Genomic DNA, 114008 nt, shown 5'->3' with positions numbered 1-114008 from the left:
GTGCCTAAACATGGACACAAATGCATGCACACACAGACACACACACGTACACACACGTATCTTGGGCCTTCTTGATACCGAAGCCCATATCTGGGGTTCCATCTTTAAGGTAGCTTTGTCCTCCCAAATTTGAATTCTCTCAGCTGCAAGCTGCCCTGTGGATTTCTTCTGCCTGGCCTTCACTGGCATTGATCTATTCTCCTCGCGATCAGGTGAAGTCCCTGTTGATTCTTATCCTCTCTGAGTGTTTACACGCTTCCAGAAGTCTGTGAATGGTTCACAGCTTCCCTCTGCATGAAAGAGAAATGAGTGGCCCAAGGGCTAGCCACGTCAGTGACTTGATCTCTCCTGTGTGCTTTCACCGTACCCAGTAGGACAAATAAACAAACCACGTGGGTTCAGACATAGCATACACCTGCCATCCCAGCACACCGGAGGTAGAGGCAGCACACAGGAGTTGGAGGCTAGCCTAGGCTACACAGCTAGCTCCAATCTCTAAAGCTCCAAGGACAGGGTATAGTTTGGTGGTAGAGTGCTTGTCTAGCATGAGCAAACCCCTGCTGTGCTCGCTCTCTCTCTCTCTCTCTCTCTCTCTCTCTCTCTCTCTCTCTGTCTGTCTCTTGCTCTCTCGCTCTCTATCTCTGTCTCTTGCTCTCTCGCTCTCTTTCGCTCTCTCACTCTCACTCTCTGGCTCTCACATACACACACTACTGATGGCTTTTCACGTTAACTTGGCATGCAGTGCTCTGCTCTAATAGACCTAGGTTAACCTGAGCTCAACTGCATTTGTAAATTCCCAACCACCACAAAAGGAGGGCTTGAGGCAAGACCCAAGATCTGGCCATTCCCTGTTTGTTTCATACCTCAGGGATTGGCCCGGGAAGGAAAGCCCGTAAATATTACCCTCGTTTCCTGGGTAGGGTAAGAAAGAACTGAAAAAGTTCCTTGACTGCTAGTCTTGGATAGAACTAAATTATCTTTTTCAGTCTGCCCAGTTGCCACTAGGTGGCAGTGGGTTAAAGAAAACTGCTTCACTAAGTCTCAAAAGGACCATGTCTCAGGCAGCGATCCATACTTAGGTAGAAACTCTGACATAAGGAAAAAAATCAGCTGAGATCCACCCGTGGCCATGTGGATTGTCGTGGACTGTTGTCTTTACCTGATCTGAAGCCCAGTCACCGCAGTTGCTGTCCGTCAGGGAGGGAAATGAACTTAGAAAAGAGAAGAAACGTTTCCCGGGATCCCCTACTGCAGGCTGTCGGTCCCTGTCTCCCCCTGCTGGCAGGAGACGGCACCTGCACTGCTGTTTGGAAGCCCTTGTTTCTCCGCAAATGAAACAATAGGGTCCTGCCGCGCCATCTGAAAGCCCAAGTGTGACAGTGGTTGCTACTAAGTGGAGTGACCACTCCAGAACTGGATACAAACATCTCCATAAGTCAAACGAGCATTTGTAATTAACAGAAGAAACCTGTTGTGTCAGGTCGGAACAGCCAAGCAACGGGGTCAGGGTTCGGGGTATCGATGTTTATCGGCAAGGCCTCCAAAAGGCTTCCCTAGCCTCCCTGAAGCATGATTTTCTAGCAGCGAGTGGGGTGGAGACAAAAGTGGTGGGTGAAGTAAGAACGGATCTTCTTTTCTTTTTGTTTTTATTTTAAAGATTTATTTACTTCATATATGTGGGTACACTGTTGCTGTCTTCAGACACACCAGAAGAGGGCATAGGATCTCAATACAGATGGTTGTGAGCCACCATGTGGTTTCTGGGAATAGAACTCAGGACCTCTGGAAGAGCAGTCAGCGCTCTTAAGCACTGAGCCATCTCTCCAGCTCCCATTTTCATCTTTTAAAGTTGGCGGTTGGGGCTGGAGAAATGGCTCTATGGTTAAAGGTGCTTATAGGCCTTCAGGGGTCATCGCTTCAGATCGCAGCAACCACGTCTGGTGCCTCAGGAGCACCCATACTAACAGGTGCAGGGCATCCAATGGCCACGCTGGTCTCCAGATACATGTGACAGACACAGACACTTACCATAAAATCAATCTTATAGCGTTGGTGATGTAGCCTGCTAAGCAGACGGAGCGCATCCTTGGTACCATTTACACATGAACTTGCTGTGTGATGTTCTGCAGTTCTCTGCACTCCCCCATGCCTGCATTCTGTGTCTTGAGACCAGATCCATCACACTGGCACCATCCTCCTCCTTTCTCCCAGCATGAATGTGTCTGAGAATTTATTCTTTGGCTCCCCCAAATTCTCTGCGCTCCCTCAATTGGCTCTTCCTGGGTTAAACCTTCAAAAGATGACATACGCTGCGAGTGGAGCCTCATACTTCCCCAGGAAGGACGTTAGGCTCCATGGGACATTCATTAGTTAGGGTTACAAAGAGGGCCATGGGGCACTGGAATGGTAATTTCCTACAAGAGACCCCAGTGACCCAGTGTGAGCTAGCTCAGCTGGTCTGAGCATGTGGCTAATGAGGGAAGGGTCACAGATTCACTCCGGTGCGGGCCAATTAGAGTCACAGGGAAAGTACACGCTGGAGGCAGCAAGTAGCAGCTCACACATTAGCTAACTGGTCAGTGGGATGGCCGGTGACCAGCCATCATCACTGTCAGAAGCCCAGCCCAGTGCTGACATCATCTTTCCTGTGACTGCATGACCCCGTGTGCCCCGGACTCAGAGAGTTCATGGCATCTTCAGAGTCTCTGCCTTGGTGTCTAGCAGACCTCCTGACCCATGTTTATTTAGCTGCTGTTTTCCTTTAAGTTGGTTTGCTTTTTAACTTTGGCTTAAAGGGGAGCTGAGAGAGGAAAATGGAGAAATCAGCCCTGGTCAGGACTCTGTATAGCACATGTAACTATTGAAAAGAAAGTGTCATCTCCCGGCCAGCTCTAAGCAGTTCCTGGAAAGGCTTACTCTAATCTGTTCTCTCAGGCAGTCTGAGGGCTTAGGGGGGACTGGCACCCTTCTACCCACCCGCTGGGCATAGGAGCCGCTGCAGGCTTTGACTTGAGAAATGAAACCAAGTTCAATCCTGGTGACAGTTGATTGTACTTGACAGTAGTCTGTGGCAGAAATCATCCCATGAGATGGATACAGAAAGAGAGAGAGAGAGAGAGAGAGAGAGAGAGAGAGAGAGAGAGAGAGGAGAGAGAGGAAGAAGAAGAAGAAGGAGGAGGAGGAGGAAAAGGAGGAAGAGGAGGAGGAGGAGAAAGGGAGGGAGGAGGAAGGGAGGAAGGAAGAAAGAAGGAATAAAAGTATACCAGGAGCTTAGGAAACACTCAGCGAACAACAGTTGCCATTGGGAGGACAGACTGACTGACTGACCGGCCAACCGACGTGTCCTGTTGGCTCTCTGACTGTAGACCTCAGGTTTGCCTTTGCCGTCTTGTCTCTTCCTTCCCTTTCACGAGGCCACGGTTTAGGAGCTCGTTCCCGCTCACCTGGACAATTCACCTAGCCTTTCATCGGTCCCCCGAGGGTATCCATCTTCACGTTGAGCCATATGGCTCCATTAGGGTGCTGGAAACGTCAAGCAGCAGGACATCAAGTGACAGTTACTTCACACATTAAGAGGTCCAGTTTCCATAACTAGTTCTAAAACGAACAATACCAGGGTCTGACGTGCGACCCTGTGACTGTTTTTGTTTGTTTTGCCTTCTACCTCGTGGCCTCAGTATTCTAGCTGTTGTGGCTCCAAATACCAACTCCACATAAGATGTCATCCAAAGGCACAGAGAAGAGCCAGGTTTTCCCCCCACCAAAAAGGAAACAATGCTTCTAAAAGCGTCCTAGAATTCCTCAAAACACAACCCCCTTACCCCAACCATAGGCAGAGTGGAGCAGAATTACAATGACCAGGGTCCCCAGGCCTGGCTCTGTTCTCCGAGCACTGTATTGGTGGTATAGCCAAACACAGTTGGGATTCCTGCAGCTAGGCAGGCAGGAGGACTCCAGATAAACAGTCCTTTCAGCCAGTGTTTCCCACGCTCTGGTGGCTGATTCAAGGGCGCCCTGCTTGGCTAAGCCTCACCGAAAGCCTACGCAGCAAAGCCCCACCTCTTTACCTGTACCTAGGTGTTCCCTCCCTAGCCTAGCCTCCTCGCCTTTTATAATTCCCAAGGAGGGGACAACGTGATTGTGCAGCTTTAAACCTCCAAGTGGAGGGCTGGATTCATTTTGTTTCTCACAAGGCCCAACACCTGGCACATAAGTTGGACACAGAAGATTTTCATCAGTGTGCGTGTGTGTGTGTGTGTGTGTGTGTGTGTGTGTGTGTATGCGTGTGTGCGCACTCATGGATGAATGTATGAATGGACAGTCCTGCCAGAGGGAGCAAGCAGCAGTGTCAACAGCTAGACATGTAATTCAGCAAGGGAAAGTTTCTACGTGGCTATGAAAAGAGGCCAAAAGAATTTGGTGCCTGAACATCACCAACATTTTGTTGAAGGACTGACTGCCAAACCCCCCTGTGCACAGGGGACCATTAGTAATTCCGGAGCTATGCAAATTAAAACCCTGATGTATGATTTATAGCTTTAATAACATTCTGAAGGCTCTTAAATTTTAATCACTTGCAACATCCTTTTTAATATTCAATTACTTTATTAACTAATTAGGTCACTTGCTGAAGAGGCACATAAGGCTGGGTGCTATTTTAATATCAGCTGAGCCTCACAAAATACCTTTGAAATGGTGCAAATGGTTTATTTATTTTAAACAGATCATTAAGATGCTATAATTAATACACCAATTATGAAAAGGAGGCTCGATAGTGATAGATGCTGGCGCACAATGGCAGTGTCCGACAGATTAGTCATTTTTATATTCGGACATCAAGGGGCAAGATTTAAATGAAGCCCCACCATAAAAAGCACTCTCCTAAATAATTAACTTGTTCGGTGACTGATAACCCTATCGAAGCCAGCCTAACTTGAGGCTTCTTCATCACGCGAACCTGGGCCCCGTGCTTCCATTTCATCTTCTGACAGCCTGGGTAGGGAATCCCCAGCCAGCTAAACCTATGCTTCTTGATTACTTCCAAGGACCTTCATTTGCAGACAGAGCTTGGCTCCTCACTATGTATGTACCGGTGGGCTGGAGTAGGCCCAGCCTCCCAGAGGAGAATGGGAAAGAGCCACACTCAGGGGCAGCAGCAACCAGGGCTTATTGATTTCTCAGTGCCAGCAAAGGGCTTCAAAGCAAACAAAATGAACAAAGAAAGCAGAGGCCAATCCTGTGGGGAGTTCCGGCCGAGGACTTTAGAAGTTGCAGGATGGGGGTGGTGGGGCTGCTAAAGCAGGCGCTGCTGGACGGTGGCCGGTCGGGAGGGGCCTGCTTTCTGGCCCTAGGGAGAATTGTTTTCTGGGGTCAGAGTGAGCCAAGAAGAAGCAAATGCTTTCACTGTGAAAGAGCACTGTCAAATCCTAGGGCTTGGGTCATCTTTCTGGATAACAACACATGATGTCTACCAGGCTCTGGCTCATCTGCTGGATTAGCTCCCAAGCTGTCTTCAGGAATCTCAGAATACACCTGACATTTCTCCCTAAGGTTCCTTCTGGATAAAGTGCAATCCAGTCAGTTCCACGTGCTCCCTTTGTCTTCTGTAGCTTAGGGTATGTGTCCTGTACCTAAACGGGGTGATTTTACTAAGTACAAGAACCAGGCCCTGGATACGCATCGGAGACACTGGGCACAGAGTGGCTTATATTGTCTTGGGATGATGGACAGTCTGCAAGGGGAGGGTGTGAATAAGAATGCTAGCTAATGCAAAGTATTAAGTAGATAAAATTTAGAGATCGGGGCTGTGGAGATAGTACTACAGGCAAGTCCAAGGACCTGGGTTCAAGACCTGAGGCAAAGAAGTGACTCCTACAAGCTGTTGTATATACATATGTGTATATACACACACACACACTCAGTAAAAGTGTAATAATTATATATTCATAATAAAAAGTGTAGAATGTAGTAGAGGGTAAGTTTGTAATTAAGTCACCAGAGGTCTCTAAAGAAAGTGGCCTGTGCACTGTACTCCCCTCACACTCTTGTTTTTCTGAGTGGAATGGGGACGAGCTAAGGGAGTCAAGGAGGCAGGGTGAGACAGTCAGGTGGGAAAGAGCTGGAGGAAAGTGGCTGGGCTTCTGTAAAGTCATGGTCCTTATCAAGTCTGGAAGCTTGCTTGCAGTGGACTTGTATAGATGTGTGCCTCCCATCACCTGGGGATTACAGATGTAAGCCACTACATGTGGCTTTGTATGTGGTTCCGGGACTCAGTTCATTGGACTTTTGAGGCAAGCAGTTTTTACCTGCTGCAGTAAAACTGTACATTGTAGTTGTAAATTGTAAATTGAAGTAGAATTACCTGGGCTGCGCCTTTCAATATGTTCTGGCTACAATCCATTCCTGATTAGCCTGGGAGACCTACACTGGGGGTACTCATGCAACCTCACCAGCAAATGGATTGGGGGGGGGCTCTCCTGCAGGCTCCAACCCATGCACGTTTACCTGGAGGAGTCTCATCGTCTCTTAGAGTGGGATCTGTGCGTATGGCCTGATGTCTACAAACTCAGTGAAATTAAATTGTATCTCATTTAAAGACAATTGTTGTATAAAACTGTATTGTACTGTGGCTTTTGGGCTTTAAATGAACAGTGAATTTTATTATTTTTATAAGTATATATAGGCCTAAGTGTATGTGTGTGTACTGCATGTCTGCAAGAGCTTACAGAGGCCAGAAGAAGGTATTAAATGCCTCTGAACTCGGGTGGCTGTGAGCCACCTTTTTGGTGCTGAGAACAGAACCTGGGTCTTCTTGACAGCAGTGTGTACTCTGAACTACTGAGCGGTGTCTCCAGCTCCTGCTTTGTTTTCATTGTTGTTGTTGTTTGTTTCTGAAGTAAGATTTCAAATAGCCTAGGTTAGCCCCCAAGTCTCTCTAAGCCAAGGATGACTTTCTCTTCCTTCCACCTTACAAGTGCTGGACTCGCATGTGTGTGCCACTAAACCTAGTTTTAAGCTTGTATATAATGCTGTACACAAACACATGCCCATGCAGCCACAGGCAAGTGAAAAGATTTTCAGGTAATTCTGTGTACCACATTCCAACCTCTGCAACCAGTCCCTACGGAGCCATTCCGTAGCTGAAATGCTAGCTCACAGGTTAGCAGGACCATCCGGTGGGGAAACTAGCAACACAGCTGGCAAGGGGCCGGCAAGAAAGGTCTAACTGATTTGAATAGATCTGTTACTGCTTTCCAGCCAAAGCGGGAACCATGAGCTCTGTGTGAAACCAAGCATGTGGTTACTAATGCAATCATCCAAGGGAAGGCGAGCAAAGATCCCCCTGCCCTTGTGGTTCCGTGGAGAAAACTGTCCTGTCAATAGGACCTGCTTGTGGGGAAGGCTGCCTGGGTGAGGATGGCTGAGAGGAACAAAAGGAGGTGCAGTGGGTGAGAAGCCTCTCCTTTGCTTGACTTTTGTGAAGGGAATTGGAGGATAAGATTCTCGAAGGATTAGCTGTGGTTAGATGTCACTGAGCAGCTGAGCTCACTGGGGCATGAGAGTCATTAATAATTTTTGAGTGGGAGAGGGATAAGTATGACCTTGTGAGTGAAGGAGAGGCTAGAGACGGGAATGTAATCCAGGAAGTCACTAAGATAGATCCCTTCCGAGCTCAGAGGGAAGGAAAGATGCCAGTTGATGATTATATATAGTTTATATTACATAATATATATTTATTATACCTCAACAGAAAAGAATGCATCAGCTTATCCCCACCCTCAACTGCAACCAACCAAACATCTCATCCATCTCGGAAAATAAGGAACAAAGAAAAAAAAGAAACAAAGAAACAAAGAAATAGCATATATTACAAGGTCTGGGGATGTAGCTCAATAGAGTGCCTGCCCATTATGCACAGGCCTTGGATTCTGTCCCTGCTGCTGCAGTGTAAGGAGGAGGAGAAAGAGGAGAGAGAGGAGGGAAGCAGTGGGAAACAGGAGGTAATGGGAGAGGCGAGTGAGCGAGAAGAGTTAGAAGGAGGGGAAGAAGAAGGAGGGGAGGATGATGAGGGGGAGGGGAGGAGGAGGCTATCTTGTAACTATAAGGAATGGATGAATATTGTTACTATGTTTTTCTGGCCGGTTTCTCTGAATGTTCTGGAATTCACTCTGTAGACCAGGCTAGGCTCAACAGATGGCCTGTTCTGCCTCCCAAGTACTGGGATTGAAGGTGTGCGCACATTTCGTTTCTCATGACACCTTTTGCTGATGACTCAGTCTCCAGCACCATGTTAGGATTCAGTCATGTGACTGGAGTTCTGCCACGTGACTACCTCTCAGTCCACATCCAATTACAGGATTTCCAGGACTACTACTGTACAGAGTATTGTCTCATTTCCATGAATGGCAGTGTGCCACCTTCCTCTGTCACTGAGGCATCCGTTACATTGTTTCCTCGATTTGGCCTTCCGTCTGGGACACTTAGGAAGCGTATCAACACCCAGGTCATTGTCTGCATGGGAGAGGTGAGGGAGCCCCTGAAAAGGACCCAGCAAACGTTGGCCTCGAGTATCTTGTCGTGTCCCTAGGTTTCACCCTAAGCGTTTTCTGGCTTACAAGGAGACACACGGACGTGCTCCTTCCTACCTTTCTCTAGTGGAGATAAGTTCTTCCTTTTAGAGTCTTGGTGAACACGTAACTTAGAACAAAATGGAAGACTTGTTTTGCTTTGTTTTAAACGCAGACATTGTAAGCTTCCAATTACAGACTCAGGAAGAAACAAAGTTGTACAAGGGAAACTCCGCCAGTAGTCCGGGAAGAGAACTGAGAAGATAGAGAGACAATACGGACTGATTGTTAACCTCCCCAACTCAATTCAATGTGGCAGTGACACTTTGCAGCACATGGTGCCCAATCTCATTTGAGGCTGACAAAGATTGTTTCTGCTTCACATCTACTGGTTTATTCATGGCTGGAGCCTCACAGGTTCATGAATATTCATTAGGTGGCCAGCTGTTGGGAGGTTCCCAGATGTCCAATGTAACTCTGTCTTGGAACACTCCCCCCCCCCCCCTTATTGGGAAAATAAAGTAATTGAGCCTTTATTAAAGAACTGGTTAATTACTAAATCGGTACCTTATGGCACCCTTTTATCACTCAAATCCAAGAGCTCTCGGGACTGCTAAAAAACTGGGTGAAGACAGTGTTTAAGAGCCGACATTTACTACATACATAAAGATAGGTGCTGTGCTCAGAGAAACACAGCTCCACGTCAGAGGGACTAGGGGTATGGGAAAAGTTTTTTGTTTTTGTTTTAAGTATTACATTTTTTTTTCTTTTTTTTTTTTTTTTTTTGGAGCTGGGGACCGAACCCAGGGCCTTGCGCTTGCTAGGCAAGTGCTCTACCACTGAGCTAAATCCCCAACCCCTTAAGTATTACATTTTATTTATCTCTGTGTGTGCCTCCATTCCATGGTACTCGTGTGGAGATCAGAGAATGACTTTCTCCTCCCACTATGTGGGTCTCATGGATTGAACTTGGGACCTCAGACTTGGCAGCTGGTGTCTTTACTTGCTGAGTGAGTCTTCTGGCTGGTTGCTATATGAAAAGTTCTTACTTTAATTTTGTTTTTGCTTTTCTTTTTTTTTTTCTTTTGGTGGTGGTGCACACCTTTAAGTCTGGCATTCAAGAGGTGGAGGCAGGCAGATTTCCGAGTTCAAGGCCAGCCTAGTCTACAGAACTAGTTGCAGGACAGCCAAGGCTACACAGAAAAACCCTGTCTCAAAAATACATCCCCCCACCAAAAAAAAAAAAAAAAAAAAAAAAAAAAAAAACAACAACAACAACAACACCCTAAAAAAACAGCCTTGCATGTAGAAATTTCCTAATTTGGTTTGGCGGTTGGGCCTCTCAATTTTCTCCAGAGCTAGCTTCAGAGGAACATTGCCAAGAGCAAACAAACAGAGGGTTCTGAAATCAGTGTGTACTTTCTGAAATGGATCCCTTCACACAGTCAACAAGCCCCACCTACCTTCCACCTGCAGCTTACCTGTGACCTATCTTTTGACCATTCTGGGTGCCTTTGGGTTGACTTGCTCTGAATCTTCTAGGTTTTTCTGCTTTCTAGATTTGGTTGTTGTTGATGATGATGATGTGTGTATAAAATATACACCCATCTCTAGAAAGCAGACAAAACAGTCTCCCTCCAGAAGAGTAAGCAGGCTTTTATTTACTATGAGGCCTATCTCCCACTGCTGACCTTTAGAAAACGCAAACAGATGACATGATTATTCCATGCTTAGTTTAAAAAACAAAACACTAGTCCGGTTCTGGTGAGATGGTTCAGTTGGTAAAGGTACTTGCTGCCAAACCTAATAACCTGAGTTTGATCCCCAGAAACCATCAGATCAAAGGGAAGAATTTTCATAAATTGACCTCCACGAATATGCTGTAACAGCAGGCGTGCACATATGTGCACAATATATGTATCTTCAGATGTATGTATGTACCTACATCCCGAGTTTCAGACAGTTGTGAGCTGCCACGTGGGTGCTGGGAATTGAACCCAGGGTCCTCTGGATGGCTTAACTGCTGAGCCATCTCTCCAGCCCCAGTGTTTTAAATGTTTAATAACTAAAACTATCACGAGAAAACCACAACTACTGGAACATAGTCCACTAATTTTAGTTGCATTTTAAAAACAGCTGGGCATGGTGGTGCACACCTTTAATCCTGGCACTCTGAGGCAGATCTCTGAGTTCGTGGCCAGTCTGGTCTATACCTACACTCTTTCCCACCAAACCAAACCAAACCAACCAACCAACAATCCGACCAAAACCCCCAAACCAAACAAACAAACAAAAACCCCCCAAAAAACAAAACAAACAAACAAACAAAAAAAACACCAGCTGTGTGTGGTGTTGAATGTCTAACCCCAGCTCCAAGGAGGCCTAAACAAAAGAATCATGAATTTCAGGCCAACCTGGGCAACATAGCAACCAGTCTTAAAAAGACATCCAGTCCTAAAAAGAAAAAGCTAGGCCTGTAATCCCTGTTGTTTTTGAGGGTGAGGCAGGAGGACGGTAGGTTCAAGGCCTGTTTCAGCTACAGAGTGACTTCATTAAGACTGGGCATTAAGACAGTGAAGAAAAATAGCATTTAATAAAATTTATAGGATATGCTCTGGAACCATGGTTCTCACCCTGTGGGTCAGATGATTTACAATTCACAACAGAGAGCAAATACAGCAACAAAACAATTTTATGGTTGGAGGTCACCACAACATAAGGAACTGTATTAAAGGGTCACGGATTTAGGAAAGTTGAGAACAACGGATCTATAATATCACATTTTTATTGCTCTATTCACCAGATATAAATTCTGCATCTACACTACAAAGTAGTTTCCAAATGAAGGGCTTAGATGAGGATTTCCAGGTAACACTGTCTAGACTTCTGGGTGGCAATTGTTTTCCTGATCGGGCAACTGGGTGACTGACTATATTAGCAGTCTTTGCTTGGGATACTCAACTCTTCTACTTTTAAAAAATGTCTGCCTTGCCTATTCTTTATGCCCAGGAGATAGTACTCCATTAGCCTTGAGAATGAAGTGACCTGGGTGGACCAGGGGCTCGGCAGAGCGCAGATGTCAGTGCTGCTTAGCGACCGCGGCAGCCACAGGTGAGTACTCTGAGGTGGTCTTTTTATTGCTTATTGTAAACCACAGAGCTTCATGTCACCCAATCTCATTATAAACTAGGAAACACATGCGCTTGGAGTATCTAAAGCCTACAGTTCCAAGAAGCAAGCTAAGAAAAGAAAAGAAAGGAAAAGGAAAAAAAAACAGGAAAAGAAGGGTCTCATAATGTTTGATTTATTTCAAGAAATAAAGCCATTTTTGCTTAGCAGGACTTCAGATCTCTCCCTAATTTGTGGGAAGCTAAACTTTTGAACTGGTGACTGATCCCCGCCCAGCACCTTACAGGAAGACATGAATTATGGGTATAGTGAGTCAGAGGTAAATACAAACTCGTCTTTCATGGATTTTTGGTCTTTGTATGTAATCGCTTTCCTGGATATCAAGAGTTAAGAGCTTAGTGAACAAGACTGCTAGAATTCACAGAACACATCTGAGATCTCTACAGCTCATAGAAGCTGGGGCTGGTGTGGTGGGGTACATCTGCAATGCTAACAAGGAGGCGGCCAGCCTGGGCTACAGAGGCTCCGTCTCAACAGTAAGTAAACTAGCAGGAAATATTCTGCAGATCTCCTCAGACCCAAAGCTGAGCCTCTCTCTTAGACATCTGCATTTCCACGATAAACACATATGGAGTCATAACAATTCCCTTGACAGTTAGAAAATATAAAAAGTCGTGTTAAGTTCATGAAGGCAGCATAACTGTCAATTATTACAGACACCAGCTTAAGACAGCCACTTGGCCTTTCTGAAGGGCTATTAGGAACTTTGGGATTTTGCTGTGTCAATTATGTGACATCACAGGAAGTGGTGTCCAGCAACAGAAGCAAAGGGAGTTGGTAAGGAAGCATATTTGCATGAGTAAAGTAGGAGGCAGAGGCACCCCCAGGGTGGGTGAGTCCCAGCAGTTTTATTTAATCACTGAGAGGCAAGAGAAATTAATAAGAGCACAGAAACACTAAATACTGATTGAGCTCGGAAATTGGAAATCTCATATATCTGTTTTCAAACTTTTTTTTGGTGCGAGGGGGGTGGGGGGTTGCAGGCACTGAGGGATTGAACCCAGAGCCTCAAACCCTCTACCAGCCGTTTGACAATGTCCAAGTTGCCAGCCTGGCTTTGAATTTGGACTCTCCTACCATCTGGTATTGGAGGCCTGGACCATCAGATTCAGCTCTAAGCAAAAGGGGTCTCCCATCACCACGCTGCCACCCAGGCAAGCTGAAAGGGGTCTTCTCCATCACCACGCTGCCACCCAGGCAAGCTGAAAGAGAAGGCCAGTTTAGTTCTGAAAGCCATTTAGCATGCCCAGTACAAACTTCCCTTCACTTCCCATTATCTTAGCTGTAAAACTGTATCATAATGACTGATCACCAGACAGTGGAGAGACCAGAATGCATGGAAAGCTGCCAACATAACCTACCATTTCATGAGTATCTGAGGCAGAAGCAAAGTGATAACCAGCACTTCCTACTGTAAGTTAACTGTAGGGCCCACTTCTTGTGACTACCTCCAAACTAGTACCCCCAAGGCAATTTGGCTGTTTGACCATGTTAATGGGTGAGCTTCTGTCTCTGTGTATGTGCACGTGTGCAGGTGCCTGTGGAGGATGGAGGAGGTTTAAACCAAGGGAAACTGAATGGAGCACAGCAAAGAGCACCACATAGTGTTTTTTACTCCATGACAGTGTGTGTGTGTGTGTGCGTGTGCCACCCACAAGTGTGCTGGTGAGAGGAACACTGTGAAGTCAGTTCTTACTGTCCACCTTTAATGAGTTCTGGGGATGGGACTCACATCAGGCTGCAGTGGCAAGCACCTTACTGCCTGAGGCATCTATTACACACACACACACACACACACACACACACACACACACACTTTGTACACACTTATGAATGGATGTGGGTGTCTGTGAAGGTGTGAGGACAGCTTGTGGGATTTGGTTCTTTCCATCCACTGTGTGGGTCCTAAACTCAGGTCATCATGCAAATGCCTCTACTCACTGCCCCTACTCACACGGCTATTTTTAATTCTGCTTTTTTTGTTTTGTTTTGTTTTTTTTGGTTTGTGAAGCTATTACAACAGCAGCAAAACAAGCTCAGGTATGAAATATTTACTTCCTTTAAGGACTATATATATATTTGAGAAAGTGAAGACATAATTCTCAATTAAGAGTAAGTAAAGATTACAGGGTTCAATCGTAAATGCAGACAGCCTACCCCTCTGCCAGCAGAGGTTGGCTGGACCACTCTGAAGTAACAACAGTTGAAAGCTCCCATTCTTTGAAACTAATTTAAACACACAGAATTGTTGAAAGATTAAAAACCGCAGTCGACTAATTACACCCTCTCTCATCTCTTATTCAGCAAATGAATCACTTTTCCTTCCCACTTAGCTGAAGTACATGGATTTCTGCCTAATTAGAAATGTTGTAGATGGGACATTAGCGGAGCGGAGCAGAGCCAAGCACGGTGTCTCTGCTGCTTCATGTTTAATTCCTGACAGGAGAGCCTGATAGGAGAGAATAGAGAAGTCATTAAATAACTTTAAATTATTTATAAAAATTACTTTGCCCAAATTATAATTATTTCCCCCCAATGGCCTTGTGTCTAGTGGATGAGAGAAGAGGCAGGGCCACGTTGGTTTTAATGAATGTTTTAATGTTATATAGAACAGAACATCATGAATACAATGGAAACAAACTTGTACCAATTCAATAAAAAAAATTTCAACATAAAGTGGGGGAGATAATAATTTGATACTTATAGTATTTATTTTAAAAAATATTCCCAGCTTGAGGTTGAAACATTTAATTTTGCATTCCAAACTCTAGAATCATGATTTTCATGTGAGCTTAATGCAGAATCACAGCAGGAAAAAAAAAACATTTAATTAATTTCCTTTATTTGTCATTAAATCAATAAAATCTCTGACTGCTACAGGTCTCCTTTAATAATATATATCGAACTTCTATTGGAACCATATTGCTAATGCGGTATTACACTCAAAACGCAAACAAAACAAATACGGTATAAAATCTAAATGTGAACGTTGCTGAGTCCTAACATGTACATTAACTTAAGGTTTTAATGTATTTTTACCTTTCAATTTTTTGAAAAGACACCAAAAAAGATAAAAATAAATATTTTTCTCTTTTGACTGTTTCTGACTTGAATGATGGCTCCAAGGATACACACAGGAAGCAGCTTTGCCAAGTCAGTCGCTGCAAAGGGCAATGAACAACTGCTACAAACAAACAACACATGGTCTTCCTTCTCCTCTGTTAGGGAAACCGCAGAGCGGCCCTGAGGAAGGCTTTCCCCGGGCTGCACGGGCAATGGGAAGCCTCACAGCCACTGCCCGCTGCCTGCGGGAAGAGGGTGGATTCCATGCAGACTCAGATGGTGGGTAGCAGCACTGCTGGAGCCTGGCAAAGTACACACATCCAGTTACCTCTGACTCAGCCATAATCACATAGGTATGCCTTTTTTTTGGACAAAAATATATATTTTTATAAAAAACTGATCACCCAACTTTAATGATTTCATACATGGACTTGAGAGTGGTAGTAAAGGAACAGACCCAATCATGACAAGGCGACTGAGGGACAGAAAATCAAGTTCCTCAGGGAGAGAAAGTATAAAGTTAGAGAGTGAAGCACACTTACTCAGCCCCATCCATGCCAGTCCTCCCACAGACTACGCTGGGACACATGCTCTCTGACAGAGAGGCTCTCGTGCCCCCTCGCCCCATTAGGAGCGTATGTATCTTCACTGGGGAAACCGATCCTGACTGCCTCGTCTGAAGTGCTCTTGCATCGCTTCTGAAACAGCAGCCTTTTTGGTTCTTTATGTGGTTATTTAATTAACTGATGAAAGAAAAGGGAACTGCTTAGCATCTTCCAGCCCAACATCACCTATTGCAGCTACAGAGGCTTCTTCCACTCGCTCCGTTACAACCTTTTATTTACTAAAGTTGGCAAAGTTTGCAAAGGCATCTTGCTTGGGCTGCACAGTTCCAGACGGCATGGCCATGCTGGGCATCCCCATTCCCATGGTGCCTGTCAAGCCCATCCCCGAGGCCGACATCCCCATGTTCATGTTCATGCCCACTATGCCCTGGCTCATCCCTGCGGTGTTCCCCAGAGGGGCCATTCCCATGGTGCCCGTCATTACACCGGGCATGTTCATAGGCATGGGTCCCCCCATCAGAGGGTTAGTTTGTGGCCGGACAGGAAGCATGTTTGATGGAGAACTGAGGTTCACGGCTCCGAAGCTTTGAGTCATCACATTCAGAGGCTGTTGCATATCTACCGGAAGAAAGGGGGACATGACTTCAGTAAAGATTTACAGAGCAGAAAAACATGACATGTTTCTCTAACTTGTCAATACCCAGTAAGTCAATTAATCTGCCCTGGTTACATCCAACAAATATTCAGTGGATGTTGGCCTGGTCTCCTAGGGATGTAGAAACAGTAAGAACCCAGGACCCCAAACATTCCTACAAAATCCATTGCTGAATCCCACCCAACAAGCTGTACGAAGTCAGGGTCTACCAAAAGCCTTAAAAAGTTTACATTCTTTGACTCAGTGTTGTAAGAAGAAAACAATTGTATAGAATGTATACAAATTTAATTCTATTTAAGATGAAAATAATTTAAAACGACCAACAATAGAAGCTATACACTGGTATGAGGAGATAATCTAAAAATCGTTTTTTTTCTGACAATGTTCAACACAGGAACAAATTCCTCATATTTGTGCTGTTAAGTGAGAAGAGCAAGAAAGATAACAGCACAGACAGACATCCATTCACCCATTCAAAGGTGGTGTGGGCTTTTCTCACAGCATTCTGAGAGAAAAGAACAGCCGGGAGGCCGGGTCCTCGATCCCGGGAGTCACATGGTTTTGTTTGTTTCTTCTTCGTGGTTTGCAGAAACAGCTGTACAGTGATTCTGGGAGAGCTACTCTCTGCCTTGGAGCACTGTGGAGAGTCCACTGCTGAGGGACGCTGGTAAGACCTGTGCCCCTGAGCTGCATCTCACTGCCCGGGCACTTAACAGTCTCTCCATGCAGTTCAGCTGTCCTTGAACTCATAAATCATATCACACCAGGAGCATATTACAGAGTCAAGTATGACAGTGGGAAGGGTGTCGAGTAAACACTAAGCAGAAAGCTCTTAGGTGAATGTGGTTATCTTCACACACACCCTGGCCCGTGCCCAGTATATTTATCTGTTGTTATTTTAATGCTTGAACAAGCCCTGTAGTCAGGGCAAAATATATGAAACACAGACAGGGGCATTTGACTGACTTACTCTGTTGTTGAATCATTGTGTTAAGCGATGGCTGCTGGGGCTTAGAAGGCTGCATACCAGGTAGTAAGTTGTCTAGGCTGATGTTGACACTGGGGTCAGACCAAGTAGAGGGCAGGGTTTTGCTGGCCGACTTCTGGACCATATCTGCATTCTGATTATAGAGAGGGTTAGGCTTCTGCAGCACTGCACTAACATTCTGCAGAGGCTGGAAGAGAAAAGGACGCTCTAGAAATGAGGTGCCAGCTGCTCAGTTATCAACAACAACTTCAGAGAATCAGATAAGCATGGATGCCTTACACTAACGACTTCAACGCCAAGGTGCTTCTTTTTACTCATCCACTTTACATCCCGCTCACTGATCCACTCCTGGTCTTAACAGGCCTTTCTGGACACTGGGTCCCATTATCCCATAACCCAATGCTCGGTCCTGTAGAAGCCACTCTCTCTGAAAAACGCCCTGGACAATAACCAACTTCATGTTAACACAGCTCCCCGCCCCAGGAAAGCAGTTACTGAGTACAAGCTGAAGGGCAGAGCCTGGACAGGGCAGAGCCCCACTAGCTGGGTTAACACGACTGAAGCCAGAGGACAGGAGAAACGCTGTCCTTACAACACAGCATGCAGGTCTGCCGCTCATGCTATAAAGCCCAGGCCATCAAGCTGCCAATGTCTGGCCCAGGATCTGACAAGTGCTTCCTGGCTCTGTGCACCACCACTGCCTGCAGTGGGCACCGTCAATGGCTCTTGAAACAGTGAGGACTGACAAGGAAGACATTCAGGAAGAAGAAGCAGAGGTGCATGTGGCTACTAAGGATGATTCTTAAAGGAAAGAAAAAAAAGGAATGGGAGATGAGAAGTGAGAAGTCTACCAAGATGAAGGGTCAGGGACAAAACAGTGGCTGAAAGAATGTCACTGGCCCTCAGTCACCTTTCTGCTCTTCTTCTCTTCCTTGACCTTCCAAAACCCCAAAGACAGGATCAATACATTGAAATGAATAATTAGCATCAGAAACTTATCACTCAGTCCTAACTAGCAAATCCCAGGTATAACTCAGATACTTTCCAACTATGTTCAAGTCTAAGCTACTGTTGACTCTAAAAGTGTGAATTTAAAAACTCGTGACTTTTCCTTTTTTAAAATGAAGGGCGCCAACAAGCTGGGAACTGGGTATCAGTCATCACTAGACTTTATACTTGAGCAACGATGCACAGTGATACAAAACCATCCAAACACACCAGTTTATTGACTATTTCCCATGAGTCAAACAACATATCTATTTCCCCCCAAATCAATGTTTAAACATAACTGAATACCAACTGGTAGTGACCCGCATAGGTAAGACTGCCCTGCCTTCAGAACATGCAAAAGACACAGTGGGTGAAAGGTGCAACCTACAACACAGGCACGGCCTCTCACTCCTATTGCGCAGCCCTGCACCACCTAAGGTGTTTAAGCCCACGCTGGACTATGGCGGTGGAAGTGGGGTTCTTGCTGTCTTACATTAACCCATCAATATATTAGACATATTAGTAGGTGTAAGTAACAATTCCCAAGGGAAACAGACATCTTACCTGTGATCTTGACATGGGCAAACCAAGTCCCACAGTGTTAGTGCTCATTAGAGAGAAATTCATACTCTGGGAAGACGTCATGGTTGCCTGGGATGAGCCCATAAGATCAAAGAGATCTGAAGAGTTTGAGGCAGCAGGAGGTGGGCCTAAAGCTGGCTGTGAACCACTGATGAGTTCTACAGCAGGCTGTGGGGCACTGCCGAAGAGCTCACCACCAGAAGCAACAGGGCCTGATGGGGCTTGGTTGAAGGCACTCCAGTCACCAAAGTCTCCATTCCCACTTGTTGCTGTTACCGAGACAGAAAGAGGACAAGGGTGAGAGGCACTCTGAAGTGCCCAGAGCAAACGTAAGCTACATGAACTGCAACTAATTGAAGTTGATGGGAGTCCACGCAGGTTAACATCTACGGGCTCCATCTCCATCTGGACATGATCCTTCCTCATGAATATTACAAGAGCATTACAAGGTGGCAAAGAAAAGTTAGAACTCTCAAAGTAAAGCCCACCTCTTGGCAGGCCTGTGCATGATACACAAAAAGCATCACGAAACCACACAACAAAGTCTGCATTAACTAAACACATGGAACTCAGAAAAAGGAGAAAATTCTATACGGGTTAACTTCTTATGGGAATGGGGAGGTACTCCACAATTAGAATCCCATCTTTGTTCATCATTTAGAAGGTTCAAAGAGAAACCAGCCTGCAATTTATACCTACGTAATTGGCAAAGTCTCACATTCATGATCTATAATTTAATAAGAACAAAACAAACCACGGAGAATAAGAAGTTAATAAAATGAAGTGTGAGCATTTAATACACTTGTTAGGAGGTCTCTCTCTGTTCTTGTTCTCACTGACTATACATGGGCTACTACTAAGATCAATCTTCAGTATGCTGACTGCTCAGTGTATTTCAATAAAAACCAAGGGGAACTCTTACTAATTTGAATTTGAAATGCAAGCTGAAGGGGCAGGTATTAAAGGCTTGGTGAGCAGTCTGCAACACAGAGGAACACCTGGGTGACAGTTGTGCTAAGTCTGTCAGTAGGCCAGTCTAGATGAGTTCAGACAGGGTAGGCCATTAGGAGGTGGGGCCAGCCCGGAGGAAGAGTGTGCCTTTGAAGGGCACATTTGGCCCTTCCTGGTAGCCTCTCTGTTTCCATTCTAAGGACAGTAGCCTTTCTACCCCAGGCCCACAAGCAGGAACCTGCTGGCCATGGAGCCTCTGAAACTGTGAGCCAAACATGCTTCCTCCAAGGCAGTCTTCTCTATCACCCTCGCACGGTAATGGAAAGCTCACACTTCAGGACGGCAACCTGAGCTATGCATTCCAGAGACAAACTATTAAGAAGTCAAGCCTGGGCCTGGAGAGATGGCTCAGCGGTTAAGAGCACTGACTGCTCTTCCAGAGGTCATGAGTTCAATTCCCAGCAACCACATGGTGGCTCACAACCATTTGTAATGAGATCTGATGCCCTCTTCTGGTGTGTTTGAAGACAGCGACAGTGTACTTATATATAATAAATGAATAAATCTTAAAAAAAAAAAAAAAAAGTCAAGCCTGAGCTAGCCAGCTAAGCTCCTCTGGGCCCAACTCTTCAATCTACACTGGAAAGATAGATAATAGCATACGTGTCATCATCTGAGGTTTGATATTATTATGCTGGATTAACCTGGACAGTCCAAGTGAGTTCACAATACAGAATGTTGTGTCTGGCCTCTGGAAAAGCTGCATACAGCACACTATCATCCTCGGGAGAGAAACCCCAAACTCTGTCCACAGGACATGTAGGAGTGGGCTATTACTCTTTACTCAGGGTCTTACTGGAACCTATTACTCTTTACAAGTCACTGCAGTGACCATTCTAAATTAGTTCTTGACATTCAGTGTTTTAAGCCCATTCTCTGTAAGGCTGCTGAGTGAACATACACTCTCCCTGATTTGCCATTTGTAGGATCCATTAAGCAGAGTGAGGGTGGAACCAGGGCAAAGCATGCTGCCCCATCTGAAAACTCAGTCCTGGGATGATTGATCATGCAAGGACGAGCTTCCTAGTGGGGCCAGCACTGTTCAGAAATGATTAATCATTGCTGTGGGTTCAGCACCTGTGCGGTGGTGATGAGACTGCATTAATCACACATACACAGATAGAGATGTATGCGAAGGCTGCACTAATATATTCAAGTTATTTGCATACTAGACAACTTCATATACATAAAGGCACCCAGGATTACCAGGAAGCCTGTGTGGCTAGGCCATGTCTACCTGCCACTTTGATGTGCCCACAGTAAGGCACCAGCCTTAGGATGGTGCTGCAGTCCCAGAATGAAGCAGTTTAATTACGTAACAACTCTAGTTTTGGGATTTTATAGAGGGAGATTGTCAAAATAATACAAACCATACTCAAAGCTACGCACTTGTCTCTCTAACTCCCCACCAGGTAAACTCAATCCAGGTTATTTTATCAGCAATGGTGTATGTGAACTGAATTACATAACATTTGCCCGAGCCCCTGCCTCATGCTTCTGACTCCTGTAGCTGTTTTTATAGCGGTCTCTCACACTGTAGACAACCCAGAGTCTATGAAAAAACATGACCACTCTCTCGCCACCTTCGGGGAAAGACATAAGGACCTTAGTCTGCACCTCACCTACCCCTATAGACAAACCAACTAGAGGAGGAGCCACGGCAGGCGGTGTTCACCCTTAGTTTTGAGACAGCTGCCATTTTGCATTCCTGGAAAATCAGGTCAACTATGGTAAACAAGATACGGTTACTACATTTTTGCTCTAAAGTAAGATCCTGTGTCCTTACACTCACCCTAGCAAGACTAAACAAGAATATTATGAATACAGGTAGTTTTTGTGGCATAGTTTAGTATACAACTAAGTTAATTCATCTGGGATACCTAAGACCCTGGCCCAATAAATATCTTGTGGATAAATTGATTGGGAATTATGAAATGATAAATCCTATAAGGATTAATAAAGCTGATTAGTGGCTCTGGCTATAACTTTTCTGATAACTTTTCACAAAGCACCTCATACCTTGGGAAGGGAAACTGCCCGATGCAGCAGCAGAGCCAAAGTCGGCAAATCCCCCGAATAAGTCAGTTGCTCCTCCTAGAAGGCAAGAAGGGGGTGTTTGAAACGCCGGAGTCGTGGAAGAATTACAGCAACTTTAAACAGGAACCCTTTTTAAGCAACACACAAAAGTAAGCAACAGGAGAGGCCTACCACACACACAGAGAGAATGACCTACTCTCTCATTGCTCTCTCTGCCATCCTTCTTGGATTCTCAGGCCTTTTGACATTTCCTCTTCCGGTCTTTTAAAACTTTATTTTACATACACATTATATATTACATATATTATCACATATGTGTACATACATATAGATTACGTATCTGACATTTATATATGAATGAAATCATATGCTGAACCACCCAAACTCTGTATGTGTCAGTGAAGTTCTATACAGTCAGAATAGTCATTCTGAAGGCAGCTTCACATTGCATGTTAGGTTTCTAAAGAAAAAAAATTCCCTGTCAGAGTTAACACCAGAAAAACAATGAACATAAAACAAAGAACCAGACAGTCACATAGACACAAAGGGGTGGGGAGGCTGTACAATTCAAAATTAAAAACATGTTTACTTTTATTTATGTGCATGTGTGTGCTGTGTGAGTATATGCCAAATGTATGCAGGTGCCCAAGATCAGTAGAAGGTATAGGGTCTCCTTGGAACTGGAGTTGTAGGATACTGTGACATGGGTACTAAGAACTGGACTTGGGTTCTCTGCAAAAGCAGTATGTGTCCTTAACCACTGAACAGTCTCTCCTGCCCCCCATATGTCAAACTTAAAGTTGGTGTGCATAAAAATCATTGTGCACAGAGAGTGGGAGAGACCTCCGGGTGAGACTATCCGCTGGGAGGATGCTTTCCCACTTGTTCTCTCACAAAGGATTAAATACTTTTCTCTAATACACCAAGAAAAAAATCAGCTCTTTGCTATATTACTACTACTACTACTACTACTACTACTACTACTACTACTACTACTACTACTACTATTATTATTATTAGTGTGTGTGTGGCTCTTGTACACATGCTATGACATAATATACATGCAGAAGTCACAGGTCTCAACCCAAGGAAAAACTCAGGTCATCATGTTGTGTAATGTGAGCCACCCTGTCAGCCCTTTTTACTACTACTGAATAGCTCTTTGTAAAATGGCAAAATCACAGCCACTAGGTCAATCTCCTATGCACAGTCTGTATTTATAAACAGTACAGTGAGAGATTTACTTTTATCAACAGTGTGTATTACAGTGTGTTTTAAGTGTTAGTATTACTTTCTTTTACATAAGTGATTAACAAATCACAGATCTAAAACTTTAAGCTGCTGGCTTTGTTTTCTGTCCTTAAAGCCAAAGACCTGAGAGGCCAGAACCTGAGAAGTCTGGAGCAGCAGCTCAACAGAGTGCTTTAGTGTTCTACGAACGCTGCACAGGTTACATCACAGCTGCTTAGCCTGCAGTGCTTAGAACTTGCCAGGTGGGACTGCAACATCTGGGCAGCACTCAAACACCACCAGGGACAGCCTCCAACATCTGGTGCCATTTCTGAATTGTTTTATCACTGCGAGACATTCTACCCCATCTGCTCCACTCAGCTGGGTTAATTAAAGTGTAACCCCCCACCCCTTCTTAGATGGCCAGCTCAATAAAGGAAGAATCAGTTTTCCATACGCGTCTGTTGCTTTTTCTTTTTAATGTGCACTTATGTAGTCAACTATCAGCAGACACAACTAATACTTTCTTCTGTCCCCATTCTCCATCACCACACTTACTGACACGTCCTCCCAGCAGCCAGCCAGTGCCAACCACGGGCTCTGCCACTACTGACCCAAGAGCTCATGAGGCTACTTCACAATTCATCCAAAGCACAGTGTCAAAGCCATTTGTTTTTTGCTTTCTTACAGGCACACGGAACATGATAAAATGCTAGGAGCACAAAGAGCAGCGAGCTGAACGTGCATATCCCAGACAAGCACACGTTAATAAAAACAGGGAAATGAATGCCGCAGAGAGCTGGCGCTTAATCTATGATTGTCTTCTGTTCCTTACCTCAAACATTTTGATAATGTATACTGCAAATAGAATACTAATTCCTATTAACAGGAAAGGATCTAAAAACAGATTATATTAATTTGCTTCATCTAAGCAGTGAATAAACAACAGGGAGGAAATTTCATGCTAAGCCAAGTACAGACCTTCAAATTTGAACTAGTCCAAGTTACAAAGAAGAGTCCATGCTGAAGATAAAGCAGTGAGGAACAGATTTTAAGAAGCTTTTCCTGACTGTGGTACTTCAATCTTCCCCTTCTCCCACCCACATATCGACTGTACACATCACACGTTCACAGGCACATGCAGCTTGGTTTCTGCATGACTTCAGGAAGGAGCAGCGAGACTGGGTATGCATGTTCTCTGGCGCAGACATTTTCTGAAGCACCACAAAACCACCTTTAGCTGTCAGAAGCCTCTCAGAAATTAAAAACCCATTTCTAATCGGGCAAGTTTCTCCTAGGAGGGACAGGCACAATGATGCACTAACTCAATGCCAGTGCCTATTCTCCGCTCTTCCCACATCACCTCTAAGGAGGTACAGAGAAGCCCATCAAAGTGTGCTGCACGGGGAAGGCCACTGCTGCCATTCGTGCAGATTCCCACACGACTGCTGTCATTACAAACAAACCAAACCCATCTGCCTCTCCCCAGCAAGGAGGTTATTTATCTCCTAACCAGCTGGGACTGTGAATTTTCCAGTGCTTGAAATACAAATGAAAAACCGCACACTAAGTTTAATCCAGTGCAATAAAACCTGAGGAGTCCTAACATATAGAAAGTAAGTGACTAGTTTTTAAACAATCAGCAAGAACAAATGTCTCCACTAGAGAACAAAAGGAACCCAGAGCACCAACCTCAAAGTCAGAACTGGCCTATAAAATACGCGTTCAAACACAGTACTCCAAAGGTAATGAGGTTCTTTCCTCCCAAAGACCGGAAGGCAGGGCTACTTCTATTTGGAACACAAAAGAATTTAGGAAAACCTCAAGCTAAAAGACCTGAAGTACAGAAAACAGAGATCACTTGGTTAAATGACTACAGTGTGTGACTCACAGCAAGTGCTGCTGGAGACAAGCAGAAGGGAAGGTCAGAAGACGAGCTGCCATCAACCAGAGGCCAAAAGCTTTGCACACAACAAGTGCTGAAGTCTACCTGGGAGGCAGTGTGCAAAGGTCCCCTGAGCAGCTAGGAGGCCAATGTAGCAGGAGCAGACGTGCGGCCGCCTGGGCTACAAGGCAAAGTCTCATCTTAAAAACATTTTACAAGGGGATTGGGGATTTAGCTCAGTGGTAGAGCGCTTGCCTAGCAAGCACAAGGCCCTGGGTTCGGTCCCCAGCTCCGAAAAAAAGAAAAAAAAATTACAAATAATATTCGCTAAAAATTTTAAGTTACCGTTGTATATTTAATTTGGGGCAAATCAATTGTTTTCCACATTTAAAAAGTTATCATCGTTGTCATTGTCATCATCATCATCACCATTATCATCAGTGAAAAAAGCCACTAACAACTTCCAGTAAACACAGCTTAAAGACAACTTCCACTCGAATGAAAGATGATGCACTAAGGCTGCCCCACAGTGCTTCCAATCCACATTAAAATGCAGCTAGGTTCAAAGGATAATGAATAAATTTCAGCCCTTAAAAAACTGTTTTTAGGGGTTGGGGATTTAGCTCAGTGGTAGAGCGCTTGCCTAGGAAGCGCAAGGCCCTGGGTTCGGTCCCCAGCTCCGGAAAAAAAAAAAAAAAACAAAAACAAAAACTGTTTTTAATCTTGGCACATGGGAGGGCAGTGCAGGCCTTTTATCTGAGCACTGATGAGGCAGAGACAAGAAGATCTCAGAGTTCGAGGCCAGTCTGGTATACAGAATGAGTTCCAGGACAGCCAGGGCTACACAGAGAAACCCTGTTTTGTACTAAGCCCTATTAACACAGTTTTTCTCGTTGTACTGCTGACATGTTTCTCCCCACTCTTACTCAAGAGACATACAGCTTATAGGACAGTAAGTTAAGACCTAAATTCCTTATTCACAAAGGGACAAAACCTACAAGGTTGACTCACTAAAAGAGAAATGGAATGGTTTTTAGCATTCTATTTTTGGTTGGCTTAGTTTCTAATTTTAATACCTATTTTCCAGCACTGACTTAGGAAAATGTTCCAGTAGACATGAGCTGTTTATGTAGGAGGCGCTAAAGCATTGCCTTAGGAGACTGTACAGGAGATTACGATGGAGCATTTACCAAAACAATCTCAAGAACAAGATGATATGCAGCCTGGCTTTCACATATGCAGTTGTGAATTTGGTCAGATAGTCTTCAGATTTTAGCAGATATTCTTTAAAGTGCTAGCAACCAAGATGTAAAGACAGACAGACAGACAGACAGACACACACACACACACACACACACACACATCTGGCAGATCCTTTCACACTCACATGTGCAAGTGCTAATATTTAAATCTAACTTCCTTCTGTAGCAGAACTTCATTTAAGATCTACAGTTAAATATATATATTTCAAACGAAGTTATTAAAAAGTAATTCTGATGTCAAGCTATGTACAGTTGCTTTAGGGATATTATTAAGCTAAATTTTAAGGGCAAGAAACCTTCCGGATTTCATTTAGATTCTGCCTCAGTTACTCTATTAACTGCTGTATGTATGTAAGTCAGTCTACCATTTACACCAGAGGAAAAAAACCATTCAAAGGTTTTTTTCTGCCCAAAGTAATTTTCTGTTCAAAGTAATCTTGGGATCACAAAGGAGGAAGGCCACGCCCACACAGCTGACTTTCCAGTTATTTAGTTCTTCCACTGTTCCACAGATGCATAAACAGAGCCTTTCAATATTTCATGCCAGGAAGTTCAAAATAACTGACACTCTCTGACACTATGTCTACATTACATGGTTGTATGCTAACTACCAGTTCATACTATAGTTCAAATCTTAAATATACAAAGACAATACACATCAGTTGTTTAAACAACCCAGGTGGCTTTCTGTCATTCTGAGTATGGCAGTCTCTCTAGGTCACAAGTAATTTTAGGACACTTATAGAAGGATCTCAGAACTGGGTCAAACCAGATGCCTTCCAAAGTTTATTCCTAGGCCAGTACCTTCATGACAGCATGAAAGAAAGACAAGAAAGGAACTGGTGATTTTATAATCACTAAGGTGTCTGTGAAAAATAATTTCTATCACGGACTTGTGCTTAAAGCAAACAAGCAAGTCCAAAAACAGTTTTGCTTTTGAGAATTATTTACACACAACTTGAAGAACAGCTGCACTTTGCACATTAGTTCAACCCATATCCTGCTGATCTACATTTTGATTATAATCAACTTTAAACAGCCTCAGAAAAACTATCTTTAAAAAGCTCTTATCTTGAGCCATTTCTATTGGGGGTACAGTAGTTTATTGAGACCAATCATCAAGTGCAATCCTCCGGTATCAATTTACTTGCAAACAAGTTATTAGGAGTTACTCAAAATCTAGCACATGTTGAGACCACCAGGAAGAAACCCTTTCTCACTCTCTCTTCCGACAGATCTGGGTATGGTGCCAGGTTGCTCTGGAACGCCTCAGGCCAGGAGATCCTCTCGACTCTTGCTTGCTAAGAACTGTAGCCACAGGTTTGTGCACTCCAGCAGGGGCACAGCCCTCTTATGATGCACTTGGTTGGTGAGGAGCTACACACATATTCACACAATGCCCTTCCCTCCACAGCACCCAGCATGCTTATAACTACTGCCCTTTGACTACCCACTACTTCCTTTATTTGACTTTTCCAAGCCCTAAGAATTCCATTTTAAGCATCCGACTAGTGTCTGGGTCAGCACACTCGAAAAAGAAGTAATGAACAGATCTGCTTTGACAATCATAAGGATGCTTTAGGGCATGTCAGGAAAACATGCAGAGTAACACATTTTTATAAAAGAAAAATTTAAAAGTGAATATTAATGTAAATTTTCACATCTACAAAACGTATCTTAACAGCTTAAACATGCAAACAAAGTCTCCAAAATCTTTGTGAAAGACGTCATAAGCATATTAGACTCTGAAGGAATGGGCAGTATGGAGAGGAAGCCCTGTAAGCTGAGACCTGCCACGGTAATCTGAGGTCAGGTTTACCATTCACTGATACTTGCTGACTACAACCAATAGTTTTCCTCCCAGGGCCCAAATGTCAGAATGTTTAAAACTGGGTGAAATCCTTTCAAAGCTTTGAGAAATGGTATATGCATGCAAGACCAAGAAAGCCAAGGTAACCCCTCAGACTCACTTATGGGCATCAAAGAAATCGGGGGGGGGGGGGGCTATCAAATTATCACCTTCTCTCTGTTAGGCAGTCAACTAACTCTCTCCAAATAGCAGAGAACGCTCGTTAATGTCACATTAGCAAACCCAGGAAGTATTTCTGTAGGACTGAAGAATCCAGAGTCACACAAATGCTTGGCAAATGCTCTACTAATAAACTATATCCCCAAACTCTTTTTAGGTTTTATTTTGAGACAATGTCTCTTTGTACAAGCTGGCCTTAAATCCGTGACCTTTCTCAATGATTACAGGACTGCATGACTGCATAACTATACCTGGTTAATTGTTTATCTCCCCTCATAGCCCTGGCTGTCTTGGTACCCACTATGTAGACCAAGCTAGCCTTGAACTCTCAAGAGATCCACCTGCCTCTGCTTCCCAAGTGCTAGGATTAAAGGTGTGCACTACTATACCCAACTAGAATTTTCTTCTTTTAATTACATTTTTCATATAGCACTAAAAAGAAACCCAAAAGAACAAAAAAGCAAGAAAACAGAACCATAGTTTCTGGAAAGAAGCAGCCACTGTCAAGCTTACCTGTTGTCTGGCCACTGCCATCAAACAGGTCAACGAGGTCCCCTGATGACTTGCTGCTCGGCACGGATGGCTGAAACAGCGGAAACAACGAGCAAGGTTACAAAGACCTCCAGAACTGACAGAGATACAGTAATCATCTCAACAAGGCTAGATTGAGATTTCTAAAAGAAGTAACTGGCCTTGAATCCTTATGGAGGAGGAGCAATCATCAAATCACTCTTCACATAACAAGCACCGTGAAATCCTAATGGATATGTCTTTTTTCCCCAAATGTGCTTTTTAAAAAATAGTCTTAAAACACTGTATTAAGGGAACACATATGTGTGCATGTCTGCACACAAAGGTGGCACCAGATCTCTACAAGTGGAGGTATGTACATCGCAGGTGTTGTGAGCTGTCTCGTGTGGTCCAGTGAAGCAAGGCACCCTTTCCCAACCCCTCGCAAAACATGGTCTTGCCCTAGGTGGTCTTGAACCGAATCCTACTGCCTTAGCTTCCTAAGTGCTGAAACTACAGGCAAGCATGACCAAACCAAGTTCCAACATCTGAATTTTCTTCTACCTCACTTCTCATTGTCCTCCCCTCAATCTGGAAAACAATGTGCTTCACAGCAAGCCCGTTTCAGTGCCTCCCTGCTCTCTACCATTTCTTCAGCCTTTCAAGGGCTCCCATGGGGTTGGGGATTTAGCTCAGTGGTAGAGCGCTTGCCTAGCAAGCACAAGGCCCTGGGTTCGGTCCCCAGCTCCGAAAAAAAAAGAAAAGAAAAAAAAAAAAAAAAAGAAAAAAAAAAAAAGGGCTCCCATGCTTTCCCTCGTGACTGTTGTCCAGATTAGCCGTGCTGCTGGTATGAGATAGGGGCAGACAGGCTACCTAGGATTCACAACCTCCCCATGTGCATGGCAGTGCCATTTCTACATCTCAGCAAAGTACAGAGACAGTCACTCAGCACTGTGACAGGTGTCTTAAAGAGATCTCGTTATTAGTGACTGAGCAGGGCCTGCCAGATGATCTATAATTGATATGACTGATTAAAAGGCCCCAGCTGACTATGGCAAGAATTCTGAAAACGGTGTACAAGAATAAGGCAAACATGCTGTGTAGACCCGTGTTGTCCACACCTTCGCTGATGACTGAGGCGTGTGGGTTGAAGCGTTTTGATCTGGGCTGGCTTTGTCCCCTGTGTAATGTGCTGCTGCTCCAAGATCGATGGTTTTGGAAGGGTTTGCTGTGCGCTTGTGCCGGGTGGTGGTGGTCTCTGTGGCCTGTGTGATGTGGATGTGCTTCGTCGTCACCGTCTCCTCTTCATCTTTGAATTCACCTTTGGGAGACCTGCCTCTCCTTGCTTTCTTTTCCTCATCGCTGTCACTAAAAGATATTAAAAATGAAACAATGTAATAAGGCTTGGGAATACTGTAAGAAGGAGTCCTTAGCGATTTGAGGGAAGGAATTTCAAATGCACCAACTCCAAAACTCTGCACGTTGTTTGACAGGATCGACGCAGTATTATTTAGGCTGCTGAATAACTGTGTGCATGTGGAGGGAGGGAGAGGGACGCGCACAATTCCCTAGTTAAATCTAAAACACACGGTGGGGGGGGGGGACACATGACAACGACGACGAGGTGAGCTAATATGCAAAAAATGCCTAAAGTACCTCAGTGCTTGTTCCAGACGTAAACTTAACTAGCAGATAAAATAGTGGCACGATGTCAGAAGGGCATCTCAGGCAACAGACATTCACCCCCCCGCCCCCCGCATTACTGATTTTCTTAAAAGACAAAGTGAAGCCATGCAGTCTTAGTTGGTCCCTATCTCACTATATAGCCAAAGATGACCTTGAATTCCTTGATCTTCCTGTTTCTGCCTCCCAAATGCTGGGTTAGAGGCTGTGATGCTATGCCCAGCTTCTACAGCTCATTTTAAGAATTCTGTTATAGATTCTCATGCTCTAATCTGAGAAACATAACACAGTGTGGCAAAGATGAGGCAGGGGGATGTGCACCCTTGTAATCTTAACACTTGGAAGGAAGGTTCTGTAGCTTAAGGTCAGCCTTGGCTCCACAATGGTTTGAAGCCAGCCTGAGCTATCAGAGACTGCCGCAGAGGAAAGAAGATAATACGACAGTGAAATTTCAGCGGTCAGCTTAAAACCATATACTGTGTCAACAGTCACCTGAAAATGAACCCGAATGTGAAGCAACTGGTTTTTACAATTGTGCTGCACTTTGCTACTGTTACATCAAGCATTACATAACTGTCAACTGTAGAAACTTAACTATATTTTAAATATTTCTGAAACAATTATTTTACTCATGTTAACATTTCAAGTCAACCAATCAAAAGCTCTATAAAAGCGAACCTCTAGGAAGCAAGAATCCAGGATTTCCACATGCTGGGAATGAAAGGAGTCTATTCTCTAATGTTAAGTCACTGAGTTTTTGTCTGGGATTGAGCAGGCGAGTGGGAGAGAAAAGACAATGTGTGTGTGTGTGTGTGTGTGTGTGTGTGTGTGTGTGAGAGAGAGAGAGAGAGAGAGAGAGAGAGAGAGAGAGAGCGCGCAAGCAAGGGACAAGAACCTGAAGTATGTTCCATTATTTATATTCCCTAGTTGTAGGATAGGCAGTTTAATTTATGAATATCCTAAAGTAAAATGCTTGACTTTCCCCTTAAACTATGAGTATCACTGATGAACTCTGACTCCAATCTAAAGCAATCTCAACTTAATACAAGTCACTTTGGGACTTAGATACATCAAGGGTCAGAAAGCATAGCTTATAGGCTGGCAAGAAGGCTGCACACAAAGCCCTGAGTCACATGTAACTCTGTCTACAGCATGCTGTTTTCTCACCAACACTTGAAAATGCAACATGCACACATCACCAACTGGTATTTGGAATATAGTCCGGATCTTTAATCTGAATTCTCCGGATCAAAGAGGTAGAACTCTTACCCATCCTGCCTCAGACTGGCCATCATCAGCATCACCCAGGCAAACAAGGAAGGCAAAAAAAAAAAAAAAAAAAAAAAAAAAGCAAGCAGAGTTCAAGGAAGAGGAGAAGAAGCCCCTAAGGATATCAGAAGAAGGTAAAATAGAGTAGGACCACACACTGCTATATCACTAAGACCCTACACCTCATCCCCCACTTCAAGTCAGGTCAAAAACTTATACATAGGACACAAGAGCCTGTGTAGAATATTAATAAGGGAAGACAGGAGAGTACTTAGACACTCTCTCTCAGGCTGCAGTGTTACACCTGCAGGCCTCTGGTAGAAAGCAGATACGTTCCTATTACTGATACTACTGTTCCTTCAAAGATTATGCCCTTACAAGTCTTAAAAAGGGCATTCTAGAGATTTAATGGCTCTGGAACCACACTGAATACACTGAACACAGGTATTTTGAAACCTTTTTAAAATCTGGCTATAGTTTTATTTGAACTTCATTCCCATGAACTGTAATCTGAACTATTATAAATGTATGGGTAGGAAAAAGATGCTAATTAGTTAAAAAAAAACAAAAACAAAAACAAAAACCAGCACCAGCACCAGCACCAGCACCACAAAAAACCCCAAACAAACAACAAACTCATTTTCCACAGGTCCATGCAGACTGAGTGGGCCTCAGGTTTTACTTCTATTGTTTGATGTCAGCTTATTATAACTGTCCTACATCAGAAGATGAAGCTTATAAACACAGGCCTGTGCGACTCCAGGTGCCTACCACTACTCCAGGTGCACCCCTGCGCAGGATTGCTCTGGTCACGTGAGCACAGGACGGCAATACTAAGTCTCAGGTAGTTAAATTTTAGCCTTTAACCTTCTCTCCAACGTAGGCTTCATTATCCCCTTCCCCCACACCTTATTTTAGACCATGGAACCGTCTGATGTCCAAATGTAAGATGACAATTATAAATTTTAGAGAGGGTAAAAATCTCGAGGCCAAGACTGAGATGCCTGAAGAAAAATGTAGAGGACAAGAACGGTTAGGGACAGACAGGAGGTGCAGACCGCTCGGAAGAGTCAATATTACTAGCACTTAGGGCTGACCTAGTATCATAAAACTAGGTGACTGGCAACTTTATAAATGGCTCCACTTTTCTTTTTATAGAGGGCATTTTCAGGGAGGCGACATTTGTTACTGGAGAATACTGCATGTTCAACATGGTAACCTCCAGCCTAAACTGTACACTGTAACTACAGCTTATCAATACTAGTTTTTCAGTTAAGAAATGTAACACAGGGGTTGGGGATTTAGCTCAGTGGTAGAGCGCTTGCCTAGCAAGCGCAAGGCCCTGGGTTCGGTCCCCAGCTCCGAAAAAAAGAAAAAAGAAGAAAAAGCAGAAGAAGAAGAAAAAGAAAAAAAAAGAAAAAAGAAATGTAACACAATTATCTTGAAACCATGAGAAAGAGAAAGGGTATGTAGTGCCTTCTGTACTTTATGATCAAATTTTCTGTGTCATATAGATTTCTCTAACAAAGTGTGTTTTTAAAAAAGGCTAAGCTTTAGATAACAGCAATACATCAAAATTAAACCAAACCAAACCAAACCAAACGGCTGCGTAAAGCAAAGCCCTTAAGCAAGTGGTGGAGAGGCGGTGGAGAGGCGGTGGAGAGGTGGTGGAGAAGTGGTGGAGAGGCGGTGGAGAGGCAGCGTACCTGCACCTTTCCGGAGAGTCCTCCCGGTCTTTCCTCCGGAACTTGCTGATGGTGTCGTCGATTGTGCTCCCGATCTTGTCGCTCAGCTCCCCTAGCTTGTCACTGAATGGAAACGCACTCTTGTTCTTATCCCACTCTTCGTCCCATTTGGACTTGGGCTCAGGGTCATACCGTTCATCTGTGTAAACAACGAAGAAAAACAACTGAGGATATTAAATCTGGAAGGTTCCAGTGTCCTTCCTTCTCCTAAGAAAATTATTTTTAAGGGAAAACGAATCTCCCACAGTGCCACACAAACACAACATGGTGCAGCCCATGCCAATCAAAAGCCTGTCTTCAGGTAACTTCACAGCCTTGATGGACAGGACAGATCTGAAGCCCTTGAACACTGCTACAGGAGTAGATACAGAAGCCATTCTATAAACACAAGACAAATGAACATCTTTCCAGTTTTCTAAAGTCATCCAATGAGTTCAATGACTATTTTATTCTTATCTTAATGGTTCTTCATTTTTAGACAAATATAAGCCAATGACAATATCTTAAACAGAAAGTAAGGCTATGTGCTGTGGTCCATGCCTATAACCCCTGTGTTCAGGAGATGGAGGCAGAGAGTGCAAGTTCTAGGGCAGCCCAGGCTCTGCACAAGTGGATGTGCGTCCAACAAACAAACAACAGAGAAAGGCAAGAAAGCGAGTTTGGGGGTGCAGAGAGAAGGGAGAAGGGGAGGGGAATAAGGCTGAAGGAGTGAGCACACACACAGAGCAAGCTAGCAAGACATGACGGTAAACTACACCAGAGCGAAGCTCAGTGATCATTTGAGAGCAAGAGTCCAAAGCTATGCAGTGCAGCACAACACAATGAGATCACCATCTCAGTAACAGGTGAAAGAGGAAGGAAGGGCAGACAGACGCATGGACCCAAAGGAGGAGGAGGGAAGGAAATTGACTGACTAACTAACCACTTAAGCACTGTTTCCCTAAAAGAACTCTGGTCTGAGCCCCATGACCCAGTTAGCTGAAAGGACCACATCCTTTAGTACCAAGAATGCAAATGAATGGAGTGAGGCATGGGAAGAATCCTGTAATTTTATTAAAAAAAATTCTAATTCTCCAAATCTTCACACTTTAGAACTATAAATGCTCTGAGCAGCTCCGACTTGGTGCTGGTGCATCAGAGAACCTCTGTGTGAGTCTGGAGTAAAGAAAAGACTGCAGCCCGGATGTAGATCGCTCCTGAGAGACACAGCCAGAATACAGCAAATATAGAGGCGAATGCCAGCAGCAAACCACTGAACTGAGAATAGGTCCCCTATTGAAGGAATCAGAGAAAGAACTGGAAGAGCTTGAAGGGGCTCGAGACCCCAAAAGTACAACAATGCCAAGCAACCAGAGCTTCCAGGGACTAAGCCACTACCTAAAGACTATACATGGACTGACCCTGGACTCTGACCCCATAGGTAGCAATGAATATCCTAGTAAGAGCACCAGTGGAAGGGGAAGCCCTGGGTCCTGCTAAGACTGAACCTCCAGTGAACTAGTCTATGGGGGGAGGGCGGCAATGGGGGGAGGGTTGGGAGGGGAACACCCATAAGGAAGGGGAGGGGGGAGGGGGATGTTTGCCCGGAAACCGGGAAAGGGAATAACACTCGAAATGTATATAAGAAATACTCAAGTTAATAAAAAAAAAAAAAAAAAAAGAAAAGAAAAGAAAAGACTGCAGCGATGTAAAACCCAAACACCATGATCTGTGCTGGTGCTTGTCTGAGGCTCAGTGGAGATGAATTATGGACACAAACAGAAATTGCCTATCTCCATCTCCAAACTGAACTTAAAAAGCCAAACTGGGATGGAGGGAACTCACATAAGGTTTGAGAAACAGAAATAATGAGAATGGGACAGGTTGGGAAATGACAAAGAAGGGCAGCTAAAGCCCTTGTTCACAGTGAATGATGGCACAGGTACCCTTAGGTTAAGTTCTTAAACATACATTGCTGAATACCTGCTAGAATCTGGAGCTAGGAAGACAGTTCAAAGAAAAGGCCCAGGTCACACGTGTTAGCTTACAGCCATTACACTAGGCTCATCCCAGGGACACAGCAACGGCTTATGTCAGCTGCAGCAGATGTGGGGTGCATGGACTCCCTACAACTCATTCTCTCTTCCGGTGTTCTCTTTCTGTCCTTCTCTGTGCCCCCTCTTCTATGCCCTCATCTGTCTGTCTGTATACATGTCCACTGGTCTGCCTCTACCCCTTCTCTAGGCCTGCATTCCTCGCCTTTTCCCCAGTAAAGCCCCTTTATACCAGATCTACTTTATGGAGTAATTTCTTAGGGGCACACCTTGGCATGGGTCCACCAGGTACCCCCTCGAAGCATTATATATCATAACAATGTGAAGCCCAGGGCTCAAACCTAATTGCTGTAGAAAGAATAAATTACCGAGTGGATAAAGGTCATCATCTAATGCCAGAAGTAAACCCACACCAATTAGTTAAAGCTACTGAAGGTCCAAAAAAGCATCAAAAAACTAACAAAGACTGTTAACACAAACATGGGCTGTTCAGCCCCATCCTAATTCAGAAGCTGCGCCAACCCACAGCGACCTGGTTGGCAAGCTCACTCACGTTCTGAATTCCCTGGATCCAGTTTCATGTAGTGTTGGTAACAGAATGGGACAGCAGCACTTAGAGGGAGGGAGTAGGATGCAAGCAGCAATTTAGCAACAGAAAAAGCCAAAGATCAAAACGAGTACTTGAACACGTGATCCAAAGCCTTTTCACTGTCCTGGAGAAGCCGCTCCAAAATTTCATGCTTTACTAGAAAAGACACACTCTTGACCAGTATATAGCCTGGCTTCTATGTGATATATGACATAAGAAAGATTGTTTTTTTGCTGTTGGAAACATCTTTTAATACTAATTAATGAGGTATTTTTTTCCTCTGAGAGCAGGCAAGCAAAGGAATAAAAGAATGAAGATATTTTACAGGCCACCACAAGATGACAGACTTTTTTTGAGATAAGGTCTTACTACAGATCTCTCGATGGCTTGGAATTACACACGTCAACTGTGCTAGCTTTGAACTCGACCTCCCCCATCTTAGTGTGCTCCACTACACCTGGCAATAGGGAAGTTCTTTTACCTCTATCCACTGAGAAATGTGCAACCTCAAAGACTCCAAACACACACATAGCAGATGCAGGTGCTGGAACAGGTGAGCCTCAATGACGTACACTAAGGCTGCGCGCGCGCGCGCGCGCGCACACACACACACACACACACACACACACACACACACACACACACACACACAGAGGTTAGGTACTGTCACGGCTCACAGAGGATGGGACAGGCCCAAAAAGAATTTTTATCTTTGTGTTTCAAGCATCTAATGTACAATTTATAATTTAATTAACACTAAACATTGGGGGGCTGGAGAGATGGCTCAGCGGTTAAGAGCACTGACTGCTCTTCCTGAGGACCTGAGTTCAATTCCCAGCAACCACATGGTGGCTCACAACCATCTGTAATGTGATCCAATCCCCTCTTCTAATATGTCTGAAGACAGTACTTACATAATAAATAAATCTTTAAAAAAACAACCCAATAAACAGTAGAAACAATTCAAGTTCAAGCTACCTTCTGGGAGGGAGAGGTGTGGTGAAGGGAGAGAGAGAATCTGGGTCTATCTGTGCAGCCAGAACTAGTCTCCAACTTACTATCTTGCTCCAACCTCCAAAGTGCTAGGATTGCAGGTGTGCACTACCACATCTGGCTTCAAACTGCTCTTCACTGTAATTTTCACTCCTTCGTAACAGCAAAGAAACAACAGACACACAAGAAGATCTGGCAACACAGTCAGTCATTTTTCTGACTGGATTATACATTGCTTAAATTAAGGGAAGGGAAGTGAGGTTTCATGGACTTACAGGAAACTTACCTATTTGGAACCACAGCTAAACTGGCTTTGAATTAGAAAGCCAAACTGGCTGTCTGGAACTGTTAAGAATTTGCTTCTGTAAGAACTCTAATCCTAAGGAGGGTGTGCACCCTTTTTACTCTCTGATTATCTAACTAGCCAGTATCTGCTAACACCCTATATTTTGGATTCATAATAAAATCAGAAAGATTTAGAAGATCTGGGAAAACAGGAGTCAAAATGATACCATATATATTTTAGAATTCTGTGTATTACTAGAAAACCCCCCAGCATTTTGGTTTTTAGTATTTCACTGACTCTTACAAGAATACAGCTGAGGCTGAGTAAGTGAGGGCCATGTGGCAGTGGCTTAGCCCTGATACTCACTGTATCGGAATCCGCCAACGCTGTCTGAGGAGACCCCGACATACTTGTCTTTGTTCTTCTTTGCTTTCTTCCTCTCCTCTCGAAGTCTGTCATCATCCTGTGCAAACTCAACCAGCTCCTTCACTTTCTGTCGGATGTTTATACCTTGATCCTTGCCATGCTCATCTTGAGGACAGTAAAGGAGAAAGCGAATTGTAAGAACTCTTAGTGTGCATCAAACTCTCACAAGAGTAGAAACAAAAGTGCTTACATAAATAATGTCAAATTTTAAACTTTTTAAGGAGGCAGATTATGGCATTAAATTCTAATTTGACTTAATGACCCTAGACAACAGAACTAGTCAAGATCAATCCATGATCTACTAAAAGGATTACCTATGATGATGTGTGGAATGCATACAGCTCGAAGTGTTTTCTATCATTTAAGAAATGACCACTCACTTTTAACACTCTGATGGCCCAAAAGCACCCTAAGTATCTTGTTTCCCCGAGATATCACTAGGACCTAGTGCAACTAAACCCTGACATTTTACAGTCGTCACAAGGCGGGCAGGCTCCAAAGGAACCGCTCCCCGCCCCGTGCTGCCTTCACATTCAGAACACATTCTGGCCTCGCACAGTACAAACTCTCTGCTGGGAGGGGGCCTGGCTTCAAACACATGTGTGTGTTTTGGCGTTCTAACCTTCTCTTCCCACATGATTAAAGCTGTTCCTTTATGGACACCACAGGGGACCAGTCTCTGGTGCATATTTTAATATAAACCCCAACACTCATGTTGGGTTGGTTCTGTTGTTATTAGCCAGTCCTTTCTGCAAGCTCCTGTCTTCACTAATTAATACTCTAGGGCCCCACGCCTTGGATTCTGCACTCGTCACACAACCAGCGAGAGTCACATGCTAATTAGAGCAGAGAAGCTTCCAAGCTGGTTCAGGTGACTGACAACTCCAACTACTGTTTTAATTTGCTTATGAGGGTTTTCTATTGCTCACCTACAAAGTGGTAATTTTCCAGGGATCGCAAATCATAAATGTGTTCTCTGGCGCTTGTAACAACTCGCTCCGATCCATTTCTTATGAGGTAAGCTAGGAGCAGCAACGACTGTGGAAATATAAAGCACCAAATGACTGAATGGAATGAGCTGGAAGAGCTTTGGTACACAGTTAAACACAAATTCCAACATTACTAGACGGTCGTGGTGAGGAGTGTGCCCTCCCCTTTCTGTTAGACCGAAATACAGTCTGAACTTCAACCTCACGTTCCTTGATATCTAGTACAGAAAATAATTATAAACTACCGAGGCAACGGTCACTTACATGGGAGGATCCTTCTGTCTCTACAAGCCCCTGAAGCAGTGTCCTCTGACAAAACCTAATTCTGATGCTAATGAGGTTTCAAAAATTTTCAACAAAAGAAAACCTTGAGTATTGCAGAAAACTTTGCAGAAATGTTAAGTCAAGGATGCTAACTAAGGGCATGCTTGAAGCTAACAGGTCTGAGGTTAGCACTGTGATGGGCCGTGCTGGAATTAGTTGTGCGTGTGTGTGTGCGTGCGTGTGTGCATCTTTCTGAGGTTGTGAACACAGCAGGGACCATTCATCTGCTTTCTCAATGAAGCCTCATTTCACCATGACTCTGGGTCTGAGGGTCTATGCAGGGCAGTGACACGGGTGCAAACTTACATTTACTAGTAACTATCTGGGGGTTGGTTTTGAGGCAGGGTTTCATCATACCTCTCTGGCTGGCCTCTAGTTCATGGTAATACTCCAGCCTCAGCCTCTTAAATGTTGAGATTATAGACCGGTGGTCATCATAAACAGATTTCCTATTTTTTTTTTTTTTGAAAAAGTAGTACAACAATCTTTAAAAGCCCCATTTTAGAAAAATTGTACAATTTATATAAATCTCAGAGAATATTTTAGGAAACAAATATCACAAAAAAAAAAAATCACAAAATTTGCAGGACATGGCACCACGTGCCTTTAGATTCCTAGTAGCTCAAGGCATAGTCTACATACTTAGTTCTGGGTCAGCCAGGGCTACAAAGAGAGACTCTGTCCTCCTCAGTACCCACCAAATTAGAACAGGGAGGGGGGCTGAGCAGAAGGACTAATGGATAAAGTACTCCTGTGCAAACCTGGGTACAGAAGCTTGGATCCCCATCACCCACATAAAAAGCTGGGCAAACCTGGCTGCCGCCCGTAATCTTATTGAAGAGACAGGGGTCTCAAGCAAGCTAACCGAGTCAGAAAGCTGAGTGCAATGAGACCCTGCTCATAAAGTAACATGGAACATTTGAGGAAGACACAGGAGGCAACACTCTGGTCTCTTACACACCACACTCAGATACTCAATAACAACAGTAACACTAACAACAGAAATCTAGTTAAAACAGGTTTTTAATTCTGAGAGCCAAAATGTCTCAAGTTGCAAATGTGAACACTGCTATGGTCTGCTGTGTGTTAGTAAGAATCTTATTTGGCACACAGCATGCGTTAGAAATTAGTTTTGAAGAGCAGGAAAACAAGAGCAGAGAAAGACCATCGGCTTGCTTTAGAAATACAGAGTCAAAACTAACCTAAACTAGATGAAGCGGAGGAAGAGTCTGCACAGGTGAAAACACCAGGGGGGTTGGTCTCAGCCGCAGTCCAGCCCTGCTTGTAGACCTCGATGGACTAAACACCACTATCACACAACCACACCACGAAACAAAGCTTCACGCAGAGCTGACAAGCATGAGGCTGGTCTTTATCTCGATGTTCACAGAGCAAACATGCATATGAGTAGAGAGTCAATACTCAAAACACCTACCCAGTGGGGCTGGGGATTTAGCTCAGTGGTAGAGCGCTTACCTAGGAAGCGCAAGGCCCTGGGTTCGGTCCCCAGCTCCGAAAAAAAGAACCAAAAAAAACCAAAAAACAAAACAAAACAAAAAAAAAAAACAAAAAAAAAACAACAACACCTACCCAGTTTTAGTAGGAAAAATATTTAAGAAACAATAAAAATCTTCAATATTTAAAAGAACATAAGTGTGAAAACACTCTGTAGTACAAAGAACTGTTTATGACTGGAAAACTGGAAGCAGACACAGTCCCATCTTGGTGTGTCCTGGGAAAGTCTAGAACTCAGTGGACTGCAGTCATGACTGTCAACGCACTCATGTGGGTTCCCACCGTACCTTATAAACTCTTCTCCAATTCTTTTTGTTGTCTTTTAGCATTCGGGACCAAAGCATGTTCATAAGTTCTGGGAACTGTTCATACATAAAAGTAGCCCTGGAAGAAAGGAGTTGTCCTTAAGCAGTGGTAGCAGTGACAGCAGATGGCAGGCTTGTTCTAAGTTCTTTGGACTGCCCAAACAGCTTAGAAACAAATAAGCCTGAATCAGATTTTAATAGCATTCCTCCTAAAACAGCTTCCTCCTCTTATTCTCTATAGCACACAGAACATTTACAAGGACTCACAGTGTCATTCTGCAAGCTTTTCCTCATGGCCTCAGTGTCCCGCATTGTTACCAAGAAAAAACTGTTAATTTTTTTTACTTCAAATATTTTATACGTTTTCTTCAAAGTTTGTAAGGAAAGCTAGAGAGAGCCTCTAAACTTGGCTGATGCATCATTAAAAGCCAATTTTTAATGGGAATGGAACCTATATAAAACTCTCCACACTAATCAAAATGGATTATGCAGAATGTATGGCTGATAGTTAAACAGGTTAAAACTGAAGGCAAACTTCACTTTCTGTGTAAAGACACTGATTCTTTCTGCCCTGTTGAGTCAAATTACCACTTACTTGGCAATCTCTCCCATGAGCTGCCCAGAAGGTCCCCAAGGATCATCATTCGTTGCTTCTCGAACTTTGGACTCGATCTCTGAATAATTCATAACCACATTGGTGCTGTAGAGGAAAAAAAATGCACATATGTGCATGCACGCACATACACATATAGATACGTAAGGATTAGCATCAAAACTGAGCAACATCTGAAGACTTAGATCATGATACTAATGTATGTCTTGTTTTTAATTAATTATTCCATTCATTTACATTTTTATTAATTATTCCACTAACATGTCTTAATGAGCCACCTCTACGTAGTAGGGGGCAGCAGATCTGTGCAAAGGCTATACCAAGGATACATTACACATTTAAGTTATTTTAAGAATTTAGCTTTCAAGAATATAGAGGGCCATCAGTCCTGGCACAAGTCCAGGAGAAATGTCTCAAAGACAAATGAACATGGTAGGATCTATCGTGGAGCCAGGATATGAGCCAGGATATCCGAGTTTCTCTCTGTCCAAACTTTATAAGAGGTTAGTTTTATGTTTATGGGACTTCTGTTCTCTTATACTAAATTACAGAAGATTAATTTATAGTGACTGTGTGTGACATTTAAAAAAGACATGACACAAAGAGTATTCTACCACTGTTTAAAACTATTACCAACATTTCCTTGTATATCACTGTTTTTCTCTAACAAAAACTAAATTATTAGTTATTGCAAATCTCACACCTTCACCGGCTACCTAATATTTTATTGGAAACTACATTTAAGCTTTTCCTTCAGACATCTACTAGTTTTTTGACAAGAACACAGGAGACAGAAAACCTGACTCCAATCCTATTCCATGACCTTTGGTAAAACAGTTTTGTTTTAACCTTGGTTTCAGCTGGGAAGAGGTTATGTACCTCAAAGGACAGCATAAAAAATGGTGCTGAGCTCCACGGTGCTTGGAATATGGGCAACACTGTTAATGAGAACCATCTCATAACAAGAAAACATGCTTTCAAAGAATAAAACATGAGACAGCAAAACACTTGATTTTTTTAAAAAAGTCATGTGTATGGGGTCTGAAGGAAGAAAAGCCATAAAAATGTGACAGTGTAGCATGTCCATCTGGTGTATATAGTTCTGATCACTACTGAATGAGTATTATAACAGAAGAACACTGCAATCCAAATCTTCGGCATAAAATCAAAACTTATAATAAATGAATGAATAATCAGATTTAGACATCTACTGCTCACATACCTGCCCTTCTTTTACTATGTGGCTTTTTAGAGTCATCAAATAAGGCAGGGTGGAAGCTCAGCGCTTTTAGACCTCGTCTGTTGCTATTCATTCTTTCAAGTTCTTTAGCTTAGGTAAGACACTGACAAACAGACCCGGTCAGAACTGAGACAGTTACGTTTATACAACTGTCGAGTCAGAACAAACAGTGCGACTCCTACAGCAACACCCAGAGCAATGCTCTACCAAGAAAAGTGTCCTCTAAAACCCGGGCACAACCCCTCAACTGTACAACTAGTGTGATAATGCAACTACAAGTCACTTCCTTGAGAGCTCACAACTTCTGCGGCCCTCGAAGACTCTTAACGAAGTTTTCTAATATTCCAGAGATGATCCTGCTGACCATGACTTATGTATAAATAATGGTATTGCTCTTCTCCTTAGTTTTTATCACCAATGGAAAAAAAATGAAGGCAAGCCGGCCAAAACCAGATCTACAATTAAAGATAATACAAAATGGTAGATTTCACCTCTTGCTTATCCTGGTGGCTGAAGGGTCATGGCAATTAAAAGCATCCGAACATAGCTGGGAAAATGAGCAACACCCAGCAGCACTACAGTCCACCCTTGCATTTTGTTGCAGAGACCTCCACTAAAAGATGAAGGATCCTGTACTCCATGTACATGAAATATTTTCACCAGAGCACTCAGCAGTGCAGGGCTCTTGGAACACTACTTTCCTTGTTTGAGCAACAAAGGCCGTGGGTCAATGAGAACCCTTCAAAGGCTGGGAGCTGAAGGCCTGCATGTTGGAGCAGTGTGTGTTTAGCAGAGATGGCAGAGATCCAGAAATTTAAGAATTTCCTCATTTCCTTAACTGAAAAACGACAGGAGCCATTAAAACATAGCGTTGGGTATAAAGGGCGTCCACAGAAGGATCAGATGCTGTTACTGGGACAGCAGAAGACTAATACTTTCATGAGCATGCTGTTTTAAAGCTATTTTTTCAATAAAACTGCTGCTTTCAAAAATGATCAAAATGAAGTTGATAACATAAAGAACTCTGAATAAAAAAAAAGGCTTCATTAAGTCAGAAACAACTGAAACTAACAACAAAGACGCCCGTATAGCACAGCCTCATCCCGCACCCACTTAAAAGCACCAATTTCTAAAAAGGCAAATATAGCTTTGGACCCTTGTTGTTTGGATAGCCTCCATCTAGGACCGATTCTTAACATTAGCAACCTTCTAGAAATGAAAAACAATTCCCTTTAAAAATGGAAATTAAAAACAACTAATAGCTTAATTCTAAATCTTCCCAGGGCTGACAGAGATGTCCTTGTTGAATTCAGTCACTAGAGGGGGCCCTGTAGTCAGTTTTTGGACACAGAAACTCCAAGGAAATGTCTGAACTTGGCTTTGCTGAAGAGCAGAAAAGCAGGGTTCCCAGAACTTGGGCAACTGCCAATCAAGTAGTTTTTACCCTTGTAGCATAAAAACATGTTTTACTAGAAAATATACACCAAGAAAAAGGGAAGTGTGGACACAACGCAGGTCCAGCTGTGAACGCAAGAGCAATGTGGTAGCAAGTGCTTTCCCCACTCTGCCTCTTCTTCCAAATTGGGTCAGATGGGTTTGCATCTTCACAGAACCATCCTGTAGTCTAAGCTACAACTTTGTTCACCCCAAGATCACGGAGTACCAAGACCCCCTGTTCTGTTAGATTCAGGTGACAGTTAAGACAGAAAGGCAGTCAGAAACAGACCCAATAACTTCGCTCCAAGCAACAGTTTCAAATAATACTGTTTTCTTTATACTTCTTCCTATTGTCCCAGTTCATCCTGATGAGCATTATTACACTCTAAGGGAAACAATAAAGTACTACTAAAATGCACATCAAATTCTGTACCACAGCTGACTACATTTTAACCACTTTATAGGTTAGGACATTCGGATGAACAACAGGGACATCATTACACGCTGTGGGCCTTGGTTTGCATAGTAGGTGCTGTGGCACAGTAACTGAAGTGTGTGCACCAATGTTGTGTGAACCAGCACTGAACAATGTAAATACCTACAACTCAACATTTTAAACCCGAACTGAGAATAAAATCCACATTTAAGTCACCTCTTACTGCTCTGTACGCCTGAAGAACTTCCAAAGGACAGCGGATAATCCACTTTTGTGAAACAGTTCTGCTCCCTGATAAATGCCAACCTTTGCACTGGTGTAGCCACACTCCGGAAACACCCACACTTGGGAGACAGAGGTAGCAGGATCAAGAGATTGAAGGCAGCCTGGAATATCCAGCAAGCCCCTGCTTCAGAAAAAGGTTTCTTTAAATGCCGCAGCACTGTAACACAGGACATCAAGTGCAGTAGGCATTGATCTGCTCAAGGAACTTTGTGTTGAAATCTCCTCTAAGTTACTGCCTCTTTTTTGTTGGTTTGTTTGTTTAACATATATTAAATACAAAGTATCTGATGAAGAAGAAAGACAGCTCAGATGTTAAGAACACTTTCTGCTCTTGCAAAGGAGGGAATTCAGTTCCCAATGCTCATGTTGGGCTATCTGTGCACAAGCTCCTGGAGCTCCAGTTAGAGGGGCCTGATACCTTTTTCTGACCTATTTTGGCACCAAGACACATATATAAATAAAGAGTAAATCTTTTCTTAGCAAGAGATAAAAAGTAAATTTTCCCCTCTCTTAGACACTGTGTTCTCTGTCAGTGTCACACACAGAGGCAAGAGAACAACTTCCAGCAGCAGGCCCTGCTTCCACCAGGGGGATCTCTAACAACACACTGCTAGTGAGAACTAGACTTCCTGAACAAACCCTAACATGCCTGACAGATGAAAACACTGTCTACCTTCACCGTCTGAACAATGTTAAAGACTCCAGACAGTGGGAGTAGTCTGTGAACACTGTTATTTTCTCACTATGGTCTAGCAAATATATACAACCAATTGCATTTTTTTTTTTTGTCAAAATGAGACATCTTTGTGGGCAGTACACTTTAACTCAACAACTCTACAGTTTACAGAAACCATGTGTGCATGTTAAGGATACCAACTGAGGCCAGAAGAGGGCATTGGATCCCTGGAATTAACTCAAGTTATTCTGATCTGTACAGTGAAACACAGTAAGAGGCTTGGCTATGTGACTTGTGCCCAGCTATGTATAGCAGATTTGGGTCATGACAGAACTATAAACTATGTTTTTGCTACAAATTTCTCAGTTGTTTATTATAAATTAAAACTTTGAACAGAATGTCTAATAAGAAATCATTGTGCTTTAGAACTCATCACAGAGGTAAATGCAATGTCTAAGTATAATTTATCAGTCACTGACATGAGCTGATTACAACATCTAATACTTTTTCATCTGGTTCTAAACTGTCATTCTCTACAAATGCCAAAAGTGAGAAATAAGCATTCCAAGCTGGCCAGGTTAACCCGTGCCTGTTATTCCAGCACACAAGTCATCCTGGATTATGCACAGGAAGATGTTGTCTGGAAGGCGGAAGGAAGGAAGGAAGGAAGGAAGGAAGGAAGGAAGGAAGGAAGGAAGGAAGGAGGGAGGGAGGGAGGGAGGGAGGGAGGGAGGAAAGAAGAGAGGGAGGGAGGGAGGGAGGTAGGAAAGAAGAGAGGGAGGGAGGGAGGTAGGGAGGGAGGGAGGGAGCGAGCATTTCAAAACCCTCTATTTTCAACATGTGCATTCAAGAAATGTGTTCCCTTGTTTATAAGATCACATACCTAACACTCTAGGAAAATTCCCACTATTTTGTGTCAGTGTAGAGGAAGCAACACTAACCAAGTTCATGTATAAATTTCTGAGATTCATGAAAACCAATGTGTTCCACTCTGTCTAAAGTTGTCCTAAAATATAACTAGAAGTCCTGTTCCCACAAGCCACCAACTTTCTGATTTAATCTGGCAAGTTTTCAGGGAAATCCTTGAGTAATTTATGAAACAGATGTGCAAAGAAATGACATCAAAGGGACAAGCCAAGAAAAACATCCTGGTGTCAGCAGCTAAGCTATGAGCTATGGGAAGACACATTTCCCTTTCCTCACTGCAGGGGTGAGCAGCACTGACCAAGACAAGCCACTGGACAGCAGCCATTCTCAGGCCTTGCTTGGCTGCAGGAACTGATCCAGGACACAGTCAAAGAAGACACTGCACACTCTCGTGTGTTCATGATGCTTCCTTGTTTTTCACAGCCACTCTCAGCAAAGACCAAAGCCATACATAGATTTGTCCCGTCAGTGACTTAGTAAGTTACTAAGATGTGAATTTTTGTCTCTGGTACGCACCTACTGTTAGGGTCTCTAAACAAATCACTGGTATGCCTCAGTTTCCTCATTTAGAAGGCCCTTATATCGCTATCAAGGTAACTAAATAACATGTGCAAGGCAGTTAGCAGAGTTGATACCACTGTTTCTAGGTGAGTCTTTCATTCTAGATAGGACGTATGCATTGTCTATAAACACTCTACTGGCTCACCTGTGGAAGTCCTGGACCCTGATGGTGGCAGTATTTTAGGAGATTCTAGGAACTACAGAAGAGAAGTCCTCTCTGGAAGAAATTAGTCACCGGGGAAGATTCTTGTGCCTGAATTGTTCACTCTCTCTACTAGTTACCATACTGTGAACCTCTGTGCTCCCTCTCCTCCTTGCCACAATAGGTTGGCACTAACTACTGAGACCATGAGCCAAAGAGCCCCTTCCTGTCTGGGTTGTCTCTCAGGTCAAAAAGACAGAGAACCTAACCCTAACCCCTTATGAGGAGGGACCATAATATACACGTGCTTATCCAACTGTCTCACAAACAAATCATTAGCAGGGTGCTGGAGAGAGAGCTTTCTGGTAAGCAGTGCATCCTGTTCTCTAACAGGGTTCTCCATAACCCTGTCAGGCAACTCACAGATACTTGTAACTCCTGGCACTGATATCCTCCTCTGGACCTAGTGGGCAACTGCACTCACACCCACAACTGTAAACAGACATGCATGCACATAATCGAAAGTTAAACTCAACTTTTAAAAAGTTGTAATTAGCAGAGGCTGACAGTGTGGTTTGGTGGTACAGACCAATGTCCTGGGTTCAATCCCCACCATCAAAACTAACCAACACCCAAAGTAGCAGAATTCTGAGCTTTTAAAACCTCCAAACCAATATCCATGTTATTACTCCTTGTGGTATTTGGCTGAGCAAGGGGGCTGTAAGTGCCACAAAACCTGGTTTCCTTTCCAAAGACATCAACTATTGTAGGAAGAGGAATCTGGGATCACTGGTTCTTACTGGTTTGTTTAGAACTTTGTTCACTCCCTAGAAGGAGTGCTGCTTTTATGACTTAGGCAAGCTTAAAGAAAAGCCATTGCCACATAGGCTAGTGTCATGACACGACAGTTACTGTTTTCCAGAGAGGCACCTTGCCAGCAACGACTGGGAGGTCAAGCTCCTCAAAGCTAGCAAAGCGGAGCGGATTACACACAAAAGCAGAATAAAGAGTAACTCCCGAGTGGGTAAAATTTAACTCTCAAGAAATCCCTACCCCATAAAGCATTCTCACAAAGAAAAATTATATGAACACACACACACACACACAAACACACGCACACGCATGCATGCACACGCGCACACTCATAGAAAAACTCAAATAACCAAATACCATTTGTGGTATCAAAGCTCCAAACAAAACAAAGGTAGAGTAGTAGGTAGAGTAGGGTGATGGGTGATGACTATTCTGTTCAGTATCATGAAAAAAAATGGAAAAAAAAAGAAAATGAAAAAAATGAACTTTTTTTAAAAATAGAAAGTCCCATTTTCTATGCAAGTGTTCGATGGCTGGACAGACACAGTTGTGTTGGGAACCAGCCAGCTCCTCGTCTGCAGATGAAGACTGTGTCCACTGCTCTCATCCTTTGGCCAGAACATCTGGCTATGACAGAACACTCATCCCTCGGGATGACAGTCACAACCCTGAGCATTTCTGTCTCCACCCTTTAAAAGCTCGTATGTTTCCCGGTAAAGATCTTAACTCATCTTCTCTTCTCTGTAGCAGTGGTCTACCCAGTCCTGGGAAACTGTCACCGGGGACTGACAGGGGCTCCTCCAGAAAAGAGTCCCTGGGGAGCTGGGCAGGTCGGCTACAGAGAAACATCCCAACTGTCCTGCTCCCCAGAGACTTGCCTGGTCTAATGGCTCATCTCTAGGCTCCAAAAGGGACAGCACTGTACATTCCCCAAACTTCTGAGACATTTCTTTCCTGAAACATTTTTTTTAAGTGTCCCCAAACTCACTTTAGCAAACTGATACAAACACAAGTGCCTTCTTCATGCCATCAAATACAAAATACACTTTCATTCCACTGGAAGTCTGGAAGGAGAACAAAGCTCTTCACATTGTCCCCCAACATCCAAGTGTGTGCCCTGGTGTGCTTACATGCACATTTACCTGTGCACATATATACAAAGATAAGTGTGAAACCATTTATATTTAACTCTTGGCTAAGGTTTCAGCCTTTTAACTTGCTTCAAGTGCATTTCTGTAACAGCAAACCCATCCCTCTTATTCACTGTCCTGTTTTCCCGCCTCTGGTAATCACTGTTTCCTCCACTCTCTGCTTCTGCAGCCAGCGTCTCAGTATGTGACAGCCAAGAGGCATCAGGAGCCTGTGTGTCTAGTCTCCCCATCACAGCGTCCAGTTTCCCCTATGCTACTGTGGAAGACAAGCCTGTGGAGTGTCCCACGGTGGGTATGTGCACTGTCTTCATGGAGTCACTGCAGGCACAGTTGGTCTCATGCTACGACTGTTCCAATAAGCAGAAATGCTATTTATCTCTCCACCTGTAAGTGGTGCTAGTGAGTCTGATGTGCATAGGGGTTGCCCACATGTGTGCATGTGCATCAGGCCTAAAGAGGGCGTCAGATCCCCTGACTCTGAAGTAATACAAGTGGGAGAAACTGAACCCTGGTCCTCAGGGTAGAGCCGCTGTGCTCTATGACTAACTTCTGCTTTTCGTCTGCTATTCTCTAATGGCTATTCGTGTGCTAGCTTCCTTCACAGCAGTCAAAGAGCATCGCCTCCTCCACACCTGCACCGGATCCTCCTTACCCTACCCTCTGCTTTCTTTATCCCTGCTGTTGCATCTGGGCTTTCTTTAAACTCATTTGCTTATTTTTCGGTAAACAGTTCCCTCTCCTTGTTGGGTATAAAAATAACAAAACAAAACATCAACGATCCCTTCAAAATTCTTAATTTTAGCTTTGTATTTTTAATTTCTAGCCTTCACTTAATCATTTTATGCCAAACGCTGTCCACTTCACTTTGTGCTAACTGTGTATGGCACAGCTGAATAGGCACACAAGGAACACAGCTCAGGGACCGTCAGAAGGCTGGCAGGCTATATGCAATAGCTGGACTGTGTGCAGCCCACATGTTACTCTGTATTAAAATACCGGCTCCCCTCTCTGACCAAGGAACAAGCTACTTCCAGTGTGTCCTTCCATTAACCCTTTTAACAGGTAGTGGTGGCCATGTTAGCCACCACACAGCCCTCTCCCTCAAACACTGTCTGTCATCCTTTTGCATTCATGGACAATCCTACCCAGAGAGGCAGGGCCTAAGCATCTCTGGTCACGTTCCTCACTTCCCCATCCAACAGTGCACATACTTCAGGTCTTTTCAATATGATTCCTTAAGCTCCTCTAACATACGTCTCTCTGCTTCTTCCCTCCCACACCAGCACTATCTTAGTTCAGCACTTTCTTTCCATTTGGACTGCCTAAAAGCCTTCTAACTAGTTTTTCTGCTTCTATGTACAACTTCTCACCAGGCTAGAGCCAAAGGGAACTCTTGTTCACATCCAAGTCCCACTTAAAGGTAGCAAGGATCCCCCCTTCCGGCCTTAAAACACAAGTTCCTTGACATGAAGCATGGTTCTTGCTGGGGATACCAATTTACTTCCCCAGCCTCAGAACTCAACAACTTCAGGTTGCTTCCTTGGGTTTTCTAAGTCTTTTTCTGTTTTTAAGTCCTTTGCTCCATAGTCAACTATACAATCATCTGATTTTATAAATGCCACTTCCTCCGAGAAGCCTTCCTGTAGTGCCCCAAACAGGGAGTTCATCTATCTATTCCTGCCTTCTACAACTGAACTGAAACAAAAGCGAGTGTCGTGGCTGGCCTGTTTGTTTGTTTGTTTGTTTGTTTTACAGGCCTATCTTTCCCCTTCCTTGGACTATGACACAGTATTGTGCTTATGTACTGGAACAGGCTCAGTGACAGCAAATATCAAATCTTTACTGAACAACCAGCCTCAAAGCAACAAATGAACCAAAATGTGAGGCTGTGAGTGACAGGGCAGGCCACGAGACAGGGGAGGAGTGAGGAGCTGACTCAACTGTCTCTTGGGACAAAGTGCTGAAGGAGACACAGTGACGGTGGCTTCCATCTGCCCTGCAACAGCACAGACTGACAGAAGACAGAGGAGCACGGAACATCCCAGTGAACCCAGTGGTCTACAAAGAAAGCTGCTTACTAGGCAGTTGGTTTGGAATCTCTTTGCTTCCAGTCAAAGTTCTGTCGTCTGACACCAAGCCTACGCTAGCTAGAAAGGTTCAAGGGAACACACAGAGATGTGGTTTGAATGTCTCCTCAGTTTGTGAAGATGCTAATAAGGTGAAAGAGAGCAGAAGTCACTAGGAACAGTGTCAAGTTCAGCTGCAACCAGATCCACAGATGATAGGGGAAAACCAGAGCTCTTTCTAATACAGTGGTTCTCAACCTTCCTAACGCTGCAACCCTTTAATACAGTTCATGTTGTAGTGACCCCCAACCATAAAATTATTCTCATTGCTACTTTATAATTCTTAGTTTCCTACTGTTGTGAGTCATAATGTAAATGCCTGATGCAAAGGACAGCTGACGTGTGATCCCTGAGAAAGGATCCCTTGACTCCCCAAAGGGTCATGGCCCACAGGTTAAGAAGTACTGCTCTAGGTCTTCTGGTGAACGTTCTTGACAAAATCTGATCTCTCGTGCCTTCCATTTCTGAGCCTTCTTGGTGCTGTGTGCCTAAGTGAGTCAAACGATCTTGGCACACAATGGAGGAAGCCTCCCAAGTACACCCGGGAGCCAGCAGAGATCTGACATGTTCTGGTGGAGCTTTAAGGTTGCTGTTAACTATGGGGCAGTGGATGTGGTGTGGGGAGGATTCATCCCCATTCTTTGTGAACTCCACACTTGCAAAGTGACCAAGACACTAACATATACCTGCAACCCTAAACCAACATCTTCATACTGTCCTGGTCTGTGTGGACATGTCTGTGCAAAGCAGTGTCTACCACCACACTGGTTCTCAGCTGAGGTCAAAGATACACCATACCTTCCTTCTCTCAGTACAGTTCTTCCTGTTGTCTACTCAGTACCATGTTTCCATGATCTTGCTGTTTAAACAGGCCGCAGAGGTAGTGCAGAAGTGCTGACCAGTATTGCTCTAAGCTCAAGAGGGTTGTACAGTGCCTCACGAAAGTGAGTTACAGCGCTGTGGACTGTGGTTCAATGACAGGGAACCAGTACTCTGACAGACTCTACATAGAAAGCACCTCACATCAGGAACGTACTTGTAGAAGGTCACAGAGCAAATGGAGCAAAGGTAGCACAGGCTCACAGAGACCTAACCATCTTTTGACCTAGGAGCAAGGGCTTTGTTCTTGCTAACTCTGTTGATGACAACTTTACAAGACCTAACAAGGACTCACTACTGTATCTCATGCACTTGGGTTTCTCTCAGTACCTAACAATGGATGCTTCACTGTGGCCTAAGTTCCATTCCTAGCACCCAAAACATATAAATGGACACTTACCAACTGACTTGAGAAGTGTCAACATACATGAAGGTATGTAGTCTTAGACAGAGGTGGCCTGGAAGGTAAAGGAGTGAGCCCAAGAGGAGAAGAGAACACCCCACCCCCGCAGAGAGTGGGGGAGGGGGCTACTGATACTGTCTTAAAGACGACTGATTGTTTCTATCTAGAGGTTGTTTGGAGCTTGGATGGAATTTGCTCTATCATCTGAAATTACCTCAATGACAGGAGCTGTGTGTCTCATAAAAACAGTGAAGAACAAATCTGGAATTCTACAACTATAAGGAGACTTGAGCCTCTATTGAGCCTCCTCCCGCTCAGTGTTAGGTGAAGACCACCTTGGATGCTGTTTCCCACACAGAGACTCTTTCACATCTTGTTCTTCACATGGAAGCTTGTTTACTGAAACACTTCCACACTGGAACTGTGTTCTCTGCACAATCTGTTCCAATCGAAGAACTGCACAAAGCTGCCATTGCCTGTATAGTCGGAATAAAATATCTCGGGTTCCCTCCAAAGCACAGCAAATCAGCGGTAAAGCAGAGCATCCCTGCCTCACTCTCCTACAGCATGGCTGCACTGTTGCTTACTATTGGTTGTTTTTTACATACATCTGGTGGCTAAGAGTGCTTCCTCAGGCCAGAGGGCGGATACAAAGAGATGGGGAGATGAGTGGAACTGGGTGCATGATGTGAAATTCACAAAGAATCAATAAAAAGTTAAAAGAAAAGAGTGCGTGCTGTTGTTCCAGAGACCCGAGTTCAGTTCCCAGCACCTACATCACAATTGCGCTAAGCTCCACAAGTTTCACACCCTGTTCTCACCACTTTGGACATCCATAAGCAGGTGTTGTGGTGTAAGACAGAATGGCTCCCATAGGTTCATATATATGAATATTTAGTCACCGGGGAGTGGCACTACTTGTGAAGGACTAGGCCTTGTTGGAAGATGTATGTTATTGAGTGAGGACTCAAGTTTCAAAAACTCAAGTAAAGACTCAGTCTCTTCCCTGGCTGCCTGTGGATCAGGATGTAAAACTCTCAGCTATTTCTCCAGCTCCATGTTTGCCTGTGTATCTCAATCATTTCCATGAATGGCCTAAACCTCTGAAACTGTAAGCCAGCCCCCAGTTAAATGCTTTCTCTTTTTTTATATAGTGAATTATTTTATTAATTTACATTCTAGTTGTGGCCCTGCCCCCAGCCCCCCCTCCCCTCTCCTCCTCCCATTTTTCTTCCTATTCCTCCTCCCAGCCTCCGAGAGGGGGGAGGGTGCCCCCCTTCCCTGGGTGGGGCCTCAAGTCTCTCAGGGATTAAGCAAATACTTTCTTTTGTAAGAGTTGCCTCAGTCATAGTGTCATTTTACAACAATAACACACAGACAGCTGTTGTATTTCTCTCTCTCTCTCTCTCTCTCTCTCTCTCTCTCTCTCTCTCTCTCTCTCTCGTGTGCGCGCGCACCAAGTCTGTTTGTGTTTATTTACATACAAATAAAAACAGTGTAAATCCATAATACACAGAACTCTATACTAGAGGGAAGACTGTTTAATCCCTGAAGGCAGGTACTATCATTATCTCTATTTTACAGAAGGTAAACCAAGGTAGGAGTTGAAAGTCTCTCACTCATCACATAACCACTAAACAGTGTGCTGAGGACCCAAGCTCAGGTAGTATGGTTCTAGAGACTGCTATTCAGTGTTATATCAAAGACTTGATTTCAATAACCCTCCCCAGTCAATATACAACTCAGTACTAGGCATGTTTCATGCCCTTGCTTTTCAAAACCCCTCACAAGTGTCTTACAAATCCTCAGGACAAATTCAAATCCCATCAAAGTCCGGGCAAGCACTCCTCTTCCCTGCTCGCCCCTGGAACACTCCCTGTGGTTGTCCTCTCCTTCTTGGTAGTACTGGAAGCACCATCTCCTCAGAAGGGAAAACCCTCACCATCACTATTTCAGCCTCTTCCCAACACTGCCTGCCTGTCTAGTGCTCCCTAAGGTGTATTTTCAGTTCTATGTATGTGTCCTATAAATTATACATAAATGCCTGCTTCTCTGTGTCTACCACATCTGCGGTGCCCACAGTGGCTGAAAGATGTTAGAGTCCCCCAGAAGAGGAGTCCCAGGTGTTGATGAGCCAGCTGACCAGGGTGCTGTCTTTTGCAGGAGCAAGAGCTCTTAACCTCTGAGCCAGGTCCAAACCCAAACTGCTGTTTTCATCATCTCTGCCTCTACCTAAATAAAGAGATCCTGGTAAAAGGTAATTATTCATTCAATGAACTTTCCTAAAGTTTCCTATATTAACCGTTAACATTTTGTTCCTTGGGATGTGAGCAACTGACACGAGATACATGCCTTTCATCTGAGATTTCATCACAGATTACATAAGCATCAAGAACAAAGTTAAAGGGCAGGTGAGACGGCTCAGAGGGTAAAGGTGCTTGCTGCTGGGCCTGGCAGCCCGTTTAATCATTAGTACCTACACGGTACAAGGAGAGAACTTAGTCCCACAAGCAAGAACACACACACACCACCACCAACAACAACAACAAAAAACAAAATGTAACTTTTAAGGGACAGGGTCCATGACAGAATTTTTGTCTAGAATATGCAAAGTCCTGGATTTGATTCATAAGTACAGTGTACATATACACGTGTGCACACAAAATACATCATATAATGATCATCTACCAAGTGAGCAATGCCTGCAGCTCTTTTATTTATTTGGTTTTGTTTGTTAATCTGACACCGTGGTGCACATATGCAGGTCAGAGGACAACTTCCTTGAGTTGGCTCTCTCCTTCCACCTTTACACAGACTCTGGGATGAACTCAGGTAGGAAGGCTTGCATGACAAGCACCCTTACCCTCTGGGCCATCTTCTTGGCCCAGCTCTTCTAGTCTTAACGCTTGTGTTGAAATTAAGAAACTGGGGCTAGGAAAATGGCATTTGGAAGGCTGGGACAGGAACACTGTCAGTTCAAGGGCAGCCTGGGATACAAAAATAAGAATTCATGATTCCCCAGTCTCAGCCTCTCGAGTACTGGCATACACATATTTTTTAATTGCTTGGGAAAATGCTACTCCAACATAAAACCAGTTCCTCTCCAACTTTACTCAAAATGACCTCATATTCCAGATGAGTTGTATGTTCAGTTCAGAGGGAAAGCGCAGTATGTACCCTTAGACTATCCACAGAGACGCTGTCAATTCTTACACACACAAACCTCGGAACAGCGACTTCACACTTGCAGCTGCTAAACACAGAGCATTCTAATTAGAGCACTGCTGCCATATCAGGACTCCTACTGAGTCACCAGCTAAAGCTAAAGGAGGTCACAGTGCTACAGGAGTGCTGAGCGCCCGCCCGTGTGAGCCCAGCCAGAAGTGCTACTAGCAGTAGCAGCTTCTCCGAGAGCACTTTATTGACGTAATCAGAACAAACATGCTTTGGCTGTTGTCTGTTCATACCTAATTGATTTAAGGAAAGCAAATTGCACTGCTGTAGGCAAAACAAAAAAACAAGGAGAAAACAGATCTCATATGTGCTCTTATCCTCTGAGCCTCTGCATAAACCGTGCTCTTTTAAGATTCAAAAATACAAAGCCAGGCTAAGGATGATGCTTGGTCAGTAGACTGCTTGCATGGTACAAGCACATTAAAAAACAAAAAACAGGGGTTGGGGATTTAGCTCAGTGGTAGAGCGCTTGCCTAGGAAGCGCAAGGCCCTGGGTTCGGTCCCCAGCTCCAAAAAAAAAAAACAAAAAACAAAAAACAAAAAACAAAAAACAAAACAAAACAAAAAAAACCTAGTGGGGCACAATGTAAATCACATCCTTTCTTTCTGAACAGAAAATGTGTCTATAGACACTTGGGAAGATAGTTCTCAGAAAAGCATGTGAATGCTGGCCAGAATGGACAAGGGGTTCAGAAATGCTCCTGTCATAATTTTTAGAACTTTCATTTTAAAATTCAAAGTTTAAAAAAATAAGGGCATTGGCTGCTAGACAGTATCTTCTAGACATGACACAGAGGCTGCATCCATAAAATCTTAACAGTACGGTTGCTGAAACAAGACATCATGTTGACACACCAATGTGGACCAGAAGAATTTCACAAGGCCCTACATTAGATGAAGAAATAAGGAAATCAATGAGCTGAATGAGGCAGAGTAAGTTTTCTCCAAGGACAAAAAGTCTCCCGGGAGATTTTCTAAACCCAAGTGGTCAGCCTTAAATACATATACATATGAGCAACACTAAAGGGATTCGGGTTATGTTTTTACATGTATACAAATACGTATGCAGATATGTGTATTATATGTATGTCTGTATATGTAAAAATAGTAGTTGTAGAAAAGGTCATATATTTAGAAGGACAGAGGAGATGGAGGAGAGAGGGGAAGGGGTGGAAATGATGTAAGTAAATACTCATATATGAATTATTTTTTTTAAAGAGGGACCTGGGTTCAGTTCCCAGCACTACATGGTAGCATACAACCATCTGTAACTCCAGTTCCGAGGCTATGACCCCTCAACTAGCCCCTGGAGGTGCAGTAAACCTGTGTGTGTGCGCCCGCACACGCGGACACACACACGTTTATTTTTAAAAATAAAATAAAATCAGGAACAAAGGTTATAGCCTAGTTGGAGGATTGCTAGCTTAGCATGCATGAGGCCCTGGGTTCTACCTACTGTACCACATCAAACCAGGAGTGCTACCAGTGGGGAGGTGGAGCCTCATAAGTTCTAGATCCTTGGTGAGACATTATGTTTTAGGATAGCCTGGCCTATGTGAGAATGGGCCCTTACTGTCCATACAGCAGTGTACTAGGTTCTAAACAGTTTAAAATGATCAGTTTATGCTACACGACCAATCTCAATAATGCCGAATGCATAATTAGCTGCTTTTCAGTAGACCAATCTTTTTAAAAAGGGAAAGGGCACTTGTAGTAGTATTCTCAACAAGGGGTATCATGTTAAACTCTTTGCCAAACAGATCAAATATCCAAGGTACTTTTAAAAATGAATATAGTCTAAAAACTTTATTTGCATGATAGATTCCAATTCTAGTTTTTACAAGCATAATAAAGTAGCTACTACAGCATTTTAATAGTAAAATTGCTGCATTTAAAAGAGGTTAAAATGTTATAAAAGTAGCATACTATTTGTAATGTGTGTGTGTGTGTGTGTGTGTGTGTGTGTATGTATGTATGTATGTATGTATGTATGTATGTATAAATAGGGTTTCACTATGTAGCTCTGGCTGGCCTAGAACAGGCGGGCCTCAAATTCAGGGACCTATTAGACTATGCCGCCTAAGTGCTGACATTAAAAGTCTTGCCACCATGCTTGAGTGAATAAATTTTAAATTGCTTTGAATTAAAACTTACCTGGAAAAATTCTGTCATTATGTAACCTTAAAACCTTTGGGTCATAGCTTTAAAAAAAACTCATTAATCCATGGGGGTAGGTATTGATATGTAGAGGCCAGTGGACAATTTGAAAAAGTTGGTTCTGTCCTGTTACAGTGCAAATTCTGGGACCTGAACTAGATTATCAGGCTTGGTGACAAGCACCTTTGAGCCACCTTGATGATCACGAATTACAACTTTTAAAGCTATCTCAAAATGGCAAAGCTCAGAAAACTGAAGAACAAAAATCTACAGAGCACAATGGTAAAAATCTTTTCCCAATACACCAACTAGGCCATTTAATCTTATAACAGCTACTGGTGAGCTACAACCATTTCACACAGAAGTAGCTGTCTCCCTTTCCCATGATTCTAACCACACTTCATGAAAAATAAAACTGAAACCCAGAGAATCTGGTCAGCTCTGGCACAGTCCTGACTGGCTATCTTTTTAAGGTGGTACCTTACTTAAAACATTATGTTCAAGTAGTTTTATCAATGTACTATTTCACTCTAAGGAATGGATAAAAACCTAAAACAACTTGGATAACTGAGCCTTCCAAGGAAAGCCATTGAGCAGGATGAAGATCCAACATCCTGCAGGTGGGAGGCAGGAGATTCTCTCTGGGTACACAAATGCCCCACAGGGCATCTTGATTCTATCTCTCATAAACTGTTGTCACTACTGCCCAATTAATTTCAGATACAGTACCAAATATCAACACTAAATTAGCTATCTATGATTCTAAAACACTCCCAACAAAGACAATAGGAAATCTGTACTTTAACAGGGTAATAATGTCCATGACTTCACTTCTGTGAACACAAACAGGTCTTGTGTAGCTCAGGCTAGCCACAAACTTGTTAGTCAGTCAAGGATGACCATGAATTCCTGATCCACTTCCCAAATGTTAGGATGACAGGTGTGTGTCACTGTAACTACCCTCTTTTCTTTTTCATTTTTACCTGTGATTAAACTCATATATTAGCAAATCTTCAAGATTAGGTTTGACTTTTTTGACATAATAGCTAACAAGGTAAAATAATAGCTAATAAAATAACTACTTCAAATGACTGACTCTGGACTACTGCTGAGGGCAGAAGGGGCTGTCCTGTCCTCCCCACCCAGTGCTCACTGCCATCAACAGAGGCTTGGACCATCTGGGAGCAACTTATCAAGTGAGGGTGTAATCGGACTTATGACCCAGAGTTTGCTATCTCACTTGAATTTCTGTCAGCAATCACGACTGAACACTAGGATCTTCATCAGGCGTTGGTCTGGCTCTATGTTACTTGAAGTATCCAAACTGGAAGAGCATTCTGTACAGTGCTGCTTTAAGTGCAACTTCACAGAACCAGAGAGTCCACAAAAACCCCAGGGTCTGGTTTCATGTTGTCGGTTCTCTGCAGAGCTGAGTGGGAACTTAGTGAGACTTCTTAAAGTCTGCTGAACACTGGCAAGCTCTCTGCAGCTTACCTCACTGAAAGTAAAGAGCTGTGAAAGTTTTTCACATCAATTCACCACTGACTCTGCAGAGTGATACCTCCAGCAAATGGGACATCAGGCTTTGAGGCTGATGCCAGAGAATGCTTTCATGACACAGTGCAGGCTTCCTCTCTCACATATGAAAATATATGTTCCTCCTCCATTCTGAGTCAGCTCACATAACAGATTGTGTGTGTGTGTGTGTGTGTGTGTGTGTGTGTGTACGCAAGAGAACAGTAGAGCTCTCTCCTGTGGAAGGCACATGGAAAAGAGGGCAACTGTCAAGTTTGGTTTGAAATCTTAAGTAGTAAAGTATTTTTCCAGATGAGTGTTAATTTGCAAAAGGTTTACGCCAGTAACTCCCTTTTGGGTGATGCCTTTGGAAGAGTAGCAAAGTCTGAAGCTCATGTCCTGAAAACAGGTGGCTGTGACTTTAGCCTAGACTATCTGCAGGTCTGTCAGCTCAGGATGCCCCAGGACTTTTGTAGCCAATTTCCTCACTAGAAGATTAAACCTGTGGGAACAGGGATTAAGGGGTATGTATGATCAAGATACGCTATACATGTATGAAATCGTCAAACAATAAAAGGTACTTCAAGATTTTATTAGTTTTAAAGATTAGGAAAAAAAATGTGGTCCTGATGTTCACAGAGGCCAGAAGAAAGTATCTGATCCTCTAGAACCGAAAGGGAGTTACTGGTGTCAATCCTTTGCAAATTAACACTCATCGGGAAAAAGTACTTTACTACTTCAGATTTCAAATCGAACTTGACAGTTGCCCTTTCTTCCATGCGCCTTCCACAGGGCGGGGGGAGATTTCATCAGGATCCCATCTCTTACAACAGCCCAGCTGAGACATCCAGCCTCGTGGACTGAGCAACCACTAGATTCTTGGACTTCCCATTCACAGCTCCCACTGTTGGATTAGCTGGACTGCGGCTTGTAAGTCATTCCAATAAATTCCATAAATATATATTCATTCCAGAAGTTCTGTGACTCTAGAGAACCTTGACTCATCCACATGGGTTTTACAGGTCAAACTCTAGACTCCAGACCTGTACAGCAAGGCCGTTCCTCACTGAATCACTGACCCATCATGTCAGCCCCGTTACAAACTTTTATTTAGCCCCCTGATAAATGAGCTACATGCCAAAAGCCCACTCAGTACCACACATAACCATGGCCCAAACATGGCGAACTAAGAATATTTAGGTGGCTAAAATACTTGGCTTTATCCACCTGAAAAGAGACAAATACAAACAGGGCAGACACCTGCAATCCCAGTACTGTGGGCTGAGGCAGGAGGATCACAATCAAGTTTGAAGCCAGCCTGTATATATAATGAGGCCCTGGTTCAAAAACAAACAAAGATAATAATAAATTGGAGAAAAATTGCAGAAAACACCAGCAAGCCTGAAACATTATTTTTCAGATTTGATAAAAATGCATGAAATGTCAAGAAAAATAAAATAAAACAGAACTTGGCTGGGAGTGGCAGCGCATGACTTTAATCCCAGCACTTGGGAGGCAGATCTCTGTGAGTTCAAGGTTATCCTGAACTACAGTGAGTTCCAGTACAGCCAGGGCTATGCAGAGAGCTGTCTAAAAGACAAAGCAACAAAAACCTGAATTTACAACCTATGGCATTTCCACTACAGAATACAAAGTTGTCCAGATGAGACTAACTGAAATGCTACAAAAGCATGTGGGAAAGTGACCAGCAACGCTGACTGTGTGCATGTCATGAAATTCAGGGCCGTGCATCAAAATGTACAGCCTGTCTTGCACGCACAGGGCCCTGGGTTCAATCCCCAGCCCTTTGTGTTTCAGACATGATGGCATTCCCTTGTTACTCTAGTACCTGGGAGGCAGAAGCAGGATGATCATAAGTTCAAGAGAGTTCAGCGTCATGAGACTCTGTCATAAAGAAAAATTATAGTTCGGTGGTGTTGTGCTTTGTACGTGCAATCCCAGCACTTGAGAGGCAAAGGCTCTGTGTGTGTGTGTGTGTGTGTGTGTGTGTGTGTGTGTGTGTGATCCCTGCAAGTTCGTCTACACAGAGTTCTAGACTAGGCAAGGTCATATAGTAACTTTCTATTTTTTGTTTTTAAAGAAAAGCAAAAGATTGTGAAAAAATTTTATATTCAAATTATACATAGCATTTAAGTACTCTCCTAAATTAAGAAATTAACAAAATTCATGTCAAGGCATTCTAAAATAATTAGTTGCTAGACTCTGAAGTTAAATACAAAACTTACTGTTATTGTTGCATACTAACAGAATCATTTGTATTTAACAAATCATTAGTTTAATCTACTCAGAAGTAGCTATATTTTGGCTTCCATATGTGAATTTGTTACATCATTTACCTGTCCTCAACTTTCATATTGAAGGGCCTCAGTGAATTTAAAAAGGCTTTCACTGCCGACCTAGAAAGCCCCCTGACCTCTAATTACACATTCATGCAGGCACACACATTCAGACAGATAAAAACTAACTAAATCCTCAAGAGAGAGAAACTGTGTATCTGTTACCACATACTTCAGAGGTATCTTACTGCCCAGTTTAAGGATGAAATGCCGGCTCCAATTGTCTTCATAAAATCTTTTTATGTTTTAGATAAAATGTTTTACATAAGCAATATTTTTTAAATCTTAGGGAAATACAAAACAGGCTGAGTGGCACAGTGGGGCTGGCAGGTGGAAACTGCAATATGTCTTCCCAAACACTTCAGTCTTCAATATGTCTTTTGAAAGAATACTCTGCAACATGCTCACAATATTCATGCAAAAGCATTCAGGATGTGGTGGAAACAACGCAATGCATGCACAGCAATGTTTAGCAAAAAGGCTCAACATGGTGTAACACAACTACAGTGCCAGCACTCAGGGTAGAGGGACACGGTGGAGAAAGGACTGAGAGGGCCGCCCTGTGTTACATAGCAAGCTCGAGCCTAGGGAGTCCTTCTCCTTAGAAGAATAAAATAAGAAAAGTAAAAACCAGACAATAAGAGAAAGTAAAAAGTTCCAGAAAAAGAGTGCCCATTGTAGGGTTAGAGAAATGGCTAGTGGTTAAGAGTATTTGCTGCTCTCACAGAGGACCTGGATTTGGTTCCCAGCCTGCATGTGACACTTCACAATAGTCTCTAACTCCAGTTCTAGAGAATTTGCCTCCTTCTTCTGGCCTTCACAGGAACTAAACATGAGCAGTGTGCACACATATAATGCAAACATTCACACACATAATATAAAAACAAATACCTATGAAAAAGCCCATTGTGAGCAGTGGGCTCGTTATCAGGCCACAGGCCTTACACAGCAGGAAGCCATCTACTGTATCTTTATTCTCTCACTGTGCTGTTTCCTAAGTAGTAGTGATACTGTAACAAAACAGTAACAGGTTACCCAAGAAGGTAGCGAATATCAAACATCTTTAAAAAGGTTTCTGCTTAACACCCATGAACCTTTAAAACAACCAACCATGTTTTTTTTTTACAGATGGGGATGTCAGAGGTACTGCTCTAACACCACAAGGACTAATTCTCAGTAGCAGTCCTAAGATTTCAATCCATGTCTAATCTTTGATCCATCAGTGGCTTCCAGACTCAGAAAGCACTACCTAGAGATACCTGATTGTGTTGAGAAGTGTCTTTGGCAAGCAAAGATGGATGAGCATACAGAAGTCGGCTAAGAAAGCTCATAGGATGTGACAAGGGTATATAGTCCTGAAAGTAAAGTTTAGCTGGGACTCAAAGGTGTTAACTCTGTGTATAAGAAACACCAGAAGTCATAAGAAGGTACTTCCAATCTAGGAAGCAGTCTTGCTTCTTCAAACTGGAGATGGAATCTATCAACTAACTAGACACAGATGCCATTTTATAGGTGACACACTGGGGTTGGGGATTTAGCTCAGTGGTAGAGCGTTTGCCTAGCAAGCGCAAGGCCCTGGGTTCGGTCCCCAGCTCCGGAAAAAAAAGAAAGAAAAAAAAAAACACAAAAAAAACCCAAAAAACATAGGTGACACACTGGACAAGAACATTCACACGCCACAAGGGGGGTAGAATTTGCAAAATACAGACTGAAAGAAATTCAAATAACCTAGGCCCTTGAACAACAAACAAGCAGTAAGAGATTTTTTTTTTTTTTAAAGTGGGAGTCTGACTTACAGAACAAGAGATTAAGGGAGGACTGGCATAACTGGAGGACAAAGAGATGTATCTACTAATCAGAACATTAGAGACAAATTACAGGGCTGGAGAGGAGGGGCTCAGTGGTTATAGGTGCCTTCGGTTCTTGCAGAGGACCAGGATTTGGTATCCAGCACCTACATAGTAAGGCTCACAACTGACTGTAATTCCAGCTCCCAGAATCCAACATCCTGTTCTGGTCTTCATGCTATACTAATATACAGGCCCCCACACACACATACACACATAAAGTTAAAAGACCATACACACAAATACATAATAAGACAACTCCGTACCTTTTAGAAACTAATTCATTTACAGAATAAATAACATAATATAGAATCTGAAATTTGCTCTAAAATGCCATCCTAGACTACACAAAACCGTGTCCCATCCATTCTCGCCCCCTAAAAGAAAGCAGTCTGCATGAATACAGGCAGCAGAGTGAACTTCTAAAATCTTCTAGAGGCTTTATTATTTTACTTTCTACATCTACATCCTTGGTGCTGCCACTTATTTTCAGCTTTTATTACACAAAATTTCAAATATGGCCTCCTAAATACTAAGCACTTTAGCAACCAAGCTATCATTTTTAAGCCATTTTTTTCGTCTTAAAGGAATTACTACATATCATTAAGGAGTATGAAAAGCAATATAGGAACATGTGCAGCCGTACACACACACACACACACACACACACACACACACACACACACACACACAACTGTGGAGCCATATTGTAAATACTTGGAGCATGACTAGTAAGTCATGCTTAAAATAAAAATGGCTGAGTACCTCAGTGGACATATTAGTGAACACACAAGTACTTGTAAATTAAAAACTAAAATGCACACTGTAAGGTACAGGGCAGGTATGGGCTTTTAAGAAGAACCGGACATCAGTGCTAAACGTACTACCTTAAGCGTCTGACCATTACCTGGTGAAATGCTGGCAAAAGGGAAACTAACTCATCTTTCTCTGGAATTAAATTCTTAATACCTGGGCTGGAGAGATTGCTCAGTGGTTAAGAGCACTGACTGCTCTTCCAGAGGTCCTGAGTTCAAATCCCAGCAACCACATGGTGGTTCACAACCATCTGTAACAGGATCCGATGCCCTCTTCTGGTTTGTCTGGTAAGCTGCAGTGTACTTACATACATAAAATAAATAAATCTTTAAAAAAAAAAAAATTCTTAATACCTGCTTGTGTCCTGCTACCAGAAGAAAGGAGAATAACTGATTCATCGTCTAAACAGCAACAATTCTCGACAACTGGTTGAGAGCAGTTGTTCTCAGAAGATCAGAGCTGACAACCACCTTCTCACCTTTGATTTCAAGTTCCAAGAACTGAATAAAGACTTATGGTCAAGATGAGGGAAAACACGAGTCGGGGGATGAAAGGAAGGCAAAACCAGGAGTGTTCACATTACAGTGGATGGAGCGAAGCTCTCTGCCAAGTGTGGGCTGCACTGTGCGAGTTCCACAGAAGTTAATCTAAGTTACAACAAATGTGTGACCTGTTCCAACAACTGAGGATGCTGTCCTCTGAACAGCAAAGCTTTCTCGAACCAGTGCACACAGCTCTATCATGTTAGCTAAACACTAATGTATGGCGGTGAATAGCTAAAGGCAGGAGCGGCTGTAACTGAGAGAATAACCTAAAATGGACTGACTACCACAGATGCCTTGCCCTTGCACAGCCAGGACTGCTTAAACAATTAAGAAAGGTCTGCTGGCGGAATGCATGACTCCCCGTAAGGAAAGAGAATGGTGCGTTGGGTTGCAGAGCCAGCGGCAGCTCCTTGGTACCAGAACCACGAATGTCACTGTTGCCGGATTTCCCCAGATTCCCAGAGAAAATGCTAGAGCTACAAGACTTTCTATTCATACCTCGTATGGGATTACGGATTATAAATGTATCCAATTTGTTGTAGTTTTGAATTTGGGTCACAGATAACGCCTAGCTAGCTCAGCTGCAAGTGTCTTCACTTATCCTTTCCTGCCACAGTTGCCTTGTGAGCAGCTAGACAAGATGGGAGGAAATGGGGGCCCCAGCTCCGGAGGCCTGTGTGGCCTTATCTGCTGTCTTGCTGTTTCATAACGTTCTGTTCTAGACCCATTTTATACCACCAGGAGGTGCAGCCAGAGGGACGCCACTCCCTACTTCCCAGAAGTCTTTAGACAGTCAAGGGAGAGCATTTGACATCTCCCCTTACTTTTGAGCACAGCCCACACAGGACCCAAGTGTTGTTCTGGGATACAGAAACATTTGGAAGGGGGAACATTAAATGTTCACAAAAACATTTACCGTTTTGAAAATAAGTCACATTTGCTAGTGGATATACACTAAACGTCTTAGTTTTCCTGAGTCATGAGCTGTACTTATTGATTACTTCGAACATTTAAATATAACATTCCTTGGCCATCTTTTTGACTATACTTTGCTGTATCCAGGACTTCCACATATCAGAAAAGCATTCTACTACTGAGCTATATATCCCTTATCCTTATTCACAATGCCCCCTCCCCAAAAAAAAGAGTCTCCCTTAGCCTAGCTGGCTTCAAAGGGTCTATGTCGCAGAGACTGACCCTGAACTCTTCTTGCTTCTGCCTTCCAAGAATGGATATTACAGGTATGTGCCACTATGCTTAACTTTTAAGAAAATTAACTTGCTGCCCCAGCACTGGGATTGAACCCAGGGCCATACACACGCAACACAAGCAAGTGCCCCACCACTGAGCTATAGCCTCAACCTTTAATCATCATCTTAAAAAGAGTTTTACTTCACTGTTGGCTGTGTGTGTGTGCACGTGTGTGGTGGAGGGTAGTCATGGAGGCCAGAGGCTTTGGATTACTTGGAACTGGAGTTGCAGGTCATGAGCTGGCACTGGGAATTATCTTCTGGTCCCCCAGAGGGCAATACATACTCTTAACAGAAGAGCTATTCTCCAGGTCTCTTTGATTATCATGTAAAAACAAACAACAACAACAACAACAACAACAAAACCACTCTTTTCAAACTAAACTGTCTCTGGAAGGCCATGATTTTCCAAACGTGTTTGCTAATGTGAAATGCTAGTTGTAGTTAGTGTTTCCTCAGTAGAAATTTACTTCATCAAATACCGACGAATCTGAAGTTAGATGTAGCCCACAACCATCACTTTACAAATAAGAAAACTGAGGTGTGGAGTTATTCTACCTCAAATTACACAGAGCTGGTGAGAGGCAGTGCCAGAACCTGAACCATCACCATATTTTGGTAATCTCGCTACTAGGGCTCCCGTGTTAATCTCGTTGACTGTCTCCTCCTCTGCAGTTACCTCATAACTTTGTCCCTCTAAGAAACCAATCAGCCACTCTATGAATGTGTTTCACCCCCTCCTGACTTTCTAAGCATACAGTGTAACAGTACATGGTTCTGTACAATGATTACATTTTAAAGGATTTTCTTCCTGCCAGCTAAAGAGGGAAATCAACTACTGGGCACTCATCAGTGAAATTGCCTCCTGTTTCAATTTCAGTGTATCAGGTACACAAAAGAGTTTGAGCAAGTTCTTGGTAGTAACATTCTTACACATCCTTGAGTGAACTGGCTGAAGGCTGTGATTCACATTGGGCAGAAAGACAGGAGACTTGTTTCACTGTCTCTTCAGACTGCAGTGTGGCACATTTGGTAGGGGTGGGCTTCTTAGTAATTTTCTTCAGCTATCCTGACTTGGAAGCAGAGGTGTGGGCAGTTTTGTTGAGACTTCAACACTAATTTGGTATTCTACTTCTCATATGATATACTGAAACACCCATGGATCTGTAAAAGCAATTTTTCTCTTTGGCAAAAACATTAAGTTTACAAGTAGTGAAATGGTCCCATATAAATTTCTGCACACTTAATGGAAAAAATGACTAATAAAACCACTAAAGCAAAACCTCTTCAGACTTGCAGTTTCTCAGTGAGGTTTATCTTACTCCAAAGTTGGAAAACGGCTCTCTTTCAGAAGCACAGACATGAACGTGTTGCATTATGAGGAATCATACGAAATGGAAGCCTCTGGCTCGTCACCCTCATAGACCAAGAGGGATTCTGGAGAAGATAGGACTACTACGAACTTAAGAACCCAGCACTTCCGGTTCTGAAAACCGTACTCTTGTAAGCACTTGACCAATTTCTTGGTAGCAAAGCCAGTTTGAAAGCACCCGTCAACCTCTGGTTCCATCGGAAGCATCAGCCAAGTCGCTTTAAAGTATGTTGTTTTCTGGGGTCAGAAAGAGCTTCTACACTTCCTGGTTTCAGGTTAGGTGGGCGGTTCAAAAGAACTGTTTTCTTACCACACTTATTGCATAATCACAAAAACCCAAAAAGGAAGAGGGCTGGTTAAATATTTAAACTCTTATTTCCTGGTGACCTAAAAGACCAACTATTATTTTCAATAGGCTCAACTTAAGTGTTAAGGGTTTCTCAGTATAATAAAGCACTGAGTTATTTCAGTCTGAAAGGAGTTAAAAGCGGGTCAACAGGATATAGACTTGGCTTTGTTTTCTCGTTAGAGAAATTTTTATTTAATGAAAACTAATGGAATAAGCGGCCCACCCCAAAACGAAGAGTAGTGGGAAAAGTTAGAGGAAAACAATCAAGAAAAGTCTGGTCATCTGCTTTCACTTAGTGTGAAAAACCCGAAGGGCGAGTCTCCTCTTGAGCAACTCCAGCCTGCCCGCAATGACCACTTGTTACACCTCCCACTCACTCTTCTGCAGGTTCACTAGAAATTAAAAGGTGTCTAACAAGGTAAAGGGCATACCCGGCCAGGCCTAAGGTGTCTCCGAATTACAACCTGGGGGTTACCAGGAACCGGAGCACCATATCCCCTCGCTCCCAAGCCCGGCCTGGTGCCCAGGAGGCCAAACTCCCAGCTGGGTACGATCAAAGCACCCGCCTGCCAGGCGCGGGGTAGGGGCGCAGTGAGGACGTCCCGGGGAGCAGGGACCCGAGCAGAGAGAGGGGTTTTGCGCCGCGGGAAGCTCAGGGACCGAGGCCCAGGCCCGCAGCGGCCGCCGCCTTCACCAGGCCGCAGGGCGGGGGGGGGGGGGGGCGTGCCGCGTGCCCCCGCGCGCTGGACCACCGTGCGCACGCTCCCCGCCCCCGCCGCGGCGCCGGCCGCAACTGCCCCCCGATACTCACGCTTTGTCCACCAGCTCCCGCACCTTCCACATGTTCAGCATCGCGCCCCGCGCGGCCCGGCCCGCCGCCGCCCGCCGCCACTCTCCACGGACCCCGAGTCGCCTCCGCGCCGGGGCTGGTCCAGGTCGGGGTCGCCGCCGCCACCCACCGCCGTGAACTCTCCCTAGCCAGAGCTCCTTCTCCCGGCCACAGCCACGGCGCCTCCAGTGACACGTCGAGACGCGGCCGCACCGGCGCTGCGTGGGGCGGAAGTGGCCGGCTTTCCGCCCGCGCCGCGCGCCGCACGCCGGGAATTGTAGTCCGCGTCCTGCGCCCCCGGAGCGCGGGCGTGTTGAGGTCGCCGAGGCTTGGCGACCTCAGACAGATCCTCCAGGTGACTGCCATCACGACAGTTGCAAGACTTACTCGCGCTCACCTTCTTCAAATGTACAATGCTGATGCTGAGCATGATTACACAGAGTGTGATTGGCGTGCGTGTTCTTCATTTACGCACGTGTTTCTGCATCTGCTTCCAAACATATAGGCATCTATACATCACTGAACCCGGGACTCCAGCCCTGACAAGTGAAGAATTTTATGCTAAATCTTTTCTCTAGTTCTATGATACAATGATTTTGTCTGTAAACAGCTACCTGGTATCCTCGTTAGATACTTTGTAACAAGCCTCAGAAACTTAGTTCACAATAGTTTGGAAACCAGAAAGCCACCAGTACACATACAGAGTATACTTATATGTATTCTATCTGATTATACCCAAGAACTTTGTGATTTTGGTTTCTAAAAGCATACATAATTTTTGAGATCTGCCAAAGAAATTGATCAGGTTTTCACATACTATGTCAGTCAAAGCTTGTGATAAAATTTGGAGTAATATTAAATTTTGCTTTATGTAACTCCTTAATTTTTATAGGTTTTTAACTGCCCTGGTTGCAGACTGCTTTAATTCTAGCGCTTGGGAGACAGAAGCAGGGGAATCTCAATGAGTTTGAGGACAGTCTGGTTTACATAGGAAGTTCCAGGTCAGTCAGGATTAATAAGTGATAAGACCTTGCTTTTTAAATTATCATTAAAAGTTTAATTAAATATTATCTATTTATAAAGATATAAAACCACAAAGTACTTAAATGTTTTATATATACATATATACACATATCTACATATATATATATATATATATATATATATATTTTTTTTTTTTTTTTTACTTAAAAAGTCTGCCACTATTTACTGGGCATCTTCACGGTGGTACAAGCTAGGCTACAGCTGGGATTCAAGTTCCCTGGGAGCTTAAAAGTCACTGGAGGAGGAACATAACAATTAAGAAAATATTTAATTAGAGAGAATAAGTGCTTGTCAAAATCAAGAACATGGGGTTGGGGATTTAGCTCAGTGGTAGAGCGCTTGCCTAGCAAGCACAAGGCCCTGGGTTCGGTCCCCAGCTCCGAAAAAAATAAAAGAAAAAAAAATCGAGAACATAATGTTACAGACGATAACGTCAGAGGAAAAACAACAGAATATTTAGGGCTGTTTGAGGAGATTGAGTATAAACTAAAACTGGAACAATACAAAGGAACTGGCTGTAAGAAGATCAAGAAAATAATAATTGGGAGAGGGAGCACAAGACAACCAGGATTCACAATGAAGGGGAAATGGCTGCAAGTAGCCAAGACCCGGGTCCTCTTTGAATCCTTCGGTCAAGACATCAGTTTGCATTTACTTGGTTGTTGGAAGCAGCTTTGAAAGCACATCAGTATGGTCCCAAAAAAGAAGCAAACAAAACCGAGAGCCACAGACAGCAGAAATCAAGACAAAGCTGGCTCACATATTCCTTAAGATAGGTGCCCTGGAGATCACGCTCAGGAAGTTGGAGCCATAGGTAGCGAAGGGAGGCAAAGAGGTGCCGAGGTAATCAGAGAAATGGAGCTTTCAAAAGAAAAGAGATTTACTTTCCTGTTGAAAGTATTGTCCAGCCCAGCATTCGAAAGATGAAACGAAGCCAGAGCAGATAAGAGAAACTGCTTTGCCTAAGTAAGAGCTCAGCATGTTAACTTTCAAGCAGGCCAGTCATGAGGACATCTGCAGAATGGACTTGGTACAAAACAAGCCGCATCCATACCCTGGTCTCTTCTCATCAGTGCACAGCCAGGCTCGCCATTTATCCGCAAAGCACAATATGGGCATCGGACACTCACAATCTGACTTAACCTGAGTTGTCACCTATGGCATGCTTACAGTCCACGGGGGCCATCTAGAACCCTCCCTGTCCGCCTGTCACTTTAGAGAGCCCCCGAAAGGGCTCAGAAGGAGTTTGTTTAAAAGGTGGTCTCCAGAGACTAATCATTTGCATATCAGCAGAGTGTTCCGTTCCACTTTTACCTTTTTATCATGCAAGTTTGGGAGCAGTTTCCATAGTAACTTCTTTATAGCGACTTAAGTGTCCAGGGTTGAAAAATAAATGAGAAGGCGCCCATCCCTTCTCAGGGAAAATGTATTCTTCGCTAAATGAACCAACAGTTTTGAAGTAAGACTAAACCGATATGTGCTTTGAAAGACAACATACTCAGCTGTCTGTTACATGCAATGAACATGGACAGTGGACATGGATTGCTTAGCCCAGGCGGTTGGCTCTCGAGTAGTTCCTTGGGAGAGGCTCAGAGCACAGTATGGCAGCCATGGGACAACACTTTTACCAAAGATTGCTGTCAGGGGTCTAGGATTTCCAGGTTCACAGCTTCTTATTCAAATAATTGAAATAAGAGCTTACACTGATTTTCAAAGCAGCAAGGAACTTTATTCATAACAAAGCAATAGAAAAGATTAGCATACACTGCAAAGCAGCAGCGGGCTATGCAAGCGAAAGACTTAAGGACCTTGATTGATGCTTGGCCCTCCCTTTCAGGGAGTTTAAAAGGAGAGATTTGGTGGCTAAAGGATGTCATGGGAGTTCTGATCGATCGATTATGTCATAGGATCATTTTTACGCTGCACATGTTCCTTCCCAATTATGCACAGGCATAAGATGGTAAATAGGTGACTGTCCCCTAACGGTCATTTGAAGACATAATTTTTTTTTCCCCCGGAGCTGGGGACTGAACCCAGGGCCTTGTGCTTGCTAGGCAAGCGCTCTACCACTGAGCTAAATCCCCAACCCCTGAAGACATAATTTTGCCTTACTGTCCATGCACCCAAAAGCATTTCAGGCTGGATAGGTATTTCTGGTCTTCACAGAAGGTACATTGGGATTATAGTTGGACAGAAAATTGTCCAAGTTTAATCATTAAGTGAGAAGAAATTCACTCTATTGTTCAGGGGAGGATATGGGTAATTAGATGTAGGTTCTAAGGTTTCTAGGTGTGTTGTTCAGAGAGGGGTTTGTGTTCAAGGTATTTGAAGAGGGGTGTGTGCATAACTCAAATTTACTATCGTCCCAGGTTACTAGACTCTTCCGTGTTTGCCTGCTTCAGTACTATCCAGATTTCCAAGAGGACCAGTTGGGTGGAACATGGTGGCGCACACCTGCAATGCTACACCTGGGGACTCAATAGGGAGGACTAGCATGAGTTCTGGGCCAACACGGCTACATACTGCGTTTCAGGACAACCTGATCTACAGAATGACATGCTACCTAAAAAAAAAAAAAGAGGGAGGGTTTTCAGCAGCTAAGAGCACTGGCTTGGCTGCTCTTCCAGAGGACCAGGGTAGCTCACAACACCCTATAACTTCAGTTCATCAGGTTCTAATGCTGTCTTCTGGCTTCCATGGAAACCAGGCACACTAGTGGTGCGCAGATATACATTCAGGCAAAACACTCAGAAAAGAAAAAGAAACGGACAGTACGGTAATTCAAAATGAAAACAAAAAGTAAACAAAACAAGCAAGCAAATAAACAGACCAAAAGCCAACAGCAAAGCACCCAAACCCAAAGGGCCAAGTGCAAAGTGTGTGGCTGGCTGACACCTCTAGCCAGCCTTTGCTAGTTTGCCGGTTCTTCAGTTTCCCACTATGTGTCACTCCTAGTTTCACTGCTTAACACTAGATGGGAGAGAAAGAAAGACATGGGGGGGGGGCAGAGACAGACAGACAGAAACAGAGAGACAGAGACAGAGAGAAAGAGAGAAATACCTGCATCTAATTTCTTTGTTTCTTCTTTGAGAATGACTACTAACAATACCCAACTAATATCCACCATCAGACACACACACACACACACACACACACACACACACACACCACATACACACACACCACACACCACACACCACACACCACAGACACACACACAACACACCACACACACCACACACACACACCACACACACACCACACACACACCACACACCACAGACACACACACACACACACACACACACACACACACATACCACATACCACACACACACCCCATGACCAACAACCGCCAACCCCACCTCTTGGGGTCCTAACATTTATATACCATCTGAAAAGTTCCCAGAATTTAAATGTCACACGATCACAAAAAACTATATGCAGCTGGCAAAATCCTGCCTCTCTCTGCTTCAGCGTGAGGCAAATCAGTCAGCTGCGATGGACAGTCTGAAGCAGCTCCATCTCCCCACACCCCACGAAAGCCCATTCTCATAATATTTCTGTGTTTTTACAAGAAACCAAAATTCCAAAATTGTCACTACAGACACATTCTAATGGCTTCCCTTCTAGGACCAATTGTTTCCATGCTCAAGATGTGCAGAAGGTGGTTTCTGCCCAATGTTCCACCCACTTCCCCGACTCGTGGGCAATCCGAGCTTGGTTGCAATGAATACTCACATGCCCACTCATTAGCTCTTCCTTCTCTGCCTTCACAGGTGGCAGGACTGCCTTGGGGCTTGAAACTTGAGCCACCTGTTCCTACTCTGAGTTCCCATTTTCTTTCCTACCCACCCCATAATCCTCTACATCACTAGTTCAGTCTTAGCTCCTAGTCTGTAGCTCCCACACTGACCCAGAAAGTAAAACTGCACATCTCAGCTTTCTGTATTTGGGTCCTGACTCTTGATTTCGATCATACATCAGTGTTCTTCCTCTTCAGGAGAACACTTCCTTTCCAAATGTATTGTGTGGGCTGCCACAAGAAGCCAGGTGGATTATAGATTGTGCAAGCCCTTGGAGCACCATTCTTATAGACTGTCATGAGTGGCTATATAATCAAGTAGGAAGACTGTGGTTAAAGAGTGTGGCATAAGAGTTGTGAAATAAATAGCTGGGTATTGTGGTACGCTCCCTCGGTCCCAGCACTCAGGTTGAACTGGGTGGATCACTATAAATTCGGGGTCAGTCTGGTCTGCATAGCAAACTCTAGGCCTGCCAGGACTGCATAGAGAGACTCTGTCTCAAAATAATAATATAATCTAAGTTTTGACTGAGACTCTACGACTTGGAGTCAAGCTGGCTGGATTTAAAATTAGAATCCCCATTTTGCCACTCGCTAATTATAGAGAAATTATTTCGCATCTTCACCTCAGTTTTCTCTTAAGAATGGGAAGAATTAGAGATGTATCATGAAGATGTTTTTCAGACAACATCTTATAGCACAAAATTATCAGTAAATGTTAGCAACAGTACTACCATTCTAAATGGTAATTATATGAAGCCATGAATGTCATCCAGTACCAAGTATTTATTGGGTCCCTATGTTTCAGACACTGTACAGGGTGGTGGATATACAACTGTAGATAAGTTAAGCACCAAAACCAAGTTGATAAGAGTTTTATTGGGTAACCAAGGTACAGGTGAGGTTACTTGCTGAATACCATAGGGTGTGTGTACCTCCTCATGTTAAGTTCTACAAAGATTCAGTGCTCCTTAAATTCTATTTCATGGGGATAGAGAGCCAGCTCTGTGGTTAAGGGTGCTTGCGGCTCTTGAGGAAAACTCAAGTTCAGTTCCGAGAACTCACATTGGGCCACATGTAACTCCAACCCCAGGGGACTTAGTGCTTCCTGGCTTTTGCAGGCAACTTCATACATGTGGTACACACACACACACACACACACACACTAAATAAATAAATAAATAAATAAATAAATAAATAAATAAATATTTAAAAATAATCCTACCTCACGGGGATGGGTTGATGACTCCACAGTTAAGAGCATCTGCTGTCTTCCAGAAGACCCAAGTTCACTTCCGAGCATCCATAACCACTTCTAACTCCAGCTCCAGAAGGTCAATTACCCCTCTGTAGGCACCCCCCCACAGCCATATACATAAACATAAATTTAAAAATTAATTTAAAAATTCTACCCCATTATTATCAAATCTCTCCTACAATTCCAAGCCTTTGACAATTCTTTTTTTTTTGTTTTTGTTTTTGTTTTTGTTTTTCGGAGCTGGGGACCGAACCCAGGGCCTTGCGCTTCCTAGGTAAGCGCTCTACCATTGAGCTAAATCCCCAGCCCCCGCCTTTGACAATTCTTATAAGCAAGGGGTTTGGTTCACAGAGTATCCCAAACCTAGCCACCCACCAGCAATTCTTGGGCATCCTCCAAAATACCAGAGTCTTCTGGTCTACCTCTCAGACTTCTGGTTCAGTTTCTTCTACACATGCTTGTTAGCAGTGACATCGTCATCTAAATTCACATTCAACAGAACATGGGGGCCTTACAATATACCTCAGGGGTAGAGCTTTTGCCTAGTGTGCACAAGTAACATATATGAGTGAATGAGTGAGGGAATGAATAGTGAATGAATGATAGAAAGGACATTATTAACATTAGAAACCGAGACACTTGATTTGGACACATAATAAGCATTGTCAGAATTCTCCCTCTGATTTTCATTTTACCTGGATGCAGCTAGGCAGCTAATAGTTGAAAGAAAGAGGGCCTCGCCCCTTGGGAGGGATAGTTAACATTTGTTTTCAGTTAACCACACTTGGGGAAAGCAGGTAAGTTTGTCTCATCCAGGAGGCCAACATTAGGGATGATGATTCTGACCAGCCCAGTTTGGACCATGTATCCATCAAAGCTAAACATCTCCAGGGATAACTGACTGTTTTGGTTTGGCCCACATGCCTCTTCCTTCTCACAGCTGAATTTAAGGAGGGGGCAACCCTGACAGAGCCACACCACTAGGGAACTCTGACGCAGACAAAAGCAACCACTAAAGTTGAAGTTAGGGACTTTGAATTTTCAAATCAAGCAAAACAAAACCTAAGTAATTTTTGCCAGAGCCAGGAGTGCCCTACACTAGGTTTTACTGTTTTATTCTTCCTAGCTGTGTGAATTCTAAAGACAGCCAGGTGGGGGAGAGCAAAAATAAAAAGAAAGGTAGGAGGGATAATAGGTAAGATCCTTCAAGAAAGATGTGAATGCCATGTGGCTGTCGCCTGTTGCCATGTAGGCAGCAGGCAAGTTGACCATCCAGACTTGCCCTCGCTTACTGTCTGTCCTGCTGATATGGGCCGTTCCTGGCTGAAACTCAATCCCCTTCAGGCACTCAGTGGGGCTCAGATGGGCCTCCTCAGAAAGCTTGGTGGTATGCTGCAGAGGGAAAGCAGGCCATCCTGGAGATGGGCAGGCGTGAATAGGAGTAGCAATGGGAGCGTGTGCTCGCTGCCTGTGTGCCATCTGGCTGCTGCTCCGTGTCTTTTGCCTCCTGAAACAGCAGGGCCCAGGGTGGACAAGCTGCCACTGGTCTAGGCCTCTCAAAAACTTTATTTCTAGAAGGCCAGGATGGCATCAGCACGACTGTGGGAACTCGTTCTACACAGCCAAGTCAAACGCAGACATTGGGTTGTTGTCAGGAACCATGGGCTAGCTCATTTCTTTTTCTTTTCTACATTTATTTATTTTAGCATTTTTGTGTGTATGGATGTTTTATCTGCTTGTATATATGTGTGCAGTGTGCATACCTGGTGCCTATGGAGATGGAAGAGGGTGCTGCATTCCCTGGAACTAGAGTTACGGACAGTTGTGAACTGTCATGTAGGTTCTCTATTCACTGGGCCAACTCTCTAGAAGGGGACTTTTGAATAAGGTCAAGTATCTTGAGAAAACCCACTGAAGTTTCACCAGTTCCTGAACTCTCTCAAGTTCTCTCAAGAATGCTGTTCTTGGGTAAGAGCTCAGTGAGTAGAACAGCTGTCTGATGGGAAGATGACTGACAGGTGGACTGCTTGCCTTTAATAAACAACAAATGTGACCAAAGAATGAGTTCTACTGAATGTGGTAGAAATAATCAGCACCAAGTGTCTTTCGGGAATAGCCAACATTTATGACTTGTGGGGCAACTAATACACAGTGGGATTAAGTACTAGATGTCACCTGAAAAACTTGATGTACAGGAGGGAACCCCTGTCCCGTACTCTGTCAACTTTATACTCAGGGACATGCAAATGAGACCGAGAGAGGACAGACTGGCTAGGAAGAGTTCATATATGTAAAGCACATCCATACAGGAGTGCTGGTGATCAGTCACATAGGGGGCAGTTAGAAATCTGGGCCCATATTCCTAACTCAGTAGGGGAAGAGAGCAGGGAGAAAAGACACCCATGGACAGGATAAGTGGACTCTTAGAAGAGCTGTGAAAGAGAAGTTTATGACAATAGTTTTCTATAAGATTGTGACTGGTCTTAATGTTGTCTTCAGGGTCATAAAACCCCAGTCAGGGGGTTGGGGATTTAGCTCAGTGGTAGAGCGCTTGCCTAGGAAGCGCAAGGCCCTGGGTTCGGTCCCCAGCTCCGAAAAAAAGAAAAAGGAAAAAAGAGAAAAAAAAAACCCAGTCAGAGAAGGGCCTTTATGGTCAATTTACTCTTGGTCTCTGTCCTTGGGGCAGACGCCTTCCTGAAAAGGGAATTTATGGTAGTCCTCCTTTCTCAGAATCTTCTGTTATGAAGTCAGGTAAAGGGGATTTCCAGAAGGCTTCTTTCTTTTCTTTGTGAATCTCAAATGTCTTTAGCTTAATTAGTTAGGTAACTTTGGGGTTCTGCTGGGCCTCCACATTGTCCAGGTGGACACATTGACAGGTGTAGGAACAAAAGCCGGAGAGAGAGAGAGAGAGAGACGAGCCAGGGCTGTGTGCCAAGGACATAAGTGTCAGCTGTGCTACTGCAGGAGCCTGTGTCAAACCTGGTCTCTACCATAGAGCTAGCTGTGTGAAGTCAACTGTGACCAGTCAGGTCTAAGTACCCTCATTGTAAAATTGAGTCTGAGTCTTACTGGGTTGTTATGAGTAGTAGATGGGTTGAAATATATTAAATTTCTACCACAGGGGATGAAAAGATGGTTGAATAGTCCAGTGATCTCAGGTTGGGTTCCCAGCTCCCAAATCAATTTGGCCTTCATAGGATTCTATACACACACACACACACACACACACACACACACACACACACACACACACACACGGAACCCTAAAACCTAAAAAAAAAATTATCAAAGCACTTGGCATAGCTTAAGTTCTCATTAAATACAAGGTTGATTATTGCTGAGTTGTTTATATCCAGACAGACATCTCAGTTGATGTGGGAGAGCGTTCATTAACTCTTGTAATAAATATTTATTTGGTCACTTCATTGAAAATGAAATGTACTGTAAAAACCAGACCCACTTCCTGTTCTCAGGGAGTTTTCAGTCTCGAGGAGAATTTACATACAAAATAAACAATGCCGTGATCAGTTTGTCTTGCCAAACTCTGGTGGTGGCTATGAAGGACAGGACAGAGTGAGAATACAGTGTGGCACTTCATCTAGACGGGCTATGGGTAGGCCCAGGAAAGGCCTTTTGGTAGAGTGGTGCTTAAAGTAGGCATGGAAAGATAACTTTAAGGTGAGTGAAAGAAAGAACTGTCCAGGTGGAAAGATCAGTCTGTGTCAAGGCCTCAGGTAGGATGGCAACTAGTTTGTCCTGAGAGGAGGTCCTGTGGGGCTGGAAGGAGAAAAAGAGAAGGGCAGAGATGAGCTTGGGAGGCAAGCGGGAACCTGAGAGGTCTTTGTTTGCCCAACTCATCCTTGTGCTTCAAGTCCATCTGACTTGTGTGGACTTCATGGCCCATAGTATTATGGTTTCTGACTTACAAAGGTTCTGCCATTTGGGGGAGGGGGAGAGGAGCAGATGATTGGGAGAGGGAGGAGGTGGTTTGGCACCATAACTGCTTTGGGAACATTCTACTGGTAGGTGGCACTCCTTTATGGTTCTAGCTCTCCTTAAGGTTCCTTCCCTGAGTCTTCAGGCTTTGGGTGACGATGTTGGGTTTTTCTTCCTGTCTTAGTTAGGATTTCCATTGCTTTGAAGAGACACCATGACCAAAGAAACTCCTATAAAGGACAGCATTTAACTGGGGGCTGGCTTACAGGCTCAGAGGTTCAGTCCATTATCACCAAGTTTGGAAGCATGGCCGTGTCCAGCAGACAAAGTGCTGGAGAAGGAGCTGAGAGTTCTGCATCCTGTTCTGAAGGCAGCCAGGAGAAGACTGATTTCCAGGCAGCTAGGAGGAGGGTTTCTCAAAGCCTACCCCAACAGTGACACACTTTCTCCAACAAGGCCACACCTCCTAATAGTGCAACACCCTGTGGGCTAAGTGTATTCAAACCACCACACTCACTTTGCCCACTTTACTGTGAACTTCCCCTTGTTAGGGTTTTAGCCATGCTTCCAAACTCTACTCATAGACTGACAGACAGAACCATGACTTGGAGTGTTTTTAAAGTTTTTCTTTTGTTTGTTAAATTATGAGTATGTGCCCAATAGTGTGGTGTCCACGGAGGTCAGATGAGCTGAAATCACAGATGGTTGTAAGCTGTCTGATGTGGGTGCTAAGAGCTAAACCTGGGTCCTTTGGAAGAACACTACATACTTTTAACTACTAATCCATCTCTCCAGTCCTGAAGACTTTTAAAAAGGGCATTTAAAAATTTTTTTTTGTGGGGTTGGGGATTTAGCTCAGTGGTAGAGCGTTTGCTTAGCAAGCGCAAGGCCCTGGGTTTGGTCCCCAGCTCCGAAAAAAATAAAAGAAAAAAAATTTTTTGTATGCGTATGAGTGGGTGCATATATGCCACAGCATATATGTAGAAATCAGAGGAGAATTCAGTGGGGTAGGTTCTCTCCTCTCCTTCAACCTTTGTAGGGGTTCCAAGGATTTAACACGGGTTGTCAGACATGACAAGCACACGTTTTACCCAGTGAGCCTCGTTAACTTTATCCTGGCATGGAGGGCTGGCATGTCAAAGTAAGGACTTACTATTTTTAATAATTTTTTTTGTAGTCCCAGCTGGGCCTAAGACCCAGATCCTCCTGCCTCCCAAAAGCTAGGATTATAGGTATGTAGCCAAAGACGACCTTGAACTTGTAAACCCTGTAACTCTACCACCCAAGTGCTGGATTGTAGATATGCATCAACCTGCTCTGTCGTGCAGTGCTGGGGTTCAAACCCAGGGCGTCCTGCGTGCCGGGCAAGCATTGTACCCAATGAGACTCCTCTGCTTCTTTTAACATCTTTATCCTTACTTTTTGGACTGATATGGAGCCTACATTCCTTTTCAGAAGGCCTCATACAACTTCCATGCATCTACACTTCGAAGAGTCCTCTCTGCCTCCCACCCCCACCCCATATATTTCAGGCTCCTTGGGAAACTCGTGTTCCTCTCCTGCTTCTAGATGTGGGTAGAGAGAGATGCCTGGCTCTTCTTCTCTGAGGCAGATATTAACCATAGTCATCTCTGTAGATTTTTGAAGGATTTGCAAGCACCTCTTAGTCTGGGTACCCATAACTCTTTCCTGTTACTAGGAGCAGAAAACCTGAAGTGGTTTCCCATGACAGAGTCCAATCTCAGGCGTTCCTTCCTAGTTCCCACCTCTGGATGAGCAAATGCTTCTGTGGTTTTGCGCAGGTTAGGACTCAAGGCCAGCTAGCGGTTCAAGCGGTGATGGTGTGGGTCATCAGCTCAACGGGTACCACTGCAGCTTGTCACCATCCTCCTCCTTTCTCTCCATTGTCTGTGATGTCCTTTTTCTTTTGCTTTCACTTACGTCATATTTATCTTCACACAGTACTTTTTCTTCAGATTATGTACCTATATATACACACACACACACATTCATAAGTGGTACTTCTTGAGAATGTGTCTTCATGCCGTCTGCTGGATTTGTGCAGCTCTTTGGATGGGGAAAGTCACCAAGGCTTGGTTCACACTCTGTGTACAGAGTCTCCCAGAGGTGAGGCTGCTTCTTAATGTGTTTCATTTCACTGGTCCCAGAACCTGTGTCTTTGCTCTTGTTTTTTTTTTTTTTTTTTTGGTTCTTTTTTTTGGAGCTGGGGACCGAACCCAGGGCCTTGCGCTTCCTAGGCAAGCGCTCTACCACTGAGCTAAATCCCCAACCCCGTCTTTGCTCTTGTTAATGCTAAGTATGTGTTCTGGTGGCACCCCATGATTATAGAATTTAAGCATCCTGTGCGTTGTTTTGCTTGCCTTGGTCTCTGTGGGGTGACACTGCTTTTCCGGTGCGCCAGCCATGTTTCTGACCGTGAGCTGAATCTCGAAGTGAAACTTATTTTCTCTCAGGCAGGCTTACCATTAGGAGTGTGCTTTTTCCATGATTCACCCCCAGAGAGTGTTGGGTCATGAACCTGGCCAGGAAAGTGAAGATCTGAGAGACCCAAATTCCTAATGGAAGAAAACCAAATGGAGGAAAAAAGATGGAATATTTATTACTCATTATAATAGTCAATATACTTAATAGAGATTCTTTCTCTTCAAAAAATTTGTTTTTGAGACAGGGTAACCTGTAGCCCAGGCTGGCCTAGAACTCTCTATGTATCTAAGGATCTTGAACTTTTAATATCCTTGCTTCTGTCACCAGGATACTAAGATTATAGGCAGGCGCTATGACAGCCAGTTTCTGCTCTGCTGTGAAAGAAACCCAGGGCTTCCAGCATGTGCGTAAGCACTTAGCAAACTGAATTACAACCTGAGCCCTCAACCTTTCTTCCTCTATAAAAGAGTCCATCATTATCTTAATGGTAAATATAACATGTGTCCCCCACCTATCCTTTAAGCCAGAAGTTCAACTCTTAGGTATTTAGCCAAAAGATCAGAAAGCTATATAAAAATACTATGGAAAAATGTCCTTAGCAGCTTTATTCATCACAGCTGAAACCTAAAATGTGCAGCAACGGGGTTTTGATGAATTGACTGGTTTACGTCTGTAGTTGGAGTGAAATCTGACTCAGTAGGAGAAGTGAATAAATGACTAAGATAGGCCACATCCTGGGCTCACAGTGAGCAAAAGCACTTGGGGACTAAACGATGTGATTCTATTCTTTTGAAACACTAGAACAGGAAAAGATGAGGTTGAAAAAAAGTTGACACTGTGGTTGCCTGAAGTGAGGTAGAAAGAATTGTGGGAACAGGAGAATTAGAAGGGAAAGCACCGGTGTCGTCACTTCAAAAATCAGAATGATCTGAAAACTCATGTTTTCTCTCCTCTTTAGCAATCTTGTTTAAAACTCATTGGATTTTCCCACCCTTTGTGCTGTCCACACAGCTGTAAACGAACATGTATGTAAGTAGGTCTTACATCATGCCATGAATGTTTCTTGCTTTAAAAACTAACACAGGGCTGGCGAGATGGTTTAGCCTATCACCAAGTCTACGTTCGTCCTCTAAGATCCCCATGACAGAAGCAAAGAACTGATTCTCGCTATCTTTAGCCCAGGCTAGCTCTAACTCTCAAGGATGGCCTTGACTGTATTATCTTCCTGCCCCCACCTTGTGAATGTCAGGAATGCTGGGATTATAGATAGGCGTGGGGAAACCATGCTTGTTTTATGCAGTGCTGGGAATCAAAACCAGGACCTTGTGCTTCCTAGGCAAACAACAGTCCCATCGAGCCATGCCAATAACCCAGGTATTTATGTTCTTGAGGACCTATCTAAAACTCTGCTGCCTTATCTAAGGCCTACATTTTCTTTCAAGAGTTTCACAGATTTAATTTTTATATTCAGATGGTCCTTTTCAGTGACTTTTCTCTTTTCCTTTTTCTCCTCTTCCTCTGTTTTTTTTTTTTTTTTTTTTAAAGACCTTGCTATATTGTCTAGATTGGTCTCAAACTTGCAATCCTCCTGCCTCTACCTCTAGAGTGTGAGGTTTATAAGCATGTGCTGATGCTACTGGATTTCAGTAGAAGAGAGAGAGAGAGAGCCAGTTGTCCCAGCACCGTTTCCTGAATAGATTATCTTTTCCTCTGATGATTTGTTTTGGTGCCTTGCTGAAAATGAATCGATCCTTCTCAGAAATGAATTCCCAGTATCAGTGATAATAACACAAACGATTGCTGGCTTGTAGGTTATCTCAAAAACCTTGGCTCTTTCCTACTCTGAGGCCATTTGTTTCAGAAACTGCTCTGGGATTTGTAATCTGTACCAAGCACACTGAAGCACCAGAAGGGTAAGCGTCTATAGGGCGTGTGGGTAAATAACGCCAAATTTCCCTTATCTATTGGGTGGGGAACTAAGAGTACTTACACATAGAGTGTTTATGAGGATGGAGTAGGGTTGAAAAGACGTCTTTTGAACCATACGCTAGGGGGACAATTGTATAATATTTTACAACATACAGAAAGCAAACTTAATGCTCTGGCGAGATTTGGTCCAGGATGCCAGAAAACGAGCCTTGCTCTTTGATTAACTGGCTGAATGACCTTGCCCGGTCGCTTGACTCTCACCCAGCGTCTCAATTTCCTGGTCTACTGAATGCAGGCAATGTCGCCAACTCTAATCACTGTTCAAAATTATTAGACTGAAACTGGGGAGTGTGTATGTGCACAAGGGCACCAGGAAACCTGTTATTCTGGCCACCGTGAACAATTTACGAATTACTTTCATTCAAAAAAAAAATCATCTTTGACTCGTTTACGGTAAGTGATTTATCCCTCTTGGGGACCAACCGCAAGCAATGTTTACCCCAATAAAACATTAACATGAGGTTTCTTACCACTTATCTGGGCAAAGGCCAAGGCTTGGTATTTGGCTCAAAGAAAAGTAGTTATACATTGTTTAATAGCAACCAGGCCCTTAGGCAACTCTCAGTAAATGCTTTTGGTGTCTGGATTAGAATGTAACTCGGGATCACCTAAACCACACACTTTTATTGATGGCTTAGACCGTGGAGGGAGCATGCTTTACCAAAAAGGAAGAGTCCTGGGGCAAGATACATAGCTTAATTGATAGAGTCCTTACCTGACCTGCAGGAAGCCCTGGGTTTAATCCCCAGTATCACATAAACGTGGTGTAGCAGTCCATGCCTACAGTCTTAGCACTTGGGAAGTAGACACAACAGGACCAGAAGTTCAAGGTCATTCTTGGCTATGTAGTGAGGAACTTGAGATTAGCCCTGATTCCCAAGATGCTGTCTCAAACAAACAAAACTCTGGATAACCTTAATTTACCTTGTGACAAGCCCAAGGCCTAAACCCTTTTTATCAGCTCCATTTACAACCCTGTGGAGTTAAGGGGAGGGAAAATAGTCTGCCCCAGGGAACTTGATTTGTAGGGAAGAAGCAGTGAGCCGAGTAATAGTTGCAGCCTAGCTGCCTCGTTGAGAAAGATATACATCAGGCAGCTTTTCTGGATGTTTCTCCCCACCCGGACAGGTCGTTTTAGATTCACTGGACTCTGGCAGTGTTAATCTCTGGGAGACTCAAATATGATCTAATGGTTATAGACAGGGCAAGGTAGAAAAAAAGCTCATTAGTTGTTTCTAAGTGTGTTACAGTGACACCAAAGAGGCGAAGCAACTGGAATATTTACCCCTGTGCCAAGTCTGGGCATTATTTTAATTTGAGTAACTCAAGCTTTGAGAATTTTTTTTTAATCCACAGACATTTTACCTGGCATAAGAAGAGGCCTTGCTGTGGGCAAGAATATCACTGCACAGAGGATGGGGTTTTTCCAGAAAGTGGCAAAGGAGGCAGAACGTCATGAGAATGAGGATAGAGTAACATGATTAAGAGCTGGAGTTTTCCAAAAGGGAACTTCCTTTGGGAATGTTTCCTTCTTAGGGGCTTTCCCTTTTAACCACAAAGAGTCACACTTGGTATATACTTGGGACATGATTTATCCCAGATTCTGAAACTGCCTTTTGCATCTCCCGTCAGTAAAGTGTAAACATAACCTGATGTGGTAGCATGTGCCTGTTGTCTCAGCACTTGGCAAGGTAAGGCAGAGATCAAAACCAGTTTGAGGCCTGTAGGTTCTACATATCGAGAGCCAAGCCATGCCGAAAACAACAAAAGAACTCGCACACAACAACCTCTCCTTCTCCTCCTCCTTTTTCGATTTATTTATTTATTTAATGTATGAGTACACTGTAACTGTCTTCAGACACACCAGAAGAGGGCATCAGATCTCATTACAGATCGTTGTGAGCCACCATGTGGTTGCCGGGATTTGAACTCAGGACGATTGGAAGAGCAGTCAGTACTCTTAACTGGAGCCATCTCTCCAGCCCCACACACAGCTTCTTATCAGCTGTACCTCAGTTTCCTTACCTGTGAAATGGAAATAATTCTACCCTCTAGGGCTATGGTGAGGGTGACTATATGAGCCCTTAGAAGGAAGGAAGGAAAGGAGGAAGGAGGGAGGAAGGAAGGAAAGAAGGGCTGTCTCTTTTGTCAGATCCCTTTCTCCATCTCCCTTCCTCCAGGTCTTCAGAGTAATCTGTTGCCAGAGAAGAAACAGCTCAAAGCAGCAATGTCAAGATGTTTCTGGAAGGAACAAGCTCTTTCCCTTATGTTGGAGAGGGAGGTAACAGTCTGGATGTCGGTTAATAAGCACCTGGAGAGTGTCCCAGAGGCCAAGAGCTTCAGCCTCATGGACTGAAAATTTGCCTTTGTATGTGTTGTGATGGAATCGTGAAACGGAGTGTCCTTCCATATGTTATTAAGACCATCAGTGAAAGCTAAAACAGCACTAAAAACATGCTCTCCAGACAAAAAGAGCTGCATTACTTTGAGAATGTAGTATGCATTCGAGTCCTGCCTGCGGAGTTTCCTTTTGCTGCAGAAGAGAACCTTGGATCTCAGAGCTGAAGGCAACAAACAGCCTGAGCTGGGGAGATGGCCTGCCTTGCAAGCACAAGGACCCAAGTTAGAATCCCCAGAGCCTTGGAAAGCAAAGTGGTAACAAGTCTGCAGTCCCAGAGCTCCTACGGTAAGTTGGTTTGTGAGGACAAGAGCTTTTCCCTAGAGGCTTGTAGCTTGAGTGACATATGCAAGAGATCCTGCCTTAAATGAGGTTGAGGATGGATGCCTAAGGTTGTCTTCCGATCTCCACATGAACATGTGCACACAGCATGCACACATGCACACACAGCATACACAGTATGCACACATGCACACACAGCATAAATGCATACACACGTGCTGCACACACACATACACAGCACACACAGGTGCATGTGTTTGCACGCATGTCACACACACTTCTCATACACTTATTTTTTCCGCTCTGTTTCTTTTAGCTTCCTGCCACTGCTCTAGCACATCTCAGTGCTGAAGAGAGGGTACTCAGAACAAATGGGACCACAAGCACTCCGTTTGAGGAAGACCTTGTTAAGTGCTTTTTGTCTTAAAAATAAACAGTGCTGAACTGAAGCAAGTTGTGGTGGCATGCCCATGAAATCCTAGCACTTGAGCGGTGGACACAGGACGATCAGGAATTTCAGCTTGCCCTTAGTTACATATGTTAGAGGTTAGTCTGGGCTACTTGAGCCTCTCATTCATCTTCCCCCTCCCATTTCCTCAACTCTTTCTTACCCTCCCCCGGCCCCCTTTCTGTGAGGCTGAGGTTCAATTTAAGGATTTAAGCACTTTAGGCCTCCTCTCTACCTCTAAGCTGTATCCCTAGCTAGCTAGCCCTTGAGGCGGTTCTCTCTTGACTCAAAGGTCTGCCTTCAATTTACTCTCCTCTCCCAGTTCCTGCCTTTCAACAGGCAGCAGCCGGGAGTAAGGGAAAGGGCATACAAGGTCCTAGGTTTGTCTGCCTCAGTTTCTTTCCTGCTTGCCGGTTTGGCAACTAAGTATTCGATTCCTTTGTTGTAAATGTGGCAGTCTTGATTTCCTCCCTGCCCCCTGACTGTGTAAAGATGCACTGGCAATGGATATTTAGTTACTATTAGGTCTCAAACCCGGGACAAAGAGCTGAGGTACGAGTAACATATCAAAGCCGATTCTGGCCACCAGGTTCTCCCAGCAACCCCCAGTCCCTATCTACTACAGGGTATGGCCCTAGCTTGAACTCTCCTGCCCAGGAACTGAGCTGTCCTTCCCTTAACTGCTATTCGCTACATAATCCAGTAATTTGGGGCACGCTGGTCCTTTTTACCCCCTTTTATCTTTTTGGCCTCTTGGTCTCCTAGTCTCCTTCCCCTTCTCCTCACATGGCCTGGTTCAGACTGCTGGTCATGCCTATTCTGCACTTTCCCAGATAGCCCTGCCTCTGGCTATGCTCTCCCTCATATCTACACCAAACCATCTCCACCATATCTAAGAGCCATCATGTCCTTTTTTTTTTTTTTTTTTTTGTTTTTTTTTTTTTTTGTTTTTATTTATTTTTTCATTCGGTGACTATAAAGAGAGAGGGCTAATGTTGTAATGTTGCCAGGTGCCTGGAAGCTGGCTGGTACTCTATACAGCACTTCGAGCATTCTCTAGCAATCTCATTGTGATCCTTTAGTATTTTACTCTTCTCCTTCTGCTAATTTAGCTCGTTGGGATGCATGGCTTACTCATTCATTCATTCATTCATTCATTCATTCATTCATTCATTCGTGCATGAATGCATTTGTTTGTGTATTCATAAACTTAGTTTTTTAAAATTATTACATTTACTTACACACACATAGGTAGACTGACACACACACACATACACACACAGGGGGGCGCAGAGAGAGAGAGAGAGCGAGAGAGCGAGAGAGCGAGAGAAAGAGAGAGAGAGAGAGAAAGAGAGAGAGAGAGAGAGAGAGAGAGAGAGAGAGAGAGGTGGGTCTGAGGATAACTTGTACAAGTTCACCATGTGTGTTCCAGGATTCAAACTAAGGTTCTCAGGCTTAAAAGCAAGTGACTTTATCCACTGAGTCACCTCAACAACCCCATATAAGCTTTCATTTTTGGAAAATTTCAAACATGTATGAAGCCTAGTGTACCCCTCACTCAGGATTGTTGACTCATTTCTGCTCTTGTTTCAAAGATACCACCATCTCTGACACTAGTTCTTTGTCTTATCCCCTTCTACCCTGGTCCCTCCCTTCTAACAAGGAGGTAGCATTCTATGTTTAAGTATTTTTTTTTCTTTTTTCTTTTTTTCGGAGCTGGGGACCGAACCCAGGGCCTTGCGCTTGGTAGGCAAGCGCTCTACCACTGAGCTAAATCCCCAACTCCTGTTTAAGTATTTATAATCATATTATATGTAGCCATACAGCATACATCCACTGATATATTGTGCATGTAAGTGCAAATGTGTTTGAACCAGCGGAATGAAACCACCTTTCTCTGTCTTGCTTTCCGGTTTGTGGCCATACCTTGAGTACTCACGGCACTCCAGGGACTCTCCCCATAGACATGTTATTACTCATTCAGCCAGCTCCCTACTACGAACATTTTGATTATTTCTATTCTTTTACCATTCCAATTGTCCTGTTTTGCTGCTTCGCTTGTTCGTTTGTTTTTGTCCACAGAGATACAAGCCAGGGTCATCTGGGAATAGGGAGCCTCAATTGAGAAAGTGCCTCTTGGGGGTTGGGGATTTAGCTCAGTGGTAGAGCACTTGCCTAGCACGCTCAAGGCCCTTGGTTCGGTCCCCAGCTCCGGGGGGGGGGGGGGGGGGGAAGGAGAAAGTGCCTCTCTCAGATTGGCATGTGGGCAAGTCTGAGAGTCATTTTCTTGATTAGTGACAGGTGTGTGACAGCCCAACCCAGGCCACCCTGGGCAGGTGGTCCCTGAGCAAGCCAGTCAGCAACCCTGCTCCTTGGTCTCTTCCAGGTTCCTGCTTGAATTTCTGCCCCACTTCTCCAAGGATAGACTGTGCTTAGGCATAGAAGAAGCGAAATAAACGCTTTCCTCCCCAAAATGCTTTGGTTAGTGTTTCAGTACAGCCATAGAAAGCAAACTGAGGCACCAGTCAGCTCCAAGCTATACCTGGCACAGCCTGGACAACCTTTCCAATGCTTCTGAGTGCAGGTTTGGGAGAGATATTTGGAGTGGGATTTGGGGGTCAAAGAAAAAAATATCAATGAGAACTCTGTATCAGGGGCTGCCCGGTTCTTCCCTATAGAAGATCATTTGCCTGTTCACCATTGATGGATGCAAGGATCTGTTTCTGCACAGTCGTATAAAACATGTCTATTCTTTGGATGTTTTGCCAATAATTCTTGTTTTCTCTCCTATCCCCACCCCTACCCCACCCCCATCCCATGAGGTTCAGGCTGTCCTCAGAGTCCTTGGGTACTCCAAGCTGGCCTTGAATTCATTATCTTCTTCTGTGCAAGGATTGCAGCTGTGTGTCACAATCTGTGGTTTAAGATTGGCACACTGTGTGTTTAGAAGTCATTTGCGTTTCTTTTAAAGTTGCCTGTGTATGTTCCCATGTACTCTGGAAAAACATGGCGGACCTGTTTTCTCTACTTAGCTCTTCTCATGGGATGATCAGCTAGGTGTCTTCCTACACAGCTGGATCAGTGCCTTCTTGGCTTCTCCCTTCCACCGCTTGCCAGTCATTTAGGGTCCTGGCTTGGTGGCCCCTCTGACTTTAATCTTCTCCAATTAGCCTTCTACTGTTTAAACGACAAAGCCCCATCTTTTCTAGTCAGGTTTTATAGATGCTGCCAATGGGGAGACGGAGTAGAGTCCGGACATGGAAACTATTGGGAATTTTGTACTGATTTTCTTCCCTGGTTGAAATCCTTTTAGCTGTGGTTCTGGGGCTCGGCTGGTACCTGGGACTTACTCCACAGTAGATGAGTCCTCTGCTACTGAGCTCCGTCCCTCAAACCCAGACACCCTTCTCCTATCACAGTAATATTGCCTTCAGCGGCACTTGTCATGGGATCGATCCCCTGTGTGTGTCTTTTCCGGCTTTCCTCCACACTATTCTCTGAGAAGCACCTGTTTACCTGTATTAAGAAATATAGACAAGGGCATGCAGAACGCATTTACAAGTGGATGCTCAGCCAGGCCTGGACGGGCGGTAAGCAGCACTGATTAAATTAATGTCTTCAAAAGACCAGCGGGTAAGTCCCCCTCTGCCAAGTTTGACTCCCGGAGCTTGATTCCGTGACCCCGCAAGGTAGAAGGAAAGAACCAAGTCTCACAAGCTTTTCTCTGACCGCGCCACTTGCAAGCCATGACTCAGGCATGTTCACACGCTCACACAAAATCAACAAAATTAGTAAAACAACCTATCCTCGCTGATGTCCTTGCTACATGGGGCGTGTGTGGCTGGCAGGGCCATCCAAGAAGACAGGGTTAACTGGATAGACAGTCTCACCGTGTGAGAGTAAACGAAAAGGCCAGGCTGCATTCACGCCCTGGCTCTGCCAGGGGCTGCTCTGCCACCCTGAAGAAGTCAGCGTCTTGGGTTTTCATTTCCTCTTCTGTGAAACCCTAGACGGGGATTTGTTGCTGACTAAGACTTTCCGCTTGCCCGGTTTCAGGATCGTCAAGTGTTTGACTCAACAGTTGGCGTGCTGGAGGGTTTAATTACACGATCTCAACGATCAGCTACGCCGGCATAACCTGTCTCCACCTTCCAAACTCCTGCGTTGGCAAGAACAGAAATGCAATAATTATAACAGAAAAGATCTCTTCGGATTCTGACACCAGTAGGGCCTGCTAACTTCTGGTAGTGTGCCTCTATTTTAACAATTTTGCTCTCTAGTTGCTCGCTTAACATTTCTTTACTCAGGATGGAAGGCCCCATGTGCTGGCCCCATGGCTGACTTTAGAAACCATTATGTGATGCATCCTCTTAAGTTTCCCTCCCCGCTCCCAGAGGGGTGTGGCGCAGGAGTTGTCTGCAAACATCTGGCAACACCAACTGTCTCCTCCCTAGAACTCTTGTCTCAGCCAGGAAGGACTCAGGGTTGATCTGGATTTGCCAAGCCACACCTCCCTTCCTACTGTAGTTAACTGCAGAGTGCAGTTCCTATTATGTTTACCTTGCAGCAGATATCACAGGCCCCTCTACAATGTAGCTTACATATTTTGGTTTCCCTCATGTTTCTTGAAGATGCATTTGGGAGACATCCATACCCATTCCAGGCATGCCAGAAGCCCAAGAAGGCTGTTCCAGGATTGTGGCTGCTCCAGGATTGTGGTGATTGTGGTGATGATGTTCGGATTTGGCTGTTTGTATTTCTTACTCTATAATTGGTGTGAGAATCCTATTCAAGCAGTTTACCACAATGCAATGAATGGCCTTTTTTCAGGAAAGCCTTTTTTTTTTTTTCAGGAACCTCCCTCTCCCCAAGCCTCCCCCTCCCCCTCTCCCTTTCCTCTAGCTTCTCACACAGCTCTTCACTGAATCCTGAAGTTCATTTGCTCCCTTGAACATGTGTACTGTCTAGAATCTAGAAGGACTTCCATTTGCTGTCTGTGTAATGTCTAGCATCTGGACCTGGGATAAAGCTACATTCAGGGAGAGCTTTGCTTTTCTTCATTGATATTTCAATCACTGCTCCTTCTCCTTCTTTCCAGCTCAGCCTCTGACTCACTCGTGACCCAATACCACTGGTTTTCTTTTTCTTTTTTTCTTTTTTTCAGAGCTGGGGAACCAACCCAGGGCCTTGCGCTCGCTAGGCAAGCACTCTACCTAAATCCCCAACCCCCCCCCTCTTTTAAAAGATTTATTTATTTATTTTATGTACAGCATTCTGCCTGCATATGTGACTGCAGGCCAGAAGTGGGCACCAGATCTCATTACGGATGGTTGTGAGCCACCACGTGGTTGCTGGGAATTGAACTCATGACCTCTGGAAGAGCAGTCAGTTCTCTTAACCACTGAGCCATCTCTCCAGCCCACCAGTGGTTTTCTTAATTTACAGCTAATAATATTAGCTCTTAGAGAGCTTTTAAGTGACCCATGCAATCACCAAGTAGAGTGGAAACACAGCAGCATGGAATAATTCAGTTTTCCCACTCTACAGAATGACAGAAAGACCTTTTCTAGGCTGCAGGTACTGTTGGGAGAGTTTTCATTATGTGGACACATGGCAAAGAGCAATTAGAGACCGGGTGTGGTGGCGTGAGCCTTTAAGCTCAGTTCTTGGATGCAGGCCAATGGGTCAGGGTCAGTGGTCCAACCTTGATCATACAGAGAGTTCTGGGCCAGTCTGAGCTACATGAGACCCCCTCTGCCATAAAGAAAAGTACGTGTGGAGATTAAAAGCAGACAATAAGCATATTTGTTCAAGTTCAGGGATGATAAGTACAGTTGAAAACATTGAATGTGGTCCAGCTGGACAACAGGACAGAGTTGGGCAAATAATAAAATTTAGAATCATTTTAGTATAGCCACTGAAATAATTTTAGAATTTTCATTTTAGATGATGTTTACGCTCTATTATTATATATTATTATTATATATGAAACAGTGATTTCAACCTGTGGGTCTCAGCCCCTTTGGGGTTGATCCATCCTTTCACAGGGATCCTCGAAGACCACTGGAAAACCAATATTTGCATTATGACTCATAACCATAGCAAAATTACAGTTATAAGGTAGCAATGAGAATAATTTTATGGCTGGATGTCACCACAACATGAGGAACTGTAGGAACTGTATTAAAGGGTCACAACATTAGGAAGGTTAAGAACCACTGATATAAAGGAACTAGGTTTTAGCAGGATATGATCCAAGTTAAAAAAAAAAAAAAAAAAGACGGGGTTGGGGATTTAGCTCAGTGGTAGAGTGCTTGCCTAGCAAGAGCAAGGCCCTGGATTCGGTCCCCAGCTCCGAAAAGAAGAAAAAAGAAAAAAGAAGAAAAAGAAAAAAAAAAAGACTTACAAATGAGGCAAGATGCAGTGCATTAAGCCTGTGATGCTGTCACTCAGGAGTCTGAGGCATGGGGAATGCCATGAGTTTGAAGGCCCCTGGGCCTCATAGTGAGTTCCAGGACAGCCTAGGCTACAGTATGTCTTAAAGAAACAAAAGATACCAAAAAATACAAATACGTTTTTACATGTTTAAAATGAACTCAAGCAATATTACAGAGCAATAGTGATAAAAACTGCATGGTATTGGTACAGAGACAGACAGATAGACCAATGGAACAGAATTGAAGACCCAGAAATGAACCCACACACCTATGGGCACTTGATTTTTGACAAAGGAGCCAAAACCATCCAATGGAAGAAAGATAGCATTTTCAGCAAATGGTGCTGGTTCAACTGGAGGTCAGCATGTAGAAGAATGCAGATCGATCCATGCTTATCACCCTGTACAAAGCTTAAGTCCAAGTGGATCAAGGACCTCCACATCAAACCAGATACACTCAAACTAATAGAAGAAAAGGTGGGGAAGCATCTGGAACACATGGGCACTGGAAAAAATTTCCTGAACAAAACACCAATGGCTTACGCTCTAAGATCAAGAATTGACAAATGGGATCTCATAAAACTGCAAAGCTTCTGTAAGGCAAAGGACACTGTGGTTAGGACAAAATGGCAACCAACAGATTGGGAAAAGATCTTTACCAATCCTACAACAGATAGAGGCCTTATATCCAAAATATACAAAGAACTCAAGAAGTTAGACTGCAGGGAGACAAATAACCCTATTAAAAAATGGGGTTCAGAGCTAAACAAAGAATTCATAGCTGAGGAATGCCGAATGGCTGAGAAACACCTAAAGAAATGTTCAACATCTTTAGTCATAAGGGAAATGCAAATCAAAATAACCCTGAGATTTCACCTCACACCAGTGAGAATGGCTAAGATCAAAAACTCAGGTGACAACAAATGCTGGCGAGGATGCGGAGAAAGAGGAACACTCCTCCATTGTTGGTGGGATTGCAGACTGGTACAACCATTCTGGAAATCAGTCTGGAGGTTCCTCAGAAAATTGGACATTGAACTACCTGAGGACCCAGCTATACCTCTCTTGGGCATATACCCAGAAGATGCCCCAACATATAAAAAAGACACGTGCTCCACTATGTTCATAGCAGCCTTATTTATAATAGCCAGAAGCTGGAAAGAACCCAGATGCCCTTCAACAGAGGAATGGATACAGAAAATGTGGTACATCTACACAATGGAATATTACTCAGCTATCAAAAACAATGACTTTATGAAATTCGTAGGCAAATGGTTGGAACTGGAAAATATCATCCTGAGTGAGGTAACCCAATCACAGAAAAACACACATGGTATGAACTCATTAATAAGTGGCTATTAGCCCAAATGCTTGAATTACCCTAGATGCATAGAACACATGAAACTCAAGACGGATGATCAAAATGTGAATGCTTCACTCCTTCTTTAAAAGGGGAACAAGAATACCCTTGGCAGGGAATAGAGAGGCAAAGATTAAAACAGAGACAGAAGGAACCCCCATTCAGAGCCTGCCCCACATGTGGCCCATACATATACAGCCACCCAATCAGACAAGATGGATGAAGCAAAGAAGTGCAGACCGACAGGAGCCGGATGTAGATCGCTCCTGAGAGACACAGCCAGAATACAGCAAATACAGAGGTGAATGCCAGCAGCAAACCACTGAACTGAGAACAGGACCCCCGTTGAAGGAATCAGAGAAAGAACTGGAAGAGCTTGAAGGGGCTCGAGACCCCATATGTACAACAATGCCAAGCAACCAGAGCTTCCAGGGACTAAGCCACTACCTAAAGACTATACATGGACTGACCCTGGACTCTGACCTCATAGGTAGCAATGAATATCCTAGTAAGAGCACCAGTGGAAGGGGAAGCCCTGGGTCCTGCTAAGACTGAACCCCCAGTGAACGTGATTGTTGGGGGAAGGGCGGCAATGGGGGGAGGATGGGGAGGGGAACACCCATAAAGGAGGGGAGGGGGAGGGCTTAGGGGGATGTTTGCCCGGAAACCGGGAAAGGGAATAACATTCGAAATGTAAATAAGAAATACTCAAGTTAATAAAAAAAATGTAAAGTGGTAAGAAAATTATTTATGTGTAAATAAATTTAAATATATTGACTAATATCTTTTATATTTGTGTCTACATTTGTATGCATAAAAGTTTATGTGTGTATTTACTGCTTGGAAGAAAATATGAAATTCTCTGTAAAAGTTGATTTTTATCTGTTGCGGGTGATTTGTTTTTTGAAATAGAGTGTCCCTGCGTAGTGTGTGATTAACCTTTCTGAGTATAACTGGGGCGTGTGACTGCAGCTCCTGTGTCTATTATTTGCTGGCCAAGTGGCCGTTTTAAATTATGTAATAAAACAAGCACTTTGTAGAATAATTAAATCAACTTGATTAACATATCAATTGCCCTCCAGTATTTATCATTTCTTTAAGATAAAAATATTCAAAATCCTCTTGTAACCTTTTCTTTTCTTTTCTTTTCTTTTCTTTTCTTTTCTTTTGTGGGGGGTAGGTGGGTTGGGGCAGGGTCTCTCTGTGTAGTTTTGGCTGTCCTGGAACTTGCTATGTCAATAGGCTGTCCTTGAACCCATAGAGATCCTACTTGACTCTGCCTCCCTTGTGCTGGGATTAATAACACGTACCATGACACCCAACCTCTTGCAACTGTTTTGAAATAGACATTACATAATTATTATATTGACGTACCTTGAATAGGCACATCTTTTTTTTTTTGTCTCATAAATGTTTTGAATTAAAAAAAAAACAAACCAAACCTCATAATGTACTTTAGGTTTCAAAAGTAAATTATTCCCTCAGGTGCATTATCAGTGGAGAATGAGGTCTCCTTTGAGACTTTGACATACACCTTGATCATCTGGAGGATGTATGAGGAGAGATTCCCGGGCCCCATCCCTGGATGGTCTGAGTTAGTAGGTCTCGGTGGAGCTCGAGAAACTGTGTCTCTCACAAGTTAGCTGCTGTTGACTCAGGATCACCCTGTGACACCCAGTGACCTACAGCATCTAGCGCTACCATCATAGATCATAGGAAAGACTGAGGACCAGCATCCCCGACTTTAAATCCATGTTGCATACCATGAGACCTTCCTCCTTCCTTCCATTTCTCCCTCCCACAAACATTCATGGACCACCAACCATGGGCCAGGCACTGTGTTTGGTGCTAGAGACAATAAAAAAGTTTCTGTCAAGGAGATTATAGGCCAAAGGGACTCTTGAGCAACTTATCTATTTGCTCACACAAATGAACAGAAAACACAGTCCTGCACCATGACAGTGATCACAGAATGCCTGAGGAGCTCGGGGATAACAGCGAAGAGACAAACCCAGCCTGGAGAAAGGACTGTGGACTGTTTCCCAAGAGTGCTCAGGGTTCATTGCTTTCCTGTGAGGTAAATGATTTGCACAGGGCAGAGAACGGGTGATTCTGCTTGGGAGACTCAGACATATGGGAGTAGGGTGTCTCTGGGAGGTTTATGTTCTGATTGACTCACTGAAGAAATGTAGAGAGGTGGGCGGGCTGGACCAAGGAGGTGCTGGTAAGGCACATTTGGATAGAAGCTGTGGGCGGGAAGAAGATTAGATCCTAGAAGGTCAAAGCTTTGGTTTTGGTGTCACCGTGTTCGTGAACGTTGTTCTTTTGCGTATTAGTCAGTGATCTTGGGCAATTTAATCTCTGTGGCTGTGACTTCTCTATCTGGAGAATGGGGATGGTAATGGTGATGTCAGTTGGTTGTCGTGAGACCATGAGGTCACGAATGCATACGTAGCTCTTGACACAGTGCTTATGTTGAGGCTCAGGAGAGAGTACTCTTAAGGGAAGGTCTCTTACAGCGTCTGTCTGTCCTTTTGTCCTGTTTCATCCCCCATCATCCTCCCTGATGGTAAGCCATTGACACTGGAATTCCTCTTCCCCCTCTTTCCCCATAGAAATCAGAAAACTCCTCTTCCCTAACTCAACCCCAAAAGCCAAAATTACTAATCTGACCTTTGTCTAGCCTTCCTGTGGATGAGGAAGAGATACACTCCTTCCTTCCCTCAACCCTCGACATCTAAGGCAGGCTGGATTGCTGGCCCTGGGGTCATGAGAGTGGGAGAACTGTCATGTCCCTCACTGGCTGCAACACTCAGGAGAGCAGAAGAGTGGGTCCTGCACCTCACCTGGGCATCAGGGTAGAGCTGGACCTGGTTGTAGGAATGGGGGGAAGGGAGAATGGGGGATGGAGATTATAGATGAGCCGCCCTAAGAGCAGGAGAGCAGGAAACCCATCAGGTTGACCAGTTCAGATACCTCTCAGGCCCAGATCTAAGGCTTTGAATTGACCTACCCCAACACCTACTCCATCGATGGAATCCTAGAGTGCATAAAGGGGCCAGTTCTATAGATCCAAACTTACAGGATCTCCATGATGCAGGCCAAGAACAAGACATCTGAGAGGAATCCCAGTGAGGTTCCAGTATTGAGAGAGTAGCAGAAGCCAGAGGCCTCATATCAGACCAATGAGTCATTGCAATGAACATTTGCAAGCAAAGAAATGTGGACAAAAGGGTATACTGTGGGACACACCGTGACATGATATAGATTCCATGATGAGATTTTTCTCTTCTCTCTGTTGTGGAGAGGTTGCAAGGGTAGAGAGAAAGATAAGGAGGATTGGGGTACTTATTGTGAAATTCACAAAGAACCAATGAAAAGTTACAAAAAGAAGAGTTAGTCACCATGAACTTACATATTGGGCCAGAGATGCAGCTCAGTTAGGAGAGTGTAAGCCTAACATACATAAAAATCCAGTACTGCAAATACCAGGCATGGTGGTACACACTTGTAATCCTAGCAGTTAGGGAGTAAAGACAGAAGGATCAAGAGTTCAGGGTCACCCTTGGGTATACAGTGAGTTCAAGGCCAGACTGGGCTACAAAGACCTGTCTCCCAAAAAAGGCAAACAAACAAACAAATAACCAAGAAAAAACTTCTTACTTTGTGTGGTAGTAGGTCATATGACCCATATGCTAAGGAATGGTGCAAGTAAGGATTTGGGACATGTGAACAGATATAGGCCTGGCTGGGTTTCCCCTCCTCTCTCTATTTCCTTCAGATCTTCATGTTTTGTCCAAATCACATTTCTAATAAGGCTGTTCTTGTTTCTTGAAGCCTAAATGTAAATCAGATTTAAAAAACTGATTAAATAAAACAGATTTAATAAAACTTCTCTGGCTCTTAGAGTCTTCAGTCTCAAGACTCCCATGACGAGCTGAAGCCAAATACTTTCTATGCATTTTCCTCGCTGTCCTGTCCTTTGAATTAGCTGTGTTGACCCTTCATGAAGGGTGGCCCCTACACTGACCACAAAAGAAGCTTCCAATAAATAATAGAGGATGATAATGCTGGTGGGGGAATCATCATCAGCTATAACCCCACTGTGCATGATGTGTGTGGCAAAGTAAGCACGGTGTTACAACTCCTGGGGAATTCACTGTCTGTGTGGACTTGGAAGAACTTAACCTCCACAACTTTTCAGTTCTGTGCCTGTGCTGAAAAGTCTGCTAAAGTGGAGAAAGGAGAAACAGCTCTGGGTCTGTAGGTGCTTTGCTCCCCCTTTATGGTAGAATTGGGTCTTAGTAAGGGTTTTACTGCTGTGAACAGACACCATGACCAACACAACTCTTATAAAGGATAACACTTAATCGGGGCTGGCTTACAGGTTCAGAGGTTCAGTCCATTATCAAGGCAGGAGCATGGCGGTGCCCAGGCAGGCATGGTTCAGGAGAGCTAAGAGTCCTACATCTTGTTCCAAAGGCAAAAAGAATACTGGCTTCCAGGCAGCCAGGACGAGGGTGTTAAAAGCTACTCCAGTAAGGACACACCTCCTAATAATGCCAATCCCTGGGCTATCACAAGGCCCAAGAATGAGCAGATAGCATTTCCATTTAGAAGCCAGGAAAGACAAGCTACCTGGAGCTGTGGATTCTTCTAATCTGTAGACACACTGGCATCTGCTTTCCTTGGCACTGCAATAAAACGCCTTACAAATGCAACAAAGGAGAGGAGGGCTTATTTTGGTTCATTTTTGTGGTTCCTCCTCTTATGGTGGAGAAATCATGGTGGCAGGAGCTTGAGTATCCTGCTTGTGTGTTGGGAAGCAGAGAGAGATGAATGCTGGTGCTCAACTCACTTCCTCTTTAGATACAGTATACCACCCCAACCTATGGAAAGGCACTTCCTACATTTAGGTCGAGTCTTCTCATGTAATGTAGGAAATCCTTCCTAGGTAGTCTGAGGGGCTTGTTTCTTTGGTGACGTTGGTCCTGTCACATTGATGATCAATAGACACCATCAGATCTGTCCTCATTGTTGAGATAAGAAAGAAAAAGGATAATTGACTTGTGTATAGAATGCCTCAAATCTCGCTGCTTCTTGTACACTTTAAAGATGCCAGATCGGGTTGGGGATTTAGCTCAGTGGTAGAGCGCTCGCCTAGCCAGTTCAAGGCCCTGGGTTCGGTCCCCAGCTCCGGAAAAAAAGAAGAAAAAAAAAGATGCCAGATCCTTACCCAGTGAGTGGTTATGTTGCCCAGAGCTATTAGGAAGAGGGAACGGCTTCTTTATAGCCCAGGGACTTTAGGAAAGGAAAGTTGAGGGAGACCACAGCTGGCACCGACTTCTGAAGGACCAGATCACAACCACTGCCTGTAGTGGATGGAGCAGTGGAATGGAAGGAACACTGAAACAGTAATACTGGTGGTACCTTCATTTCCATTTTTCCATGACTGCATCAGAATTCACTTCCTGAGAGCAGGAGACACCAAAATGACAGCTGGGGGGGTCTCTCACTGACCTCGGTGTGTGGGAAGGTGGAGTGGGAAAGCTTGGGAAATGACTTAAGTCTTGAGTACCAAGTCACGATTTCTCTCACCAACCCAACTTCCATACAAAGGTCAGGTTCTAAACCACAAACTGATTTGGAAGCGTGCCACAGAAAACAGTCTCCATTGCAAACCAGCCAAAACTGCCTGGTTGTGGACACTGTTGACTTTCTAATGCCCTTCCTTCTCTTCTATCAGTCCCTGAAGTCCCTTGTTCATTGGTACAGTCCCCAAGCACAGAAGGGCATGCCTCCAATGGCCTCCTCTGAAAGGTGACCAGTGCTGTGTGGCTGTATTTCTTATGATGATGGTCAGGATGTTTCAGGTGGCCTCCTGTCTTCTGCTTTGGGCTGAGTTCCGTCACTGCCTCCTTCACACCCAGAGTCTTGTCAAGAAAATATCTTTCTGTCCTTTCCACTGCTCCCACCCATCCCCCACCCACACCCTTAGTCTTTTCATAAAAGTCTCCATAGACAGGGTTGCCACCTGCGCTGCCCTTCACTGGTTTGACTGGTTTGTCCTGCCGAGACAGCCCACTCCCTTCAGGAGTGATGACCCACAGAGGCCTTCATGGTTAGCAGACAGGACAAAAAAAAAAAAAAAAGAACCTTCAAGTTTGCCAGGCAAACAGTAAAATAGGTCTTTTCAAGTGATTCTGGGAACCTGAAAAGTGACTTTGTTGTAAAACCTGTGATTTTCCTTTCTCCTTTCCAATGAGTTGAGTTTTTGAACTATACTTAGTATTCAGAGCTCAAAGCACTCTCTGTTCTCCCTGCTTGAGAGTGAACCCTTTCTCCCAGTAAGGGGCAGGGCCTTTTGAAGAACCTCGCTGCCTTCCTTTAGATGACAAGCAGATTTGATGCACTTGAACTGACCGTCATCCCAGACGATTCTAAGTCCATTTCTGAGGGAGGAAAAGGGGAAAAACTACCTACCTTCTTGTTCTTAAAAATATACAAACATTATTCATTAAATTCAGCCCCTCTCCACTTAGGAGCTGCTTGTGGTTGAAGTGAGGTAAAAAAGCAACGTTAGTAAGAGAGCAGCATCAACTGTAGAACCTACACCTCCCCCCCCCAGACACACACACACACACACACACACACACACACACACACACACACACAGAGAGAGAGAGAGAAAGAGAGAGAGAGAGAGAGAGAGAGAGAGAGAGAGAGAGAGAGACCTACCAGCAGGCTGGCTGGGACAGTCATGTTGGAAAGTACAGGACTTATTGAGTTAGTGTGGATTGCTTCCTCCCTATTCTGTTGCTTTAAGCAATAGCTAAGACAAAACCAGATTCAAGAGTCCATCTGTTTGCATACAAAGGCTGGTCACATTGACTGAGGTCATCCCTTCAGATCTACAGTAGGAGACACGAATCAAGAGGAGCAATGAAAACTAGTCTGCCCCTAGTTTCCAACAAATAATATATATTTTATCTTAACAGTTTTTTGAGACAGGGTCTCCTGTAGCTGAGGTTGGCCTTGAACTTGCTATTGAATTGCTGATTACGCTTCCTCTGCCTCCCAAGGTCTGAGATTACAGCCATGTAACATCTCATTTGATTTGTAAGGTACTGAGAATCTAACATCCCCTGTGTGTGTGTGTGTGTGTGTGTGTGCGTGCACGCGCGCGTGTGTACGCGTGTGTGCACGAGTGAGCGTGTGTATTGATGGAATGACAGGACCCCACTGTGTAGCCCAGCATGACTTGGAACTTTCTATTCTCCTGCTTCAGCCTGAGTGCCCGGGTTATAGTCATGCACCACTACACCCAGCTAAAAGGAATAATATTGAATGACACAAATGGGCCGAGCCTTGTGGTGCATGGTCAACACAGAGGTGTGGGTTTTCACTATAAACAGCAGAGGTTTCTGTTGGCCGGCATGACATGCAGAATGAACTACGTCGATTTCATCAGAGTCAGAGGGTGTGGCTGCATCCGTCAAATAGGGTACAGACAAAATCTATTTGGCATGCATGTGACTCACTGAGAAAAGCTCGAGAGAAGTAATTTACTATCAACAGAGGCCCATTGACTGCAGGCTGGGAAGGTATGCCAAAGGATGGAGAAACAAACTGGTTTCAGTTATGAACTCCTGCTTGAAAGGTTCTAGATTCTTGAGTCAGTGGGGCAAGTGCTTGCTGGGCAAACATGAGGATCTGAGTTCTAGTTCCCAAAAGCTAAGGACAGCTGGACATAGTAGTGTAAGCTGTAATCTCAGTGCTTCTTGCTTAAAGGGAAGACGGAGACCAGAACATACCCAGAAGCTCACAGGTCAACTAGTTCTTCATATGCAGCAGCAAAGGAACAGACTGTCTCAAACAAGGAGGAAGCAGAAGACTGGCAGCAAAAGTTGACCTCTTCCCTCCATGCAGCATACACACACACATACACACACACACACACACACACACACACACACACACACACTCACACACAGATTTAAAAGGGCATGTGGTGGGAAGAACTAGAGAGATGGCTCAGCCCCTAAGAATTACATGCTATTCTTCCAGATCTTTCATGAAATTCATAAATAGGGGACCGGAGACAGATGACTCAGTAGTGAAGAGCTTTGGCTGCTCTTGTAGAGGACCCCAGTTTGTTTTTTCTAGCACCCATGTTGGGTAGCTAGCTCCAGGGGATCTGACCCGTTCTGCTGGCTTCACTGGGCACTGCCTTAGTTATTCTATTGCTGCATTCAAACAACATGATCAAAAGCAACTTGTGGAGGAAAGGGTTTACTTTAGTTCACAGTTCTAAATTGCAATCTGTTAATAATGGAAATCAGGGACTCAAATTGGGAGACCGGGAGGCAGGAGCTGATGCAAGGGTGCTGTTTACCAGCTTGCCCATCATGGCTTACTCAGTCTGCTTTCTTGTAGAACCCAGGACCACCAGCCCAGGCATAGTGCTACCATATCAATAATCAATTGATAAAATGTACCACAGGCTTGCCTATGAACCAATCCTAGGTTCCATCTCCTACAATGACTACAGTTTGTGTTATGTTGACATAGAGCTGGCTGGCATTAGGCACCCACACACATGTAACATGTATACACTACATAAAACCTCTTCCTAGGAGATAAGTTTCTTCCCATCTGGGACCAGGCTTCCCTTGTCCCTGTGTGAGAGCCCAGTAGCTTGGGGGACATTGTTGCAATAACCTGATAGACAAACAGAGGAGCACAAGTGTCTGTAAAAAGAACAAAGAAAGGCAAAGGGATGAAGGCTTCCTAATGGCAGATGTTGACATGCCACTAAGCTTCTTTCCATCTGCCCTGGCAACAGCCACGGTTCATTTATCTAACAATGGTTAATGATTCTCCAGACCGCACCAAGTAGACATATCAGCCATTAGTGTCTGTGGCTATTTCCCAATCTCTAAAGGCTTTCGTTCTCTGACGGTGCGTATGTGTGTGGTGTGCTGGACTTTGCTTTTCCAGGAGGTTTACCTCTCGAACGACCTTGGCGTTCTTGTTTCCTGAGGATGCCTTCAGAAATGTAGCCAAGGAAGCATCACTGCTGGCAGTGAGCTATGCTGACTGGAAGAAAGTATTCTAAAGAGACACCTGAGCTCCTCTGTTTGCCCACCAGATTACTAAAACAATGGTCCCCCAAGGTACCATGATTTCATGCTGGGAGGAGGGAAAGGCTGAAGCCTGATGCCAAGCAGGGAGGAACTTGTCTTCTAGTAAAAGGTTTTATGTAGTTCTGGCAGCTTACCAGACAACATGGCAGGGCCAACTGGGCCCTAGATATTGATAAGTCAGTGATCCAGGTCCGCTTCCTTATATATACCTACTGCCTTCTACTCTAACACAAACCTCATGTCAGTACCTGGAAGATGGACTGGATGGATAGTGGAGGGGTGGTCACTAGACCTCTTAATTCTTTTGATGTGGCCACATTGGATAAATGTCCTTCCTCACCACTGTGCATTCATTCAGTTGGCCTATTGGGGATGGACTGCTGAGCCTAGCTTTTACAAGGCTCTTGTTAGAGCGCTGACTCTAATGACTCAGTAACAGCAGGATAGGAAGGAAAACCAATCTCTGAGCTCGTTGTGTGTAAAGCAAGAGTGGTAGTGGCATCCTATTGGAATCAACCTTGCTTTCACCATTCCAGCAATGGACCCTCTCACACTTCTCCCTCCCTGTCATAGGAAGGAGCTGCCTGGCTGTCTCTCGACTCTACTCGCTGCCCTTATCTGTCCTGTTCTTAGATTGGCCTTCTTAACTGTCAGTTAGGGTAAAGATATGGTTTTTCTAAAGTTCATTTTGAACCTGGCACTTCTCCTTTTTAACGACATTTTATTATGAGTGCGTGTGTGTGTGTGTGTGTGTGTGTGTATGTGTGTGTGTGCATGTGTATGTGTGTGTATACATGTGTGTGTATGTGTGTGTATGTGTGGTGTGTGTACGTGTGTGTGTGCATGTGTATGTGTGTGTGTGCATGTGTATGTGTGTGCATGTGTGTGTACATGTGTATGTGTGTGCGTGTGTGTGTCCGTGTGTGTGTGTGTGCATGTGTATGTGTGTGTGTGCATGTGTATGTGTGTGCGTGTGTGTGTGTGCGTGTGTGTGTGTGCGTGTGTGTGTGTGTGTGTGTGTGTGTGTGTGTGTACATGTACCCATAGATGCCCGAGAGACCTCAGACCCCTTTATGTAGAGCTACAGGTGTTTGTGAGTTGCTCAGTGTGGATGCCGGGATCTGAACTCTGGTCCTCTGAGTAGTGTGTACTGAACCACTGAGCCATCTCTCCAGCCAGCTTGCTATAGCACGCCTTGGCTTCTGAGCGTCTGAGCATATTACAAACAAAACTTCATGATTGGACTGTACTTCTCTCCATTCTTCCTCCTTGCTTGCTGCACATCTGCCCGACGGCAAGAATGTATGCCAAGAGTGAGGGATGGGAGTGAGCCAGCAAGAGGAAACACAAGCTTCTCTTTGTGTGTTCGTAATGCCTTACAGAAAGATTATGTAGCCTTTCCCACTAGGGGGTTGATTCTGTTTCTTGACCCTGGACGATGGGATGGCCTTATGACTTGCTTCATTCATTAAGAGTACTTGACATGGTATTGTATTGATTCTGAGCCTAGCCTTAGAGAAATGGAGTATGTCTGCTGGCTCTTGGAACCTGACACTGGCATGTATACAGGGCCAGGCTGACTTGCCAGATGTAGAGGCCTATTTGGAAGATGGACTGGTTACTACATCCAAGGCTGCCTTAAGCCAATCTCCGTCTAGCTAATGCCCAGACCTATGAGAGGAGAGAGCTATCTATGTAATGTCTGTCGACTGTCAACGCTTAGCTGAGCTTAGCTGAGACCCGAACAGTTCATTTGATCCTAGACTCATGAGCAAAATAATCTGTTAAGATGGGTGTGTGCCTAGTACATGTATGTGTATATGTATATATATTCACTAGTGTGCCCAGGTGTGTGGACTTGGGGTGTCTTTCTCTATTGCTCTTGACCTTTTTTTTTTTTTTTTTCTTTTTTTTCGGAGCTGGGGACCGAACTCAGGGCCTTGCGCTTGCCAGGCAAGCGCTCTACCACTGAGCTAAAACCCCAACCCCGACCTTTGTGTGTGTGTGTGTGTGTGTGTGTGTGTGTGTGTGTGTGTGTGTATGTGCAGTCACACATGCAGGCCGTGGTGCATGTGTCAACTTTTGGGGTTGTTCTCTCCTGCTGTGTATGTCCTGGGAATCCAGCTCAAGTCACCAGGTTTGCCAGCAGGCTCTTTTACTGGCTGAGTCTTCTGCTAGGCTCTTCAAGCTTTTTTTTTGTTTGTTTGTTTGTTTGTTTGTTTGTTTTTTTGTTTTTTTGGTTTTTTTTTTTTTTGTTTTTTTTGAGACAGGATCCTTCATTAAACTCTGAGTGCACCAATTCAGATACACTAGCCGGCCAGTGATCTCCACGGATCCTCCTACCTCCAGTCACTTTACAGATTACAGATGTGTGCTGCCACACGTGGTGTTTTACATGGATGTTAAGGACCCAAACTCAGGTCCTTGGCTCAGACAGCAAGCACTTTTCATCTCCCCAGCTACGGCTTTTATGACTTTAAGTCATGAAGACTTGGTACAGTTTGTTACACAGCCATAGCTAGTTGATACATCCACACCTTACTGTTATATGTCATTTTAATCCTCAACTTTTGTTTTAAGTAACCGTACGTCAGCTCAGGTTAGTTCCTCTGCCTGACAGGCTCCTGTCTTAAGACTATTCATATTTTATTTATTTCTTTTTTCTTGGATACTTTTTATATTTACATTTCAAATGTTATCTCCTTTCTCGGTTTCCCCTCCAGAAACTCGCTGTCTCCTCCTGCTTCTATGAGGATGCTTCACCACTTACCCATGTACTCCCTCCCACCTCTCCATCCTGACATTCCCTTACAGTGGGGTGTGTGTGTGTGTGTGTGTGTGTGTGTGTGTGTGGTGTTCAGTCTTGGCAGGACCAAGGGCTTCTCCCATTGGTGCCCAACAAGGTCATCCTCTGCTACATTTGGAACCATGGGTCTGTCCATGTGTACCCTTTGGATGGTGGTTTAGTTCCTGGGAACTCTGGTTGGTTGGTATTGTTGTTCTTATGGGATTGCAAATCCCTTCAGCTCCTTCAATCCTTTCTCTAACTCCTCCAATGGGGATCCTGGTCTTAGTTCAATGGTTGGCTACGAGCATTCGCCCCTGTATTTGACATGCTCTGACTGAGCCTCTCAGGATACAGTTATATCAGGCTCCTGTCAGCATGCACTTCTTAGCATCGGAAATATTGTCTGGGTTTGGTGGCTGTATGTATACGGGCTGAATCCTCAGGTGGGGCAGGCTCTGAATGGCCATTCCAAATCTTGGTATACATGGCTTTCATCTTAATAGGTTTTCTTTAACCGTCACAGGCAAGATTAGCTGTCACTATTAACAAAGACTTCCTGACTTACTCCCGGTCAAATGCTTCCAAGTGCTCTAGGCCTGGACCTTCAGAATAAGTTCTGGTTAGACCTGCACTTCCCAAATATAATAAGAATACTGTTGGGCTGGAGAGATGGCTCAGTAGTTAAGGGCACTGACTGCTCTTCCAGAGGTCCTGAGTTCAATTCCCAGCAACCACATGGTGGCTCACAACCATCTGTAATGGGATCTGATGCCCTCTTCTGCTGTGTCTGAAGATAGCGACAGTGTACTCACATACATAAAATAAATAAATATTTTTTAAAAGAATGGTGTCAAGTTAGGTTAGGAAGAATTCCCAACTTGGAGATCACCCTCATCTGCTTTTAGCAAGAATCCAGGTAAGTCGGCTCAGCCAGAAGGATTCTGAGTGCTTAGTCATCTCCTTAGTGCACGCTGTCTCTCAGCTCTAGATCTCCAGCCTTCCTTATTGTATTTGGAGCTGTGCCCAATCTTTCTTGCCTATTGCAAAAGCCTGTGCCAGAATAGATCTTCCTCTTCCTTCTTCCTTCTCTCTTTCCCCTTTGCTCCCCATCCCTGTCCTTCTCTCCCCCTCCCTTTTGATGAAAAGCATTAGGTTTATTTGTTTTATTTTTTTGTATGAGAGTTTTTCCCTATATGCTTTATCTGCATGCCTAGTGCCCATGGAGGTCAGAAAAAGAGCGTCAGATCCCCTGGAACTGGAGTTACAGATGGTTGTGAGCCACCATGTGGGCCACTGGAACCAAACCCAGGATCTCTGCCAAGAGCAACAAGTGCTTTTAACCACGGAGTTGTCTCTCCATCCCTCTTTTCTCTTCTTTGACAGGGCCTTATGTGGCCTTGGCTGGCCTCAGACTTGCCACGTACCTAAGACTGACTTTGAGCTCACGATCCCCACTGCTCCCAGCTCCCAGGTGTCAGGATTGCAGGTGGGAAGCACCTGTACTACGGCTTAATTAGGTGTTCTTCCGCACAGCTGTCCCATTCTTCTTAACAACCCGTCTTCGCTAGACACTTGTTCCACTAAGTAGTAATCACTGGTTCGTTCAATTCGCCTTTCATTCTGCCATGTGGTTTTGGAAGGCAGGCCTGGGTTTTGTCATTGGTAACACTCACCGTCTGAGCTTAGCAGAGTATTAGAGACTAGTAGGAACACAGTGCACCTTTGTCTGTGGAAGGGTGCACGGACGGATGAAGTTATTCTTTCTCTGGGTTTCAGCTTTTCCACAGATAGAATGTGTGGGATGGACCGGTTTCTGGGATTCGGATAAGTGTTGTTCTGTGTGCCAACTCCAACAATCCGCTGGCCCCGAATGCTTGCAGTTCTTTCCCGAGGAAGGCTGCCCAGTTGTGACGGGAGTTGCAGGGAAGGAATGTCATGATTAATTAGCAATGTCTGCCGTGATCAGGAAGTGGGAGATGACAGCCGACCTGCCAGAAATGGACCGATCTGGGGGGAGACGATTGCTCTGCCTCCCATGGCTATCAATCCATCTTGCTCAACCCAGCCATGTCTGCGTTACGCGTTGTGCCAACGAAGGGCAAAACCAAATGTGGCGCTGACCAGATACCAGCGCTAATGGTGCTTGCTGTAGTAGAGACCAGGTGCTTGCTGGTCTGTTTTCCCTCCCCGCTGGGCCTGCTCATGGAGCTGGGCTGCAGTTTTCTAGCCTGATACTGCTGAATTTGTGCCAGAGACAAGTTCAGAGTAGGCAGAAGTGAACGGATCCCCTCTGCCTAGGTGCAGCAGAGGCCTCTGTGCAAATCCTTCCCATCTAATGATGGGTTCCACGTAAAGAATGTTCAGAATGGATCCTGGCACCGGAGTAACCACAATACCCACACTGGGTTTGAACAGCAATGAAGGAAAGGCATTTTTTCCTCTGAGCCACTGAGATGTTTCTGGAAGGGTTATCCAAAAAACATTTTCCTGGCTTACTCTCCTCTACTTCCTCTTCTTCTTCTTCCTCCCCCCCCTCCTCCTCTTCCTCCTTCTTCTCCTCTTCCTCCTCCTCCTCCCCCTCCTCCTCTTCCTTTTCCTTTTCCTTTTCCTCCCCCCTTCCTCCTCCTCCTCCTCCCCTTCCTCCTCCTCCTCCTCCTCTTCCCCTTCCTCCTCTCCCTCCTCCTTCTCCTCTTCCTCCTCCTTCTCCTCTTCCTCCTCCTCCTCCTCTTCCTCCTCCTCCTCCTCCTCCTCCTCTTCCTCCTCCTCCTTCTCCTCCTCCTCCTCTTCCTCCTCCTTCTCCTCCTTCTCCTCCTCCTCCTCCTCCCCTTCCTCCTCCTCCTCCCCCCTTCCTCCTCTTCCTCCTCCCCTTCCTCCTCCTCCTCCCCCTTCCTCCTCCTCCTCCTCTTCCTCCTCCTCCTTCTCCTCCTCTTCCTCCTCCCCTTCCTCCTCCTCCTCCCCCCTTCCTCCTCCTCCTCCTCCTCTTCCTCCTCCTCCCCCCTTCCTCCTCCTCCTCCTCTTCCTCCTCCTCCTCCTCTTCCTCCTCCTCCTCTTCCTCCTCCTCCTCCTTTTCCTTTTCCTCCTCCTCCTCCGTGGAAGCCTTGGGGAGGTATAGGGTAACACATGGTGTCTATGGACACCAATTCACATTACACCTAAGGAGTTAGTGAAATGGCTCAGTCAGTGTCAGCACGGTGTTTACCTTTCAAACAGAATTCCAGCTCCAGAATTCACGTTTAAAAGGGGGGGGGGGAAGCTGGTTGTGTTGATAATTAAGTCACTCTGGTGGTATTTGGGGAGACTGAAGCAGGTGTAATCTTGAGGCTGGCCGGTCAGAAACTTAGCCAACTAGGCAAATCCTCTGGCCAGTGAGAGACACTCTGACTTTTAAAGAAAATACTTTAAGATTTTATGTTGACTTCTAATCATCTGTATTTTGTCTCTGTGGGTTTGCGCTTCTAAGTGCCGTACCTTCTGAAGCCAGAAGAGGGTAATGGACTCCCCTGGAACCAGAGTTTCAGGGGGTTTTAAAGGTCCACCTTTCCCTGTGTGAGGGCTGGGAACCGAGCTCTGGACATATGCAAGAACAGCCAGTACTCCTAGCCACAGAGCCATGGGGACAGCCCTTTACTTATTGGGAATCTTGCCTTCTACCTGAGAGGTAGACTCTCATTGTTTCTGCTGCTGGTCTACTACTCCACGACCCCATGAATGTCCAGAGCTTTTCCTGTCTCTCCTCCCATCTTCCTATTGGAGAGCTGGGATTATAAATGCATACAACCCATCCAGCTGCTTGTGGGTGCTCCAGGGACTGACCTCCATCGTCAGGTTTGCAAGGTAGTTCCTTCAATCCCTGAGCCATCTCCTAGGCCCCTGAGAGACCCATTTCAAAAGAGAAAAAAGATAAGCTGGGGTTGTCCTCTGGCTTTCCCATGCACCCAAGTGTACGTGTGTGTGTGTGTGTGTGTGTGTGTGTGTGTGTGTAACACACCCACCTCCAGCTCCCCCCCACATGGAAAATTACATTTGTGATACTTCCAATGTTTTAGGTAACAGAGAGTCATGACTGCAGAAGCCTGTGATGTTTTTGTCTGCATTTATCGCTGTTTACTTGCAGCCTGTGGGTTCTTCTCCCACTGAAGGTGACCCACCTCAGGGGAGAATAAAAACTCTGCACACCTCACTCTCTGCCCTTTGTCGCTGATTTCAGTTACTTGGCAGTCCCTGCAGAAGATAATTTTTTCTTCAGGTTGGAGAATGTGAGTGTTCTTACCTCGGATATACTGCCTTTTACAATTTGATTGCCAAAGTTTCTGAGCTCATGACAGGTACAGAAAACGCAGATTTAAAATTCTCATGACTCTGTATGCAGTGGAGCAGGTCGTGAATATGCGTATTCAGGTGAGAAGCTGCCATTGGCTGCTTCAGGGAGGCAGGTCCCAGGTTGCATGGTTGTCAGTGGGAGAAGCTGACTGACCTGTGTCTGCCCTATACCCCTGGCCAGTTTGCTTTCTCAGTTCCTAGCTGTTGAGCCCCCAGTTGTCCCCAAGGACCAATGGCTCTTCATGTAGTGACATGTTTTCTTCCTGTGGTCTCATCAAAATGTTTCCATCCCAGACGTTGCTCAAGAACAGAGTGCTTGCCTGGCATTTGTGAAGCCTTGGGCTCCATCCCCAATACTTTATAATCCTAATGTTTGGGATGTAGAGGCAAGAGAAGTAAAGTTCAAAGTCATCATCAGGTACTCTGAGTTTTGGGCTAGCCTGATACACATAGTTTGGGGATACATAGGACCCTGTCTCAAAAGAAACATAATTTTCCAACTTGAAGGCCCTTGATCTCTCCTTCCTTCCTTCCTTCCTTTCTTTCTTTCTTTCTTTCTTTCTTTCTTTCTTTCTTTCTTTCTTTCTCTTTGTAAAGATTTATTTTATTTACTATATATGAGTACACTGTTACTGTCTTCAGACATACCAGAAGAGGGCATCAGATCTCATTACAGATGGTTGTGAGCCACCATGTGGTTGCTGGGATTTGAACTCAGAACCTCTGGAAGAGCAGTCAGTGCTCTTAACCTCTGAGCCATCTCTCCAGCCCTCTCCCTACTTTCTTTAGTGTGCTGATGAGTTTTGTACACTGAAGTCCCTAGAAAAGGAAGCGGCAGTGTTTTTCCCCCCCTGCTGCCTTGTCATAAATGGCCACCTTTCAAACAGCCTGAGGAGGGACAGTGTTGCCTAAATTGGAGTTGTGGACTGATAAGGACAAAAAGACAGTCTTTGAAGCAGAGCAGTGAATCGAGGGCATTGGGTGCCATCCTCCTGTGCTCCGTCAGTGCCCAGGGCTGGTCCACCATGGATGCTGCCATTGAGAAGAGAGCAGAGCAACCAAAACCAGTGGGCGTTCCCTTGTGGTGGGAGGTGGGATGCTAATAGTACAAGCAGGAGAGCTGCCACAGGACTAAAGGTTGGTGGGGTGGGGAGGCTTTCTGATAACAAAACAGGAAGAAAATTGGTTGTGTTGGCACAAGCCTGTGCTCTCAGCCTTCGGGAGGTACATGTATCAGGAGGATCAGAAGTTTAAGGTCATGCTTGACTACAAAGCAAGGTCAAGCCAACATGGATTATACAAGATCCTGATTTTTTTTTAAATCTTTTTGTTTATTTAAAAAAAAGTCTAAAAAGCTCAGAGCAAAGTTGAGAAGGAGTGGAAAGAATGGAAAAGAGCTGGAGAACAGAGAGGTGTGTGGCAAAAAGACATGTTCTGGACAGAACGCTGACCATTGCACTATTGAACTCACCGTAGCTGTGGTTAACTGCACAAGCTTGCTCAAGATTGGGCCTCTCCACACCTCATCATGGAAGGAGGAAGGGCCCATGAGAAACCAGCTCTCCCTGGGGGAATGCTGAGAGTTCACGGTGGCTGGGGATGGGCTGTCATTTATTTAGGGTTGTAGCCATTCATCTGTTACCCTTGATCTGGTAAATAACCTCCGTTGTGTTTATGGGAACATCCTAGCTCAACCCTAAAAAGCATGAAAGTAGGAAGGAGATAAGAAAGGGAGGATTTTAGCAGGAGAAGGAGGGGGACATGGGAGAGGATATATGTAGCAATGATTGAAATTCATCATATGCATGAACTGTCCAAGAGAAAAAAATTAAAAAGTAGGATAAGAGAGGTGGCCCAGCAGTTTAAAGTATCAGCTGTTCTTGTAGAAGAGGACCCAGGTTCAGTTCCCAGCACCCACAGGCAGCTGACTATTGTAACTCCAATTCCAGAGGGTTCACCCACCCTCTTGTGGCCTCTGTGACACTGCACAGTGATGGTGCACAGACATACATGCAGGCAGAAACATCCACACACACGAAAATAAGAAATTTAACAACATTTAAAAATGAAAGAGGGGGGTTGGGGATTTAGCTCAGTGGTAGAGCGCTTGCCTAGCAAGCGCAAGGTCCTGGGTTCGGTCCCCAGCTCCAGAAAAAAAAAAGAAAAATAAATGAAAGAGGGACAGGAGGGAATAGGCTAAAGTAATGGTTTAGATACAGAAAAAAAGGCCAGCGAGGTTGAGACAAGTCATGGGCTTTCGTTGTTTTGTACTCTCTCTCTCTCTCTCTCTCTCTCTCTCTCTCTGCGTGTGTGTGTGTGTGTGTGTGTGTGTGTGTGTGTGTGTGTGTGTGTGTGTATGAATGTCATGGAGTAAAAACAAAAGAGGAGTTTGGCTCACATTGCTACCGGCACTTCCCAAGGTCGCATTGACTGAAGGCTCGCCATATATTTGTGGTTCATTTATTGCTCACTTTAGCTCGAAACATATTATCTCACACAAATCCATGAGGAAACTACAGTTAAAAAATAACTTTCTAGAAGGTCACAAAAGTTAGCAAAGTGACAGTTAAGAGCCCTTGTTCTTTAGGGCCACACCTGACTGCTGCGCTCCAGGAAGCTTGGTGGGTGCCAGGCAGCCACAGAGGACCTGTTCTGTCCTGCTCTTCCTGAGTGCAGAGCAGAGAGTTTGGAGGACACCTGTTGCTGTCCTCAGGCTCTTCTGTGTCTCGGGAAAGAATCCCAGGTAGACGTCCTGGGATACTAAGCTAGACATAGACACAGAGAGGTCGTACTAAGAAGAGGAAACCATTCCTGAGAATGGGAGTGAGCTCTTGAGCTGGGGAAAGGCCTCAAAATCACTGGGCCAGGGAGCCTCATGACCCTTCATAAGTCATTTGCATAGAAACCGCTCCTCCACTCCCACATTTCTATGTTACAAGCTTATTTTTTCCTTTTCTCCCAATCATGTAGCCCAGGTAGGGAAGGGTTTGCAGGCTTTTAGCCAGATGGCTTCTTTAGTTGTGAGTTTTGTTGTCCTTCTCTCTAGTCTCCATCTCCCGAGACACCACTTTCTTTGAGAAACATGAGAAGAACGCCAGAACGATGGAGGTGCCAGTGGCAATCTGTGATGTTGGGCTGTGGTCCCACCAGCTACCGGCATCTCCTGCTGGCCATATTCCCTTAGGGGAGGTCTTCACATGTGTCCTCTGGCTAATCTGAGAGAGCAGGCTGCCAGCTCTAATGTGGTACAGCCTCATCTGTGTAAGGGAGTGGAAATGCCCTTGAGAGTAGCATACAGGGTGACCATGTACCTGTCAGGCACGCAGAGCCTCCCTACGGAAGACCTCTAGTCATCAAATGGCCTCAGAGGATGTTGATGGGTGGCCCCTCAGAAAGCCAAGGCAATGACAAAGGCCACATAGAACCAGATATCTGAGTAGAAAAATTTATCCTGACAATGGACCGCTTTCGAGTCACCCTATGCCCTTGGCCACGTGGCTGGAACTTGTCCACCACAGACAGCATGGCACATCGGGAGAAGTCAGCTATGGGGTATAGGCATGAGGAAAACAGCTTAGCAATCAGAGCTTTCAAAATCCATTTAGTTCATGCTCCAAAGTCCGGGGCTGGAACTGACAGCAACTTCCTCCCTAGTTTCTGTAACGGTCAAAT

The 114008-nt window shown here is 44.3% G+C and overlaps 1 protein-coding gene across 2 annotated transcripts; it reads right to left on the bottom strand.

Moving 5' to 3' along the window:
• Positions 1-14333: 14333 nt before the first annotated feature.
• Positions 14334-68911, bottom strand: Clint1 (clathrin interactor 1). 2 transcript variants are annotated; one of them, XM_008767689.3, is made up of 12 exons: positions 68664-68911; positions 41317-41421; positions 40704-40800; positions 38518-38626; positions 37529-37693; positions 33223-33400; positions 29686-29932; positions 28568-28637; positions 21631-21705; positions 18583-18869; positions 17011-17215; positions 14334-16003 (listed from the first exon to the last, which is right to left on the bottom strand). In XM_008767689.3, the coding sequence occupies exons 1-12, from the start codon at positions 68702-68704 to the stop codon at positions 15657-15659; spliced, it is 1926 nt and encodes a 641-aa protein (XP_008765911.2). In that variant the 5' UTR covers positions 68705-68911; the 3' UTR covers positions 14334-15656. The 2 variants fall into 2 exon arrangements, with proteins under 2 accessions (XP_008765911.2, NP_001402086.1); NM_001415157.1 differs by having other exon boundaries at positions 17011-17161; positions 68664-68871.
• Positions 68912-114008: the final 45097 nt, after the last annotated feature.

Source organism: Rattus norvegicus, chromosome 10 (assembly GCF_036323735.1).
Source record: "Rattus norvegicus strain BN/NHsdMcwi chromosome 10, GRCr8, whole genome shotgun sequence".
In the NCBI taxonomy this organism is placed as follows: Eukaryota; Metazoa; Chordata; class Mammalia; order Rodentia; family Muridae; genus Rattus; species Rattus norvegicus.
The sequence above is the reverse complement of the archived record's forward strand: the minus strand, read 5'-3'. Positions and strand labels throughout refer to the sequence as shown.

Excerpts from the sequence above, each read along its gene's own strand:
- Clint1 (XM_008767689.3), bottom strand. The coding sequence starts at position 68,704 with ATGCTGAACATGTGGAAGGTGCGGGAGCTGGTGGACAAAGC. Across the intron at positions 41,422-68,663 it reads CGGGAGCTGGTGGACAAAGC|CACCAATGTGGTTATGAATT; the intron begins GTGAGTATCGGG and ends TTTCCTCTACAG. Across the intron at positions 40,801-41,316 it reads CTCATGGGAGAGATTGCCAA|GGCTACTTTTATGTATGAAC; the intron begins GTAAGTGGTAAT and ends CCTTTCTTCCAG.